Here is a 144,179-nt window from a genome sequence, read left to right as displayed (position 1 = left end):
TTAAATATTAATGACTCTAATCTGTCCTTAAATCGGTTTCCACGGGGAAAATATTCTGCTAAATCACGGGGGAAATATTTGAGACCCCCCCCCTTGCAACTTTGCATATGGGCCCCCATGACCCAATATGTAGAAGAAGGTATTGGATTTATTACTTTTTTTTTAATTTCGACAGATTTACTACGACATTTTAAAATGTACTAAAGCTATTTTGACTATTTTTTGGGAAATGGTCTATCTGTGTGTTTGTGTGCCGATTTTTTATGGCCACGCTAGTTGAAAAAGTACAACATGAAATCAAACGAGATTTGGTGTACTGATGAAATTCCCTTGTGAATTGGTGCTGGTTATTAACAATATATATATATATATATATATATATATATATATATATTGTTTATATATATATATATTGTGTATATATATATATATATATATATATATATATATATATTTGGTGCAATGGGATCATTTCCAAAATTTAAAAAATATTTTTTTCTGAGAGAGCGTGCTTAAAAACATAGGATCTGACCATTTTTTAAATAATTTGTTTAAGTTTAATATTTTAAAAAAATTACTTAAATCGATGCGCTTTCATTGTTTAAGCTTCTGCCGATGATATCACAAATGATGAAATGCCATTCAGTGTTGCCATTCACAGAGCAAAATATTTAATTCGCATCTTTACTCACGTGTATTGGCAACGATATGGTTGATAGCAAGCGTAGAGCGCAGTTTAATTCGGTTCTTGATTATCATAACAAGGAAACGCGGCAGAAAGATGCGCCAAAATGCATCATTTGTGACGTCATCATGACCACGCCTAGTTCGAAAAATCGGACATTTTAAAAAATTAATTAAAAAATAACTGTTGGGAAAATGAATGTAATGTCTGGGTCCATGGTTTTTTTTTTTTTGCTTATTCTATCAATTTCAGTGACTAAAAATAGTACTTTTGACTGAAGGAAACAACCCCATTCCTGCGAACGGATGAAGCAGTCGAACGCTTTCTTCATAGAAGTGACTGCTGTATCTCAAGCGGTTTGGCGGGAAGCTTTTTGCTCACCAAGCAACCACCTCTAGAAAAGCTTCCCGCCAAACAAGATAAACAATTTAAAGGATCTATCCATATTTCTGAGGAGTTGAAGGTGGGAGGAGGATCTAAGGGAAGTAGCTGTGATGGAAAAGGAGAACAGGGAGGATGACAGTTTGGCAGATACTTGGCGGGCAACTAGATATCATGACTTTCTAAGGCTGAGGTTTTTTTGGTTTAAGATGAAGGCTTTCTTTTTTGTGGGGAAGAGTTAAAGGTTTTCTTGGCAGGGAAATTTTTACAATAGGGTTGTTTTTGCTGAGATTGATCTTATGCTAGAAAATTCATGTTGGTATATGGGAAAGTAGGCTGTTTCGTTCTAGACGGGACTTCTATTTGTTTTAAATTGTGCATTGATATCCCCCCCCCCCACTCTCCTTCTCAATGGGTAAAATCATAGTTTTCAAGCAAATAAACTAATATTTAGTCTAATTGATACCAAAGGTCTAACAATTTTGAAATAAATTTCAATTAACTATAAAAAGTTTGAGATACTTTTTGAACCTTTTTACTTTTTAAGAACTAACATTTGTTGCTTAAGTACAAATAAGTTCAACCATCATAATGACAGTAACAACATAATGACTTTAATTGAAATCTAAATGTGTTCCTTAACCAAAATTAAGAAAAAAAAAAATTTAAAGGAATAAAAAACACCAAAATAGTCAGTTCATTTGAAATACACAATTCTTTCTCAGGAAAGCCTTTGCATGCACACATATCTATATAACTTCTCCAAGTTATGATATAGAATTCTTGATTGTATAAGAGCCCATAAATGTAATCCATGTTGTACTACCAATAATGTAATTATAAAAAGAAAAAGCAAAACAAAACATGATAAAATTTTTATTTACAATAAATAAAATATAAGTAAAATGTAATATCTTCAACTACACAGTATCTGATAAAACTTTTGCTCGTCTGGCACATTTTGGACATGGGCCTTCCCATTGAAGATTACAGTCTCTGCAAAAATAAATATCTCAATCAGTATTTAAAAAATATATTTCATACTAAAAACTACACAAGATTGAATAGTTGCTCAAAAAAAAAAAATGAAGAGAAAAAAAAAGATAGCACATAACTAAAACTATACAGTCATTGTTTTTTAAAGAAAAAAATTATATAAAATTTGTGGTACAAACAAATGAGAAATCTTAAAATTAATTTAATTTCAAAATAAGAGATACAAGATGTGATGTATTATTATTGAAATTTTCTCCCACTTATATCATCGCCTCAAAGCAACAGTAACACATCTAATCCCAAGAGTAACTAACTGTTGTTTTGAGGCAAAGATATGTAAACTACTTCTGAAGCACTTTCGTTGTTAAAGCATCTTTTCATTTGATTCCTGTTTGTTTTTTAATTGCTTCAATATTTCTATCTTAATTTTGAATTCATCTGTTTAAATATGTTTATTTATTATTAACGTTTTGACTAGTTACAGAGAGCTTTAATTTTGATTTTTGTATTATTATTTAATTTATCAGTTATATTGGCAAATAAACAAGATTCTCAGCACCTTACAGTACTATTATAATTTCATTCAATCATTTAAATCAATTTACGTTAATCAAAAAAAGTTCAAAACTGTTCTCTCCTGTAGACCTTGGTTTTGAAAAGGGTTTTCACATAAATGGAATTGGCTTAATTTTTTCATGAATCAGCTTTTGTTCCATATTTATAATAAGTTTGGGACATGTTTCTATGATTTGAGAGGATTAATATTTTCTTGGTTGTCTGCTTTTTAACTGCTTGAAATTTTCTACTAATTGATTTTTGCCTCATTAACTAATTTTATTTCATTTGTGCTAATGTTAAAGTCAGTTTAGATTTTATTCTACAGTGACTTAAAATTGAGAGAATTTTTTTTTCATCTGAACGGGCAAAACATTTTTTTCGGAAAAAGGTTTCACCAGTTTTTAAGGCATTTCTGGTTAATTTTGTGAATGCTTTGAATCAGCTTTCTGAATTTCATGATATTCCTCTGCTAACCATTGTAGTTCTTAGGTGTTGTGTGCTTTTTAAAATTGCTTTAGTTGCTACTTGTGCTATAATTGAGATACAATACATGAACTTTAATCTTTTGACCAAGTTAAATTTTTGTTTTTACTCTTCAAATATTTAGAACTGATGTTATTTACAATAAGATATTTTAACACTTTGAGGATTTCTCATGCTTCCGTACAATTTTTTTCCCCTATTTAAAACATTTGTTTGAACATCACAGTTTGGTGGTTCCTGGTAAGTTGAATTAACATTCGCTAAAATTTTTAAGTTTTATGTATTGACATGGCGTACATGGCACCCCACCCCCAGGGGGGCAGGGAGAACAAGAGGTATGAGGGCACATGCTTTGAAAAAAAAACTTTGTTAAAAAATTTAAAAAAATACTTGTGGGGATGCGCACTGAAGTCTGTACGCTACTGTGTGTTGAGTTGTTTTTTCTTGAAATGGTTGCTAAAACATAAAAATATTTTCAACATTTAAAATTTAAGCATAGGTTTTCTCTAATCAATTTTTTAAAAGATTCTTTGATTTCACAGGGATCCCGGCCTATCTTTACCTGAGGAGTATACGATGACGCAACAAATTAGGAGTTTGTTCAGCGGCATAGTATCCATGAATTTGAAGACATTGATCAGAGCATTGAAGACATTCAACAGGACAATGTTGATGAAAAAGTAAGTCACCATACAATGCATTTTTATAGCCCATTTTAAAATCTAAGATGTTCGTTTGCCTACTAACCTCCACATGCATTGTTTAATAACCGATTAGATAACTATAAGGAAATTTTGATAATTAATAACAGCTTACTTTAGAACGGCAAATAATTTCCATTGAATATCCATTTCTAATTAAAATTTTTACTATAGTACAAAAATATGAGGGTGTATCAGCAGCCAATGAAATTAAGCTACTTCATAAATGTCATGGGTTATGTGTCTTTGTTTATCAGAAGTAACTGGAAGTTCAGCAAGCTTTGTAATCTTTTCTACTTGACATTTCTCTCATTTTGTAATATGTTTATGCAAATCAGTAAAGTTCATGTGTTCCAAAAATTTGGACGATATTAATATAGCCTCTTATATTGATATTACGGCCTCTAAATTAATTTAGAACAACACCTCCCGATTTCAATAACTGCGATCCTTAGCAATTTTCCCTATTGTTGCCAAAGTTTTTGACGGCAAATAGTAAGAGCTAATGTATTTTGGCTAAGCTGATATTGACATAATAAAACTATTATTGTCCAAAATTTAGCAGTCTTGCTAAAACTCTCTATTGAAATATTCCCCTACCTGCTTCTTTACTAACTAATATCAGAGTCTGATTACTGAATAGGCCAACCAAGCCATGACCTAGGCTCCCACTTCTTTGGGGACCCGAAAAGGCAAGGATTGTTTTCTCCAATGGCTTCCCTTTTGGACTAACATTATTATTAATCGGGCCCTGACTAATGGCCTTTGCATAATTTCATCTGAAGTTTCATTTGCATGCTCTCCTTATCAGGGAAGGAGATCAGGGATATTTTATATACAAATCTTCATGTATATAAAATAGCAAATTCAATGACTGAGTAACACTTTGATGTCATCAAAAATGAAACTCTCTCCACAGCATGATAATTTGATAATATTTTTTGGTAATGTTTGACATGCAGGGAAAGGCCTAATTTTGACAAGGCTGAACTGGCACAAGTAGCTTAACTGTTTTACTGGTAAAACTCATTTTAGAAGAATGAAGAAACGAAAAAGTGGTCGACAATGAACGCTATCTACTGGAGTTTAGGATTAATCATTTTTAGTTGGGGTTAAAATTTCAACTATCAAAGCAAATGCTTTGTTGAAATGTAGAAGCAATTTTCACCCATCATACCTTGACAGGTGATTTTCTATAACGTAATAAGGAAATAAGTTTTAAAATAGTACAAATGAAGGAGCACATTGAGGCACTTTTTCGACACAAAAACTTTTTGCCCTTGCCATTCTGTTATCGTGATATAAGGTATTAAACTTGGCCGAAGCTTTAAGAAGAGCGCTAAATTTAAAGACTTGGCAAGAGATTAGAGAGATACAGGCTACTTCAAACCATTTATTACCATCTGTCTATGGCAGGACATCTCTGCAGAGCAAAAGATGTCTTCCATTGCTCACCAGAACTCGGTAAGTTAGGCAATTTTCTAAAATTACGTCAGACTTTAAGACCTTTTATTTCGATTAGGATAAACGAGGAAATGATGGCAAAACATTTATGTGTCCAAGAAACATGCTTTACAATGCTCTTTCAATTTCTACTTATTAATTTTTTTTTTTTCATTTCTACACTTTTGTGGGGTTTTGTGGTTAGCATAGCATATTGTGAGAAATATCGTAAATGTTACATCCTAATAAAAATTAATCTTGACATCCAAATCATCTTTTTGCCTTGCAGAAGTTAGCGGTTTGGATTTGAAAACAAACGTTGTGCCATCCCGGCAAAAGAGAAAATAACCTCTTCTGCTTTTTAAAGAGCTTTCAGGTGAGTTTATATGGCTTATATCCATATTTAATTTAATTCAGAGCTGCCATTTAGGTTTTTGAATAATAGTCTGTCAAAGTAGTCTAAATCAGCAACAAGCAAATTGTGTTAATTCACAAACTAAATAATCAGTACTGCATTTGGAATGCAACACAAGTATGCGAATTTTGCCATCTATTCCAAAGCTTGTGTTCTATGTTGATTATTATTTTTGAAAGGGTACAAAATTTTTAAGTGATAATGATAAAGCTAAACTAAAATGTTTTAGTGTCCAAGAAGTGAACTTCTTTTGGGTCAATCCAAATAATTTCATAGGATGTTTATGAAAAGTTCTGCTTGACCATCTGTACTTCTTTTGATACTCATGTTCTTAAAAGCAACATATTAAAGAGGTTTAAATACACTTGCAATTTTTCCCTACTCTTAACCTTTGATTTCATAGAGGTCATCAAAAATTGTTTTTATACTAAAAAATAGGATTTTTAGGCCTTTAAAATTTCAGCCCAAATGTACTTGAATTAATTTATGGCTACTAGTTTTACATTTTTATGTTTAAGTACAAAAGATATTGGATTCACATGGAAAGTTATATAGCTGTAACTTAATAATTAAAATAATGGCAACAGACCAAAGTTAAAGGTCAAATGCAAAAGTTTTGCGAATTTCAATGGTAAATAGTTCTTTGAGGGGACGACAGAAATGAAACGTTGCAAAAACTATTGACTGGGATCACATGAATAAGAAAATCAAACCATAAATGGGTGCTTTTTTTCCCTTTACAGTTGCCCTTTGAAACTAAGAAAAATGATCATTTTAGATTTCTAAACCAAACGAAAGGAGATGAAATTGAAAATAAAATTCCTTCGTCAGTTTGCTATTCCATTCAAGTATTATGGACGCTGTGTGTATTGTTTTATGTTTCACATTTGTGAAAAAAAAAATACAGGTGTTGAAATTGCGCAATTTTGCTAGTTAAGAAACATACAAAAACAAAGAAAAAGTATGAAAATACCATTCCACATTTTTACATTAGGTAAGTTATACGCTACATAATATGTAAAAAGCATATTGTGATATAAAAATTACAGCACCAATTTTATAGTATGAAAATGTTAGGACATAAAATGGGTAGTTTATATGGGTAATCAAGTGTTTCTAAGTTTCAGTTTAACTGTACATTTGATAAAATGAAGTCACCCAGTTGTAATAGACAGCTTTAATGGTTAATACCCAATATGATGTACTGGAATGCTTGAACGAAGCACATCCATTATTTGATAGTTTAAAACTTGACAAGGAACAGATATCTGAAAAATATTTTACAGTCCTAAATCACCAAACTTTTGAGCTATAAACAGAGGCAATGTAACATTTTTTGACAGCAGTAGGCATTTTCGTATTAAGATTTTCTTAATAACACTCAATTCTTCATGCTTACTGCTAGTAGACACTTATGTTATCCTAGAGTAAAATAATTGTCCACTAGCAATAAGCATGAAGCGACCACACTGTCCATTACTGTCAAAAAATGTTACATTGACTCTAAATTTTGGTGATTCAGCATTGTAATATATTTTTCAGCTAGACACAATGATTTCTGTGTACTATTTTTCAGACTTCTGTTCCTAATAAAATTTCAAATTGTAAAATAATGAATGTTCTTGGGTAAAATATTCCACCACACCATGAGTGGTATCACCATTAAAATGCTTATCTATTACATCTGGGTGAGTTCATTTTATTATGTACAGTTTAACAAAAACTTAAAAATGCATTTGACTACCCATATAAAATACTCATTTTATGTCCAATCATTTTTATGCTATGAACTTGAAGTTAAAATTTTTATATGTATGTTATCATACTACCCAACCTTTGAAGAAAAAAAAAACAGGAGGTTCCACTACAGGTATATAGGTGATTAACCAGCGACATATTTCACAACAAAATTATAATTTTAAATAACATGAATACTTAAATTTAAAGAGAACTGAGCAGCAATAAAAAACACTGCAAAGGAAAAACCACGTAACAAGTGAATTCGCTTAAAGTTTTGTACATTCCCCAGTTTCTACCAAAAAAGTCGCTACAAAAATTTAATTACTAAAATCCAAAAAAAAAAAAAACTTTTATGAAAATAAAGTATAAAATAAGTAGGTATAAGATAGCACATGTTAAAATAACTTCAAACTTTGATATTAATTGAAATATTTTTAAGATGGAAAGGGATTGAAATGTGCTGCAATTTTCGGCAAAGCACGTGCTTCGTTGAACATGCAATGTGGAAATCTTTCAATAGTAAATTTTACTAAATGAGTTATCAATTGGAAAAATTCTTTTCCCCGGACATTGGTCGATGACTAGAAAAGAGCGCCATCTACTGAGAAGAAAGTGAAACATTTTCATGATTGAGTGAAAAAACTGTAACAGGAGAAAATGGTAAAAAACGGGTAATCGGGAGACAGAAGCAAAAAAAGTCCCTGCCCCCCCCCCTTTAAAAACAGAGTTAGCAAGTATGTATTATGCTTTTATAATTTATACTAATTGCATATAATACACCTAATGTGAGAAATGTGAAATGATATTTTCATACTTTTAGTTAACTACAGAAATTTTTAGCACCTGTGTTTTTCTAACAAATGCAAAACATAAAACAATACCCACACAATTCATAATACTTGAAATAACCTTTGTCAGTTAGCTATTTCATTTTTAATTTCCTCCCCTTTTAGTTAAGTGTTGTTTTTTTTTTTTTAGTTTCAAACTACAAAAAGAGTAAAAAACCACACTTATGGTTAAATATTCTAAGTATGATCCTAATGATTAGTTTTTGCTGTACTTCATTTCGTGTTTTTATCCCAAGAGAATTATTTACTATTGAAATTAGCAAATATTTTGCATTTGACCTTGAACTTTCAAAAGTTGTCACATTATTTTAATAAGCTACAGCAACATAACTTTGCATGTGAAACAAATACCTTAGGTACTTTGCAGAAAAATTGCAAAATTAACCGCCATAAATGGAATTCAAATAGATTTGGGCCAAAATGTGAAGGTCAAAAAAGTCCATGAAAACGACTTTGATGACCTCTATAAAATTCAACGTTTAGGAGTAGAGGAAAAATATAAGTGGCTTTTATGGATATGAATAAAAAATTATTGAACACTTATCCCATGAATTTGAGTAGGTTAACCCTTTTGTGAAGCGACCTGATGGAAACTATAGAAACAGTTCCAGGTGCAGTAGCATATATAGTTAACATAATATTAAACTTTTTTTCCGTAGAAAGAAGACAGAAATAAAAAAAATCTTCACCTCTATTACCTCACATATTTTTGTATAACTCCTTGTAACTCTAAACACAAGTTTGCAAGGTTTTGCAAATTTATGCTTTTTTTACGTCATGCTAATATTTTACTTTTCAGCAGAAAGGTTTATTAATTTGTTTATTATATACTCGATGAAGTCATTCCATGTCAAGCAACCTAGTGGTACTTGCTCGACTATTTCCGATGTGGATAAAATTTTAGATAGGTGCAGAGATGCCTTTGAAACTAACATATGCAGATCAGCTTTGTGCGACGAATTGCCATGTTTAGGCTGAGGTTGCAGAAAATTTTATCCCACTGGAAGTCGGAAAGTTTGGGAACTTCAAGTATGTTTGGCTGTCGATACATTCTATATTTTTGCGAGTTTGAGTTCGTTTGATTTTGTGTAGTACACATGTCAACTCGTGAAAAAGTGCAGTGGGAAAAGGTTTTCCTCGATTTTAGGTTGTCGTAAATTCTGAACTATTATTAAAGGCTCATACTTTGCAAGTCAAAATACTTGTTTTTAATGGGTTATAGTTGCAGAGCTTAAACATTAATTTTCTAAAAAACATTGTTATCTAATGGGGGCTGCCAAAATCCTTCACATGAAAAATAGACAATTTTTAATGCGCTGTAGCTCAAGTTTGTCGCCTTGCATCTTCTTTTCGTTAGTACCATTAGAAAGAACAGATTTTTTCCTATAAAACTAGGGGCTTTTTCCAATGGTGTTCTTTCAGATAAGGATCAAAAAATGAGCTTGAAATACTGTTTGTCATAACGAATAGCCTTGTTTAAAGTTTAGGTTTCAGAAAAAAATTTATCACACTGGAAGCCTGAAATTTTAGGAGCTTTAAGTACTTTTAGTTGTCAATGCATTACAGTATTTTTTGTGTGTTTGAGTTCATTAGCTTTTGTGTAGCGTGCTTGCAAAGTCTTGACAAAATTCAGTTTTTTACTGGATATTAGAATCATAAATTGTGAACAAAAATAATTCAAAAGCTCGTACTTCTTAATACTATTGTCAAAATACATGTTTTTAATGAGTTACAGCTTCAAAGCGTAAATATGGATTTTCTAAACGATATTGTCACCCTAAGAGGCTATCAAAATTGTTCACATGAAAAATAGCCTATTTTCAATGTGCTGTAGCTCAAGTTTCTCACCTTGCATCTTCTTTTCGTTTGTACCATTAGAAGTAATACATTTTTTCTTACAAAAATAGGAGGGTTTTTTAACGGTGTTCGTTCATATAAGCATGAAGTAAGGAGTTTGAAATACTGTCTGTAATTCACAAGAAAATCTCGTTTTACAATGAATAACCAATAGTGATTGCCATGAAAACCGGTTTATGGTGATTTTGCAAACTATTGTTATTAGTCAGAAATAAATTTTCATTCCTCTTTTAAAAAGTCAGTTAGCAAATTAAGTATGATAGAAGCAGAAGAATATATTGTTCTGGAAATAGACTAATACTACATACAGAACAAGATATTTTTCTGTTTCTCTCATGTTCAGCTTGCAAACTAACTTTTAAAACAAAGAATAAAAATCTATTTCTGACTCATGGTAGCGGTAAAAAAAAAACTACTATAAATCAGTTAGCATGGCAATCACCATCTGTTATACATTGTAAAATGAGCTTTTGTTGTAAACAACAGAAAGCATTTCAAGCTCATTTTTTACCCTTTTCAAAAAGAACACCATGGAAGATAAAAATTTATTTTTATAGAAAAACATCTGTTCTTTTTAATGGTACTAACAAAAAGAAGATTGAAGGTGACTAACGTGAGCTATTATGCATTGAAAACAGGTTATTTTTCATGCAAAGAATTTTGATCAGCATTTGGGATGACATTTTTTTTAAAAAAATCAATATTTACACTCTGTTACTGTAATCCATAAAAAACAAGCATTTTGAAAATAGAATCATGAAGTACGAGCTTTTGAACAATTTCTGTTCAGAAATTATGACATCTCAAAAACCAAGGGAAAATTTCCCCAAAGCGCCTTTTCAGGAATTTATATGCATGCCACACAAAAACTAATGAGCTCAAATTCACAAAAATAATAGAATGTATTAACAACCAAAAAGTACTTAAATTTCCCAAAATTTGGGATTACCAGTGTGATAAATTTTTTTAGCAATCTTACCTAAAACATGGCAATTGGTTTTGACTGACGGTATTTCAAGCTCATTTTTTCATCCTTATTTGAAAGAACACAAAAAAAATGTATTTGGATAGGAAAAAAATATTCTTTCTAATGGTACTAATGAAAAGATGCAAAGCGATAAACTTGAGCTACAGAGCATTCGGAACTCCAGCGCTCGAATACGCTACCTTGCGGTGATTTATAAAACTGCGTCTGCACCTAAAACATTGCCACGTTGCGCATCACGTGTGTCTGTTGACGTAAACGCGGTCAGTTTGTTCTGAGTAACGCATTCAACATGTCTAAGAACGCCTTCAACAACAGAAATTAATTCGTCCCTTAGTAGTATTCTCGAGCTTCTCAAAATAATGTTAGTTTTCCTTATTTCTTTCAAAAAAGTATTAAATGGTGGAAGCATAAAAAAGAAAACTCTGGATTAACAAAATTGGATAACGTTATACCAGGTAAAATTTTTTATTGTTTTGTATGAATTTGTAAGAATATGGGGGGTTTTTTAATCTTAAATTAATTAAACTTACCATATTTTACAGCAGCATTTAGTTGGAATGGACAGTATGCAAAATATTTTCTTGAATATATTATCGTAGAACAAAATGAATAACAGAGAAAGAATTTACTTTATTCCTTTTATTCTCAGCTGAAAGGTTTCGCCAAATTTGTTTAGGGTTATTAATTTTTAGTATTGTGCGAGCAAAGTAGCCTTGGCGAGATTTCGCGTTTTTAGTTAAACCATTTTTAATTTTTATCATGAGTGGAATAAAATCGTAGTAAGATTACAGAATTCGATAAGTGAAAGGAAATAATGGTCAATCAACTGAAAAGAAAATTACCACCATATATCCGTGAGAATTTTGTTGATGATTTGCATAACATGACACAATTAAATCGTAACTCAGAAATTAGAAAAATCGAAACAGAAAATTTTTAAATGAACCGATTCGGGAATTCGAGAGAAATAACTCAACTACAAATGGAAAAAAAAATAAGCGCTAGCCAAGCAAGGCAAAAAAGTATCATCTTCTTTCGATAACAATTTGTAATGTCACATTGAATTTTCTAGCATTAATTGTTATTCTTGTCAGGCCACAATTATTATTTAGTTTTATCAAGAATTGATAAATATCGAATTCAACATCGTGGAAATAGCTGCTTAGAACTACGAACTACGTAGTTTGCATGAATCTTTGACGTTTAGTAATGCTTCTTGAATTCTCATTTCTTTCTACGTGGGCCAGAATATCCACAAGACTTTGAAAATTAATTTAAAAAGAATAAAGCGAAAAAATCATACGTACGAACAAAAATCACAACACTTTTAGCATTTTCTTCGTTACCATGTGCGTTTGTTGTAGTTTTCAATTCCGCCATTAGACAGTGACTTCAGTGCCCCCTATAGTTCGTTGGAGTTGCGAATTGAAAATAGGTTATTTTTCGAGTGAACGATTTTGATAGCCACTTTGGATAACTATCTTTTGGAAAATCAATATTTATGCTCTGCAACTGTAACCCATTAAAAACAAGTATTTTGACAATAAAGTTACCAAGTAAGAACTTTGAATTATTTTCATTCAGAAATTGACAATCTAAAATCCAGGAAAACATTGTTGGCATAAATATTATTTTATTTTTATTCTCGGTCCACAGCCGATAATTTAAAGAAAATAATTTAAAGTTAAGTGTACCTACTTTAAGCCCAGTCTGGTAAAAGTAGAACTTGTCAACTAGTTGGTGCTAACACTTCAATCGACGATTCCCCCACGCCATAATTAATGGCGACTGTTTACTGAAACCATCGAAGATTGCATGTCCCGATGTGTCGATTCAGACAGAGTTGAGTTGTCACCTGATTGATTCGAATTAATTCCACTTGTTAACCGCACGTGCTATGGAGAGGAGTACGAATATTCGCGGCAGTGGAATAAACAAATGAGAGATGGTCGAAGTAGAAGTTAGTGTGGTGACGTCATCGAAGCATGGAATCTCATTGGTTGATAAAACATATATATTGTGGCGAGTGGCAGCACTCGGGGCAGGCAGTCTCTTCTCTCAACGATCCCCAGTTGTTGTTTTGATCGTGAAGCCTAGTCCGGCTCACGTGTGGGGGGGTTTTTTCCCCGCGATGCTTGCGGGGTTTTTTTTGTGGTATGTGATATTAAATCTTCCAAGTCCTGGAATTAGTGAGTCCAGGTGAAGAAACACTTGTGTTGTGTCCGGCCAATTAATAATGCCGGGGAAGTGAGTTCCTACGTATCTACCTGAGATGTTCACCGATCTACGAATTGTCTAATGTTGCCTTTCCATTACGGACATTCCTGAAGTGTGATCCGGGCGACCTTTTGTGAGTCTTCAAGTTGATCCTTCAGACCGGCCAGCGACTACATCGACATTTTGGTGACATTTTTCCTTTATTTACTGGAACCACTTTTGTTATGATATTTTGGGGGTGTTCTTTTATGGGGATGTTATAAAATTCTAGTCATATTTAATAAATGTATTTTTCTGAAACATGTTTTTTTTTGCTTGTCTCCAACTTGACATTACACGGCCAGTTAATGTTGGCTTAGTTTAAATATCTTAACCTTTGGATTTTAAACTTAACTTTAATTATGCCAACAAACATTTCTTCACCATGCTTTTTCACGAGTTTACATTAATGTGCTAGACAAAAACTTATCGAGCTCAAGCTCACAAAAATACAAGAACGTATTGGCAACTAAAAGTACTTTAAGCTCCCAAAATGTCAGGCTTCCAGTGTGATAAGATTTTCTTCAACTATAACCAAAACATGGCAATTCGTATCACAAAACTAATCCGCCATTTTGGAGCACTATTTTTGAGTGATCCCAGATCCTCAGGATTTGGATCTTGGAAGATGAAAATTTTGCATAGGTTAGTTTCAAAGGCCTCTCTACACCTCTAAAATTTCGTCCAATTCAGATATGATCGAGTAGGAACGATGTGAAAAATCGGGTCATTTGACATGAAATGAATGTATAACAAAAAAAAATTAGTACATCAAGAAGGAGTAGTCAGAATGAGAAAGGAAGTTTTACATACATGACAACAACATTGACGTAAGAAAGTGGTTAAAAAATAATAGTTTATTACAGAAAAAAAAACCTCAAATGAATACAGGTTTTAGTACCCATGGGCCACCTCTAGCATGAATGCGCGAGGCAAGGATAGAGGCTTAAAATTGTATAATGGGGACCTACATCATCTCATAATAAATTTATTATGAAGGCACCACTAATTCGATTCAACTCATAGGCTGACCAACTTATCATCAAAAGCTATCCCAGACACTCTGAATCTGTGATAAATCAGGGGATCCAGTAGGCCAGAGAAGGTGATAATGTAGAAGTCCCTAGACACCCTTGCTGTGTGTGACAGAGTATTGTGTAGTAAAATAAATGGCTCCAGGGATCCCCATCATGCGTACCAACACATATTTCTGAAGCATGCCACAAATATACTGTTAGACATCATGATGTTGCTGATCAATGTAAGGGATGACCATGAATTGTATACAGGGTGTTTCGTTTTAGCCTATAAGACCTTTATTTTCGCAACCGTTAGTCCTAGATGTTTACTTCCAATTGCAAAAATGTTTAAAATCAGATGCAGGGGTAAGATAGCGGAAGTTTGAAGTAAAAATACAAATTAGTCTAAAAGTTTAACTTTTTATACCGGCCCCAAGTCCCCCAACTTATATTTAGGGAAAAAATCTCCATTGAAAACTATTACTGACACAAAAAACTTGACATTTGTGCGACCAAAACTCAGGGAGACATTCTATTTCAAAGTTTTAAGGGACCATACAGATGATGAGATTCAAACTTATTGCCCTTTCAGAAGAATGACAGGTTGTCGAAGTAAAAAAACAAAGTATTTATATTTTTCATTGTTGTTCAAAGATAAATGCAAATGTTATGCCATGTTGCGCAAAAACACACTTCAAAGCTGCAATCAATTTGAAAAACCACGCTCTATGCACACATATAATTTTAAAACCTTGTTAACGGCTATATTTTCCCCCAAAAGATGTTACTGACAGTGAGTGAAAAGTGGTGTAAGTCACAAAACGCTGCGTTTCACATCTCGGTGAATATTGGTCATACTAATTTCAAACATTTTGTATTGGAATTACTTTTCAACGGAGATTATTTCCCTAAACATAGTTTAGGGGATCTGGGGTCAATATAAAAAGTTATATTTTGTATTTTTTGACTCATTTTAATTTTTACTTTAAACTTTCACTATCTTAACTGTGCATCTGATTTTGAACATTTTTGCAATTGGAAGTATACATCTAGGACTATCGGTTGCGAAAATAAAGGTCTTGCAGGTTAAAACGGAACACCCTGTATTATAACACCCAATAACATCATCCAGCTGTGAATGCAGTATGCAGCTGAAAAGCAAAGGTACCATTAGGGCATTCGCAACTGGCTATCCACAAGCATAATGATTGCCATCATTGACCAAATTGAATCTGTATGCATCACTAAAGACTCTGAACCTATTAAGTAACAGTCCCATCCTGTTGTACACGACACTACTCCAAAAAAAAAGGAGACAGTATAAAAGTCCTTATCCTGCCCCAGCAGCACATTACAGCTAGGATGATACTATCAAGTGCCATGGCATATGATATATGGTCACCCCTAATATTGATCCACAAGACAATGATAACCTAATGGTATGTTTGTGGCATGCTTCAGGCACATGTGTTGGTACTCATAGCGGAGCTCCCTGGAGTCGCACAAAGCAAGGGTGTCAGAGGATTTCCACATTATCACCTTTTCTGGCCCCCTCGATTCTCTGATTTGACACAGATCAAGCATATCTGGGATAGTTAAGGTTAGTTAAGTTGAACAGGCTATGAGTTTTATTGAATTAACGGCACCTTCGAAGTGGCACCTTCCAGATTATTGATCCTTTAGTCCACCTAGCATAAAAACACCAAATTTATATATTATTTTCAAGTTACCAGAACTAAAAATGCTATTGCATTAATTCAAGACATTTTTCAAAAGTAGATTACATGAAAAAAAAAAACCTACTGATGAAAGACGGATGAGCAGGCTTCACAAGTATCAGTGCGCGGTTCAAAGGGGAAGATGACATCGTCTGATTTGCACAGCTCACAAATGAAGCCTTTTCCACGGCAGCCCTGAAATATAATGATCTGTTTCATGATTCAAACAGTCATACTAAAGCTTGACCATGGGGAAATGGTGGATGACGTTGAAGCGATAACATGATTTGTAACAGGTAGAATCAGCTAGAAAAAGCCGAGTAGTTAGTGGCGCATTCTGGCTGATCCTATCTGTTATAAAGTAGTAACAAACAACCTATTACAAATGATTTTTCCATTTCAAGGCATCCCCCGTCACTCCAAGGTCAAGCTTTACTAATAGTTTGCACATTTCTCTTTTTTCAGATCTGTCCAAACAAAGAAATGGGACTACATGGAGAGCAATTTTAACATTTGTACTGAAGAAAAGGCCAAGAAAAAACATATTCCGTGGATAACTAAGAATTAAAAGAATTGCTCAAAGTAACAATTTGTCTCTTATTCAAGTAATTCTTACAACTTGGATCAAAAGCAGCACGTGACAGCATAAGTAGACAAATAATCAAATCAGGATTCATCAAAAAAACAAAAATTTGTACTTTACTGAAATAATCGCAAATAAGCAGGATTGTAAAAAAATTATATTTGAAATTTAATGAACTTTTATGTTCTATTTAGAGAATTATTTTTTGCAATGAAGAGGTCTTTTACAGTTCCTGCAAAGTTTCTAAGGTTCAAAGTAAGATACCTTAATTTAACAGATTCATCTACATCCAATAAAATGAATTATCTCCATGTTTCGAACAGACATGTTAAGTTTTCATAAGTTTCTAAATGAACTGTAAATGTTCAGTAAGTTACCACCCTACAGCCAGGGCTAAGGCAGAAATACATCGCCAGCTCAGTCATTTCCAGCCGAGGACTGCAGTTTCGTGCTTATTAGCACTCGTCAGCCCGGCAAAGGAGTGACTGAGCTGGAGGTGGAAAAACTCTGAGAAAGCCAAGAGTGCTAAACAAACTGGTAACTAATACAGGATTAGCACAGACCAGACGAATGACCGAAGCAATGGTTCGGTTCAACTCAAACGAGCTTTCAATTCGTCATTAGGTTCAATTTGAGTTGAACCGAACCATTGCTTCGGTCACTCATCTGGTCTGCTAATTCTGTATTAGCTACCAATTTGTTGGGCACTCTTGGCTTCCTTAAGAGGTTTTCCATCTCCAGTTCAGTCACTTCCTATGCTGGGCTGATGAGTGCTAATAAGCATGAAACTGCGGAATTGATTGAGCTGGCGGTGTATTTCATGAACTGTAAATGTCCTATGTAAGTTTTAGTAACATTTTATTTTGAACATAAATAATAAAAAAACAAAGCTTGATTTTTTTTTTTTTTTTTTTTTTTTTTCAAGAATAATTTATACTCTTATATTTTACCTGACATTCCTGTGTTATATGTGAGGCAAATGCACTGTGGACCTTTTCAAGATATGACAGCAAGAAACCAGATGAAACATCTATTAAATCTTGCAGACTATAAATATTTGAATTCTCAACAAAATGCTGCCTATCTTTTAGTTGCAACAGAAGCTTCTGCTCTAATGCTGTGTGGCATGTTAGAAAATATTTTTTCATCAACAAAATATCTTCTCGTAGTTTCTGAAAAAATAGATGAAACAAATAGTATCAATACCCATTCTATAGTTATTGTTTCAGAAAAATACATTTTTACAAATAAAATTTTGTACACATTGATCCCTGAATAAATAGCTTTTGAATATTTTGCAGTTTCAATTTATTTCTTGTGCTGAGATTGCATAGAGTCAAATTTCTTTCATCAAATATGGAAAAAGAAAGCGCAATGGCTTTAAAAGCAATCCTCATAGTACTATATGGGAAGATTTCGATAATTGGGAATCTGGCGATCTTTCTTCATTGGCGTCAATTTTTGGCTCCAACACCTGCACAAGAGGTATTTTTCATTGCAAATCTAAACAAAGAGAAAGGAAACATCTATTCACATAGGGTTACTATAAATCAGCAGGGTTACCAAAGTAAAATTATTTACGCCAAAAAATAAGACTATCGCGCCAGATTCCCAATTATCGAAATATCCCCTACTATATAATAGCCAATTTACTGATCAAGTAATGCTACTGACGTCACTAACAATGAAACTCTTGCCACAGCATGAAAATTTGATAACATTTTTTGGTAATGTTTGAAATGCTTTATTTTGACAAAGCTGAACTGGATTCCGGTAGCTTAACTGTTTTACTGGTAAGACTGTCATTATAGGAGAATGAAGAAACAAAAAAGTAGACAACAATGAACGCTATCTACTGGAGTTGAGGATTAATCTACAGGAGTTTGGGTTTAAATTTCAACTACCGAAATATCACTAAGCACGCAATTACTTCATTCAAATAAAGAAACAATTTTTACCCGTTATATCTTGACGGGCGATTTTACAGCTGCGTAAAATAAGCATTTAATTTTAAAAAATGAAACCAGATAAGCAAGTTTGTACTATAAAGCTAAAATACAATAGATGGCAGAAATGCAAAAAAAAATTTGCAGATACTACTACCACACATTGACTTCCCAGGGCAGTATAAAAACCAGAACCTGGACACCATTATTTTAGGGGCACCAAAAGTGGTTGAATTTCTTTTTTTTTCTTCGCTTTTTTTCGAAACTAGTACTTCGAAAATGTGCACTTATTCTAGTGAGAGGAGTACCAAATTTTACCAGAACTTGTGGACCTGATAGAAACACAATTATGTGGGATTATTTTAGGAGAATACTATTGAAACATAATTTAACTTCTGATAACACTTTCTCAAAATAACTTCCGCCTAATGTTTATTTAAAAAATTCATAATCAAATGTAATGTTAGCAGGGACGGATACAGACTGCCATCTTGGGGGCGGGGGAGTCATGAGGAGGAATGACCCCCTATGAACAAATCTGGGCCATTCCAACGAGACATGCGAAACAGAAAGATACTTAAATTTCATTAACATTTTGCCATAGCTCTTAATATTTTAATTACAAAGGGGTAAACAATTTTTCTTAAATCTTTACATTTGATACAAAGATATTCCTGACACAGTTATATAATTATTAAGCCATTTTGTAATTTAAAGTTCAATTTTTTTGCATGCGTCATGTGAGGGACATTCAAACTCAACCTCTTGTAACTTGATGATGAATTAGTTAATATTTTTGCACTATCAATATAATATTGACAAAATAAATTTTAGATTGTGAAAGCAAAGGTTACAATGTAAAGGAAACATATCTCATTTGTTGAGAAATAGTTTAAAAATTGAAAAAAAAATATGTATTGGGCCATTGCATGAAAAAATAGTCACTTTGTACCACATGTGACAATTCATATATTTCATTAAAAAGTAAATTTTAAAAGGAAATGACAAAATCTCTTGCTTAAGGAATCACACTACGTTTATAATTTGCTAAGCAAAAAAAAAAGTTCATTACCCTTTTAAATTATTATTTTTAATGAAATATATGAGGCGTCACATGCAAGACAAAATTGCTCTTTTTCGTGGAATGGCTCTTTATCAGTAGTTTTTTTTTTTTTTTTTTTTTTTTTTTTTTTTTTTTTAAGCAATTATTTTCTATGTTAACATAAATTTTAAAGAGACAAGGTAACAAATTTGATTTGGATTATCCTGAGATCCAGATTGATGAGGACTGGAGAAATGAGGTGCAACTATAATAACGCAACACAATCAACCAAACCATTGTTCTGTTGACGATGAAATTTTACAACTCACCTGAATTCTTTCCAGTTCTGTCACAAATGCAAACAATGTGGGATTTAAAAATTCTATGTTAAGAATGGGTTTCTTCACCATCAGTCTTAAAAATTGAAGTGAAGCTCGACAAACCTAAAAAAAAGATTTGTTTTGAATGTTTTAACTTACAAATCGAATTTTGATTGCATAAATATCTTGAATGCAGACTAGTATCAAGTAAAGCATGAGGAATATAATAATTTCAAAAACTCATATGAAATAATAAATATTGAAATTATTATCGTTTTTTACCTAAAATAATACATAAGAAAGATAAATTGCATTTAATAGTATAAGAAAATTGAGTTTAATAAGGCATTTTAAAAGAATGTATATTTCACTTGAAAAGCAAATCAACTAAGATGAAATTTCATGTAGCACTAGAGATTCACCAAATATTCGGTTTGGCCGAATGCTTGGAATACTTTAATATTTGGTATCCAAACATTAAACAAATTTCAGTATTCAACAATTGGTAAACGAACGTAAATTCTTTTACTCAATGAATGAAAGTTGTAGTATAGTATCACATTCAAATTAATTTTAATATAAGGGATGTAAAATTTAACACAGATATTTTTGTTGTGTTTCAAATTTTCTCAAATCTTATGACAAATTACATTAACTTGGCTGTTACAAACTCATTTGATTAGGAAACAGAAACCAGGAAAAAAACTATAATATTAAGCGTTCATAAATATTTAAAGTCAGCTAAATGCTAATTCTTTAAAAACTACACAGCTAAAAAAAATATCATTTCAAATTATAACATAGGTGATTAATAAAATACAAAAGAAACCACTTGGATTGGCAATTTCACAGTACAGTAGAAGACCAATATAACGCACACCTCGGGACCAGAGCTTTTGCGTTATACAGGTTTTGGCATTATATAGGTCATTTCACAAATTTTTAAACTAATATTCAAAATATATCTATATATTAGCACTTCAGAATGAGTTTTATCTGTAGTGAGTATTAAAGCACTAATTATACAATGAGTCATTCACAAATAAATATGTTTCTTTATTACAAGAAAGTGAAATATCCTGCACCTCTGCTAGCTTCATGGTTTGCATAACAGCTGCATTTTCAAGAACCATCTGGTATTTTCATTTTACTGTGAATGCTAATTTTCATTTAAAAGCTTTGAATTAAGATAAATAGATGAAAAACTGATTCAAAATTTAATTTTCCTAACAATTTTTATGTTTGCAAGGCAAAACAGAGGGATTTTTTAAACTTCGAAACTTATTGTTTACTTCTGAAAAGTTGTGCAGTTTATAGAGAATTGTGTTATACAGGTCGGCGTTATAAAGGTATTCTACTGTATTTTAATTTTTGAAGTTTTACCCCATATGAAATATTAAACAATGAAATTAAAAAATCATTGCAATCAAAGTATAATAACCATAAATTTTGGTGCAGGAACATTAAGCATCCATAAGATACTTTATTTATAATATGTTAACATGAATATTAGTCGTCAAATCATGTACCAGTATCGGTAAAGAAACTAATTACCAATTTATGCAGAATTTGGAATAAACATAAACCAAATTAGCGGTTTATTATAATTTGGTTTTGCTTTGGAATGATTCATTTTTATTTTTATTTATTTTAAATTAATAATTATACTTTTAATGAAGATAAATTTATGCCATTAAACTGAAGTAGATTTACATTGCACCAAAGACATAAATAGATAAACATTTTCTATTTTAAATTGTAAAAAAAAAAAAACACTTCAAACATTACAGTTAAAATTTTTTAATCAGATATTGGGAATTCAGCAAAATATGGTATTTGGTGCTTCTCTAATAAGAACTAATATTGGAATCTATTGAAAGACATCAAAAAGTGAATTTGGCCATGTGATATGAAATCAAGCTAACATGAATTGATTACAGCAGTGGTTCTCAACTTTTCACTAGTGAGGACCACCTGGTACCCTTCCAAATCATAAGCGGACCATAAACGATAAAAGAAATATTTTCACAACAATTATAATCGGTAGAATGAGATGAATCCAAAAGTTTTCTTCGATAAATTTGATTACAATATAAAAATGAAATTAATTTTCACTGCCTGTTTGCAAACAACATGAAAATTGCTCATGGACCATAAGTGGTCTGCAGTCCAGAGGTTGAGAATCACTGGATTACAGTAACTTTTGCAAATGTGATATAGTATAGAAGATATAATTGTTCTTCTTAAAATACACCGCCAGCTCAATTATTCCATCCGAGGACTGCAGTTTCGTGCTTTTTAGCACTCATCAGTCAATCAGAATCAAATGAGCTAGAGGTGAAAAACCTCTTAAAGGAGCCAAGAGAGCCAAACAAACTGGTAGCTAATGCTACCAGTAGCATTATGGTAGCTTGCATTAGCTACCAGTTTGTTTGGCTCTCTTGGCTTCCTTAAGAGGTTTTTCACCTACAGCTTATTTGATTCCTATTCCAAGCTTATGAGTGCTAAAAAGCACGAAACTGCAGTCCTCGGATGGAATAACTGAGCTGGCGGTGTATTTTAAGTATTTCTGCCTTAGCCCTGGCTTTAGGGCGGTAACTTACTGCAAAATATAATTGTTCTTATCATGATTGTATATTTTGAAATGATTAAAATTGCTTGCTTGGTGTAGTTAAATTACTTACATGTAATATAAAACTTTTTTTTACAGATATGTTAAGAGAGTTATGTTTTACTATCATTTTTTTTTTTTTTTTTTTTTTTTTTTTGCCAATTTTGATCAGTATTTCCTAAAGGAATGAATGGAACTGAAGAAATACAAGTATATTCCAGATCAATGAAAATAGTCTTAAATATCTTTTTTAAATAATTCATGAATGATTAATGCATGAGGGGACAAAAGATAACAAGAGTTCCAAGAGAGTGAATTGAAAAAAAATTGCAAGTTTTTTAACTATAACACTTAAAAAAGCAAAGAGAAGAAAAAATTAGTACACAAGATGTATTTAAATTAGTATGAGCAACATAAAATATAGTAGTTTTGTTTTTCTTTGAAATTCAATCAGTTTAGTTTTCAATGGATGCAATTTTCTTTATAGGTAATTAGCATTGAATAAAAGCAATTCTTTATTTTAGTTAAGGATGAATTAGATTCTTCCCCTATCGTTTTCAAAATACAATTCCATTATTAAAATATATATATATTGGAGAATAAAAACTACCAAAAGTACTTATCCATGTATAATGCCTTTTTTTATTTATTAACTGAATAAATTATAGATCCAGTACTAATGATCAGATCTTGGGCTGCATCAATTTTATTTAACATTAGAAATGAGTTTGCTTCAAATAAATGATAATGCCAAAAATTTGTCAAACAACTACACCAATTAACTACTTAAGATTTTCTTAAACGGAAATTGGAGTGGGAAAAAAAAGTTACCTTTCTTGGGGTAAAATCCCAGTTGTGTATAACTCTAGCTGGTATAATACTAGTACTATTCCAATGACATCGGGAGCAGTAGAACATACCATTGTAGTCACATAACCTTGGAAGGCATAAACTATCTTCTGAAAATATAATATTTATTACAAAACTTCATATAATTGCTAATAAAATATATAATAAATACTGCATCCTAATTTTAAATTTTCCTTAATTTCAATCTAATATTGATTTGTTTTCAAACTTAAGTATGGATTAAAAAAAAAAAGCAATGAAAGATGATGGAGAGAGTAGAAATGTCAGACTAATGTATAGTAAAATCATTGCAAAGAAAAAACAACAGCCAAAAGCATCTTAATTCAATTTTTAAAGTAGGTTTATGGGAAGGGATGATGTCTGTCTGACAGTCCGTTTGGTTTGAATACTAATGAATTGAGGGGAAATGGTTAAGATAACTGAGCTTTTTCAAAGCAAACAAATTGAAAATTTGTTTTAAAATTTACAGTACATAAAGAAAGAAGATTTTATTTTATGATAAAACTTGCAATGAAATATTATTTTTAATTTTTGGCAATAAAATTGTGCCCTCAAAAAAAAGTGGAATTTTTTTTTTCATGGGGAATATTAGAAAGTCCTCATTCACGTTTAAAATGTTAAAAAGAAGAACTTTATCATTTGATAATATTTTTTTAAAAAAAAAAGAACTTATAACAAAATATTACACTTTGAGTATCCATTTTTGAAAATTGCTTGTATTATCATATGCTTTGATTTTCAGAGGTAATATTTTCTTGACTGGAATAATCTATATATGTTACAACATAGTTAAAATATTAGTGGATCAGTAACTCTAAAAGGGGAGTAAATATTTCACTATTCCACTATGCCCCACATTCCCCTACTATTAAAACAACTTTTTTGTTCCACTGATTTTTCAGAGAAAACCTTACCTGTTTAGTGGTTTCTATTAGTGATTTTTTTTATTTATTTACACATTTCTTTACATTTAAACATTTCATTGCAGGAAAAAAAATGGTGCTTCTACAAATGTACAGCAGCTATGATGGCTTTTAATGTACATCCAACAAGAGATATAGAGCTAAATATTCAACCGAAAAAAAACTGAAAAATGCCAATCCTGATGTTATTTTATGTTTCAGATCTAGCTTGCATTCATTATAAAACATACTGCCTTCATATCAATAGTCTCCAGTTGTTAGAAATTTAATTATAAAACAATTAAAAAACTATTCTTACAACCAAATCTCAAATGCCATTCAGAAACGTAAAACAAAAAAATAGAAAATTTTATCACAGCTCTTTTTTTTTTTTTTTCCTTTTTGACATAAACAAAAGAGCACTTTTTGTTAATCTCCACTAAAACAGAATTTCTAGTATGTTCCTGCTTATCAAGTGTTTGTAAACATTAACAATAAATAAAGAACTTTCATATTATTTCCAGAAAATGTATGGATTTAAGAATTCCAAGAATAATAAATAGTTTTAAGAACTATGCACATCACAAGCAACTTTAGGAAATGTAGCAAAAAGTCGCAGAAAACTGTAAAACATTTTTGAGCAACTATCTATAAATTTTATGACTTTCATTAGTATAAAATTATTAAACAATAAGATGAAAATTGCACATAACATTCACTTACTAAATATAAATTTTCTTTTGCACTCCGCACATCTAAACTTCTGATAAGATAAGCCTACTTCTGGACATATGAACAATTCATATGAGCAATGTTCTGCTAACTGAAAATAAAATATAATATTGAACGACTGAAAGAAAGCAATACATAAACAAACAAAAAAAAAAAAGAAAAAAAAACATATGTAAACAAGGTTGAAACTTTTCATATTACAATTTCAAATTCAAATGCTATCTTCAGTTACAAGAAGTTTACTTCCGTCCACAAAAAAAAAAAAAAAAATTTTAATTTCTTATCCCTGCTTATCTAAATCTTTTTAAAACATAGCAAGAAGTGTACATTTCTACTAGATTTCAACTGACAAATACTGTCATTAATTTTTGTTTTTATATAAATTCATATCACTACACAAAATGTTTCATTGAGTAATTCAATTGATAAACTACTTGCATATAAGTTTCTTGCATTATTTTGAAATTTTAAATAAATACTTACTAAGAACAAAGATAAACACTACCACATTGAAAATCACCACCAAGTTAAACATAACGAAATGTTTCAAGCACTTTAACCTTAGATACCTTAATCTAATACCTAACCTTAGATCTTACTAAAGGTTAACTATGACGACAAGGAAAATTATTGCTCTTTTTCAGTTATAACTTATTAGAAATACAGTGTAACTTTGATTAAACGATACCGGATTTAATGATACATTTCTCTGGTCCGGATTTGAATATATATGCTTCTTGTTTTAACAATATCCTTGATCTAATAAGAATATTTCCAGTCCTTTGGCAATCATTAAATCAGGGTTATCCTGTATTATTTTTTTGTGAAATGACAATCAAACTACAAAACAAAAGACACTGAATAATTTTAAAAACTTCAAAATTGTGTATGATTTCTATGCAATCAAACTTTTAAAAACTTATTACAAGCTATGTAAAAAAAAATGCCTACTTTTGTGCTGGCACATATCCTAGTGATGAGATTCAGGCACTTGTTGTGACATTTGAAACCACATTCTAAAAAGTAATTCAATCAAATTAACAAGATGTTACATTAAATCTGGACCAGAATAATAATAACATATATGTTGGCAAAGGTAAAGTGTAAAAACTTGTTTTAAAAGGTTTTTTAGTGGAATACTATGCCTACTTATATGTTTTAATTGTTTTTTTACTTTTGTTTTAATGAGAAACTCAACCAAAATTGAGCCACAGTATGAAATTTTTATTTAATTTTCTTTTGTCTAATTTGATGAAGATCTTAATTAAAACAGGGGGGGGGGTCAGATTTTCCTCTTGTTCCAAAAATTATCCAAATGTATTTCAATACAGAGTGAATTTTGATATTTCAAAGTAATCAAAGGCCTACATTCTACATTTTTAAGGTGTTATCAGACTGTAAGAAGAATGCACATAAATATTTAGAAATTCACACCTAGAAGACTGTTTTATCCCAATGGTAGCAATTTTAAAGCACAGCAAGTTTTTTTATGAGATGTACTGTTCAAGCATTCATACCTTCTTGAACTACAGCATTTTACTTTCTGTGAGAAACTATATTTTTTGATAACCTTATCCCTAAAAATGTATAGTCCCCAAAGGTTGCCACTTAAATGTTTTCTTACACAAATCACAGTTGTGGCAAGCCTTGTGTACCACAAATGCCGAACTAACGAGATATAAAATTGCAATGATGTCATGAACAAGCCAGTTTGATAACAGCATGACACAACCAGGGGCTGCGCTTAAGATTTCGATATGGTAGCCAGTAAATTAGCGAAATTTTAAAAGTATTAGCCAAATTTCAAAAGTTTTAGCCAAAGGCTAACTTTAATTGATTTTAATGTATTTTTTTCAATAGAAATATTTAATCAGAGAACAAAGTATAATTTTATAGAAATTTAAATGCAAGCACATACAAAAAAGTACTTATACTTTAAAGATGCAGCATAAACATAAGTTACGACACTTATCACCGGTATTTCTTTGGTCTTTGGGAATTTTTGACAATCTTTTGAGGATCAGGGAGGTTTTTTTTTTTTTTTTTTTTTTTTTGTGGAAATTTTGAGATTCTGTTCGACAATAAATTGGTCATATTAAAATTTTTGCTGAATTTACGATTTTATCGCATTTTGATGCAGTGGCGAATGCTTCGCATGGTCTCTGCACAACCTAAGTTTAGAATTACATCTTGGTTCTGTTTGTCCGATGATTGAGGGTTTGAAGGTGTCAAGCTTGCCACACCACTCCCCATATTAAAAGGTTTTAATTCAGAAATATTCTTGCTTCTTTTCAATTTGAAAGAACAAATTGTTGTGAGTTAGACAACTATTTTCTAAAAATGGCATTTGCTTTGTTCAAACACCATATGTGTCTGAAACAAAAGACAGCTGACAATTTCTTTGTTGAGAGAAAATATTTTTTATTTTTTATGTCTCATAAAGAATTATGTAAATAAAGCTTTAAATAACGAATTCAAAGCTGAAGTTAAGCCAGGATTGGAAGCAAATACCAAACAACTTAAAATAAGCATTTTGGTAACTGCTAGAAATTCTATGTATTTTTTTCTTTCAAAGCATTATTTTTATCATATAATAAAAGGTAAGTGTGCTTATTTAAGGATTTGTTTTTTTAATTACCCATATATCCTGCATTTTCGACCATCTGGATTGTTTTTGGTTCCAGTTAGTCCGGGTAAACGAGGTTATACAATTCGCACATACATAGATAAATGCTGCACATTTTTAAAAACTTAAAATTTTGAATTTGTATACTTTTTCAGTTGACTTCAAAATCTGAATATTACAATAGTATTTTAACAACAAAAAAGTGCTACAATTTTATTGAATTTGAGAAACAGGAATGCACTAAGAAAATGAACAAATTTTTTTGCAGCTAACTATGCTGCTGTGTTAAGCACAGATGTGGTATCTGCACATTTTATCAAAATTGAGTTCTTGTCACCAGGTGGTCGTTAGTAATTTAATTGATCTAAATCTCAAGTTTTTTGGTGATTTGTGAACGCGAAATACTAAAAAAACTTTAAGAAAAAGTCGTAACTGCATATTTTGTGTAGTTTGCTAAGGCAATTTGAACATAAATGACAAATACTAAGCCTTTAAAAGTGGTAGGTATGCAATTACCACTTTTTTTCTTTGTAATTTGTAGATTGGACTTTTACCCCTTAGTAAAACAGCATATTTAATAATGTAAGCAGTTTATTTTAACAGAATACTAAAATTAGTTTACTGTTGAATAGTTGGTATAGGGCTATAATGAAAACTAATATAACTTTGCATAAATGTTCAAGTAAATATTCAGTTTTTTCTACTTAAATTTTTGTTTAAAATGCAAATCCTTCTTAAATGAAATGTATGTAAAATATTCATATTTAATTCTTTAATGCAAAAAAAAAAAAAAAACGCATTTCATTCTACGGCCAATTACATTTTTATTTAAGTATTGTCTGCTGTCAAAATTATCTTCATGCTGGGTAAAAATGAATCTAAAAAATAAAACATTATAAATGATAGCCTCCACATATTCTTTAAATATTTAGAACAAAAAGTTATTATGGTTTACAGTTTTAAATGTAAGAAATTTTAAAAATGGTATTTTTCAGATGGTAGATTCTGTTAGATTTGTAACAAAATGAAGCGGCAGCTAAGTCCAAATAAAGCAGAGTGTTATTTAATGGTACATTAAGTGCATTTTACTAAACTATTTTTGTCGTATCTGTGCAGATACCCCTAAAAATGCCTAGTAATAGTCACTTAGGGTGAAATTAACCTAGTATATGAAAAGGTTTTGAAGAGAAAATGCATGGTAACTGCATTCATTAATTTTAAATTAAGATTTTTACAACAATACACTCTTATGTAGGTTAGATAAGTTATTTACGAAAACAACTACCATGAGTTGAACATTTAATTAAGTCACAAACCAAAGAAACGATTTGTAAAACTTGAATCATGAATTTCTCATTTTCAGCTCCACTGCAGATACCACTTTTGCACTTAGCACGGCAGTATAGACAAGAATACCTACCAACACAACGATACCAATTATTAAAAACGCCCCAAATGATTCCACAGCATTTTTCACAATACTGCTGCGGCCTTTCTAACCAATGTAACTTGAAACTGTGACCTAACACTATTTTCAAGTCTTGAGGTTCTTGAGGAGCATCCTGGAATAAATGACACAAAGAGTAAGATTTAGAATAGTTTTCATACTGCATAAATTGAAGAAATGAGCATAAATTGAAGAAATGAGCATAAGGTGCCCCACAGTCGGAGCAGGCAGAATTACAAGCAACACGGACAGCCTGGCTACAAAATCCAGAGACTGAAATTTTCCCATTGTTTTGGGGCTCATCAGTTTCGAATATTAATAACCAAGCAGGAGGCAGGTTTCCTCTCACTGAAGCTGAGATTACCTTCACACTAGTAGGTAAAATTAACTTAGTACACTAGCAAGAGTCTATAACACTGGTAAGGATAAGTTGTACTGCAGTCTCTGATGTCATATCAGGATTGTCAGTGTTTGCTCATAAAGAGACATGCTTTTTCGTATTGCTATTAAATTACAAAGATTTATGAAATTTCACAAGCACACTTTGCATAACCAAATTTCACAATTTCTCGAAATAACGTAAAAAATAAGTACATGAAAATGATGCCAACTTGGTGAGATCTCTTCAGTTTCTCTCCACAAATAGATTCTCATGATAAACTGACTAGCAAGTGAAAAACACACAAGCAAAATTTTTTTTTAAAAAAGGGAATTTTTGGATGAAAATTATCGGAATTTAGCAAAGGTTGCAACAAGTTAAGCTCAGGAAAACATGAAAAGAAAAAAATTTTTAAATAAATTTTGTAACAATATCTTCTGCACCTTTGCTCTTACATCCTCACTATATTTACCAAACAACACAATCATTTCTAAAACTTAAGAGAACTTCTATAAAAAGAAATTAACTGGAATAAATTACCTTTATTTCTTCAAGTTTAAGTCGCAATTGGACGAGTTTTGCAACTAGCTGTTTTTTCCGATCAGATCTGTCTTCCGCTTCAGTAATCATTTCTTTACATCTTTTGATGGCCATTTCTAGTTCTTCAGTAGTTGAGAAGCAGAAATAGCCCTACAAAAAAACACACAGTTATTTAATAAATATAATACCCTACAACTCTTTCATTTTTTGAGGAATTTTTTAATTTACTGCATGCCTTCTATATCGTCGCTTCAGAGCAACAGTAAGACATCTTAGTGTTATTTCTGAGATTAGATGTTTTTGTGTTGCTCTGAGGTGATGATATTTTAAAATTACACTAAGTTTTAAAAGCTATCTGACCACCTGCATTTTATTAAAACCAAATAAAATAGCGTGGGTGAGTTTTGTGAGAGAATAAGTAAATAACAAACTAAAGCACTAAGGTGAGAGTTCACCAAAATACAGGGGTTGCTAATAAAATCTTGAGAAAAAGAAAATTTAATTAAAAGAGCTGTTTAACCTTTAAAGGTGCCATTAGTGCTGCCATTTGGCTACATACGCAATTTAGTCATCTGAAATACTATAAGAACAAATTGAAACTCTTTAGTTGCCAATAACCAATAAAATACTCACTAAAGATGCTATGAAATCAACTTTAAATTTCTAAATGGGCTAATTTGATGGAAAACAAAAATAGATTTCTTTTTCCGGAAACCGCAAATGTAGAATTTTTTTTCTTTAGTTCTGTGTACTTGAAAATGCCGACTTTTGAACTTTGCACCCTATACCCATTCAAAAGTGTTAATGGCCAATATAATGCTCCCTTTTCCTCCAAATAAAAAAAATTGCTATGAAACTTGACAAAAACTGAAAAAAATTAGAGGGTACCATTTCCAAAAAGTGAGATGAAATGGAGGAAAATGGTGATCATATTTGGATTCAGGGGGTCATTTTACATAGCAATTAGCAAAAATTATGTAAGAACAGACCTGCCAACCTTATGAAAAGAAAAAAAGGGAGATCCAGTATAAGCTTTAAAGAAAAAAAAGGGAGATTTTAAACGATGCTATAATGAATAAAAAACACATCAAGTATTTCTAGTTTAAAGAAGATTGATGTTACATAATTTAGTACCAGTAGTATTCAGTAAATAAACACTCTGCTCTAGTTACTTCATCCTTGTTGCTGAAAAAACTGTTTATCTCAGAATGCTCTTTGGATGCTTTGGCTCTAGCTTCCACATTGTTTACATGCTTTTTTATTCGAATATGCTGCACGATATCATTTCTTCCTCCATGGATGATACTAATGTCTGTAGCGCACTCTTCACAAAACGAGTAATTCAGACCTTTATTTGATTTGTTCATGAAAGAGAATTCATTCAATCACTCTTATAAGTTTGTGGATATTTCTTCTTTTCAAACATAGCTAAAGATGAATGTTAAACTACAACACACACTGTTGATCAAGGATCAAGATGAAAACACGTGGCGCAGTTAGCATGCATCTGAAAACTGAACGATACCGCGAAAACGGCAACGCGCATGCGTGAGATAGAAGTCAAAGTGAGAACGTCGAGTTAAACCAAAACACCATCTCCGGAAGTGTTTCGGTCTACACTCTGAACGCACCCATCGGATGTTTGCCTCTCACTGAACAGTGCGGGTTTGCTCTGCTAGCCATGCCATCTATTAGGGCTGTGAGTAACTATTTTTAGAAAGAAAATAATGTTTAATTTTAAAAAAAAATCCAAAAAGAATTAAAAAACAGGAGAAATGGATACTCAAACGTACAACCAGGAGAATGGAGTAAAAAACGGGAGTCTCCCGTGAAAAACGGGAGAGTTGGCAGGTCTGTAAGAAGCATTTTGAAGGCATTTTTTTGCCTTGCAGTGTTATTGAGCTGTGGCATACGTCAGAGAGCACATAACCCAACTTTAGCTCCAAGCCTTGAGGTCTTTTTGGCTCAGTGGTTAAAGTATTAGGTTAGCATCACAAAGGTCTAATGGTTCAAACCCCACCACCGACATGTCACTTACTCCATGTTTCATTGGTACACCAAAGAGCATTTTTAAAAAAAATTGCATTGGAACGTGTCAGTACTTATTTCCTTTAGTTTTCAGTAGAGAATAAAATAGGGAAAGTGTCATATTTTAGAGTGTTCTTTTAAAGTTTTGTTCAGGAAAGTATTTCGGAAATTTTGTCCCGCAATGATCCTTCAACATTGAAGTTCGTTTTTGTTCTAAATTTCCTAAAGTAACGATTTCATCAAGAAACTTTCATATTTTTTTATGCATTTAAAAAAAACTCATTTTTTCAAAAATTGCCAAAAATGTGTATTTTTTAAAAAATGGCAGGAAATTTGAACAAAAAATTCCCGGTTTTCTGGAACCTGGAGAAAAGGCTCTGTAATGTATGATGAAAATTGGGAATGTTGACTCATACACTGGATACAAAATTGGATATTCGCTAACCAGGTATGTTAAATAAAATGATGCGTTAAATAAAAGTAATACAGACAACAGATTTTAACTACAAAATATTTTTTGATATGATTTGAATAAATATTCCAAATTATTTTTATTATACTCAACCTTTCAAGAAAGAACATAGTAAAACATTCCTTAATTTAGAAAATTTCATGCACCTCGTTTTTTTCTTTTTTTTTTCATATTTTCAGAAATAATCATATATTTTCGGTATGAGAAAAATATTTTAAGACTTTACCTATACGCAGGGTTGGCAAGTTTCTGCCGAGGTGGTTAAAACCGGTTAAAACCGGCATGGCAAAAACCACTTTCTGCCACATTTGCGGCAGAAACTGACAAAAATTCAATATGACAATTAGCTGTTAACCAAAGCACAATTTAATTACAATATTGTCACAATTCAAAATCAAATATTACATTGTTTTAACCTCGCAGTTGCCCCTTGCAAAAGGTGGCTTCTAAAATTTAAACAGTTTTTCAATTTAATATGTACAAATGAGAAATTTTAGAATATTCTTTTAACAGAAATATTCTTTTAACAGAAGAGATAGCAGGCAATGCATCATGGAACAAGCAATGTTCGTGAAACTTTCCTCTATTGTATATTTTTTAAACTGGACCAACTAATAACTGGGGTAATTGTAAAAATTTCAGGGGAAAAATAAGTTTTTAGAAATGTGGTTAATTTTTTTGCAAAGCTGTGACATTAGGTAGAAAATCTACTTTAATATTGGCAAGTAAAATTCTGGCACCATCTTCTTGAAGCACAAGTTAATTTCAATCATAAGCAGTTTAGATGAAGCATATAAGAGAGCAAATTACAATCAGTAATGCTTGTTTAATTCTGTATGTCACTCATATGATTTTTCGTCCTTTAACACCCATAAATTTTTCGTCCTAAGCACCCATATGATTTTTCGTCCTTTGTTAGATTAATCCAAATATTAAGAGCATCTGCAATTGGAATGTTCCCTTTTCGAACTAAATCCAGCGCACTAGCATAGAATTTTATTTTTTAAAATGATGAAGTGAAGTTTAATTTTTTATTTTACTTAAACGAATATCATTTAGTGATTACTTGAGTATTAGAGACACTTTTAAGTTTTTGGCAATTTCTGCCGGTTTTTACTGATTATAACCAGTTTCTGCCACTGGCATGGCAAAAACTAGTTTCTGCCGGCAGAAAGCCAACCCTGCATATGTCAAAAAATGTAATGTGAAAGTTCAAAGTAAGAGGATCAATGTACACGGGAAAATGCAGAACTATTTTTATTACTTCATGTATTCATACAAAAGGAAAAAAAACAAAAGCATACCTCAGGGCGGGAGAAATAATTTTCAGTTAACCCTAGTTCTGTATCAATTTCCTCCGAAATTTCAATTGGAGTATAAAAAACTGCAAAGAGAAATCAATATATAAGCTATAATATATCAGTTATAACATTAATTTTAATGCCAATGAATGTTGCTAGCACTTTAAAAAAATTTATACAAAAAATGATTACATCATTTTTAAAGGTGATTTACTTACTTGGAAAATTATTTTAATGGGATTTCTTTGGTGGATTATTTTCTATTTTAATGGGACTTTCACTCTTGTTTGCTTGTAGATAAAATAATGTATAGTATTGCCAAAAAGTACCTCTAGACCAAACATAATGACAATAAATCAAATGAATAATCACCAAGATTGAAACTGGGCCAAGTGAAAGGGAAGTATAACAGAGAACTTCCAAAAAATGTTTTTATCAAAAAAGAACAGGACTAGTTACAACAGAGATCTAGTCAAAAGGGAATACACTATACTCATAAAATGGAAATCAAATAGCAAATGCTGAGGAAATTAATGCCACTGCACAAACAATGAAAACTAACTGGCAGTTCATTTCATAGTATTTGAATGTTGCATTTCCGTAATTTGTACAACATTATTCATTACCATTAAGATATTAATTGTTTTTTTTTTTTTTTTGCCAGGGTAGAAGACCTACCAACAATCGAACAGGGTAGGGGAATTAAACTAAATTAAATTGGGTAAGTTACAGTGGCATACATAGCAGCCCTACAACCCCTGCAGCGTGGGAGAGGGGGGGAAGGCACAAAAGGTATGAGGATGCACTCTCAGAAAAAATGACATAACGTTAAAATTTAAGTAAGAAAAAAATATACAGCGGGCGCACGCACGCGCACTTATAAATCTTGCGGGGGGGGGGGGGGGCACCGAAGTTTATGCACACAGCTGGTAAGTTCCAAGCATAACAGAAGGGACATCAGACAGGTCTCTACTGTGAAGGTCTCTACTTGAGCCATCTAGCTGGAGAACACTCTACTACATCTAGAATTGGTATCGCACCATTAGTCCACTTTTTTTTTTGGGTCCCCCCTCGTATGTTGCACCATTATCAGGGCACTTTGGTTTGGGTTACATCATTGAAACTTTGGGGGGGGGGATATTTTTAGAGGGCTTTTGTTCTCATTTTGGGGTATGGGCACTTTGTAGCATTTGAGGAGGTATGCCATCAACCTTGGGGGAAAAGAGGGGGGCAAGAAATTTTTGGCGAAGCTAATGTTCAATTTTGGCATGCTTATAAATCAAGTTTTCCTCATACGAGGTAGAACTAGAGGAAATTCAGGCCAAATATTAGGGATCTTTCAGAAAAAATCATTAAAATAATTTAACTTCAAAATAGATCAAAATCTTGAAAAACGAAAAATATTAGTAAGAAAATAAAATTCTAGAAAAAAAATGCATGTTTAATTCATTCAAAGTTGCTTTACAAAAGAAAAACAGTTCATTTCTGCATTTGGATGATATAAAAAGCAACAGGGAATCAAAAACTAAGCAGTACAGTTTTTTAAGCTACCAAACATGCCGCAGATTTCACGGTTCAAATTGAAGATACATTTAATAAAATAAAAATACAGTAATCAATGCATGGGTAAACGGACTCAAACATCACATACTTGCATAGTAAAATACCAAAGCTCATTATTGTAAAGTGATGAGATTAGTCTCCAAAAAATTTTCTTAAAAATAGATGAAACAGTGGGCTAAATTATTAAAAATCAAGAAGTTAAACTAGTAGTAAAATTTAAGGTATTTTCTTCGATATGATTGGGGCAGACAGGATCCGCCCATGTGGATCCTAAGCGGCATCAAAATTTTGATGGTGAAAAGGGGGTAATAACTGTTCTTGGGATTATCTGAACTTTTAAGGAGAGATAACTTTAAGGTAGAGAAGAAAAACTTTAAGGCCACTTATTTGCAGAGTAAAAAATAAGGAGCTTGTAAGTAGATCGTAGTAAACTTTCAGGAATTTAAGGGCGCTCATTTTCTTTTCTTAAACAAACAGTGAGTTTGTAAAGAGGTTACGAACCTTGATGTGATCAAACACTGAGGAAGGAAACTAGTTTAAACAACATATTATTACCCATTTACAAATTCCAGGAATCCCTTATGAACATTGTCAGCAAGTGAGATTTTATTTAAAAAAATCAAGCTGTAATGTTAAAATGTCATGCTGTAACCAGGGTTCATACTCACTTCGGATAAAAAAAATTCCCTGACTTTTTCATGACTTCATAAAAATTTTCATGACCTTGTTACACAAAGAGAATAGTACTATTTAATGTCAAACTTGCCAATTATTTTTATGTATTGCCCGACTAAAGTCTTTATTTTCTAAAGCCTTCAACAAATTAAAATAAACTCTTATAAATTTAATGCTTTTTTTTTTTTTACGAATGGTTGAAATAAACTCAGATGCAACTGAATTACACTTTTCGAGTGGGTGTAGTAAAATCAAAAACATGCAACTCCACTACTACGCAATATGACAAACAAAAAGTGCTGAAAATAATGATGAATTCAAAATTAGTGATGTCCCAGCACTAAAATCTCATTACAAAAAAAGGTGGGTGGCTGTTACAGAAGTGGATGAAATAGGATTAGTAAACTCAGATTTGTTTTTGAGATTGTTAAATTTTCGAGCATTCATAGCATTTACTAATGTGGCACACACAACGAACTAGCAATACTATTAAATACCTCAAGATTTCTAATCCTTTTTTTAGCTACTGTTATATTATTACTGTCTAAGACATTTTCCCACGACTTTAAATTAATTTCCATGACTTTTGATGAAAATATCAATTTTCCATGACTTTTCCAGGTCTGAAATTTGTTAACCTTTTTTCCATGACTTTCCAGGATTTCCAATACCCGTACGAACCCTGTGTAACAGAGAGGACATTCCGGCTGCATCCCCTCTGTTACACATCCATGCCCCCTCTGTTGCGGCTAAATTTTTTCTAATTAGTAAAAACTTTTCAAAACTATTACAAAATATGATTAAACTATTAAATTTTACCGTATATACCTATTATTTTTAAGTTTGAAACTCTTCAATATTTTGCAGAAATTAAACTTATTTAAAATTTTGTGACAGAGGGAACAAATTAATTTCTGGAAAGCTTTTTAATTGAAAAAAAAAAATAAAAATATTTATTGAATGAAGAAAACCACTGCACACATATACTCAGAAACAATGAAACTTCATGTGTAAAATAAAACTATGAAAAAACACTATATTTTAAACAGTTATTGTTGTTTTAAAAAACAACATTTTTTTAAAGTGAAAAATCAAAATCAGAAATGTCTCTATTAATCTCAAATTTTAAAGATAACAGCCATTCAATCCAGAAACTTCAATAAATTTCCTTCAAAATGATATCAAAACAAGGGTATTGTGTAGTAAGTTACCGCACTAAGCCAGGGCTAAGGCAGAAATACTTAAAATACACCGCCAGCTCAGTTATTCCATCCGAGGACTGCAGTTTCGTGCTTTTTAGCACTCATCAGCCCGGAATAGGAATTACCTGAGCTGGAGGCAAGAAACATCTTAAGGGAGTAAAGAGAGCCAAACAAACTGGTAGCATATGCAAAATTAGCACACCTGTTTTTCGCCTCCAGCTCAGGTAATTCCTATTCCGGGCTGATGACTGCTAAAAAGCACGAAACTGCAGTCCTTGGATGGAATAACTGAGCTGGCGGTGTATTTCAAGGGTATTGCTTTAAGTTCAAAAATCCATGTTGTGGTTTCAGCTCGCGTGGAATGACACTACTGGTAAATATATTGCTCAGCTTAACCTAAGTGCACAACTCATGCAAAAAATAAGAAAAAAAAGAAGTTTGAAGAATCAAAGAAAACACTCAACTATAAAAAATATTCTTAAAAATTTAGCAGCGTAAAATAAAAAGCTTGCAGAAAAAAAAATCAACCTACCTGGTTTATAATATTCATCTTCCTCTTCGAAATTATCAACAGGCAAGCAACAGCTGACTTTTAGGAATGAGTTGGGGTTCTGTTTTGATGATTGGAAATCCAAGCTTGCAACGTCTTTTAATTCAGGGTCATAATTTTCTTTTTGCATACTTCCATCACATATAAATCAGTGAAGAATTTTAAAAACTAGAAAGAACAAATGGGGGGGGGGGAATAAGCAACATAACCAGCAGGTGAAACATTATTTCATAAAAATAAAGTTTTATAATCAATTAACAAAATTTTTGTAAAATTTAAATAAATTTTAAAATTAGAATATTTTTACAAATATTAATATTTGACACTATAGCAGATTTTAGATGACTTGTTAACCTGAGAAGTTTTACAAAAGAAGCTTTTAAAAACCTAAGAAGCCTACACAAAAATGCTTACATAAGTCATATTTGTCCAATCTCTTCCAACAATCAACTTGATAAGTATTACATGTTATGAATAGAGCTAAATTATTTATCAAAAAGTATTTGTAACCTTAATTTGCATTGGTTTGATCTCAATGGTTCTTTTTGCCTTGCAACAAGATCAAGTCAGCAGAATATGCAAATTGCCAGTAGCATTTTAACTACTAGCACTTTGCTTCATTCTCTTGCATTTTAATTTAACTTGGGCTTGGTTGTTTTGGGGCGGCTCAGTTGAGTCTAGTGATGTGGATCGGGTAAATACCCAGCGGGTAGGTAAATATTTTTTGGGTATTTACCCAAGGCCAGGGTAAATACCCAAAAACTGGGTATTTTACAAAAAAAAAATGCAAAAAGTGAATGGGATTTTTTTTTTAAAGCTAAATATGAAATAATTGGTAAAACTGATACATACATACGTATTAGACAGTTTATAATGTTTTTTATAGAAAGACTTGATGAAATTATGAAAGAAACATATCGTGAACCAAAGAATCTCTCTTTTCAATGTCATAATTAGAGAAGTATAAGCAATTCAATGATGAACTTCAGGATTTCAAAATCCAGGGTTCATACTCAATTTTGATAAAAAATTTCCATGACTTTTTCAGGACTTTATAAAATTTTTCATGACCTTGTTACACAAAGAGAATAGTACTACAGTCAACGCTCTATATAACGACCTCCTATTACTGCGACCTTTCCATTATAGCGACCGATGCATGAAGTCTCGTTTCCAATTCCATAGATGCAATGTTATTTCACTGTCCATTAGAGCGTCCGAACTGAACCATTCATTCCAATATAACATCCAAAACTAAGTTTAAATTTTTGTACTTATCTCAGGACTAACTATCCGAAAACTAATATTTTAACACTATGTGTTTCTAAAGGTAAAATATGTTCATTTAAATGAATTATTTTTTAGTATAGAGTAAAAGAAAAAAAGAAAATCGCGCACAAATGATAGTCATCACAAATAGAAAAAGTCTAAAAAAGCGGAAAGTTTCTACTATTGCAGCATAACATTTTAGAAAAGAGAAAGAAACTCGCGCAATTTTTAAAAAAATATTTTGTTAGTTTCTTGATTATCTTCTAAAATGAAGCATAACTATGAGAAATTATTCCTGCATTTTCAAAAATGACTTAACAACTTGCAATACGTTATAACGACCTCTCGTTATAGCGACCAATTTGGTTCGGACGAAAGGGGTCGTTATAACGAACGTCAACTGTATTTAATGTAAAACTTGATAATTTCGGGAAATGGGCATTAGAAAAATTGTTACTTGAGTGCCACTACCTCATTGGAGCACTTACTTGTGACTGAAAAAATATCAGTGCACACTGCAGAAACTAATAAATTATTCTTATTTGTCTTCATCATACAAATTCAAGCAAAATAAAAATATAGTGAATGCAATACACAGATGTTTAAATGTTTAACAAATATTTAATAAATAGGGCCGAATAGTAATGCGTGGGACAAAAATTGAATGAGTCATTATTAAGTTTCCAATGATAAATTTAATTCATAAATACATTGTCCTTTGGTGTTAATAGTGCATCTAATCATCCATGTAACTTGATAGTATATGCGTTCATTAAAATAAAGCCATGTTTTTCAGTAAATTCCTTTTTCTAAACCAGATATTTCAGTTGGCCATAAGGATCAGTTTAGCAAGCTGCATGTAGGGCACTACTGTTTTAGAGTATTAGAATTCCCCTATTTCTATGTTCTATTGACTGACTACAGTCTTCATCATATTAAGATAAACTCTGGTAAATTTAATAATGAATTTTTTACAAGTAGTTGAAATCAACTCGGATGCAAATGAATTACACTTTTTGAGGGGGCGTGGCAAAATCAAGAATGTGAGAGTCCACTACTACAGAATACAAAATATAAGAAGTGCTGAAAATGATGGTGAATTCAAAATAAGTAACGCCCCAGTAGTAAAATCACATTACAAAAAAAGGCGAGCGGCTGTTACAGAAGCAGATGAAATTGGATTCCAAAACTCGGATTTGTTTTTGAGATCGTTCAATTTGTATGCAATATTGCTAAATCACTCAATATTTCTAGCGCTCTTTCAGCTATTGTTACTTTTTTACTGCCCAAGATATTTTTCCATGACTTAAAATAAATTTTCATGACTTATAATGAAAATATTAATTTTCCATGACTTTTCCAGGTCTGAAATTTGTTTACTTTTTTTCCATGACTTTCCAGGATTTTCATGACCCGTACGAACCCTGAAAATCACAAACTAGGTTAGTCATATCAAAAATGAAAAAAAAAGAAAGAAAGCATGAGCGATGTTTGGAAGAACAAACTGAGAAGTTATTAAGACTATGATGTTATTTATTTATTTTATTGTTGTTTAAGTCATAACGTTGCAAATATAGAAAGTTTTCACATTAACATTCTGAAAAAGATATAGGTAAATAAATAGTAATAATAAATTGAGCGACATTATGTTACATTTTGATGTCATGCAGGGAAATATTACTGGGTTATAAAAAAACTAGGACCTTAAAAAATTGATGTTTCCATTTTTGTAACGAGTTAAGCTTTTCACTTTTTGCAGAATGGCTTTTTATATCTAAAATTTAGCTATCAACATTGATTAGGCATATCCAACACATTTAATGTGAATATCATATTAGACTGCTAAGTTGTTTCACACAATAATTCTTTAAATATGTGATCAAAATACAATTTTTGGGCAAAAATTTATTGTTTTGTATATGGTTGATTATATATATATATATACTACATAGTGGAATACATACAGAAAAGTATTTTAGTTGAATATAAATTTTTAAAATAATACCTATTTTGGGTATTTATTTGGGTATATACCCTGGGTATTTACCCCTAAAAATAAATACCCGAGTATTTTACATCACTAGTTAAGTCTGCCTGATTTTGCTCTAAACATGCATTTTTTTAGCTCTGAATGTTTAAATTACTGTTTTAGGCTTTAACTTAGAAGGTTTGCTTCATAAGTAATTTAAAGTGCTGCCTGCAAGAGATGAGCTACTCATTTTGTAAAGAGATTTTTTTTCCACCTTTTGTTATACGGGTCATTGTAAACATTACAGCCATAATAAAAAAGTTATTTTTAATTTTGGCTTTTCCTGATGTTTCATGAGATAAAGACATAGGATGATTTTTTTTTATGCATTATCACACGTCCTGGTTGAGCTTCCACTAAATATTAATAGGCTGTGCACTTATAAGAGCTCATACCTTATTGTTACAGACTATTAGAAATTACATTATTAAGAAAAGGATAGGATGTTTAATCAAAATAGGTCATTTTATGATTGATTAAAATTTGTTTTGAAAAAAAAATGTAGTTTTCTTTTAGTTCTAGGAATTAGTATTTATCATACAATAAAAGATTTAAAGCTCTTTTTTTTTAATTCATTTCTTAATAGTCCTTCAAGTCTGCAAAAGGTAGGAGAAGGGACACCTGTTGGTCCAAGCTTGAAGGGGGCCCGATATTTTTAAAATGTTGAGTGATAGATATGTAGGGACATAGGGATAAACAGTATGAGGAAAACATAATTAAGTCATTTGTACGGGACCCAAAATTTCTGTGCAAGCTCCTGTCTGTAGCAGTAGAAACAGTAACAAAATTTAAATTAAGTAAAAATCTATGATTAAGGTGGCACTGATACAAGAAAACAAGGGGGGTCTTTAGTTAAAAAACCACAGCAATCAATTATACAGGTATTTTAGTTAATGCAAAAACAAATCTGATTTTATGTACAAGCTACAAGTATGTCACACCAGTGTTTAAATAATGAACATTAAGAAATGAAATGTATCAGTCACACATTTCTTAATTTTCTAGTATGGCTTTCTAACCCTTTAAAAAACATTTTAACAAAGAAATTTGGCATTTGGTGCATAAAATTCAATGACATTAACAACTTTTATTAAATGGTAAAAATGAATTGTACACACTCAGTTGAAATACTTTTTTTCTGCAATCAATACTATCAACGAATTTTGTTCAAGGTTTATCGTACTTTTTTGTGGCGCACAATTAAAAACAGTAAATTACAAAGCAAGTTTATAGGTACAACATCTCAATATACGTTTAAAACTACGCATTAGAAAAGCTTAAAGTTAACAAATAATTTTTCGCAAGTTTTCCAGCAGATTCAAAAAATTGTAGCACTCTTAAAACTATCAACGCTGCATCTGGGAATGAATCATCGTCAAATTTGCAATTAGGTGCAAAACACTTATTTTTAATTATTTTCTGACCCCGAAGAAAACAAGGAATAGTTTCATTAATATCATGAAATGAAAAATAAGAACAACATAAATTTAAGCAATGAATGATCGTTTGATAGGTTGTTTAAAATAGCATCTAAATAATCAACAATTAAATATAGTAATTTGATGTAAATGGAAACTAAGTTCAAATTTACTATTTTGCTCACACAATAACATGTATTCATTTCACCAATAACGCACAGAACATACCAACTTCTATGTGTAAAGAACTAGATCATATCGTCCACAATATAAACAAGTATATCTTTCTCCTTCCTCCTTTCATCAACAGACACTAGTCATTCTGATTAAAGTTGCAGTCACGCTGTTATGAAAGTGTTTATCACAGTGGCTATTAAACCGATGTTTCACGGTTTAACAGCCACACAGCTATTGATACGAATTTTTTTTATCTTGTGCTGCCATCTAGTGATAGAACAACAAGTTAACTTCTTTTATTGTAGTTGATTACAAAATTAGCAAAAAAATATTGACTGGAATTTTGCTGAAACTAATTTTCGAGTACGAAAGAACCCGTCATGACAAACTGCTTATGTTTACCTCAAGAGACACAAGTGGAACGCAATGTTTTACCTTTTCTTTAGTTTGTAAATCACCGCAAGGTAGCGTATTCGAACGCTGCTGGAGTTGCAAATGGGAACTGACGAAAACTACGTTTTTCCTGCCAAATTTGGTCTCTATCTGGAAAATATAGAAAAACATTTTTCATTAGGTTATATTTTTCGTGAAAAGCTAGATAACTGCCCGGTATTCAAAGTAAAATCCTAGTGATTGCCCATTTCGAAAAAAGATTCAATAGCCTACCCATTATTCAATCGAAAAAGCTTCATTTTTTTGCCTTAATATAAATCTGCACACTTGCAGGAGAAAAAGCATGGAGAAAAAAAAATGATAGCTTTGCATGAGCATATGTTATCGAACTTCTTTCGTCGGTTCAATAGCACAGGAGGCCATCTATTTTTCAGTAGCAAACCTAGATAGCGCTAGTGACAACCTAAACGTAAGGCTGAATAGCTCCATGGCTATTGAGCTAGTATGTAGGATAAATAGCTACGTACTACTTGCGCTTTTCTACTGTTATTCGGTTCGTAAGAGAAAAAAAGAGCAATTTAAATTAGCCTAATAAATAGTTATTTACAGCTTATATAATTAAAATGACTTATTGGCGTCAAGCAGGAATTACGTATGAATAATTTTATATGTTATTTTCAACTAGTCTTTCATTTACTTTGTCTCATTTGCTGGTTATAATTACTGAAAGGTCACCCCTCTCATATGTAAATATTACTTTAAAATCTCACAAATCAACTATATGGCTGAGAACTTTCGTTGTTTATGAATTTAATTGAACTAGTTTATCTACTTTGATGATAATAAATCGCCTCATTTTTCTTTTGGATAAAAAAGTTATTCAAAAACAGCTGAATGAAAATATACAAATACAAATGTGACGACCAGCAATAGACTCCGGGCCCAGCTAGCTGGTCCTAGTCAGTTTATCAGTCTCCAGTGAAGATCAATGGCCTTCAAAGCTATCTAACTATCCCCGTATACTCATTGCAGCTTTGAGTAAGCTGTTCCAAGTGCCACAACCCTACTAAAGTAATAATTTTTCCTAATTTTCAGGTTAGCCTGAGATTTGAATATAAAACAGCGGCCCGACGTCCGGCATTCCATGCCAAAAGTTTACACATTAACATCTTTCATTTAGATAAATTTAAACAACTGAATGATGTCCCCTTCCGACTCTCCTTTACTCCAAGCTATACATATAGACCATTAGATTTGGTTAAAATTTTTCATATTTTTTCTTTGTTTCAGTTATGTTTGCGTTAAAATTTCTTTTAATAAACTGCTACTTTTTTTTATGTCTACCTAATCTATCTTGTGCTGATGTAGAGTATGCAAACTACACTAATCATAATGTAGTTTTAGTAATTTTTCCACTTCTACAGTGAAATATTTTCTGTAAGCAAATAGTGCAATTTTTGTTTATGAGATGTTAAGTTATTAGCAAGGAATTAAGATAAGTTTTTAAAATGTATTGAGGAGGGAATAAGCTAAATGAATTCTTCTGTGCAATAGTGCACATTTCCATCATTCACATAGTTCGGGAGGGGTGAGGATCCAGTATTGAATTGAGTATCCCCAGTCATTAAAAACAAATAACGTAGGGGAAAGTTTTTTATTTTCTGCAGATTCACTATTTTTTTTAACCCAGGCAGCAAGTTCATTCAGTGTTAAATAAGGCGTAACGCTAAGAGGTGGGGCAATGTGAAAAAAAGTCCAAATATATTTGATCCAAAAGGATATTTATTCATAATTTTTACAACTATATAAAAGCTAGATAGCAAGTAAATATATAAGGCATATCACTTTTTATTCCAGTCTTATTAGTTTTTTTTTAAATAAATTTATTTATTGTTATATTTTATCATATCGCATTTGTTTCAGTTACTTGCGTTTCTCCGAGATTTGCTCCCGTCTCGTCCGAAGTTCTTTGAAGCAAGAATTCAAAACAGAACTTCAGAAAAAAGCTGCTCTTAAACAAACACTTTGGAAAGAAGGAAAGCCTATAAGTAAATATCATTTTCTCATGATGGAAATATGTTTTGCTCTCTTGTAGCATTTGCTCTTTATACAGATAATTTTAATGCACACACATGTATCTTAAATATTTTTTTAATGTTTTAATGTTTACTTTAGCACATTTCAGAATTTTTGCTGCTTGAATTTTTTAAGGGATGTGTCATTCATGAATGAACGGGTCTGAAACACCTACTCATTAAAATAAACTGGAGTATGATCTCCTAAAACAGGAAGGACCGTTCTTTTGAACGGTGAAGAGTTCAGAACATTGCACTGATGCACTTGTGATAAAGTTTCTTTTCTTTTTTTTTTTTTTTTTTGAATTACAACCACCTTATATTTTAACTCTCCATCCCCTAAATTTCCTTTTGCTCAATGCAGTATATAAAGCAAGGAAACTGACACAACTCAAAATTAAGGAAAAATGTAGTAGGTTTTGATTTAAAATATGAATTTGATGTTCTTTCTTGCCCAGGGTTGTTAAGTTTCTGCCATGGTGGTTAAAATCACTGGTAGAAACCGGTTAAAACCACTTTCTGCTACATTTGCGGCAGAAACTGGCAAAAACTCACAAAATAAAAAATATTAAATTATTGACATGCAATAGGAAGTGCACGGAAAAAATAATTATTAATCAAAGCACAATTTAATTACAATATTATCACAATTTAAATCAAACGTTACATTGTTTGGACCCTGCAGTTGCTTCTTAGAAAAGGTGGTTTCTAAAATCTAAACAGTTTCTCAATCTAATATGTACAAATGAGAAACTTTAGAATATTCCTGAAGCAGAAGAGCTAGCAGGGGGGGGGGGGGGGGGGGGGCAATGCATGAAGGAACAAGCAATGTTCGTGAAACTTTCATCTATTGTTTTTTTTTTTTTTTTAACTGGTCTACCATGTAGTAGGGTAGTGGCAGAAATTCAACTGGAAAAATAAGTTTCAAGAAATAGGACCAGTTTGTTTTGCAAAGCTGTGACATTAGGTACAAAATTTAAGTTAATATTGGCAAATAAAATTCTGGCACTTTCTTCTTGAAGCACGTGATAATTTCAATCACAAACAATTTAGATGAAGCATATAAGTGAGCAAATTAAAATCAGAAATGCCTTTTAATTGTGTATGTCACTCCTCTTTCCTGAGTACCTATATGATTTTTTGTCCTTTGTTAGATTAATCCAAACATTACGAGCATCTGCAATTGAAAAGTTCCTTTCTCAATTTAAATCAAGGGCACTAGCATAGGATTTTATTTTTTTAAATGATGAAATGAAGTTTAATTTTTTAGTTTAGTTAAAACGAATATCATTTAGCAATCACTAAAGTAATTAAAGATGCTTTTAAGTTTTTGCCAGTTTCTGCCAGTTTTTACCGGTTATAACCAGTTTCTGCCACTGGCACGGCAAAAACTAGTTTCAGAAAACTAGGCAGAAAGCCAACCCTGTTCTTGCCAGAAATTCACAAATTCAGTTTACATAACCAGTGCAAGGTGGTGTAAATATAACTAATAGTGACACATCATTAAAATTTCATAATTTAGAAATTATATTTTCGAATTATTGATTTAGAAAACAAATATCAACTAGTAAACATCACAATATAATTTTTGGTGCATATTGTAATGTTTGAAACTAAATTGCTTTGAACTACTATTGCATAAAACCTTGATTTTTTCCTTTTTTTGCTGGTGTTCAACATATTAATTTTGAACCATATTTATTCTCTGCTTTACTCAACACAAGGCCTAGATCTATTAATTTTGCCCCAAACAACAAAATCTGTAGGGCCCCTATCCAAAGGCCAGCAGTGTGTATTTGCAACATTAACAAATCTTTGTGCTGGTTTCCCTTTTTTTAATTTCTTGAGCCCTTTACATCCACCTCCCCCTGCTGCGGGGGTCAGTGGGTAGGCAGATCCGGGCCTGATCTTGACTCTTTAACCATTTTCCTTCATATGCATGTTTTCAATATGTCTGTTAGTTAAATTCTGCGTCACTTGTTTGCAGTGGCGTACCAAGACAGATGGGGGCCTGGGGCGCTACTCGAAATGGGGGCCTACCTGGTATTAAAACTGAAGTTTCTCAAACTATGTGTACGTACCATATGTTACAGTAATTATTTTAAGTGGTACATTTTTACATATTTCAGTAGTGTTGGTTTGATTTCGGACACTATTGTAAATACCACAGTAAAACATATGGTTTTAAGTAAAATTTAGTAAATACTATATTTTTAATAAAATTGTGCTTTGTCAGAAAATATTAAAAACAAGAAAAAGTCCTAAAAGTATATTGTATCTTAAAAATTTATTGCATCTGAACATCCAAGTACAGTGAACAGAAACGTTTAGGCACTCCAGATTTAATTAATTTTAGGATAAAAATTGGCTTTTACAGAAAAAAAAACCCCTTTACTATTCCTTTGAGTAAGACACACCAGGGAACTATTTACCTGATAACATCACCTAATTTCAGAGAAAAATATTTTTAAAACATGCTTACCTAAATAAGGATGAAATTCACATGTTCACAGTCTAAATAAAGCTTTTCTGCTAGGTCTCACTCACAAAAAAAAAAAGAAGAAAAACTCTTTATGTTCTTCAGACAAAAAACTCGGGTGTGACCCTATATTTGCCTGGCGCGTTTGATTGAAGTGGAGAAAACGCTCCGCGCGGCTTCGCTGGTAGAATTAAAAATATTTAATGTTTGACAGAAATTAAGACAAAAAAATTCTGCGTATGCGTGGGTTTAACTAATCCGATTTCTAAAGCGAAGAGCGTAATTTCTCCCGATTATCGGACAAAGGGCTAGGAACTATTTATTTTGCTTGGCCGCAGCTCATTTCTCCATAGTCAAGTAAGCTTGCAATCGAGTGTAGAATGGATGGGAGGAGGTATTATGCAGTCAAGGTCAAAAGTCCCGAAGGATTGACCAATTAAACAGTTTTACGCTGTCGAAAGGGGCATAGCAAAAAGGAAGTCCCCTTTGCTTGAGTCAGAAGGGGTCCGATTTGTTCTTAGAAGTTACACACAGCTTCAGGCAGGAGACGAAACTTAAAACCGCAGAAGTGCAGCTGGTAAAAAGAAAAATTTATTTGACTGATTTTTCCAACGTCACAAAGGATAGACAACTTCTCATTTAGGAATGGATTTTCTTGGTTATATGTTTGAATTTGGTTTCAAAAATAGTGTATGAATTAAGACTAGACCATCGTAGTCTTAATACACAAAACAAAACATAAAACAGATATTTTAGCTGTATACTGTAATGATCAAAAAATATAAACGTGCATCTGTTATGCATTAGTTTTTTTTTATAAATTGTTTGAAAAAAAAATGCATAAAACTTTGCTGAAAGCACTTAACAAAATAAAAGCAAATGATTTTTATAGGTTTAGTTAATTTAAAAATTTGGGGCCCCCATTAATTTCGTGGCCCAAGCGCTCATGTGCCTTTGTACACTAGGACGGGTCACTATGAAAAAAAGTCATATTTAACAAAATTTATGATATATACTCGCATATATAGGTAACTGATTAATATTTCTAATCATAATGTATATGACAGATCTACTAGAAAAAATAAGATACAATTTCAGGGCTTATGTCAAAGCGGGGCCTGTGGGACATAATTTGCCCTCTCTTTGTTTAGGCAAGAGTCACTGAGAAAATATTCATTCTACATAAAAAGTCAACTTTTTATTTATCTAAACCATGACATAAGGCACGTCTGGCGAAAAAGAAAACGAATTAAAATTTTGGGGCCTATGTCAAAGCGGGGCCTGGGTATCATAAACCCTCCATTGATCCCGAAGAGGTATTGATTGTATCCCTGAACAATTATTTGGTCTTTAAAAAAATTATGATTTATTAAGCCAACTTGTTTAAGCATTCAAACCAAGATATGCGACAATATTGGTGAAAACCAAAAATTGAAATTTGGGGGCCTGTGTTTCAAGCTTGGCCTGGGGCGGACCGCCCCCTTCGCCCCCCCTTTGGTACGCCACTGCTTGTTTGTGCTACTGACAAATAACTCTACACACTTGTGAAAATTCTTCTCACGCTTTCCTACACCAAAACTATTATTAATTTTGCTTTGTTTTTAACTTGCTTGGCGATTAAGTTGCTAATTTTATATTCAATATCCAGAGAGTTTTTTATAAGAGTTATTAAAATAGCTAAATATATTGCCCTCCCATATTAACTTTTTCCATGGATACCTTGGAATACCTTTGGTATAATGTTTAGACAAGTATTTTTTAAGTAACCGTGGACATAGCTTTTTATCTACAAGCGGAGCCTGAATCTCAAAAAAAGTTTTGCCTCAGGAAGAGTCTCATTGCATGATTTTATGTCTTAGTTTAAATTTGAAAAATGTTTTCAGTCTGTAGTGTTGTAGAAAAGTATGATTTTCTTAAGAAATTACTTTTTTTTCTGAGAATTGGTTAACTTTTTATCGAGCTGGAGTTATATAAATTTTTCATTTATAAATTAATCAATGCTGACTGAGGGTTTCAATTTTTATTAATTGAAATTATGCATTATTTATAACAAAATAAAAAATACTTTTTCTGCAAGCATTTTAAAACAATTTGCCTTTATTTGGAACACTGCACTTAGCTTCATTTGTTATTTAGACTATCTAGTCTATTATCCAAATTTTTAATTTTGGCCACTTCTGACAGTGTTGCTAACAATCTCAGGAAACTTATGAAATTCCTGGTAGTGTTTTATCTTCGTCATTCATATAAAGTGACCAAGACATTTGTGAAGAAATTCTGTAAACCCTACTCTTTATTACTTTTTTTTTTGGTCACTCATTGAACTAAGTCTTTGACCTTATCTGCAAATTACATGTTCCAACAGCTGCAGTAAATTTGCTCTGATGTGCTAAATCCAAAAAAATCTTGGTTCCCTCGATTTTTTTTTTTTTTAATTTAAAAAGCTCAATAGCACCGAAACAATCAATGCTTTTAATAATTAACAAAAAAAAATTTTATGTTTAAAAAAATTGTAATTTGAATTCTGAAATTTTGAATTGAAATTATGTTTTTCGCAATCACGAGTTGTAAAAAGACAAAACTCATAGGACTTATTGTTTCTAGAAACGGCTCCTGTCCCGCCAAGCCTGCCAACCCTCCTGGGCGGTTACGTGTGTACAGTTGTGTGTGTGTAGGTGCGCGTGCATGCATGGCTTGTGTGTGTGCGTAGACCCGTGTGTTTGTACCTAGGCGTGTGTGTATATGTCATAGACTAATAATAAGAGTAAACCGAGCTTTTTCAATCTTGCTGATGAAGAAAATTGGTTCATAGATGTATCACGTGACTAGTGTAAGGGCTTGGCGAAGACTTTGGCAGCATGGTTGCTAGATGGCAGCATTATCTATAGTTTGACACTCGACATGTATTTTAAGACAATGTGTTTTCATTAAAAAAAAATTTCCAAGTGCAGAGATTGAACTGTTTTTTTTAGTTATGCATTATTTTGACATTAGTAATAGTTTTTGGTCACAGTTTTCAGTAACTTTTATTTCATTCGGAACTACTACGTCAGCGTTGGCGTAAACGTAATGGCGTAAACGTTTTGCGTTAACGCAAAAATGTACTAATCGGTATCTTAAATTGAAATTGTAGGTAAAAATCTTATCGTTTGTCGATTCTTTTTGGGCGCTTGCAAATTTAATTGCTTAGAGAGTTATTGAAATTGACTAAAGAAAATGCACAATACTATATAAACGAAAAACTCACTATATTAACAAAATATTTACAACTTAGAATAGCAAATTTACAAATCAGACTCCATAAAAGATCATTCTTCCGTGTTCCATCAATTCTATTTATTTTATTTCTCGCGGACGTGGATCGTCTGCTACGATCAACGCCTGCTGTTGCTAGGATATCCACCAGTCACATGGTTTGGTTTATGAGCAGCAAAAGGGTTGCCATAGCTCGGTCTATTCTTATTATTAGTCTATGGTATATGTATAAAGGTGCGCGTGTGTGTGTCAAACATGGACGCCATCAGAGGCTGCCACCGGTCGACGGTGGTGCTGCAGAGGAAGGCGGGGCAAAAATAAAATCAGCGTAACGCGAAGGAGAGTCAAATGAGAACAGTAAGCAATCGTGATTGCTCAAATAAAAAAATAAAAAAAACGGATTACTTATTTTGTTTTTCAGGGTTCGTACGGGTCATGGAAATCCTGGAAAGTCATGGAAAAAAAAAATTTCAGACCTGGAAAAGTCATGGAAAATTAATATTTTCATTAAAAGTCATGGAAAAATGTTTTGGGTAGTAAGAAAATAACAATAGCTAAAAGTGCGATAGAAATATTGAGTGATTTAGTAATATTGCATGTAAATTGAACGATCTTGAAAACAAATTCCAGTTTTGGAATCCAATTTCATCCGCTTCTGTAACAGCCGCTCGCCTATTTTCATTATGTGATTTTACTACTGAGGCATCACTTATTTTGAATTCACCATCATTTTCAGCACTTCTTATATTTTATATTCTGTAGTAGTAGACATGCACGTTCTTGATTTTGCCACGCGCCCTCAAAAAGTGCAATTAAATTGCATCTAAGTTTGTTTCAACTACTTGTAAAAATTCATTAATAATTTCATCAGAGTTTATTTCAATGTGTTGAAGGCTTTAGAAATTGAAGACTTTAGTCAGGCAATAGAACATGAAAATAGGGGAATTATAATATTCTAAAACAGTGATGCCCAATATACAGCTCGCAAAACTGATTATTGTGGCCAGTTGAAATATCTGGTTTAGAAAAATGAATTTACTGAAAAATGTGGCTTTACTTTAATGAACAAATATACAGTCAAGTTACATGGGTGATTTGTGCACTATTGACACCAAAGGGCAATGTTTTTATGAAGTGAATTTATTGTTGGAAACTTAGTAATAATAACTCATTCAATTTTTGTCCCATTATTACTATTCTGCCTATTTTATTAAATATTTACTAGACATTTAAACATCAGTGTATTACATTTCACTATATTTTTACTTTACTTGGATTTATATGCTAAATACAAACAAGACTAATTTATTAGTTTTTGCAATGTGCACTGATATTTTTTCATTCACAAGTAAGTGCTCCAATGAGGTAGTGGCATTCATGTAAAAGTTTTTCTAAGGCTTATTTCCGAAAATTGGCAAGGTTGACATTAAATGGTACTACTATTCTCTGCGTGTAATAAGGTCATGAAAATTTTTATGAAGTCATGAAAAAGTCTTGGAAAAGTCATGGAATTTTTTTATCCAAATTGAGTATGAACCCAAAAAAAGTTATTTATAAATGTCACTTATTTATTTTTTTCTCCCCAATTTTACAGGAGTTGATGTATAGCTGCCAGCCCTTAATGGAATTAGTCATCGAAAGTTTGGAGAAGTGGATTATCATTTATGATGTTTTTTAAAATGTAATATTTCCAATAAAACTAAATGAATGCTGTTCATTTGTTAATGTTCATGTTAATGTAGGCAATAAATTATTAAAACAGATGTTTTAGACTACTAAATTTTATCTCATCTAGTACTGATAGTTCACAGAATACATTATGTAATAACTTCATGACTTTATAAAAAGAAAAAAAAATCAGACTTATGACTCATATTTTTCAAGTTACAGAATCTATTTGAAGTTGTCTCTATTAGAGCTCCATTTATATATGTTAGATTTAGGGGGAGGGGGGCTTGTTTAACGGATAAGATTTAAAATCCCTATGGCCCTTAACTTTTCAGAAATGTACCTGAAGTTCTTAAAATGCTTTGAATTTTCTTAGAAAGATCAGATTCTATTCCTTCTCTTGAACTGATGAGCTTGGGCCATTGTACCAGTGTCATAGCTGTGAACTCTCCAAATCCATTTGGAGAGACTTCTTGGTGGAATTAAATCCTGATGGAATTGGGAGATATTTCTAATTTGATGAAAATTGGAAATATCTCCCAAATTTTCATCAAAACAATGAAATTCCCCAAAAGGATGTTTCATTTATTAGAATTTCAAGGAAAATCCTTACAATAAAACAATTGCTATCAAAAAGACACCTTTTCAAACACTTGTATGAAAATCGTAAATATTTGATCATTCTTGAAACATATTTCATTTTTCTTCTTTTTAAACCTTTATTTCCAATAAAATGCAGTAAAACATTCTATATTCTTTTCTGAACTTCCAAAATTTTGATTTGCTGCTAAGAATGTTGATAAGAGGGAAGTAATCTATGCTTCTTTCTTAAAACATTTTTTTTTCAAACATAAGAGTTGTAGTTTTTTTTAACTACAAAAAAAGTAAAAATGGTTGATCTCAAATTTTAGGTCCTGTACAGACTCGACTTGTATAGGCTCAATTTGAGAAATCCCGACTTTTTTGAAATCTCTTTTGCATTCCAAATCTCAGTAACTTTTACCTTCCAATGTTGAGTAATTTTCAGCTATGCAATGTCCTGAGATTCACATGTTAACCTCTGTTGATTCCTGGTTCTATGAAATAATTTTTCAATTAGTTTTACCATACAAATTCTGGATAAATCCTTTTAAAAAATGTGCAGTTCTTTGCTTAATATTTCTCTTGCAATTTAAAATTAGCATGTTTGATTCAATGTAATAAAAGTCTTTGATTTTAGTGTAGATACAATATAACTTCGATTTAACGATACCTGATTTTACAATTTCCTCAATTTAATGATGCATTTCACTGGTCTGGATTAAACTGCATTAAATGTATATGTGCTCCTCAATTTAACAATATCCTTGATTTAACGATAACTTTTTCCAGACCCTTGTTAAATCGGGGTTATACTGTAATACACAATGTATTACCACACTCAAGGGTCCCCCATACCTACTAAACTGCCGTAGGCAGGTCTACGGAAGTACTAGCAGAAATGAGTTTTTTGAGATATTTAAAGAAACTAGTTTTGGATTTAATACTATCTATACGGAAACATTGGATCTAGACTTTTTTTCATGCTTTTTTCCCCCCAGGAAATCAAATAAGCAACCCTGCACAATAAAGCTTGCGTACAATAGATGACAAAAACTTAAAATTTTGCAGTTGCTGCCCTTTACTTGTCCATGGCAGTATACATCATACCTGCCAACCTCCAAGGAAAAAAATCCGGAAGATTTTTGATAAACGGTGCAGAAATCGTTGCCCACCATAACGCTCACTTCGATCCCGATGAAATCATACACTGTATCACTAAGTGGCGTCATAATCGTGCCTCGTGTCTTCTTGTGCGATTCTCCTATGGCAACCTCTACTTGGCCTAAAACGTGGTGCTGCGTTCCACAAAAGTATCGTTAGCGCCAAAATTGGCGAAATATGATTTTTTCCTACAAAACATGAAAAATCCGGAAGATTTTGCTCATAACCAGAAAAAGGCATGAAAATTTAAAACTTCCGGGAAATTAGAAAAGGTTGGCAGGTATGGTACACATAATTTAACCAGTTGCACAGTTTCGATTAGTATAAGCTAGGTGGACAAAATTCATTATCAAAACTCTAAACTTTGGTATTGGGATAATGCAAACAATAAACCAAAACTTGATACTAAGTAATTTGTTTATGGCTAACTCCCTTCCGTCATATGAGTAATAGGGTTCAAAGGTACATATTCGTTTGTAATAGAATAAATCAATTGAGTTCCAGACATCATTTCATCACACAAAATTAAAGTGTTCCTAATTTCATATGGTTTTATCGTTCAAGATGGATATATTAATTATACTAGTGTTTTTTTCCCCTAATTTAATTAATCTGTCTGATAGTTAAACAATGTTAAAATATTTTTTTAAAGATGAACAAAGAATTTTATGCCCGTTTCAAAACTTTCAAGTGATGGCAATGACTTGTACCCAGGCTAAATTAGCTGTATATAGTAGCTGCAGCTTTCCCATTATTAATAAGACGTATTATAGTCGGCACACTCGAGTACATTTTTTTCCCCCCAAAACTTTGAGTGCTACAATCTGTCTTCAAAAAAATTCCAACTCGAAAGTACTCTAGAGAAAAAAAAATGTTGTACTTGAGTGTACTGACTATAATACACCTTATTAATAACGGAAAAATTTCAGCTATTATATGCAGAAAATTTAGCCGGGTACAAACGGGTAAAATCATTACCATCACTTAAAAGGTTTTAAAGGCCAAAAACTCCTTCGTTTATCATTAAAAAAAATTTTAATATTGTTTTATCTTCAGATAGAGTAATTAAATTAGAGAAAAAAAGAACTAACTAGTATAAATAATATCCATCTTGAAAATTAAATCATGTGAATTTAGGAACACTTTAATGGTGAATTCTGAGCTTGACTTTTGTCCACCTAGCTTGTATTGATTGAAACACTGAGTTGGTTAGAACCCTAGGGACAGCTGTTTTTTAATCCAGCACTCCCAGAGGTATTGATTTGAATTGGGAAACTTAGAGGATTTTGTGACCTTAAACTTCTTTAACATGTCTCAGTCACCATTAATGAACACTAAAGATCTTCCACTGGCTGGCATCGAACCTGGGACCCCCAGTAACGAGTCCGGTCCCTATTTTCACAAAAACTAGGCCGTCGATAAGAGACTCTCAAATAACACTTCCATTTTCATAAAATAATGTGTAGATTTCTCAATTTTTAGAAAAACCGGGTCCTGAAAAGTTTGGTCAGAAACTTGTATACTCATTTTTTAAAGTTGAAGTAAAACAGGTACTTTTTTGTACATTTGATCTTCTGGATGAAAGTGTCTTTTTAAACTATTCTGAGATGGAGCAGAATAAATTTTAAAATGAATAAATAATCTGAATAAGGTAAAATCTGGAAAAAGTTTAGAAATATCTCTTTTTATTACTTTTGTATTGATCACATTAAAAGATTACTACTACTCATTCATTACCTAACAGTGAAAAATTATTTCTACAGAAAGTGAGATAATTTGTTAATTTTATTTCATAGACAATCATTGTAATTATTTAGTATATTTATTTACATTCTCTATTTCTAAACACTTTTGTAGAAAATATGAGTTTATTTTTAATGTATGAAGTTTCTATTTCAATCCTTATATTCACTTAAAAATGACATTTGGAACACACAAAATTTACATGAAAAACACCGCCAGCTCAGTCATTTCTGCCCCGGCTATTGGGCAGTAATTTACTGAATACACAAAATTTATTTTGAAAATTTTCTGTCTTGAGAATTTTGGCAACCTCTACCAAGAGCCAGTCCTTAGATATAATGGCCTACAAAATGCAAATTTTTCATCATATTTCACCTGCTCATGTTGATTTTTGACAGGTGTGAAAAGAACTAAGTGATAGAAAGCTAGAAATGAGAGATTCTAAATGTTGTGTTGGGCAGCAAGTTATTTACTTTGATTTCATCGTGGAAATACTCGACAGAAATTCAAGCTCTAATTAAATACCTCAAATAAGCAACATTGTCAATAAGAAAAACATTTTTATTAATTCTTCTGCAGAACAGATAACAGAAAAGTAAATGCTTTTAAGCTTTGTACAAAACCAAACAATGTAGAAAATAAAATACAGAAATGCAAACCATATACTCTAAATAAAAGTTAAAATCATTAAACAAATTAAAAATGCACCATTTCATTTGAATCACAATTAAAACTCCACATAAGATGAATGATATGGACGAAAAAAATGATACTTTTTGGTAAATAGGATAAATTTCACTTTGATTGTTTTTAACTGAAAAATGACAATTTGGGCGATAAACATTTGTGCATTTCTTCTGTACTTGTTAAAGATAAGAAAAAAAAAAACTTCTTTTTAAATACATTTCCTTATTCTCAGTCCTAAAAAAGCCTATTTAAAAAATATAATCGCCTAGAAATTTCTAGATGACATAGAAATCTATATTTTAACTTGATTATATAGGCATGAAGAAAAGCTTATGCAGGAAAATTAACACTGATATTCAAAACATCGAATGAAATTTTTATGAAAAATTTACTTATCTAAAATCTATGGATGCAAGGAAATTTTACTATTATGCACTAACTTAGGCAAGCTTGTTATAGCTAGAAAATATTTAAATGCACTTGTATTTCTAAACATTTCATGAGTATTCTTTAAAAAGGCTAAAACCAAGTTAGCACTGCTTATACATATTGGAAAGGCAAATTGTGTCCAAACCCTTTCATAACATACTGCAAAATATATATGATTCAGTTATTATAGTTGGTGCAAACCTAACCTGGTAGCATTCGTAATGGTGTGCTTAGGGTCTGCATAGCCTTCACAATGCTGACAGGTTAGCTTTGCTCCAACTGTAGATGTGACAAAAGCAATACTCGTGCAAAATGCTCACAAATTTACTATCAGTTAGTAGCATGGGTGGTTTTTCTGCCAGCAGAAACTTGTTTTCGCCATGCCAATGTCGGAATTTCATTTAAACTAATTTTAACTGGCATGAATTTAAAAACAGCTTTACTGTTAATTATCAATAAATGCCATTCATTTAAAATAAATTCAAAACATCCCTAAAAGGTTTGTGTCAATTTATTACCCTTAACACAGGGGCACCCCAAACTTAACTTTTTGGGGAAAAGTTTCAATTTGACGAATAAAGCTCCGAGTTCGACAAATGATAAAATATAAGTATGCAACATTGTTTTTTTTAACAGCAATTTGGCAATGCTGTCTCCAAATTTGCCAAATAAGAAAACTTTTGGGAAGTCACAGTGACCTCCCATCAAGGCGCCCCTGCCTTAACATCTTTTAAAACCTAATATTCTAAGCATGTTGCCCTTCAAAAAAATAGTAATATTTACATAGGAATTTTCTTCAGTCATGAATGAGGTAAAATGCTAAATTTTTGAAACGTTTTATGAGAAAATATAGAATTTTAAGTTGAAATACCATAAGCATTCACATATTATGCACATACATAAATCAAAAGGCATAAAGTTTGAAATCAGCAAGCATCTTTCAAACACAAAGGAAATCAACAGGGCAAAGGAAATGACAGGCATTTATTAGTCTTAGGATTGTTTGGAAAGTCTTCATTGCAGCCAACAACATTTACTCAAAGAAATATTTCATAATTTGTAGTTTTTGGGCATTTCCAACAACGTAATTAGTAATCAGTGGAGATTTATTGAAAGTTTGGGCTCAATGGGCCCATATTTTGCTCCGAGACATAGATTAAATTTGAAGAGAACAAACCATAGTCTATTAAAAATAAATAATTGTTTCAATATAAGCAGTAGAACGTCTTTTAACCAAAATCAGTTTAATTGTTTCTTTTTTTTAAATTCCTTTTATTTATTTATTTTTGTTTCTTTTCCAAGTGACAAGTAAATAAAATGATATTTTAATTTCACCACGGACACCAAATAATGATGCAGATACAGAGTTATTCCTACCCAGTCCAGTCATATTTGTTTTGTTTTTCCTTCCCACACCCACCAGTACATTTTTGGAACATTGTAAATTAATAGCTTTTGAAATGTTATTAACAGGGTTCGAAAATATCATGATATTTTTGAAAATATCGAAAATGTCCGATATTTTGATACATATAGGATATTTTGATATATATCCAATATTTTCAATCAGCACAAACTCAAGTCTTCAAAATAGTAAATGCATCCTCAAATTACGCTTCATTTTCTTATATTGTTATTAGGATATGTAGACTTAAAATTAAGGTTTCTTTTGTTATTTATATCTGTAACATTTCATCTCACATTTTAATAAATTTTAATGGAATTAATTTAGCATCAGCTGTTTTGCTCATTTTTCTTCTCTTAACTAGTTTTACACAGTTATATGATACAGAAATAAAAAATATGTGTTAGTTGGTGTAGTCATGAGACATTTTCTTTTTCTGACCAACGTTTAATATTAAATTAGGCACTTTTAATCTGATGACATTGTTACAATACTAATAATTTTATGAATATAAAATAAAAAAGTAATACTATATTACTTTGTTACAATAATGATGTATTAATACATCATAAAAATAAAGTACTAACTTTTTGGTTATTTTCAAAAATAAAGAAACAATTATTACTATGATTAATATAATTTTTATACTGAAAATACCATTGTTTAAAAATAAATATCGAAAATATCAAAATATGATACTTTCAAAATAAATATTGGATAAATATCGTGATATATATCATGATATATATTGACTGATATATATTGGCGAACCCTGGCAATTAAATTCGAAAACCATTGAATGAGGAAGTAAAGTTCTGCTTAATGAAGTTTTTTTTTTTCAACTACATACTAATGTTCAAAATTAACTATCATTACTAATACAATAAAGTTTATTCAATTCATGAAGTACATATAAATATGTCTTATTAAATTTACATTGCATTTTGTGATTGGTGTAACATTTTTTTGAGCATATATATTATTTATAATTAAAGTAATATGTAATTTAAACACCACACTTAGTAATTATTTTGTACGTGTGTGTATGTTAAAATCCACAGTTTAACATACGTTTCTGGGCCCTTCTGATGAGCATTTTTTAAGTCTCTGCTTTTATTCTAAGTTTTCGAATCCCAGAAGCGGGTCTGGTTCCAACCACTTTAAGGTACTACTGCATATGTTGTAACTTGGTACAAAGTGTCTGTATTCCTATCTATAATTAATAGCACATCTCCCAGACCAAAAAAGAAGCACGGTGCTTCCAGATAAAAGGGCACTTTAATGCCATTAAAAGGGCACTTTTTATAAGAAATTTTATTTTAGAAACGGAGCTTTTTTGTATATTATAAGCATGCAAAACTCAAAATGGAAATTATATTTCTTAATAAGTACACCATTCTACTTATTTTTTCAATTTATATTATTAATGTTTAATTTTAAAAGATAAAAATAAAAATTCAAATTTCTATTCAAATCAAATTATTAAGGGAAACATGGGAGTTGCATTTCAATGCCAGGCTTTCATGAAACTTGGGTCTTTCAAAAAAAAAAATTGCTTTTGCCAAGAAGTTAAATAAAACTTCAAAAGTAGACAAGGACAAGTTGAGAAATGCGAAAAAGGGTGGGTTGGGAGAAACGAACATTAACTTAAAAGGGACAGCTTTAAATTAAAGTGCTCTTTTATCTTGAGGCACCTAAATATGTCTGGGGGAAATACTAATTAAAATAAATGCTACTCTACGAGTAATAAATGCTTATCTTTGTGCGAAAACTACATGAGAGAGAATAATGTTATGATGCTGCAATTGGAAAACTATATGTTTCAGAATCACACGGAAGTTTTCAGCGAGAAAAGTTTTGAGCTTCAATCGTATGTAAGCGGCTGTCACAAGAGAGCTTAAGTGAGTTTCGAAGCTCAAAGATTTTCTCACTGAAAAAAGGGTTTTTAATAACCTCAAAACACCTGTATGCAATATATTTTGTAATTTTTTTCAGCCGAAAATTGTTTCCTCTCAAATAGTTGTTTTCTTCTTTGAGAAAACATTGAGAGACTGTTTCTTTTACTGACAAAATATTAGTAAGGAGTGTTTTCATATTTCCATATACTATGATGCCCATGCATAATTGGGTTATTCCTCCGTCGCTGAAAGTTCTTTGTCCAAATATTAGTAATTAGGTAAGAACAATTCGTCCGCAAAGTATTGCCGAAATCCTGTCTGAAATAAAGTTTCTTAGCTTTGACAACAATCAACAAGGCAGTTCAAGAACATTGATAGGGTTTTCCACTATGTGCACTTCTAATTTTTCATCTGAGTTGCTTGCGTTCATGTTTCTTGTTATCGAAATTCTAGAACTTGTCCCTGAACCTAGAAGGGGAAAAATCAACTGTTATGATTTTTTTTTTTTTTTTGTGAAGAAACTTGATATCTAAAGAATTACAATATAACACATTTTAAAATTAGTTCATCAAATTGATAATTCAAACTAAACAAGTTTTTGTTAGTTACAAGTTTTAATTAGCAACTTTTTGTAATTAGTTTATTTCATTTGCAATTAGTTCCATTTTTCCTGATAGCATTTATTTTTAACACAACTTTGATAGTAAAAGATTTTTTTTAACTTTTATGTGTTCCCCCACCTTTTTTTTAGTAAATAAATACTTTTCAGGGGCTAAAATTCAAATTTAGTGGAGTTCTTTCCAAGTTTTTTTTTTTTGTGAAAGAAATTTCACAACACTAGTCAACACCAAAAATGCATCCGGCTCAAAAATAGCTATTTCCGAAGTATTTTGCCTAGCCAAACACAAAAATCACATAAAAAGTTGAGATTAGCTCTAGTTTTCAAGATACAAAGCCAACTAGGATAGTGAATTTTCACTAATGCTCTTTTTTTCTGGCAGATAGAAACACTCCCCATGGGACTGACTGTTTTGTAAACTTCGACCCCTGGTTGGGATAGAAAATCTTACTACATAAAACTGAAATAGACTTTAAGAAATTTAAATTCTGAAAAGAGAACTGCCCAAAATCAGAATCTAGTAGATCCACTTATTTCTGCTTCCACCCATGCTTATTCTACTGGGGATAATGAAGAACTTCATGAAAGCTGTGAACAAAGACTGTTTTCAAATACCTTCGAGGGAAATTTCCAAGATATATTGAAGCTAAGGCTAAGGAGAGAATTTTCAATGGCCCTTCAAATACGAGCAATTCGGAAAATAACTGGTTTTGAAGAAAAATTTGTGAAGGAGGAAAAAAACACCCAGGAAGCCTTTAAGGGTGTATTACTAGTATTTCTAAGCAGCAGAGAAGACGAGAACTAAAAACAGTAGGTCAAACAATCGCTACCTAAGTTCTGTGACCATTGATGAATAATGCGTCTCTGAAACTCTATTTTGTTCACTTCTTTCAAGATATTTTGTTTAAAAACTAAAGCTATGAACAGTGAGCATGAGGAAAGATTTCACCAACATATGTTTACAATAGAATACAGATATCAGAGTCATTGGGCTGAGTTAATGCTCACCAAATGCTGCTTAACTATTATGAGCGATGATTCTTCTTTGACGTACAAAACCAGGGCCGTATACGGGGGGGGGGGGGGGGGGGTCATAGGGTTCAACCCCCCCCCCCACCCCAGAAATTTTGGTTTGGCATTTTAATGTTTATATTTAAAAAATATTTAAAAATATTGTTTCAAAACTCAAATGTTTTTTATCTGCATATTAATGGCATAAAACTCTTTTTATAATAAATAACCCAACGATTTTTACAGTAACACAAATTTCTTTATAGTTCGTACAATTTATTGAAAGTCAGTTCAATATGAAGCCATTCAAAATAAGTTAGCGAAAGGCTAAGTCAGCACCAGGGGCGAATATAGAATATCATTTTAGGGAGGGGGGGTCACATGGAAGAATGTTTACTCCCCCCATGAGTGAACCTGTGGTTTTGGGCACGAAAGTTTCTGAAATTGCTTGGGAGGCAAAAAAAAAGACCAAATCAGTCAATAAAGCAGTTAGTAAAGCATAAAATTACTAATTAATTTAATAAGCAATGAAAGGAATTAATATTTCAAATATTTACTTTTAAAAATACTTAATGAATTGAAAATACTACTGAAATCGTTTGTATTTTATTCATAAACTGTTTGATCACAATGTGGATGGATAATATTAATGATGGTTTGGGAGGGGGGGGGTCATGACCCATATGACCCTCCCCTTGTATCCACCACTGGTCAGCACCGACTGCAAATAACTGTTGTTAATATTACGATGGCGCCATAAATATATAATGATGGATTGTTAGTCAAATATCTGGCATTCTTATTTTTGATACAGACTACCCTCGTATCAGGGTCTCAATGTAGGCAATGGAAAATAATTGAAGCATTTGTGAAGTGTTCTTTTGCCTAAATTGCTTCTGAAGCACTGAAAACAAAAACAAATAAATGTGTTAAAGATTATAAATCTGAAATTAAGTCTTTTGTCGAGGATATCTGAGGCAAAACTTTTCTTTTTCCTAGTAGATGTGTATTTCTTGTTCTCAAGTTTGAGGTGCAAATCAGTCTTAAACAGGGATCAGTCAGTATATTTACAGTACTATATCTCTCTAAAACTTCAGTTAGCTAAATTTAATTTAAATATTCTTGTAGCATGAAATATCAAAATGAAACGGCAACTTTCTATTGGATCCTTTTTTAATAATCTAAGGTAGCCTCAAACTTGATCTATTTATTAACATATAAATTAAAGCAAGCAGAAAAATTCATATGCATTGATATTATTTATATGAAACATGTAATATTTATTTAAATGGTTTTATTTTTAATATTCAGTATGAATATTTTGAGAAGGGAAATGTCATTAAAATGTATGTCATTAAATGTATGCTTATATGTTTCTTATACTCATTTTGCAGTGAAATTTGTGTTACGTAGATGTTGTTCATAATTTTAGTGAGTCAAGGCTGATTTTCAATAATGTACTACCTTCTGCAAAGCTCCGCATGAAAATTTTAAAAGCCTCCCCGAATTTATTTTCTGGTTAGGTCCCTGTACAAAACACAATCAAAAATGAAGTGTTTACAGCAATAAGCCAAAAGCAATCATTGCTTTCCGAAAAAAAAAAGCATTGTTTAATGAAACACAGGACCTATTTAATAACATTCATTACACAAGATTTTTTTTTTCCTTTTTAACATTACCTTTAAACCAATGTGTGGTCGCTGTGTTTCTCCAGTGGGCTTTTATGTATCTTGAAAACAAGAACTAATATAAAAAATCCACTAACATATTCGTTTTTATCGACCCAAAATTAGTAGGAATTGACTATTTAAAACTAGGATGCAGACAAAAAAGTTCGTTTTTGTTGACTAGTGTAATTTTACTGTATGATCTGCTGTGAGCACATTTTACAAATTTTAAAGATAACTATCAGTAGCAAATTTACGTGTGCTGTTAAGAATGAAAATTATCTTTCAACGATTGCCTTAAAAATTTTTAGATCACCCCTCCCTTGTGATTGATATACCATAAAGAAAAATACCATACTGGTATGCACTGTAAACATAATCTTGATCATAAGTGCAAATTGGCCTTAACAACCATATCTATTATTGCATCCAAATCACCATTTCTTTCTTTACGATATGCCTCGTATTAACTAAACTAGAAAATCACCAGTCATAATATGACGGGTGCGGATTTCTTCTTTATTTAAGTCCTATTCCATTTATAGAAACAAGAAACCTAACAAGTAGGGTCTTATCACAATTCATGATTGTGAAAAACATAATTCAAATGCAAGATGTCAAAATTCAAATAACTGCCAGAGGCTGGATGTTTTTCCCCCCTTGTATTTGTCTCAAAGCTGCAATTCAATTTTTCCAACAATATTATTAGTCAACCATTTATTCCTGGCTAACAGCTTAATATGAAGGAATTGGATTGTAAGAAAAGTGAAAATATCTGCTGCTGTTGACTTTTACTTTTGAGGCATTTACTTCAACCTTAATTTTAAAAAAATTATGTTCCAAGACTGAAAAAACATTTCATTCCAACAGCAAATACAAAGCTTAAAAAAAAGTGTTTCACACTAAAAAAAAAAAATAAGCATTTTAAGAACAATGAATACTAATTTGCTACAGTAAACTTAATGCAGCAGTTAAAATTTTCAACATAGAGAAATTTTTGAGATGGACAGATTCGAGAAGAACAGATTGAACAAGAGGTTCCCAACTTTTTTCGATTTGTGGCACCCTTTGAACAATTTAAATTTTCTCACAGCACCCTAGTCGATCTCTTTTATGTACATACAGTCGAACCCCGGTTTAACAAACTTCTATCAAACGAAATTCACGATTTAGCAAACTTTTTTTTTCCCAACTAAAATGAAGGCAAAAACCCCTATTTACTGAATAATAAACCCCGAGTTAACAAATTATTTTAACAGCCAAAAAAAAAATTTTTTTTGTTAATTTGAGTTATGAAATATTGGATTGTTTTCCAAATGATGCATCCATCTTGTCTGAAGCAGAAAAAGACTTTTCTTGGAATCAGCCATTTTTAACGGGCCAGGAGGCAACCAATGAACAACGATTCTGATGAAAAAGGCGATACTGAAACTCCCATTAAAAATTTTCAAATGCTTTACATGGTATGGAAACTAAAAACATATCTCATGCAGCAGGCTGTAAACAACATAGTATTTTCTTCTCTCCATAAAGTCGAAATAGAACTATTTCAAGTCAACAAGTATCAAGTCAAACATCTACAGCTCCGTACTTTAAAATTTCAATAGTGTGTAATAAGTCGCGGAATGCTGAATAAAAAGTGTACTATATCTAATCATGAATATGTTTGCGCAGTTGCTTATTAGGGCTTTTAGATAAGATAAGTGCATTTTTTATCACCCCCATATTACGAACAGCCCCGATTAAGCGTAAAGGTTTCAGTCCCGATGAATTTGTTAAATCGGGGCCCGACTGTACTAGAAAGTTACCTTTCAAGGTGTGACGGGTTAAAATTGCTTCTAAACTTTTACATTTGAACGAAGTTATTGCCTGTTTGGTGATATTTTGATCGTTGAAATTTTAACCCTAACTCCAGTGGATTAACCCTAAACTCCAGCAGGTAGCATTCATTGTTGACAATTTTTTCGGTTCTTCATTCCCCTGAAATGACACAGTCTTACCAGTAAAACAGTTAATTGACCGGATCTAGTTCAGCCTTGTCACGATAAAGCCTTTCCCTGCATGTGAAACATTACCAAAACATATTATCAAATTATCATGCCATGGCACGAGTTTCATTGTTGAAACGTGTGGGTTACTTGATCATCCGCTATTATTTGTATGAGGATATTTATATTGTGGACACTTTACGACACCCCTCTCCTCTCTCAGCAAACTACAGGGTACTGTAGCACCCAGTTTTGGAACACCTGGGTGGAACAGCACTTACTGTTTATCATTGTTTTTTAGCTATCAATTCTAAATGACTTTCCTATACATTATATTCATTTATTAAGTATGAAAATATCAAGGTAAGCCTACCATAACTTTGTTTCTAAAGAACCAATATAGCTAAACAAAAGTATGGGCGTACACTAAATCACCCTTTATTGGCTAATAAACAAATCATGCAAATTGGTTTTGTGAAAAGTTAATATAATGGACAAAAAAAAAGGTACGAACTATTTCTTTTTAAAGTTGGTTAAAAACATACCAGATCAAAATACAACATATAGTACAGGAGTAACATTAGAAAAGGAAAAGTAAATTTGACAGACTTACAAAGAAGCAATTTTTTTCAACAGGCAATTTTTTCAAGGTTCATGATATTACCTTCATAACTGATTGACGAGGCAGCAGAAGATTTACGACGATATCGATTAAGAGCTGAAACAAGATTCATTGTCAATGAACTTTTTTCAAAAATAGAAATAAAATATTTTGATTTTAACACCTTTAACATACCATAATGTGTTTAGTAACAGTATTACACAGAGTTCAATAAAAACACCTTTAAGCCATAAAGGATTCAAGATATTGAGTTAGAAATGTTGAAGAGAATTTTAAAAATATATAATAATACATATAACTTAGAATTAGTTTAATTAAAAATTTTCAATGAATGGGACATTAGGACTTGAGTTTTTATTATTAATAGTAAGTGATTTTCCTTCCAATTTTAACTTTTGTATAGTGTAATTAAGTGTAACAAGTTACAAGCGAACTTAAAAAAGGCCCACTTCAATTTTCTTTCCTTTGAAAAATGAATTTTTACCCAAACAATTTAAACTTGTGCAAGGTTACTACTTTTTGGTAAGAAATTCAACTTGAAATTTACCACATAAGCTTTTCCCACTTCTGAATCAAACAAAAAATAAAATGGCAAAAGAAAAAGACTATGCAAATCAACAGGAATGTGCTGCCTTTATATCAATTTACTCCAGTTTAAAATATTGCCATTAAGTCTGGATTTATAGTTTACAGTAATCTGAATGGAAAATATTTTACCAGCTTGGCAGCATGTTTAAATCTCACGAGATTTTTCTTTCTTTTTTCATTTTAACTTCATTTCAGTTCATGTATAGCAGTGGCATACCTAACATAAATGACACCCAGGGCCGCAATTTATGTGGCACCCTCCTTCTTCCCCCCGCCCCCACACACAACACGCAAAAAAAAAAAATTTTAATATTCTATGTAAGCATAAAATTCATACAATTTTCAGCCTGAGTACTGACAATATGAACCAAATCCTGAGTATAGATTTCCCCCATGATGTGGGGTGGAAGAAAAGGGGTTCCGGGGGGGGGGGGGGGTTCCAAAATTTTCAAACTTGTGGTCTTAAAAATGAATTTTAACTTCATATTTTTCAGAAACTTGCAATGGGTGTCACCCCCCAGACGGGTGACACAAAGGTGCGTGCCCCGAAATTTTGGGGTCCGTTACAAATTACTTTTACGAGACTCCATATAGTTTACCCTTTTGTATCTACATTAGGGTGGTCCTTATTTATACGGGAAATTTTTTTTTCGGAATTCAACAAGTGACGCCCCCTAGTTTTGTGACACTATAATAAAAAGTAATCGGTGCAAAATTTGAACTCGATCAGTCAATAATAACACGTGCCCCTAGGCCGTTGAACTTTAACACTTTTGATAATTTTCCCACAAATCTTCGAGTTTTTACTTCATACCCCGTACATTGTTTCTCCTGTGTTTACAAAATATTTTTACAGCGAGGTAGCACTAAAATTAATCTTTTTAATTACTTCATTTCGTCTAAAGATTTTACATTGAATAAGAATTAAATAGTGCTTTAGAAACTTTATCCTAATTGTACCCTTTTCTCAATGTATCTCAATCGTGTGCATTTTTTTCCCGATAGTCTTGGACTGTCTGTAAAAATACTAAATTGCTTTTGTGACTCATATTTGCTAAATTAATTGTGAAATTCTTCGATTAATTGTGCTCCTCTTTCAGTTGTATCATTCACAACTTTCAGCATTTTAACGATATCTCTTCCCTTTAAATAGCTTCCTTCATTTTGTCATGAATCAGGATCAAATAAGAAAACATCTTTTGGTGTTTGTAACTTATCAAAGTTTTATTGACACGACTAAAAAGAGGAAGATATTTACTAAGAAAGTATTCCAAATCATCTACTGTTATCTGAAATTTTTTATACAGTCATCAGACACATCTTCCAATTCAGCAAGCATTTTTTTTTTTTTTTTGAAGTAGTCCTTTTCCTATCATCAAAATTAATTCCTTCATCTAATACGGACAAAGCTACTAGTTCATCCCCTAAGTACCATATGTGATTTATGAATTTTTCAATCACTGCTTCTGCTGCATGTTTGTCATCATTTTGTACGCTGCAGGTTTTTTAGACGCACACACTTAATATTAATTTAAAAGGCCTAGAATGGGTTGCTGCAAAAAACTATATCTTCATACAACATTTAACTGTAAAACAGCATTTACGGGCATTCTCTTCATGTAAGGTCAATTTAAATTGTTTCCTAAATATATAAGTATTCAAACAATAAATTCCTTTTGCCACCCATCTGGCTCACAAACAAGCTCCAGGTTGCCGAAAACATATCCCTGTAGGAGGGAGGAGTTCACCAAGAAATATTATTACACGTTATGAGAATTCTCTGTTATATTTCTTAATTCCGCTTTCTACGAACAATAATATGTCATCAAATTCTTCTTTTAGAATTTAATTGGTATGTGTACTTTTTGAATTTTGAAGCGCATAAATAATGGAATATCGAGTCTAGAACTAAGAAAGGCAAGAACTTCTTTAAAGACACTCTGCAGTACGATTTCAAGTGCATGATTATAGCAATACAAATGCAAGATATCACCGTTCAGCTTTTGCTCTAAAAAATTACATGCACAACTTATATGGCCAGTATTGTAAGCCGCTGTATAAAACACTACAGCTTGAACAGTTAGCAATAAAGAGCAATCATCTAAGATATCATATACAACTGAAGAAATATCTCAGAAATTCTGAGTAGCTGTTCAACATTGGGACCTGAAGCTATCATGGTAAGCCTATCGGCATTTTTTTCCAGTTACATCTGAATGTAGCTTTGTGTATCCCAGGGAATAACTAAAAAATCTAAATTTAAATTCATGAAATCTGATTTTACCTCTCGAAGATTTTCTCTTGCTCTCTTACGGGATGTACGATTGATCATAAGGTTATTTGGATTTAAATTTACTGCATCTACATAGGCTGTTAATAAATGAGCAGCATCTTTATACCTAATATGGCAGTTGTCTAATATTGATGAAATGCGAGCAGATATCAATACTTGTCAAGCTTTTTTGCGTTGTGGTAAACCAGATATAGAAAAAAGGTTCAACAGGTTAGGATAAATACCCATTTCGGTTTCTAAATCTTGTGAATTGCAAGAGGAATTTGATGATAATAAAGGACTATGTACTGAAATAGAAGACAGTTCAAAGTATAGATTTTTACATTATTCCGATCTGGATTTTTTTTAAATTTATATTTTAGATATGGAAAATAGAGTTTATTTTTATGGTAGGGTAATCGAGGATTTTTCAAAATTTTAATTATAAGAATGCATAAACATTTAAGTATATAACTAAAGAACAGCGAATTAAAATATAATTGTCATTACGTATATTTATAGCATGGAAACCTAGTGACCCTATTTGCCACACCTATTACATACACAGAAAATTTTCTAAATTAACACCCCCAAAACCTGGAGGAGGCAATTTGTTGTTGTCAAAAATCATTCATTAATGGCCTTTAGAATCCCTTGTGCCCATCTTGGTGGAAAGAAATGTTCCCCTGCCGCTTGAAACGCGCACGAATAGTGGTATGCCTGTCTCAAGGCCATTGGTGTACATGTACCCTATGTAATATGTAAAATTTTAGAGAATGAAAGTGAGAGAATGGCTGGTCTGGAAGTAGCAACATCTATTGTGGTTCAAAACTACTTTAAATATGAAACCTAGGAATATCTTTAAATAAAAATGAGAAAATCCGCAATTTTTTCTTCGAAACTCAAAAAAGGGGACCCTAGGGGCATGTGTTAATTATTCATGGATTGACTTAAAATTTTGCATGGATCATTTATTTGTATAATGTAACAAATTGAGGGGGCGTCGTGTAAAATATCTAAAACTTCAAAAATAAGGACCACCCTAATCTACATATATTTCACCAATCTCAGGCCCTCTTGAGGCTTGGGGTTGGGCCAACAGGCGTCTCTCCCCCCCCCCCTGTGCACGCCCCTGGTGACTCCCCCCCCCCTTCATTGTGACTCCATTGTATATAGTCTGAATTTTCAATAAAATGTTTAAAGAAAAAGACATTCTCTATTCATACATAAATTAGTTTGTATTCGGAAATAAATAGCAATAAAATGTGAAACAGTCAAACCTCATTAACGCAAGCTCAATGGCAAGGGCGCCCATATGGGGGGGGGGGGGGCTCAAGCCCCCTTAGAAATAAAAACTTCCATTCTTTTAGTGCTTTTTTCTTTGCAAAAACGCATAAAAATTTCTTTTCCAGCCATTAATGAATAAGTTATTAAAAATGTCATGCTTTATTATCTCTAATCTGTACTGAAATTGGTTTCCATGGGAAAAATATTCTGCTAAACCGTGGGGGAAATTTTGAGCCCCCCTTAAAATTTTGCATATGGGCGCCCTTGCTCAATGGGGACACCTATGTTTTTTGCATTCATCAAATTTTGCATTAACTGATTTCATCGTTTATCAGATTTCGAGTAAACAGACAAAATTTTGTTTCTGTGACAGAAAATATAGGAACCAAAGTACATTCATAAAGGAATGCTCAAACAAGGTTTTATATTTACAGAGAACTCCTGATTATTTGCTGAATCGGAAGGCACGGTAACTGTGGATAAGAGAATTTTGTAGGTACTAAAAACCTTAGAGCAGGAATTAGTAAATGGAGGGAGCAAGTCCAATCATTGGCTTAGCAAAAGCTGAGGCTAAAGACCCCAAGCTACGTGACTCAACAACATCGACTGATTGACACGTTTTGTGTAAAACTAGCGAAAAAACCTGATTTCTTCCAATGCTTTGCATTAAAATCTAACAGGTGACCTCGGGTCATTCCTTCAAAAATGAAAGTTTTCACTCCCTCCATTTTATGTCTTCTCAATGATCAAAACCAATCGCGGATAATAATAGGTAGCAAACGCTACTAATGAATGCAATGCTATAACTTAAAACATTAATAACACTTGCGTGCATTTAAACTGTAGCTAAAAAGGATTTCAGTGTACATAAAAAATATGTAAATGAAAACAAGAATTGTTCATTATTGCAAATGGATTACATGCATATACCAGCATATTGTACAAACAGATTAACTGAACCAGATCAAGCTAGGTTACACAAAAAATGCACAGGGGAAGTTTTTCAAGCAAAACTGGCCTAGTCACTGGTTTACATGCATAAGAAGTATAGATCCAAAAATCAGATTTCAAAAGTAGTGTAGAACTAAGAATCAGGTTTATGTGACCTTGGGAGGGAGGGGGAGAAAGAAATAGGGGAAAATCTAAAAATAGATTTTTCACTGAAGTAAACACAGGTTTTTTTATCTACATTCAGTTAATCCTTTCAGTTTCTTTTTTTTTTTCTTTTCTTTGAGTAAACACGAATTGCTTATTATCCATGATATTGCTTATTGATGTTGCTCTGATTTTTTTAGATTACCTTTATGACAGTTGTTTTTAATATTTATTTAAAGAGAGAAATTTTTAACATCATGGTTCCAAATCTTCTGTGGTTTGATGTTATTGTTTTTTTTCAGGGCTTGTGAGCGCTAAAAACATAATTTGAAAAATTTAATTTTTGTAGGTCTAATAAACTAATTTTAAACAAAATGTATTTGAATGGAAGAATAAAAATTTTTCCTCATGTTTGAGGATGAGCAAATATTTACTGTACATGGCTAGACACTGGTTTGCGTTGAAGTGCAGATCTTTCAACCTTCCAAGTTAGGAAACTTCATGTACAAGGATGTTTTTCGTCCACCTTTTTATTTTTATTTCCTATCTTAAAGATTTATTTTCATATTTTAAGTGGGAGTTCGTCTAAATCATTTTCGTCTTAAACAAAGGAGTCTTAGTCACTAAGTCTTAGCATTAATTGACAGGAAGTGGCATTTATTTTGCGTTCTCAGAGTTTGACAGTATATATTGTAATAATTACGTTTCCGTAACATAGAAAATAAAAACAAATTCTGTACCAGCAAAAGCACAGCAAAAATTAACATTTACAACTGTAGAGGAGGGTCTGAAGGTGTAAAAGAAGTTTTAGTAAGCTACATCAACTTCAGAGATCTTTTTCATATACTTAAAATCAGTGGTTGGAAGTAGCGCGCTACAAGTAGCGACGCTACTGTAGTAGCTACATTTTCTAGTAGTTTATAGTGTAGCGCACTACTTTTCAAAGAAAGTAGAGTAGCGAGTAGCTCGATACAAAAAAAAGTAGTTTGTAGCCTTTTCTAAAAACTACTTTTTAATAAAGTTTCAAAAAAAAAGAATGAGGTTTCAAACGAATTTGAGTGTTACAGTCTTACGCGAGTAAAACAGGGCTCATAGTTCTATATTTCCTATATTTTCACAATTTGTCAGATATTCTCCTATATTTCCTATATTTTCTCACTAACTCCTATATTTTTTTCATCAGATGTTAAATGCTACTCAAAAATGCAAAATTCTTTGATCAATTCTTCTTTCTCCCCTGCACTGTGCACTCTTAGATCTTTAATTTTAGCGTATGTATAAAACTTCTGTTTGATTATTTTTATGAAATATACGAAACATTGATGGTTTTACTTGCAACTTTCAACTAGCTTTCAATTATTTTTTTTATTTTAATGAGTTTACTTTGTAATTTTAATAGTTTAACATGTTAACTTTTTAAGTATACTGCTGTAAAGATTTTGAAAGCTTTTAATTTTCTTACATGTAGTTCAAATGACTGGTTGTAGCTCGAACGATTATTTTTGAAAATGCCTTGTACAGATTTTGGTACCAATTCAACTTTGAGTACTTCAAATGTTTCAAAGCTTGTAGCTCGCTGAAAAATGTAATTATCTCCATGAAAAAAGTGTCATTTTATAGGATTTTTTCTACTTTTTTCAAATATGTACTTATTTTGTGTTTTTTTTATTTGCCTTTTTTTAGTAAAATCAGGTTTTTTTTTCTGTAAATAATGAAACGAAGGGGAGGCAGAGTGTTGCACACTTTTTGTAATAATTTTCTCATGATTCGTCCAACAAAACCAGTGAGACAAGAGAGACATGGAAGTCAACGGGACATTTCATCGTTACTGTTAGCATTGAAGCAATGAAGTACCAATACCAAGGATTATAAGTGATTTATGACATCAAAAAAAGAATGTCCAAATTAATTATTACCTAGTTTTAGCAATCAATAGGAGATGCATTTTTCAAAGCATGTAAGTTAAAATTTGAATTTTGTAATTGCTTGTTCATACTGTTTTGTGATAAAATTCTTTAAATAATCGAAGAATTGATATTTTTAGTATGCGGTATACTTCTAATGATATCTCGTTTGACCAAAAATTTAATAAAGTTCTCTGATATTGTATGTAGAATTCCATGTTTAAAAGAAAAAAAGAAACATTCTTACAGAATTTTTCCTTATTGAATCAAAATTGTCTTAAACAAACATGACTCATATAAGTGACTGGATACAAAAATTCATTTGCTCTCACATCTGGGACTCTTCACATTGCTATGACATCATGCATAAGAGAATTGTATTGATACTGGTTCTCTGATTTGTATTGTACGGTGCTCCAAACATGCTAGATGCCATACTTTTTTGAAATTCCTATATATTTTCTACCAAACTCTTATATATTTTTCCTTTTAAACTGCTATATATTTTGCAATCATACTCCTATATATTTTTCTATCAACCTCCTATATTTTTCCTTTTAAACTCCTATATATTTTTTCCCACTTGCTATGAGCCCTGTAAAACTTGCACGAATCAGATTCGTAAGACTCTGAAAGATACGAATTAACCTCAAACATATTATTTTGACACCATACGTTTTATCTATCCGAGTTCATGTGTGTCAACGATTTTAATAATTAGTGCAATAAATTAATAATGGTTCCTAGGTAACTTTCAATTTAATTCAACGATATTTTCAGGGGAAAAAATGGTTAGCGAAACTCGCATTGCATGGCGACATTGTTCCGGCAGAGATCAAAATTGCAGTGAAATTTCAAATTTCTTCAGCTCAGTTAACACGTTCAAAGATATGTAATTGTTTTCCAAAAAAAAAAAAAAGAAAAAATCTAATTTTTAATAATCAATTAGTACATTTTATTACTTATGATTACTGAACTGAATCAATACTGACTGCAAAGAATAACTCAAACCGTATCGGTCGGAACACATGGTTGAACGAACATATGGAGCTCACAATAATCATTAGGGCAGTTAAATGTCATGTGTATAGCATGTTCGGAGAAGCTATACAGGTCCTGTTCGATTAATCGGACAAGCCAGTAATTAATACCAAAATGACCCCGTCCCAATGTGGTCCTATTAACCGGAAACGACTGTATTGACCATCAAGAAAGGATTAAAAATTTGAAGGTAGCATTCCTTCAACTTTTTAAATCCTTTCGGGCAGCAAATATTCATAAAAATTAAAAAAAAAAAATGTTGGGGATTGACAAATTGGCTCAGTAAAGGAAAGAATAAATAATTCTTAGTAGCATTCCATGTTCAAATGAGCCAATTTATTAATCTAAACCCCTCTTCGATTGTTTCATTCAATCCCCAATCAGTGTGTATGTGTATGCTTTTTATTTATTTATTTTTTTTAAAAGTAGCGAAGTAGTGACTACTTTTCAAAAGTAGTTTGTAGTTGCTACATTTTGAAAAAGTAGTTGTAGTTGTAGTTAACTACATTTGGAATAAAGTAGTTGTAGTTCGCTACAAAAGAAAAGTAGTTCTTCCAACCACTGCTCAAAATCAAATTGTTAATAAATTAAAATCAACAATTGTTAAAACCTTACCATAGCCAAGACCTTGCAAAAAATATTTCAATGCTTCACTAACTTTGCCTGGTTCCTCTTCTAATACCATGCCACATCCAGAGAGCTAAAAATGACAAAACCAACAATAAAAGTTTAAGGCTCTAAAATCAATATTAAAAAGATTTTTTCAATATTGGTACAAAAAAAAAAAAAAAAAAAAAAAAACCCTTCTCATAAACAAAACATGATTAAGAAAAAATATTGGAGTTTTGTTTTTCTTCACAAGATTGAATCACTAAATAGAAAACTGCTAAACTGTGGACAAATAATTGAAAATGTCACGAGGGTCACGACTTATCCTCCCTTCTTTCAACTCCTTAAGTGACAAAGAAACACCTATAGCCATATTTTGAGGACTTATTTTGAAATTTTCGCCCCAGACTTCCTACTTGCACACGGATATCACCCTTACAATCCCCCACCCCCCTCCAAAACCAGAAGTTAGATCCGCCTTTGACTTTTTTTGCTTTGATTGTATTTCTTTTTATTGGTCATTGCATTTGAGCTCCCTTGACTCTCATTAGTTACTGGATATTCTTTTGTCTTTGATATTTATTGTTTTTTCGAGCATTATTTTCGTTTTTGCTGGACATGCATGATTTTATTTATAAGCTTACATTGCCTGAATTGCAAAAAGGCTTCCTGTAACCCTGAAAACATTTGCATGCAATAATTTTCAAATTTGTGTCAAGGTTGTTTTTATTAATTTGTAGACAAAGTGATAACCTTTTTGTGCGGCACTTTTTATTAATTACTATTGTTAAATAATAAATTTTGCAGTTGGCGACATTCAACATTTTCAATTTCTAAATTTTAGGGTTGTCATACGTTTGTAGGTATTACCAACTACTTTAAGCAATTTTTAATTGTCACCAAGGCAGAAAGTAAACAAGACGGCAAACTTTTAACGTCTTATATCATGACTATTGAGAGAACATTAAGACAAATCGTGCAAATACCGCACATAATGAATAGATTAAATAACGCAGATAACAAAGCACTTTTAAGAATGTATTCTTGTGAACAAAATATAGAATCATATTTTTCTTAGTTTGTTTTAATCACAACTCTTTTTAGTTTTATTTCTTTAAAATAAGATGAATTATTAAAATAAGTCCTAAATTCAGTACAGCTGATAAATTACATTAAATAATTAATTTAATTTTTAAAATGTATGTCTTAAATATATTACGTGAAACCTGGACAAAATTATAAACTCAAAGGTAAAAAAGACTGGATCGCAGTTAAAGTTTGATCAAATAAGTTCATTTAAAGCTATAACATGAATCAATGTTGCCACTGGTAATCCTTAGTTGCTTTATTTTTAAATAAATGACAAGCAATAAAAAATTTGAATCAAAGATAAAAAGTATTATGTATGAAACTCTAGGTTCTTCTAAATAAATGCATTTTTGGCTGAGAAAAAAAATCTTGTCATCAGATGTGTTCTTTTCTTAAAAATTATTTGAAATGATAAAATACAACTTAACACAAAAAAGCTACCTAAATGCAAGTTTCTTTACAAACATCCTTTTCCTACCGTTAACTTTTTTTTAAATTATTTTTTTTAAATTAACTGCTCAATGAAACCTTTTTAACCGTCAGATTTGATATTTAGAATTATATAAGGCCCGAAAATGTATGGTTTTTTCTTCTTCTTTTTTTTCTTTAGTCATGAAATGCTGTTCTCCTTACATTGGAATTAAAAGGATTTTGATTTTGGAATGTTACTCATACAGAATAACTAGTGACAATATTAAGTTCTTCAAAGGCATTGAAAACAAAAATGCCAAATTTCTACTTGTTTCCAAAGAACGATAAAAACTGAGTTGAAGGATCTACTAGCAGTGTCAATCACCAGAGCATCTTCTAGCAGAATTTTAAAAGACTTAAAATGAGACTGTGTGTTGTTACAAGAGTTTGACAACCCATCCAATTTTGGGATAAACACTTCTGTTCTTTTATTTTAATACTTGTTAAAATGACATTTATATAGAAATAGCAATTTATTAAATTTTTAGATTAAGTTGTATTTTGTCCTTCGAAATATTTTTTGAAAAACAGAAGCAACAATATGTAAAGACAAGATTTTTTTTTTTCTACCCCCAGAAAAATGCATTTATTCAGGGATCAAAGTGACCAACTGACCAACTATAGGACATTTTTTGAAACAAATATAGGACACATTTTGAAAAAATTATAGGATTTATAGGACACTGAAAAAATATATATATAATGAATAAAGTTTGCACAAACATCAATAAAAAGGTACTTTTTAGTGCCAGTGATGAAAAAATGTACATACATAAAAAAAATTTTATACATGTCTTATTGAAACTTTACTGTCACAATATAAAAATTTAAATTTCTCACACAAATAAAAATTGTGAAGCCTCAATGTCAATCACACATTTGCGTTTGAGGCAATAATTTTAATTTAGTACTCCCCTCATCTATCATTGTCTGAGCTGAATAAATGATTTCCTTAAATCCTTTCAGTTTATTTCAAGAAGATTTTTTTGTTACATCATTCGATTTAGTTTCCACATTTTTCCCCCCTTCTTATTACATCTTTCGAATTTTCTTTTCTTTTTGGGTTTAGTTCTCAAGCACGCTTGGGCTGCGTTAAGAAATAATCCACCGGTTACACCGCGTGGTAAGTCCGATGTGGTTATGAGGTATCTGGAATTTCTCTAGGTAGCCTGGTAGAACAGCTGTGTTTCCGAACACTCGTGGTTACACCGCGGTAGTTCTACTTCAGCAGCAAGCGATGCTCCAATCAAAGCGTAACTTTCGTGATGGGGAAAGTCACGTGCCTTACAATGAAACACGACCGGATTGGCCAACAGACTTTGTGACATTTGTGACCTCTTTAACCGCTTCCAGACAGCGGTGCAACAGGTTGCTACCAAGTTGACCGGCAAAAAACGACTGCAGCGTTTCCGAACGCTTCCGATGGCACTGAGGCAACCGATCCTTGTTTCCAGATGCACCCTTTTATCGACCCACTGAAGGAATGAACAGCTGAGGCGACCATTCTCGACCCGGTAGTAGATCCCGGGCCTGCGGCATGGAAGCATGAAGCACTACCACTGAGCCACTGGGCTTCTTCAATGAATGATGAAAATGAAATTCTTTGGAATTGAGCTCACACCTTTAAATTATGATGAAATTCTAATACTTATCGACAGGGTTTAACTCGAGTAATTTTTCACCTGTTTTCCCTTTAAGAGCTTCTTCTTTGGTGAAGCAGCACATAGCTTTCAATAAAAAAGTCACACAACTTGTTACATGCAAATTGTGTAGAATTCCTCTAGGTACTTAAATAAAAGGAAGCGCTTTCTGCAAACGCAAATCCTGGCTAGAAAATTTTCTGCACATAATTATTTTGCCTAATTCACCCTTGAATAATGAATTAAATTTATTTTAAAATATGAAAGAGACAAAAAAAGTGCTTTAAAATCATTTTTAAAAAATTTTGCAACATGGTTTAAGCTTATTTTTCACCAACTGAAGAAAGTGACCTTAACCATTATTTTTTACCCAATATTGCAGTGGAAAGAGCGGTTCTACACAAGAAAATAGCAAAGAAGACAAGGTAAAAATGGCAGACAGGAAAATATTTGGAAGAAATAGAAATAAAACGCGGGATTTTTTTTCTTTTCCTTCTCTTTTTTAAAAATACATTAGAAGTTAAAAATTTCTGCAGAGTATCATTAATATAGGATTTTTTGGGGAAATATAGGATTTATAGGATATATAGGACGCTTTTGGACCGTTTTTAAAAAATATAGGATTTATAGGAAATGTAGGACGACTTTGATCCCTGATTTATTAGAAGAAATCCTGTAATTCAGAATTTCATGCATAAGACTAATTTTTCTTCATATTTTCATTGTTTGTTATTTACTTTGTAAAATAAAGAAACTAACGGTCACCCCAGCAGAAGAATTTTCTTCAGTAGTCTGTGACACAGATTAAAAATCCGAAAATAGTCCACAGGACACTCTGAAATTAGATAAATTCTAAAATCTAAATTGGCTCTAAAAAATACTTAAAAATAAGAATGTCTTTGAAGCTTCAGATTTTTTTCTTCAAACATTTTAGGTTGTTTTCAGACCTGATAACATCTATTTAATAATATAATCTATAATTTTGTCCAACACTACAATTTCAAATCAAAATTTTGCTGTAAAGCAAAAAGAAAATTTCTTTTTGTGTAAGAAATGTACACCCTAAGCAATGAAGAGCAGAGCTTTTACAGTAGTTTTAGTGCTTAACACATTACAAGATTAATGAAGAAATAAGACGAACACAAACAGAACTAAATATTTTTGACACTATAACATAATGAACTAAAATGTGCAGAAAGAAACCTTCATCCATGTAGAATTTGTAGGATCAAGTCGACTGTTCATTGTTACAGAATCTTCTAAATGTGGCGACATGTCTCCAGCAAGAAGCAAAACATGACATCTAAGCATGAATTAAAAAGAAAAGATAATGACTAAGTTTATTAATAATAACATTTGCACACAAAATATACTTATAATACAATGAGCTTCCTTGCCATCATATGGGGATCAGGGGTACCCATCCTCTTCCAAAAAAATGCGGAAGAAAATTTTCGAAAGAATGAAATCAGGTAAAAAAGCAAATGAACAAACCAATGTATGGATCCTTTAATTGAATTATTAATTAGCCAGTTTAGTTTTGATAATTTACCAATTATCTTGTAAATTAATCATAAGACAAGTGTATTTAAATGTTCATCCATAATATTTTACACCTTGAAAAAAAATGCGAGAGAAGCATTGTGGGGATGCTAAATTAATGTGAGTATTAATGAATATATTTATAATGATTGTACAGTGGTTCCCAACCTTTTTGGGCCCATTGCCCCGTTAGGGATTTATTCGACACCCATTGTCTTTCCCCCACTCCATCTTCCTTGAAGAAACCACAACTAACATTGATATATTTGTAAACTTAAAAAACTAAATTTGAAGTAAAAGGTATATGATATCTATAAAGCACTTTCGTCTAACCACTCTTAAGCCGAAAAAAGAATTAATAACTTAAATGTACCTTTTCAATGTTTTTTTTTTCCTTTTCCAAAACAAACTGATAGGTATTTGAAGGGAAACATTTAAGTTAGGTCATTGACATAAGTTTCAAAAATGGATAATTTTTTTAATGAAATTATTTTCTTTTTTAAATTTGGGGAAATTAAAAACACTGACACTTGAGATTTTTTTAAAAAAATGAACATTCGAAAATTAATAAACTTGGCAATGAATGAGGAAATACTTCCTCAAGGTTCAATCAAATTGCAACAAGGAAGCTCCTGAACTGCTTCATTTTGCTTCATTTTTAACTTGTGATTCCTTTTCTGTATTATTAACAATAGATTTCATATGCGTTTTCAGTTTTAATATTTGCTGGCTTTTTATCATAAATATTTTGTGTTTAAAATGCTCATTGTTCCCTTAAGGAGCCTAATTGCCACTTTAGGGGCGATTGATCCCAAGTTATAAACCAGTGTGGCAGTAGAACGCTGCTCATCAGATGATTCAGAAGTTTAGATCTGACTGTCGGTTACTAGACCCTTGTCTGTTACTGGTGACATTTTTTTTCTTGCTCAATATACCCAAATTAACAAAATGGATTTTCCTACATAAAAATGAAAATTTCTACTTTGAAAATTATTTAAGCAGATCAAGACTAATGCAATTATAATAAATAAAAGTCACTGCACAATTAAGGTAATAGCACTACCGAGAAAAAAGAAGCAACTAGATCTAAAATTTAAAAATCTCTTGACAAGTTCAATTTTATACTATACTACAAAAAGGACACTAATTACAAGCAAAGATATTGCACTAACTTAAAATTTTTTGCCGTTTTCTTTCTGGCTGGATCCATTTCTCTCATGATGCCCAGATCTGTCCGTCTGCAGATTGAAAGTAAAATTCTTGAAATTGTCACAGTCAAAATTATTACTACTAAAAGTAATAGAAGTAATAGAAATATAATGCTATACATTTTCAATTTCTAGATTTTAAACAGATAACAAGGAAAAAATGATAAATCTGGGAGAAATGCACTGCTTTTATACACTGTGAAAAATTTTAACAATGTAACATACACTCATATAACCAAATTAGCCTTAATATCATTGCATGCTATCATGGGTGCCCATATGCAAAATTTTAACAGGGGCTCAGATATTTTCCCCATGGTTTAGCAGGACATTTTCCCCATGGAAACTGATTTCAGTACAAATTAGAGTTACTAAAATTTGACATTTTTAATAACTTTTTATTAATGGCTGGAGAAGAAATGTTTTTTCATTTTTGCAAAGAAAAAGGTACTAAAAGAAAGAAAATTCTAATTTAGAAGAGGGGAGGGGGGGGGCTTGAGCCCTTCTTTTCATATGGGCGCCCAAACATGCTATAGTTTCAAAGTAATCAATGTTCAAATAAAGGACACAACAATCAAAAAATAAACTAAATAAATATTGGAATGTATAATAAGTCGAGAAAAGTAATGAAGAAGATGGAGTTATCCATAGGAGTGAATGGGCTGTCGTGTTACATTTTCTACCATCCCAGGATCAGAAATGTACTGAACCAAAAGTTCAATATAAATTCACATTCTAAGCATCGATTAAGCACTATTAAAGCAGAAATGAGGATTTTTTTAAAAAGTGGAGTTAATAGATTTGGCAACTGAAGCATCCATATAGTGCAATAAGAGTCGGAATTTTTAATAATTTATTTTTTTATTAACAATTTTCCAGTGCTTATTTTGTTTTCATATGCCAAATTTTTTATTGATTCCATGAAACAAAAAAACTGGTGCTAATTGGTTGCAACAGCAAGAAACCTTGTTTTTTTTTAATAATCATTATAAGGTACAACACAGGGATGGAGATTCTATTTTATGATGTCTGGTTGAGGTTTTGAAAAAGAACGCGAGTTTTTGAAGACATTTGAGGAAGTGAAAAGCAAAGGGATGTAAGTAACAAAATTAAAAAATCTAGAGATAACTAATACAATTGATAGGAGAACCTCTCCTCTGCTTTGGTGCAAGAAATAGTGCAACTAGCTGCAGTAGGTGCTGCTGTACAGCATGATTTAGCAAAAATTTTTAATGAAAGCCTACCTCGAATTTAAACTTTAAACGCAATTCACTCAAAACTTTAAATTGTCCACTTACATCCCTTTGCTTCTCACTGCCTCATTTGGTGTAGGATGAAACCGTTGCTACAGCGAACATATGGTTTTGTTTTTTTTCCATTCTCAGGGTCATATTAAGCTCCAAAGGTTGACCTAAAATCGGCCACCCTTTTTACCTTAAAAGTTCCCTTTTTTCCTTAAAAATAATTACAACAACGAAAATACTTACTGAACAAAAGATTCAATGATGAGAGAAAGGTTGTAGGGGTTCACAGTTGTCTGAAAGTATTGCTTGTACACTTGAACTAGATCATGACTTCTTTCTTCATATTGCTTTAAAAAATTTAAAGAGATTAACTCATCAAAATTGTACATACACAGTTCTAATGTCAAAAATGTTTGGGTTGAATCAGCTTTTACATTGTGCAAAAAAAAGGTGTTCAAATACCCATTTTTTAATAAAAGTAAAAATGGAAGAGTTGTTTATTAGCTTCATGGGTGGATTTACAGGTTTGGGAGCTTACCACATGGTAATTTTGGGTGAAGCTTAGTCTATCACTTTTTTAAAAAAGAGGTAGAGAACAGGTATTATGACCAGTGGTGTTCCCATAGGGTATACTCCTTATACGACATATACTCTCAAACATTTTTTAGACATATAGCGTATATCCTCAAGCTTCATAAATTTTCATATTATGACATACTATGTACATGATCACATACACAAATTGTGCATAATGGATTACTGGGAGTATACCCTCAGAAAAATTGATGGGAACATCACTGATTATAACTCCCATTGGAGCCTCTATACAAATATAGAGGGGCAAGGGGCTCGCAACTGCAACATTGTAAATCTGCTACTAATTTAGGTTTGTTTGAATTACTTTTTATAAGGATAAGATTACTAATAGAAAAAAGACCATAAGCATTACCTCAAAAAGAATGATTGCTGGAAATTTGGAGCGAAAGGGTCAGTAATCAGGAAAGGGTCAGTACGGCAGACAGAATTTTTATATTGATAAAATAAGCATATAATAATGATGGCAACAATTCTTGTTTCGTAATTTTCCTTCCTTTTTCGTGTTTTATTTTGTTATGTTCGGGAAAAGAAAAAAATATATACAGTAGAACCTCCCAATAAGGGACATGAAGGGGACCAGAAATTTTGTCCCTTAAATAGAGGTGTCCCTTATTCGGAGGTACAAAAATCAAGATTTCCAAACATTAAATAGAGCATTAACGTTATACAATAATAATTAATAAGAATTCAATAATAATTTTTAAAATGCCCTTTTAATTTTCTAGTACAGGCTAAGTCGTCCAGGTAACGCTAGTATTAAATAAAGTTTGAAAATATTTTGAATTTTAAGTTATTTATTTAGAAAAAATTAATTTTAGCAAAAATTTAGTGATGAAAAGTACTTACAGATATTTATTTAAAGTAATCTGTTACAAGGGTTTGTTTTGCAGCACGTAATTTAGACGCATTTTTCTGTACATGTATACTAAAGTCGCTAATGAGTCCGAGTCCTTCACTGTCACCATTTATCAACATAAACTTTTGCAACTGTGTGATATGTCTTAAAGCATCACTATAATTTTTGATTTTGCAATCTTCTTCTGGCTCTTCTTCTTCCTCACTACTTTCAAGATCCTCTGGAAGACTTCCTCCTGCATCTTCAATTTTCTCAGAGATGAAAGCAGTGATATCCTCATTGGTGTCATCAGTGCATACATTTTCATCTATCGCTATATAATCGTTAATCGGAATATCACAGCCAGTGACTCGAGCAAGTTCGGAGAGTTAATTTTCTTCGTTGTTACTTTCATTGACTATTACACCTTGGATTTTAAAGCCTGCTTCTTTAAAACAGTTCTGAACGCAACTTTTGGATATTGAGGAAACCGCTTTAGTGATCCACTGGATTGCATTCAATACATTCACGGACTTTGCGAGCTGAGCACTGTTTTCACTGGAAGCTTGCGGAATAACATGCCTTAAAAACAATTTCCTATATCCAACTTTAAAGTTTTGAATAATGCCTTGGTCTAAAGGATGCAACACAGATGTAGCATTTGGTGGAAAAAATACCAATTTCACAGCCTTCAATTTTAAATTTTGTGGATGTGCTCTACAATTGTCAAAAAATAACAAAATCTTCCTCTTTGTTTTGCACATTTTGTCATCAAGAGCAGTTAGCCATTCTATCATTATATTTTGAGTCATCCATGCCTTTCTGTTGAAATACCACTGAACTGATAAGGTTTTTGGGTTAATGTTTTTGAAACATCTAGGTTTTTTTGCCTTACCAATTACAAGTGGTACTTCAAATTCTCCTTCCGAGTTACAGCAGAGTAACACATAGTCCAGTCAATAGATACATTTAACCTTGCAAAAAATGGGGTCAAAGATTTTATTTTTTTAATTTGTACATATTGGTGCCGACATGGAAAAACCAAGTTATCCAACACGAAAGACCCCGGGAGAACTTTTGGGGGCCGAAAAACCACAAAAATTTATGACTTTTTTTGTTTTTTCCAAAATATCTCCGAAATGGTTCAACTTAGAAAAAAGTTTTAAATGTAAGGTTTAAAGAACATAAAATTTCCTACAACTTTTGTATGTACAACTTTTTTGTAGCACAAATAACAAGCTTGCTATAGCTCTTTGAAAATAGGCAGTTTTCCTCCACTCCGAAAAAAAAAGCTTTCACACCGAAAGCAAGGCGTCATAATTATTAGAACTTGAATAGAAACTTTAGTTTCAGAGAGTTTATCGACAGTTAGAGTAGTTTGAGTTTCTTGCTCCACCCCCCCCCCCCCCCCCCCCCCCGCTAGACACAGAGTAGCATTTCTGGCAGACAGATCGGTTCCCACTAGACTCCAAAAACAAACGATGTATTATGAAACTGAAATACATATATACACATTCATTTAAAGCACATACGACAATGCAATAATTAAAAAAAAAAACCTTCCCCACTGCTCACGAACTAACTTTTCTGATCTGACAGAGGTAGTCTTCATCAGACTCCAATAATAGATGATAAATTGCTATTTATAACTGGATTACACAATATATACATTCATTTGAGGGATCTAATTCGTACATTCTAGTCTAATTATTGCAAACAAAGATGCGATTTTTAAATATTAATGTGAAGGAAAGAATATTAGGCAGCTAATAAGCAAACAATCAACACAGTCATGTATCCTATGCTCTGATACAATAATAATAATAAACCCTCCCCCAGACTCCAATAACATATGATTCATATTGGAGTTTGTAATTGAATTACATAATCTTCTCATTCATTTAAAGCACATAATTTGTACCATCTATTCTATTACAAGTGAAAATGCAATATTCGAAAATATAAATGTGAATGAATAAATATTAGGGTGATAATAAGCAAACAATAGACATAATAATGCATAAATAGAGGTACAATAGCAATACGTAATGAACACTTTGAAAAAATTCTGCAGAAATCGACTTTTTGAGGCCTGAAAAACTCCAAAGAATTACCTTTCAAAATGAAAATCCAACTGTAGAAGCTTAATACAGATTAATTACAGACAGAATAATACAGATCTAAATTACAGAGAGATTCATTCGACCTTAAAGCAAATAGAGAAAGGACAACAGAATACGCTGTTTATCTTCTTCGAAGCCGTTTTGAAGGTCCAGGTTCTCCCGGTTCAGAATCTGTAGGGGGTAGAAAGAAGCTGTGGTCCTTTAATTATTCATCTCCTTGTTGCGGTAATTCCAAAAGCTCCTGGAACAAATCATCTTCTTCAGGAGTCTCATCCAAAGATGAAATTTCTGCAACATTTTTACAATTTGTGCCACTGCAGTGTTTGCACGTGCTGGAGCATTTTAAACGTGCCTTATGACAAGAACAGGCTCTAGTGTAATTTTTCTTGTAGGTACAAGGTACAATTTTCAAAAGATTCTGAGTAACTGAATCTCTTTTCGTGTCAACATGCATTAGATCTTGCGTTCTGCGTTCCCAACCCCACTTCTCTGGATCAGTTATGTTGCTCAACTAACTTTGAATTTGGTGGTAGAACCGATATGAGTGATAACGTCCCCCCCCCCTCTCCGCACGTTGGAGGTAGCCCTTCAAGATTTATCTTAGCCCTGTACTAGTTTTATAAAAAGATTAAATTGCAAAGTATCCAAAGATAGGTTCAAACACTTTACGTCACCTGTGTATAATATTTGCAAAATGTTTTCTCCGGCTGCAGCTAAGGCATCACGATGACAGATTGGGTCCCTAAATTCTTCAATAGCTTCCTTAATTTCAGGAGTTTTTTTCTTTTTTGACTATTTTGTACAACTTAATTTTGCCTTGGCCAAAGATTGCCGAAGTCGTATCACACCCACTAAACGCATGGATGAAAAGAATATTGCTGGGGTCAAACTTAAAAGATTTAGTGGGGAAAAAAACAAATCACAAGCATTCCCTCTTCCAGGTTTTAAAAGGAACAAGTTGCTGAAAGACTGTCCTAAAGCTGTCTTCAGCACCAACAGATCTATATCCTCTAGCCCACTATAACAAATTTTTCAATTTATTTTGCCTTTGAAAGAGCAGTAAGTAAGTTGGCATCATCTTGAGTCTGCCTGACTTCAATCTCTTCGAAATATGTCTCAAGAAGTTGAATAAGACGATTCTTGTTGTTATAATTTGCCAGAAATCTTTCTTGAGGAATTTAGTTAACATGTTAGGTTCAACCATTACTTCAAGGGAAGAGATTGATTGCTCATTGATATAGCATTTTTGACAGGCAGTGTGAATTGTCACTTCTTTTAAGAACTTCAAAAAAACGCTGATGTTTTTCATTTTGCCGTTTTGCGCTGCATCTTTGAAGATTTTATATTCCCTTTTCCTTCACAATCTTTACTTCGCATTCACGCAAACTGATTTCGCAAATAATAATAATAATAATAATAATAATAAAACACCTTGGTCAGGCGTATTCATTTCTAGGGAAAAAAATTGTAATACAGAACACACAAATCGATAAAACATACTCTGGCTCAAACGCTGAAGTGACCAACATAAGTAGCTATTGAGTCGCTTCATCTCATTTGGAGAAAAAAAGGGGGGATGGAATGGGGGTGTTTTGTTTAAGTTAAAGGGAACGGAGGCATTTACCCTCAGTTGGGAAAGACAAATGATTTCCAAGGTCAGACTGCCGGCGTTTCTCCTTTTTTCCTCTGTTATCCGATGCGCTTTCACGCATTTCGCTGAGGGAGTTCAGAAAAAGTGTGACTTTCAAGAAGCTGTAACTCGCTTGCTTTTCATGCTACAAAAATGTTGTAATGACAAAAGTTGAAGGAAATTTAATCCTCTTTAACACTTGCTCTGGAAGTTTTTTTGTAATTTTAACCATTTTTGAGATATTTTGAAAATATTACAAAAAGTCACAATTTTTGGGGGGTTTTCGGCCCCCAAAACTTTTCCCGAGGTCTTTCGTGTTGGATAACTTGGTTTTTTCATATTGGCATTAGTATACACAAATTTAAAAAATAAAATCTTTGACCGCATTTTTTGTAAGGCAAGCCCGTTTTTTTCTACCTATTGACTGGACTAACAGTTAACCGTTCCTTAGAACTTTTTCCGCCAGAACACTTTTCTCCTTTAAAACATAAGGTTTTATTTGGCAAAACTCTGAAAAACAGTCCAGTTTCATCAGCATTGTATATGTCCTTAGCTTCATAACCTTCACAAATTTCTGTCAATATTTCCAGCCATTCTGTAACACACTGCAAATCTACAGATTTTTCTTCCCCACAAACAGTTTTAAAAGTAACATTATGACGTAGTTTAAACTTCTTCAGCCATCCATTAGAGGCCTTAAAGTTCTGCAATCCTAAACTTTCGGCAACTTCTTTCGCCTTTTCTTGCAACAGTACTCCACTAACTGGAATGTTCTTTCCTCTAATAGCCGAAAACCATTTAAAAACTATTTGATCAATATCTTCTCCTTCAGTTTTCCTAAACTTAACAGTTTTAGAATTTTCATTTGAATTTGTAATCTACAATCTTTTTATTTCTTCTTTTTCCTTTAGCACATTACTTACTTGGTTTTTACTTATTTTAAATTTCTCACCTAAATCCCTTAAGCTTAGTTTTTCATTTTCTGCCACATTTATTACTTCAATCTTTTCTTTCAAAGTTAATCTTTTTCTTTTAGAAGCCATGGCTAGAATTAAAGCTTGAAAACTAAACAAATTCCTCTCAGCAACAGAGCTCTATATGACCTACCTGACTGGTGACAGGACATTAAAAGCAAAAAATCTCCTTTTTCCTACTGAATCTAAATTTAGCCTTTTAGAATAGTGACTGGGCCAATCAGTCAAGATAATCCCTGCCTTCTCCATTCTTGATTGTTAGTAAGCAACATTCTATGCATACAGCCTTTTCCTTCTCATAAGAAACCTTATCAAACTCTTCTGAACAACACCCCTCCCCCCTGACTTGCTAGTGAAATCTGCTTAGAGTTGAATACACCAGTGTACATTCTGAGACACCTGTGGAGCTTTTTCAAAGGCATTCTCAAAACTTGAGATAAGAATTTAAAAGATGAGTATGAGTGAGGGTGAGAACAAAAGCAAAATCAACCAGAAGTAATCCAGATCCACACTTTGTAAGAAACACCTTGCAGATAATTTCACCCCTTGCCCCTTCTAGAGCAATAGTATGCACTTTCCTGTTATGAATAGAAAATGTCAAGGGCAGTGCTCAAGTTGTCAGTGCTGAACCCACATGAATGGGGAAAGCATTTGGGAGTAGTTTTCAGCTAACATTTTAGTGTGATAATAGTACTTTTTCTTTGTTTATGTTTTGAAACCTATACCATTATTCCCCAGTTAGTTTGTTCAGAAAAAGTGGAACTTGAATTCTAGAAAATTCAATATTTTTTATCCATTTATGCATTAATTTTTGTTTTTTCGTTTCTTTGAGTGTCCCTTAAATAGAGTGTCCTTTAATGAGAGGTAAATACATTGGAGTCTCTATTCAAAGGGACTGGGACCAGCAAAAGTGTCCCTTAAATAGAGGTGTCCCTTATTCGGAGGTGTCCCTTACAGGAAGTACTACTGTATTTAATATTTATATGCATTCTGGTTGGCGAGAGTCATCTTATTAGGTGCAGACTTTGGGTAAACAAAGGTTGAGCACCACTGTATGAGAACAAAAATTTTAAATATTTGTATTTTAATTTTAAAAAATTAGAAATTTGACATTTATTTTCAAACTTTGAATCTTATGCGTGATCTATAGACAAAAATATGTAATTTTTCAGGAATAAATCAGATTTTCAGAGTAAACAAAAAAAAAAAAAAATCTGTGAAACTGTGGGAAGACAGGAGCATTTGGCAGCTATGCACATGCATTAGATCAATCTTCACATTTTTATAATGTCTATAAACTTAGCATTAGTAAAAAAAAAATTTAATTCACATCACATAGTATAAGGAAATATAAGCAAAATATCTTAAAGAAAATATAAGTATACCCTTCCAAAATGGTGCCACATCATATAATCTAGAGTGGACGCAGTCATTCCGGATGATTTCAGATGCATAACGTTCAATTTCTGATAACCCCATTCAGTCCAACCTGATACTGTGCAAGTAGGATTTATAAGAAAAAGACCATCAACACAATCCGGATGTTCTAGCTGTAATAAAAAAGGAATAGAATACTTAAAGGAAAATTTCATTAGTTATGTTATAAAAAATAATAACTTGCGAATTTTAAGGTTTGTACATCTTCTCTGAAAACCCACCGGTTGTACATTTAAATAATTAGACGATTGTTCAATACTTCAATCGATGCCCACATAAGGCGGCAAGGGGAGAGCCAGAAAAGATATTCAGATGTTAAAATTATGAAAATGGAAGATGTTGACGACCTCACTTTTTACACCAAAGACAGGATTAGAGTTTTTTTTTCCTAAGTTTTTTAAACCAGATAACACTCTTGAAATTAAGAAAAAAATTACAGTTGAACCTATCTCGAATTTCACGGGAAGGAAAAAAAAATTCGAGACAAAGAGGTTTCGAGATAAGGAGGTTTTGAGAAACTTGCACAATTTCCACATTGGTTAAGGTTCCACATCTGACCAGTCCACATGTGTACGTTTTAAAACGCACTCATCCACATCCAGAAAAGCACATTTTTGAATTTTATATTGCTGTTTCAATTATTGTTGAAAGCGTGCTAGCCTGTACTAAACTTGGGAGCAATTTCATTTTTTTTTCATTAATGGATTGCCGTTCAAAAATTCTAGAATTTTCTTTTTTCATTATTTGAAAGTATCTTTAACTTTATTTTCACCCCTATCATTTCGGTTTTCTAAACAATCACAACTTCAAGCAAGACAGCAACCACAGAACACAACCTAAACCAGAAAACAAAATGAAACTGATTTTAATTTGGTAATGACCATTAACCACTAACTTGAAAAACTCACCCAACATATCAAATCTGTCAAGCTCACCTCTCACCTCATTGACCCATTATCTGCCCTCAGCTCTGCTTTCGAGAAAGCGCTCGAAACGATTGTCCTTTCATTAGTCTTCCTAGAAAACCAACCTATTCTTGGACAGGGTGCATTTCTCCCTTTTTTTCTTCTAGCTTCACTGCCCTTGAGGACAATGCTACTGCTTCTGTGTTCAAGGAATGTTGTTAGTTGTTTTGAAGATTACTGGGCTTAGACTAATCCGAAAATGACAGCATTGCTGGAATTCGAGATACAGAGGTATTCAGGATTTTTTTTTTCCCCCGAGATAAACATGGAAAATACATTGAATTTTGGTTGCAAATGCAGGGAAATTAAAAAAATTCGAGATAGACAGGTTTTTGAGATAGACAGTTTCGACTGTATTTCAATAGAGCTACTAGTTTGTGAAATAGTTTGACCAAAATGGTTGTTATTTGTGATAAGTGAACAATTTCACTCGGCCATCACTGAGGATTAACAAGCAAAAAAAGAACCAGCCTAAGACTCAGAGTCTCTTGCTTTTTCTTTCTTTTTGTATGGGTGTGTGTGTGTGCAAGTAGATTTATATTTGTATATGTTTAAGTCATTGTCATTATAATTTTAATCAAACTGTAATACAAAAAATAAAAAAAATATATGAAACTTTAAAGATTTTATAATGTTTTACTTACAGCAAAACGTGCCAAAATATTTGCACCAGCACCAACTCCAAATCCAATAAAATGCTTTAAGCTAATTTTCAAAAAGTGATATATGGTGAGATTTTAAAATAGAAAATTTAGTAAAAGCAGTTTATAAAAATACACTCATAATATATTAAAATTTGGTTTAGATATTTAACAATTCCATCACAAATACAACTTGTTACTTCACTTTATTTTTCTTGACGAATGAACATTATTAGTAAATATGTAACCATATAATACAATTACTTTACAATTGAAGTGCCATTAAAAAAATGTCATGGTGAATCACATGCTGAATTAACATGTACAACAGGTAAACAATTAAATATTTTGAAATACAAAATGATTTTCTATGCTTGGTAACTTTAAGATCTAAACTATATAAGATTGGTGAAAATTATTTGTAAGTAAAGTTTGAACAGAAAACTTATGTTCAAACTTTCATGCTTTAGAACAATACAGTAGACCCTCATTTTATGCAGGGGTTACGTTCCACTGAAATGCTGCATAAATTGAAACCGCGCAAATTGAGGCCTAATAGTAGTGGAGTCATTCCACGTCAAATCAACACTATTTGGAGAAATTTCAGGACGCACCGTCACAGATCTGGATGAAACTTGGTACATCAAGAGATTTAACCTAGTTATGAATGAAAACGCTAAAAAAAAAATTTCTTTCTCCTCATTTAGCAGTTATTAATTATTGATTATTCAAATTTTTGTTAAAAAATGCTACACTTTGAGACTGTTAATCCTTGTTTTCTCAGAAACTATAAAAGATACAAGACTGATATTGGTCTTGTTTTAAAGCTCTTTTAATCTGCTTCAATTTGATATGCAACTTAATGAAATTCAAAATTTTGTCATTTAAAATGAAATTTAAATAAATTTTAAAATTTAAATTTCTCAAAAACGGACAATTTTAAAATTTTGAAAAAAATCACAAAATTACTTTGTGTTATCCTCTCACATCTCACCAAGTTTCATATTGGGATCTTAATGGGATCAGTTGATACAGGGAGGACAAGTTTCACATATCTGCCAAAATATGGGTTATTGTGCTGAATAGTTATTATTTTATGTGCAAAAAAATAAATAAATAAATAAATAAATACGCTTCATACATGTTCAATTTTTTATGCAGAACTGTCTACTAGAAATGAAGTTTTTCTTAGTACGATTTGTTCCTGAAAAATAACTCATTAATAAAAATATTAATCATCTAAATCTCATTTTATTGAGAAAAATAAATTAAAAAGAAATAAAATTTTAAAAAAAGAAAGGAAGAAAGGGAAAAAAAGAAAATATTTTCTCTGGGGATGTGAACTTAAAATAATCCACTACAAATTCAGATCTGAAACAGTAAGCTACCCTTTTCATCCCCTTTGCTAACAAAATGAAACAGACTGGGGGTGGCTATTGAGAATGAGATCCAATGGTTCGTCCTGCCTCACTGCTTTTTTCTCCACCTGTCACTGGTTTGGGATTGACCAATTTTTCAACATGTTTCATGTTTTTGCTTGTGGAGTTCAGTCAGCAGTACCATAAAATCTCAAAAGCACCCCCCCCCCTAGTTTCAACTTACTAATTCCAAAAAAAAGGGGGGGGGGGAGGTTATAATCAAATTTTGTTTTTGTAAAATTTGCCAAAATAATTGTTTGTAGCAATATTAATTTTAGAGTACACAAAATAAATAAGTAAATAATAGTTACTATTAATATTAAAGAAAAGGGAGAAATGAATTAATAAAAGCCTGTCATAATTTTATGGCATGGGGGCGACAATATTTTTTTGAAAGAGAGGATTTTGCACCTTAAGTTACCAAAACCCCTTCCAAAAATAATCAAAAGCAGTACACTCACATGAACTTCTTTTGTAACACATATGAACTGAACAAAAAGAAAAGTGCCCTTGCATCAAAAGGCGTCTAGACTTTTGGAAGGAATAAAACTGAAACTATTTTTTTTTTTCTTTTTTGCAAGATCCTTTTTTTTTTTTTTTTTTGTTTTGTTTAAGTCATTATGTTTTCTTTTCTTCTTGTTGTCTTTTTTTAGAAAAGAAAACCAGCACATGAAGAGGGAAACTAAACCTCTAGAAATGCTTGCCAAATAGAGCATAAAATGTTCATTTTTATTTATTTATTTGGGGGGGGAAGGGATGAAGATGATCTGAAAATTTTTAGGAGAGGGGAGGGGGAGGGTATATTTGGGATTGCAAAATGATCCTTCCACAAAAAAAGTGTGGGGGGGGGGAATAGAGGGATTCTTTCTGGTGTTTATAATACTTTCTTGTTCTGTAATACACAATTCCTGTTGAAACTATCTTCAGTCAGCATTCAAGCCTTGTCTTCTGCTGTGCAAACTTCATTTCTTTAACTTTCAGTTATTTTATTTCAGTTGGTTTATGTCAGAACTGAAACAGTCTATTTTTAATCTAATTTTGACACTCAGCGTATTTATATTATTTGCTAAGTATTTAATTTTATCATGAATCATTTAAATTGTTGCAATCCGTTCAAAAAGTATTCTCACTCACACATAAGAAAAGGATTGAGATCTGCAATGCCATGGATGTATTCATTTGTACCAGAAATGCCTGAAAAGTCTAAAATATGTGACAGATGCAGAAAGGAGCTTTTGCGGTTGAAGAAAACCGCTGAGTCAACTGTAGATAATTGTGCCTCCACTAGTCATGAATCACCAGGTGAGAACTTAGATAGGGAAAGTGAGAGTGACAATTACTCGGACAGATCATTACTTAAAGACTCATTCAGATCATTAAATGACTCTATTGTTCAGTTAGGTGAATCCCCGGTCAACAAGAAAAAAAGAAGATATAAGAAATATTCTCATATGAAAGCAAAAAAAATTAGCTCTGCAGTGAAAAGAAAACTTCTTCCAAATGCTGATTCCGATAGTGAGAAAGAGAGTCCAAATAAGGAAATGGTTGATCATTTGATACAAGTTTATCAAAATTGTAGCAGTCGAGCAAAAAAGACAATGATATTGACTCTATTGCCAGATAACTGGAGCATTAGAAAAATTTCTGAAAAATTCAAAACATCGAACCACCATGCACGCCAAGCTAAAAAGCTTTTTAAACAAAAAGGGGTTTTGTCCACTTCCAATCAACATCCAGGGAAAAATTTGCCCATAGAAACTGCTGAGATTATAAAACAATTTTATGAAAGTGAAGATATAAGTAGGCCAATGCCAGGAATGAAAGATTGCATTTCAGTGAAGGACAGTGAAGGCAATAAAGTTAAAATATCTAAAAGATTAATGCTTTGTAATCTAAAAGAAGCATACAAACTTTTTCAAGAAATGTATCACGATGTCAAAGTTGGATTCTCCAAATTTGCCGAATTAAGAGCCAAGAATTGTATTTCAGCAGGACAAAGTGGTACACATGCAGTTTGTGTGTGTACCATTCATCAAAATGTTAAATTAAAAATTGAAAATTCCAAAATGAGCTGGATCACAAATGGAAAGATAAAAAAATATACAGATTGTCTTGTAAAAATGGTGTGCAACCCAGCTTCCATTGACTGTTATTTTTCGAATTGTGCATATTGTCCTGGCATTGATGAGATACAGAAAATATTGGAAGATGGTACAGAAGAAAATATGATTGAAACGATAACATTCCGCCAATGGATTTATGTAGTCAGATGCAATCTGGAAACTTTACAAAACCCACCAATGAGTTCATTGAAATTTTTTGTAATGATTTGAAAGTTCTTCTTCGTCACGACTTTATAGCTAAACAGCAGAGTTCTTTTATGACCCATACAAAAGAAAATTTGTCTCAGTTTGAGGTGGCAGTAGTTTGCGACTTTTCCGAAAACTATAGCTTTGTTTTGCAAAATGAAGCACAATCATTTCACTGGAACAGAAATCAAGCTACAATTCACCCTTTTGTTATATACTTCAAAAATGAAAACAAAATTCATCGCCTTAGCTTTATTATAATCTCAGAATGCCTTGAGCACAACACAGTAGCTGTTCACCTATTTCAACAAAAGCTAATAAATTTTTTAAAATCTAAATTGAAGAAAAGGTTAGAGAAAAATTTTTATTTCTCCGATGTGGATCAGCTGCACAATACAAAAATAAAAAGAATTTTTTAAATCTATGCTGCCATGAAAGAGATTTTGGTATTGAGGCTGAGTGGCATTTTTCTGCCACTGCTCACGGTAAAGGCCCATGTAATGGCGTGGATGGTACACTCAAAAGAGAAGCAGCAAGAGCAAGTCTTCAAAGGCCGTATGAAAACCAAATTACACCTATGCAACTGTACCAATGGGCAAAATCTGACCTTTCAAAGACCATGTACTTCAGTTACGCCAGCCAAAATGAATATATTCAAAACGCAGAACAGCTCTCTCATCGTTTCCAGCAAGCAGTGCCAATACCAGGTACCCAAAAGCTGCATGCCTTTATTCCCTCAAGCTGTGGAACAAAGGTGAGCGCCAAGGCATTTCCTTTTTCTCCATCATCCACTGAATATTCTGTCATCTCAACTGGAGAAAGTGTTCCTTTAATGATGAAAGATCTCAATGGATATGTCATTTCCATATATGATAAAAAATGGTGGCTAAGTTATGTTTTGTCCAAAAATGAAGATAATGAAGTGAAAGTCACTTTCCTCCACCCACCAGGACCTTCTCCTTCATTTTCATATCCAACACTGCCAAACATTCTATGGATACCTTGTTCGGACATTATTTGTAAAGTAAATCCCATCACGCCAACAGGGAGGACATATACTCTACCAGCTGAAGAAAAGAACAATATTGTAAATATTTTGCAGCTAGTAGAGAGTAAAAAACTCCGACAAATGTAGGACAATGCTGACGTTCTCTTTTTTTTAAAAAAAAAGAGTTAGTGTGAGTTTTATTTGTTTTTTTCCATTATTATTTTAATTTCATTCAATTTTAAAGTAAGTGTAAGACATTAGAAGGTTTTAGATTACTATTAGCAGTTCATTTATAGTTTCTTGTGCTAATTTAATAACTTAGAATAATATTTGAGTAATCCATCAGAAAGGTATTTTGTCCAAAATGCAGAAACTTTGATATATGTAAAACTTGTCCTCCCTGTATCATCTGATCCCATTAAGATCCCATTATGAAACTTGGTAATATGCTAGAGGATAACACAAAGTAATTTTGTGAATTTTTTCAGAATTTTAAAATTGTCCATTTTTAAGAAATTAAAATTTTAAAATTTAATTTAATTAACTTTTAAAATTATTATTTTTGATTTTATGAAGTTGCACATCAAATTAAAGCACATGAAAAGAGCTTCAAAACAAGACCAATTTCAAGCTTGTATCTGTTATAGTTTCTGAGAAAATGAGATTTAACCGTCTCAAAGTGTAGCATTTTTTGATGAAAATTTGAATAATTAATATTTAATAACTTTTGAATGAGGTGAAAGAAATTTTTTTTTAGCATTTTCATTCATAACTGGGCTAAATCTCTTCATGTACCAAGTTTCATCCAGTTCTGTGACGGTCCGTCCTAAACCGTGTGATGATCTGACACGGAATGACCCAGTGTTAAAATAGGAGTTAGGTTCCATAGATAAAAGAATACTTTACTCTAGTGCTGACTAATTGTATAATAAGTTTAATATGTACTTATATCGATTTCTATGCAGGACATGCATAAAGAAAACAAACTAATTTCGTGTTCTGTTTAAGAGCTGGCTATGATAGTCTTTTGGCGGACATTAAGAATTTTTCTTTGTAATTCCTTGCAGAGCATTAACGCATCCATGATCTCTTGCGTCATTTCCATGATAGAATCTTCCTTCACTAATAAATCAGAAAGATCACTTCTATTGTCTAGGAATGGCTATAAATTTTCAATGTGAACGTTTTGGGATGTGTGTCACCGAAGTAGGTATGCTCGCTGGTTTTGGCCTCCTTTGTCACTCCTAAAAGCTCTTCTTCCTGGGAGTTCTGAACTGTGTGAGTTTAATAACTTTACTGCTGGAAAGAGCTCTAGAACCAATCGCATAAAATGTCTCCAGGGGCCTAAGTTTGGTTATTAGCCTGCCAAAATGCAGTTTATTAAGTGTAATCTGCAATCTTAAGGAGTTTTGATTTAGAAAGAGAGGAAAATGTTATCTGTTTGCATTGCCACATTTGCGTAAAACCGAAACTCATCCGTGTAAAATAAAATAAAGGTGTCAAATCTTAAACTGCGTATAATCAAAACCGCGTAAAATAAACCGGCGTAAAACAAGGGTTTACTGTATTTAAATGTCGCTGCTGTGATGAAATTCACAGTAATTAATGAATAAGAAAAATTTGGATATATAAACCTATTTAGAAAAATAATACATTTGTTCTGACAATAAATGACAAATGTGCTTTAAATAGTCTGTCCCTGAAATCTTGCTTTTGAATAACAGCATTTGAGCAATAAATTTATTTTAAAAATTGTCAAGATTGCATCAAATAAGTATCACGTACAACTGAATTATTTCCAAAATTTTTTACCTATAAAACTTCATGACAGGAACTAGTGTTTCAGCCAACTGATCCATTGTTGGGTAAATGAAACTAAAAAAAAGAAAGTTAAAAAAGTCACATTTCTTAAAACATAGCATATTTATAAAATATTGATTATATGAAATTAAAGAAATAAAAATTTTAAAAGACTACTTCAAAACAGTATTTCTTGAAAAAAAGTTGTTGGGTTTTCCGCATGTGACTGTTTTATCTGGTTTCAATCATGATCTTATTCATCATAGTCAAAAACCTGTACGTCAAAAATGTCTCATAAGCTTGTTAACAGTGTTATCTGCTACTGCAATAATATTAAGTAACAGCAATCCTTTAATTTTTATAGGTTAATTATTGCTAATTACTTAACTACTAGAAAATAGCTCATCATTGTATGACGGGAGCAAAATGCCCCATTTATCAAAGAAATTGGTTGTCAAATTTGACGTGTTGCAAAAAATATCCGTGCCTAACTAACCTGTGCCTATCTAAGCCAAACTAACCTAAGTCACATTTTCACTACTTTTCAGGAGCGCATAAAAAAGTTTGTTTAAGGTATACAAAGTTAGGACTTGTGCTCTTAAAACATTGGCATATAAATATAGAGGGGTTTTGTTTTGCTTCTTTAAAACAGAACTACATAGTTATGGCTTAGTGCGAAATAGGATTCTACGTGCCATGCAGTAATAACCTGAAAACAAAAATTTTTGGACACATTAGTATGACCCTCAAGTTGATATACATAAGAGCGAAATCTTTAAAACTTATACAGAATTCTATACACAAAGTTAAATAACTGTTCTGTTCAGAAAACCATGAAATTAGCAACTCGGGAAAAGTTTTAAATTTTTACGGTTTTCTTTTTCGAAATCATAATCAGTATAAAGCTGTCCTCAGCTCCTCAACATTGCTAGAAAATATTATTAAAGTGTATCATCGCAACAGCAATGAATAAACCTTGCAAGTGATATACAACTGATTTAATTTACTTTCACTTTTAGCTAAAACTAGAAATGAATTTGAAATATATAATATCAGCAAGCATGAAGATACAATTTTAATTCACATCAGCATCATGCGCCATCTTTCCACGTAAACAGCAGCATGTACTAATGAATTAAATTCTGAAAATTTCAGAAAAATATTTTTAAATGTAGACTAAAAGTAATTTTAGAACTAACGTACATCAACAAAACAGAATTTTGCCAAACTATTATGTTCCACAAAGGCTAATAAAACTGTCGAGAAAGTGCAGACAAGATCCAAAAAAGAAAGAAAGAAAACTAAATCCGTAACTTTTTTTGAATACATAAAAAAAATCTTTTATTCATTTTTTATCAATAATTATGGTTACAAAACAGACAATAAATTATTAAGAAAGATAACCTTCACTCTTTTTTTTTTCTTAAAGAATCTAATTTTACAATTTCAAAGCAGATGATAATTTACATTGTTGGTGAGGTCAGAGAGCGTTACTTGATCAGTTTTGGCAATTAGATGTATGAAGGTTCAAACATATTGGAGTTTTTTCCCCTTGGTATAAACAATTTATTTGAATTATTAAATTAGTTTTCTTACTAATTAACAACAATTTATTAACTATTTAACATAGATAGCTATTACTAGACGTTGTTTACCAGGGGTTTGGGTAAAAGATGTAAATATGGTTGCTGAAAAGAAGGGTGTGTTCAATAAAAAGGATATAGTTACTCTCTGAATGGGAACAAATGATGTAGGCCACAGCAATAAGGAGTTTCCGAAAGAATGGAAGGCCCCCGTTGGACAAAGCTACCAGCAATAGCAAGCTGAATTTCATTTAAAAAGCATTTTTTCACAGAAACAAGTGCTTAAATTGGTGAGAATAGATCAACAATGTCCTTGAGATTTTCTTCTTCTCTCTCTCTCTCTTTTTTTAAATAGTAACCCTTTTTTTTTCTTTTAAATCTCCTTGAAAAGTAAACTAATTACTCACTATATATCACGAATATAGATTTTAGCCTTCTTATTTTTGTCACATGTTAAATAAAACAGGAAAAAGTACATTTGGCAGTGTATCACAAACAATGCTTGTGGCTCATTTTTCATAAGTGGCAACTCGAGCAAAAAACTATTCATTAGTTCTCTCAGAAGTGTATCTTGCAGTGATTTCTGAGTTAATCTCTCAAAAAGTTCTTTAAAATAGATCCCATTCTCAAAGTCCCATTCAACAAAAGAAAAAGAGGAAATCCTAATATTTATTCTTGCACAAAAACAATTTTTTAAAAAAGAAAAACCCATTGCAAAGATTTATGAAATTCAGAAATTAATCTTTTTAGGAGTTTAGAAATGTAGTCCAAAATTAGCAAGTCTCCTTAATTTCCCTAAAGTAAGCACGGAAGGAATCATTTGCCAAGCAGGGGCGGCAAATAGGGAGGTCAAGAGGGGGCGGTCGCACCCCCAAATTTTTTGCGCAGAATGATAGAAAATGGGGAATTTAATTTATGTAAGTCGGAAATCAGTGTTCATTAAAAGAAATCTCGCTGGTTCTCAGTAACTATTTGATGAAACTCGACACATTCCCAGACTATAAAAAGTGTTTTTCGTTATTTGGATAATGACTTAGGAATTCTTGAAGTATTTTCCGGCCTTTTCAGAACATAGAAAACTGATAGAAAACCATAGTTAATTTTATTAACTAAAGAAGACATTTTCTCATATAGGCTAAATATTTCATACTTGTGTGCCCAGTGTAACAATGGTATGTCCAATATGAGAGGCTCGTGCAAAGTGGTGTGTCTGTATGGTTTTCACAAGAAAATTTCTTGATATTTTACATTCATTTTACGCTCATTTTTTAATTTATATTTATTTATTGAGTGTCCACCGCTTTCTTCTGCTAGAAACACGTTCCAGCTGCTTAATGAATTATATGGTTTCAAAAAAACTTCTTAAAAATGCATGCGATTATTGAATTAAAAAAAAAAAACATATCAACAATTACCTGTTATGCGTATAATTATTCAAGCTCGGAGTGACACAAAATGGTCTTCAAGAGTTAAAACCATAAAAATATTTCTCTATGACTTCAAAGCAGTGATTTGACGACTGGAAGAATTATTACAAAACGATTCTTTCAATGATGAAAAAGCTCATCCTTTTAGCATGTTTGACTTCGTTTGAATTTTTATTCAATTTTTTTGTACTGAGGAAAGTTTTTGAAAATACTTGACTCTATTAAAACATCTTCAATCCGTTACCCTTAATTTTCGAACTATTCAAGCCACAGTTCAATCTACAACTGATCTGTGCACCACACTACCATAGTTCAATTTACAATTCAAACAGGAAATAGGTTTTACATAGATGTGTGTTTCAATCAAGCGTGAAACTTTAAAAAAAAAAAAAAGACAAAAATCCACATGATGATGTGAAGTCAAATATTGATTTTTTAAATTTTGTATGAAGTAATAGATTTAGTTTCGAATGAAATTAACACAAGATTTAATGATAATTATTTTTCTGTATGGTTGGCTCCATATTATCTGGATTGGATTTTTGAAACGAAAAATAAAATGTTTCAGTTATGAGTAAAATTTTTAGCACGAGGCATGAAAAATTACAAGCAATATAGCGACAGACTGGTTATTACATCCAGAGAATGCAGTTTCGTCCTTGTTATGGACTCATCAGTCTTGAATAGTGAATAACAGAGCTGGAGGCAGATGACATCTCATTGAAGCTGAGAGCGTCGACGAGACTAGATTATTCACTGATGAAAAATGAAGCAACTCACAATTTTTGAAGTTGCCCTAGGTGATTTTGAAAAGCAAGATATAAAAAGTGTTTTCATACATCACTTCAATTTTACTTCAATGTTACTTCAATTATCTCAGCTAGTAGAGAAAGATTTTTTATGTCTCAGGAGGTAAGAGAATTATTTTCGAAGCACAAGGGCAAAATATTCAAACGAAGTCATACATGCTAAAGGGCATGAGCTTTTCTACCATCTTTTATATTTAGCTGTACTGGCAAAACAGCACGACACTGGGCACTGTTAGATTAGTAACACGATTCCCTGCTCTTCCGAATTCCAAAAACCATGCATTAAAACTTTTCCAAAAGGTATAAAAACTTTAGTATCGAGATGTTTTGTATAACTTATTAGAAAGTGAATCTAAATTTTAATTATTTCTAAACACTAATTTTTATTCATATTAAACCGATTTTATGACCACTTCCTGTTAGCTAATGTGTGCTTGGTACCGCACTGTGGTAGTACATATTTAAGAATCTCGACCCCCCAAATGAAATGCTGAAATGCCGCCCCTGCTGCCAAGGGGTTGAAAATGACTGAACTCGGATAGTAAGAGAAGGCCAATAATATATATATATATATATATATTTAAGTAAGAAATGGAGGGAAAGGGTTTGACTGAAATTAGATTTTTCCACCCAACAGTCCTTTTTCTTTTCTTTCGTGAATTTAGAGAGAGAAAATAAAGACAAAAAGTTTTTCAAATAAATAACAACAATAACGTTATTGGGCATAAATCTTACTTTTCAGGTAAGTTTGGAGCCCCCTCAGCTTGTCCAGGAGCATTCACATGATAAACAGCAAAGCTTTCCATTAATATACGAGTGTCAATATAATTGAAGAATGCTTGAAAGTTTGACACATCTAACGGGGGGAAAAAAGTACATATATAAATTTATAAAATAACATTTTTAGCCACACAGATAACAACTCTCAGCAGAAAAAAAAAAAAGATGACAAAAATTAAGTGAACAAATTGAAAAATTTACAATTTCTTATGCAAATTATGCATAGTCATGGGCTAAAATTCAGGGTGGGATAGCCGATTTCTTACCAAATATCTAAAGGTTTCTCCTTAAAGTCCTCTAGACAGGATTCTCTCACCAGTAGAAGCTTTCAAACATTTTCAGGAAAACTGAAACGTTTTTTTAAACTCAAGTACAGTGTTAGTGAAATCAATTTTTAAATGCAACTTCTGTGGAGTATGAGGGGCATTTAGTGCGTGAGTAAGCATACAAGCAATGCTCAGGAACTCTGACTATATGTGGCGCTGCAAGCCAAACTTGAAACAAAAAAGTTTTTTAAAAAAAAGGACAATGATCAAACTTACGATTAAGTCCAATGTCATGGAATGTCAGGATTGGTGGTTTGTTTCTATCACCTTGAACAGAAACTGTAATTGTTCCATATTCAGTATCAATGTAGTCATCCTGAAAAAAAAAATATTTTAATAAATACATACAGAAGAGGACAAAAAAAAAACTGCATCGCTTGCAAAAATTCATATTTTAAACCATTTCTTGGGGAAATAAGAGAACAATGGAGGCAGTGAGAAGCAAAGGGATCTAAGGGCCAAAATTAAAAATTTGGAGATAACCAGTACAAATGAAAGGTGGACCTTTCTTCTGTCTTGGGGCAAGAGATAGAACTGTAGCCCTGGTAGGTGCTGTTATACAGCACAGTTTAGAAAAACTTTTCAATTAAAGCCCACCAAGGATCTGAACTTTATATAGTCCACTTACATTCCTTTGCTTCTCACTACCTCAATTGTAACTTTAACTTTTGTCATATAAAAGGTATGCTTCAGCTGATATGCTTCAATTAAAAATTAAATCACCCATGGATTTAGAGGACCAACAAAAAATTGAGGAAACCCAAAACATTTTTTGAGTATCCTTCATCGTAAATAGCAGAGAATAAGCTAAATTTTAACGACTAGTTTATTTACTATGTGCAATAATTTTATACATTTTCGTGAAAGTATCAGATTGACAAAAATATAAGCATTTCTTTCAAAAATATCAATTTTGTTCATATGTTTTGGCTCATCATAACAGGTTAAGCTTTCTGTCCAGGTTTACGAAATCTTCAGAAAAATTGACAGCTCACAAAAGAATCATATACTAAAGTTTGAAATGAAACTTTTGAAAATTTAATGAAATATGAACATTTAAAGCAATTTTGCACTGTATATGCAAAAGATAGCACACAATTTATAGCTTTTGAAATTTCTTGGGCAATAGATTTTGCAACTTCTTAAAAAGAAGGTCAGTGACCTAATGAGCCGCATTTCAAATATTCTTGGATAAGCAAGACTAATTGTACGAGATCGTTTACAACTAACCGTTTTTCTCTTGATCCAAACTGAAGGATTGCTGGCGAGTGTTGCAAATTTGTGAACGATCCCTTATCTTTTGTCACTTATCCGAGAATAATCGTAATGCCGCTCATTAGGTGGCTGATACCTATTTAAATTTTTATGATATTTAACTGTTTTTTTTTATACGTAGCGAAACCTATTGCCTAAAAACTTTTGCTATTGCTAACCAATTGCTATATTTTGTACAGAAGCAAACAGAAATTAGTGCTTTAAATATTAGTATTTTATCAAATTTTTCAATTTTTATCTCAAATTTTAGTATAATGATTCTCTATATGCTGTCACCTTTTTTAAAGGTTCGTCGAAGTTTGACAAAAAATGCTATGAGCCAAAAACATGCAAACAAAATTGATATTTTTGAAAGAAATGACGATATCTTTGTGATATAAGGGATACTTTTACAAAAATGTATAAAATTCTAGTACACAGTAAGTAAACTAATTGCTAAAATTTACAGCTCCCCAGATAAAGTAGAACCTTGTTTATCTGGATCTTAGGATTATACGTATCAAATTTGTAGATTTTAAAAAATATTATGTACACATAGACTCATTAGAAGAAAAAAATGGGAGAGAAAATCTCCCCCACTGTTAAAAGAGATGTTTAAAAATTGAGAGAAAGGATTTCTTTTTAAATTCTTGATCCCAGTTAAGATTGCAATGTTTTAAAACAAAGTACTCCTACAACCTATTTCTGCATTGATGAAATTTATTACAGGATTCACATTCAAAATATGACATAAAACTATCTGGTTCTTCATGTGACACAAGAGATAAAATTGAAAAGAGTGCTGATGAGAAAAAATAGGAATGGCTTTCAGAACTGATAAACCTGATAGAAGTGGATTTCCAAGACTTTTTGAATGATAATGTTGAAGTTGCAGGGAGTGATCAGTGGGAAGCCATGATTTTCTTTCTCAAGCTATGGTTCCCAAAGTAATTTCTGAAGATGATGAAGAAAAAATCTTTAAACCTCACCAAAAACCAGTGGTCTAAAAAGCCCTATAAGCTGCTAATAAGTTAAGAAGATTAATCGAATCTTATAAAATTATCACAGAACATACTTTTACAGCTCTTTCTCATTTGAACCTAGTTTAATATGAAAAGGGTTCAAATTTAAAACAAACCAGCATTAATTCTTTTTTTAAATGATGAAATGGGTAAGTGAGTGTTTAATTTATCAAAATATACTTCTATTTTCAAAGGAGCATGGACAGAGTTCATACTCATTTTGCTAAGGTAAAAAAATCCTTAAATCTTTCAGGTTTTCTAAGAAGATCAAAGCAAAATCTCAGGTCAATGTTTTAGGTAAAACATGCACAACATGTCATACATTCAGTTGTGCTAATTTCATATTAAAATTACACATAGATATTTATTGAGATACCATCTCCTTCATTGCAGGGACATGTTCAGATTTTTCACACAGGGTCCAGTTATTTGTAAAACTGGAAAAAAACACTACTCATGGTCCCTTGAAAATGAAATTGGCATAACGAAGGCTCTTTTTACTAGGATCTTGTTTTCATGAATCAGTGAGAATACAGTAAAATCCCGTTACAACGAATTTCAAGGGACCACAAATTTTTTTTGCTGTAACAGGAATTTCGTTGTAACGGAATTCAAACAATGTACCTGCAATTACATTGGGACTGAATATGTTTTGCTGAAACAAAAATTTCATTGTATTGGTATTTGTTGTAATGGGATTTCACTGTATATCCTTTCTCTTAGTTGTGAAAATATACAATTTCAAATTTTGTACAGCATTTATTAGATTAAAATTAAAAGAACTCATGATTCAACTCAAACATTATTATGAACTTGAATTTTTTTACTGTTCTCACGGGCGCCTTAATTGGAAATCACAAGAGGTCTCGGTGACCTCCCAAAAAATTCTTTGTCTGGCAAATTTTGTCTGATGATTCGGCAAAATTTTATGTGTGTCCCGAATGTCCTTTTAAGATGTACTTATGTGTCATACACCTATTTTATAATTCGGCAAAATTTGGAATAGGGAAGTTTTCGATTTTTCAATTTTATTTTTATTTGATAGAGTAACATGTATGAACATCATAGGTGAAAAAATTTGGTGTCTACCGATTTTCGCCTACGCTGATAACGAGAGCATTTTTGACGAGTGGATCACGCCCTCCGGAGAGGATTAACGTCAATCACATGGAGGGGACGATTTCCGGTTTTAGAGAAGGGGTTGGGTAGGGATTTCTAATTTTTCCCTACGATCTCCTCTTAAATGTAAAACGTGTTAGCAGCTGAGATTCAGCCATTTTTTTCTTCGGTCTTTTCGTCTAGTAATTATTCATTATTAAAATGAGTCCTAGGAAACTACGTTTTCATATAGGGACTCTACACGAAACAAGTAGTGGAATATTTTTTTAAATAAAAGGGACGTTTCGGGGAAAAAACTTACCAAATTTTAAAGAAAGAAAAAACGGGATGTTTGGGGAAGAAATTGACGAGATTCGGAAAAAAAGGGACTCTTAGGGATGGGAGGGGGGGGGGGACAGCTATGGGAATAATGTACTTTTAGGGACTGGTAACTAAGTTATATGCTGTCAACAATGTTTTTCAATCCATAATTCACGAACAACGAATTCTGTATCATTACAACGCAATATAGGACATGTCAATCAATGAAATTAAATAAAAACGTAGTAATTCTAAAAAATACGTCAGACATGTCCTGCTACCGTTAGAGTACATTTATTGACTTCGGCAAAACGGATAAAAAATGAGCATCATGAACTCGATGGAAAATGTGACTGTCTTCGATGAAGACGAAATTGAAATTCGTGTTTAGTTTGACCAGCAAGCGGTTTTTAGGATTTAAACCATTTTTTTCTTAACAAATCGTGTCTGTCTTTATTACTTTGCAGTGTTTTCAAAAATTGAATTTTAATTTAGCTTTGATTTTTATTACCTTTAAGCTTCATTCCATTCTAACAGCTTACAGTTTATGAAAAAGTACAATCATTATTCTTCACAGTCAAATCTAGGAAATATTCTCACTTTGTTTTATCAAAATATGGATCTTATGAATTTATGATTGTTAAAACTTCAAATGTTCCAAGAGGCTCATTAACATTTGATCCAACACATTTTAAGTTCAAGTACAGAGATATATGAGGTAGTGATGTAGTAGAACTTTGGTGCATTTCTCTCTCATCATTCAGGTTTTCGATCAAAAGGGCAAATCGACTCGTTTTTTAAACAAAACAGCACATATCCAAAATCAAAACAGCCATATCTCTTTCATATTTTACTTTAAAAATTTGTTGCTCTGTTACATAATATGTTATGCCTTTGTCCTTAACAACTATGTACCTATAAAATATGAAAAAAATATTTTGTTGTTAGCTTAGTTAGTTTTATTCACCTCCTAGGCAGATTTGTAATCATTCTCTCCCCCCCCCCCAATCAAAAGATAAAATGCAACTTTTCTTGAATGTCTCGACTGAAACCTTTTTAAATAGTAATTTCAAAATTCACTTTTCAATAATTTCATAGTTAGTATATATTCCTTTTTTTAGGGGATAAGAACATTATATCAATCATTAAATTAACATTCTTCTGACGGGTTTAGAGAGGTAATTTTTTTAAAAATCAAGTTTCTTTGGAGCGAGCTGCAAGACTCATGAGGTAAATTTTTTTTTTTCAAAAATATTTAAAAAATAATCAAAACCAATATTTTTTCCCTAGGGATTTGTTTTACAATTTTTCACTTACTTTTCGGCTTGAAACTAATGTATCGGTCTCACTTCTATGAGCCAAATGTCCGAGAAAAATTTCGCGGTAGGAAAGAAAAAAAAAAACAGGACAAAATCTTGGATTTTTTGCATGCGAATAGCATCGCAGATCTTCAGAAACGAAATTTCCCAAATAATTTTTATTTATTGAAATTACATTCACAGATATAAGTAAAAACAAATGAAATTAAGTATGTCTATAATTAAGCATTAACTAATATTTCTGGGGATGTATAGTCAGTCCCCATTGTTTATCACTTCTTGGAAAAGGTGATAAAATTTAATAATAAGAAAATGACTCAGTATGGAAAATAAAAAACAATGAAATTTTATTTTCAACAATATAGTAAAAAAATGATCGTAGTAAAATTTTGTGTCCCCTAAAAATGTATCAACCTCGTTTGGAAATTCGGCACTGCTTTTTAGAAGTTCTTAGATTCTGCACACACGAACGCGGTAAAGGCATATAAAAATAAATCAAGCCCACAATATATAATTTATGAACGGTATGAACAATCATTTTCTACAATGCCCCCGAATACTTGCAGTTCTTTTCAACACTTGTTAATTCCGATGCAATATTTTGTACTTCAAGCAGTAAAAAGCACAAAATATCAATACATCTAAAAAAAACTAAAAGCACGAAAGCTGTATGGACGCAAGGTAGTTTTTTTTTTAATCAGAATTACTACAAATTTTACTCTCTGTTTTATGTTTATTATTTGTTATTTTTATTAAAGCGCATTCTTATTTATTTCATTAATTGGATAATTACAGCAATTTTCAAATTGAATATCAGGTCTCAAATCTATCAAATGCTTTAGCAGAAATTGAACTATAAGCATTCATGTTTTCAAAATTTTTTTGGTTGATATAAAGGATAAGTTTCCTTTATAAAGTTAAAATTGTACATAAAATAAATTTTGTTTTTAAAATAAATGTTTCAAATTCTCAGGTTTAAAAATTAATTTAAGAAAGAAGGGGGAAAAAAACGATGTAGCACACGAGGCGCTGAAAACAGCTGTGCCAAACGATAACATTCCACTTATTTCGATTCGTCCCAATCTAGTGGAAAGAAAAATCCCCTCCAAATATCCCTATCACAGAAATTACCCCATCCATGCAAAACTTTTTCCCTATGTCCAGAGAGAACCCATCAGTTGTCAACCCTATTTCCCGGTCTCTATTGTTAGCTATTACCCCTCGATCCCCTGCCGTTCACGGTGACAGGTTCTAGATAAGGAGCGTAGGCAAGAATCGGTATGAACCAAAAATTTTTGCGATACGATAAGTAGTTTTTTTTAAATTAATTTTTAAAGTTCAAGCCCTTATGACGTCAAATGGCATAGGAAGTGACGTACGATAGGAGAGAAACGCTAGCGAACCGGTTCCCATGTCATGGAAGAAACCGAAGAACGTGCATTCGACTTCGAAGACGAAACGTAAAAGGCTTATCTCCTCGTATTCAACTCCTCGCGTTTCTGGAACATTAAACCTCTCATCCTCTCGGTAATATTCGAATATCACCATTGATATTATTTGAGGAAGATTCTTTAGATTGTGCTTTAACGAATCCGGCCTCCATAGTGTGTTCAAAAGGATTATTGAATTTCTAAAAAATAAAAATATCAGCGTGCTCAAAATGTCCCTAGCGAAAACGAGGGATCTTCGGCGGAAGGCTGCCCATTCGCGCCCTGTGACGTAGGCTCGTGACGTTTCAGAAGCGCGCACTTTTGCGCGTGGATTTTTAAAAATTCATTAAAAATCAACCACGGTGTTTTAAAATTCGGCGATGGTGAATTTTTTAGTTTTGAGGGTCAATTAACAATATCCAATAGCCAAAATATGAACATTTAATAGGTTGCAACTTCCCTATTCTATTCAGAAAGTTGAGAATCTCCACCTTCCTAAAAATTTCAATTTGGAACACCCTCGACTTTCCTACAAATTCAAGAAATTGAGGTTTGACTGTATAAGAACTTACTTTTGAAAAAAAAAGAAAGAAAATATTATTGAAACTATAGGTTCAAACATGTCTTGTATACCTAAAGCCATTTGTAAAGTTTCTTAAGCAATTCTTATTTGACAGTTTACCTTTTAAAGTATTTACACTAGTTCTAGAAGCAAGTGTTGATACAGTTTCTGATTTGGGAGGGGTTCATAATTGCCATTTTTGGACAACAATACAGGTTTTAGGGCGAGTTCTTTGAAAGAAAATTGCTCCCAACACTTAGCTATAGGCTATCTTTGATCTCTAACAAGGAGTTATGAACTGCCTTCCCATCTGGATCTGTGCCTGCCTAGAGAGAATGTAAAATTTCTAATGCTGCATGCATGTCAAGTTCACTTTTTAACAAGTTAACGGCCTTACTTTGGGAAGAAAAGCAGATACCTCCAATAACATACAAGAAGAGTTTTTTTATTTGCTTTATACTCGAATTAATTATCATCAAAATAACATCCAGAATTTCAGAAACTTTTTTTTCCACATATATAAATTAAGATTATAAGACCTGAAGGTTCAAGGAGTCAGCACGAAACAAGGTCCGAATCAGTGGTTGATCTGGCTCAATGTTCCTCAGTTCAATATCGTCCATGATTACACTGAGGAATCTATAAATGAAAAAATTAATAAATATTAATACATAGCTCACAAATTTATATCTCATTGTCCAAGAAACAAAAAGGTTTTGTAAAACAGTTGATTACTCGTTCATGAGAAAATATCAAACTTTTTTCAAGGAAAAGTGGCAAAGTGGGGGGTGAGGGGACAAATACCAAATTGCTTTTCATTGATTATTTTTAAATTCTTCAATATGCCAAAAAACATTTATGATGTTGCTCAACTCGTGGATTTTTATAGAATAAACATAGTTTACAAAAAAACACATTTTTTTTTCTAAATGATAAAATTTTAATGATATGTCATTTATTATCATTTCATTATGAAAGTGCCCCCCAACCCTCCCCCCAAAGAGCTTTTACTCTTGGGAAGATGAGCACCAGACCCAGATAACATGCATGAAAGCATAAATGCAGTTTGAATTGCAGAAAAGTTTTAAAGTTCCCAGTCATTTTCACTAGGGCCGCAGAGTCGGAGGCCGACTGATTTTAGTGCGAAATAGTCAAAGTTTGGAGTCCGAGTCTGTTTAAAATTACAGGAGTTGAAGTTGGTTATTTTCCCTCAAAGTCAAGGGGGCTTATATGCAAAATTGCAAAGGGGGGGGGGAGGTAGCTCAGATATTTTCCACATGGTTTAACAGGATATTTTCCCCATGGAAACTGAATTTAGTACAGATAAGAGTTATTAAAATTTGATATTTTTATAACTTATTCATTAACGGCCGGAGAAATATTTTCAAGAAAAAAATACTAAAAGCAAGGAAGTTCAAGGGGGGGGGGGGTTGAGCCCCTCCTTAACCACCTATATGAACGAACCTCCTTAACCACCCTTGCTCAAAGTATGCAACTTTGATAGTGCTTGCAGATTCAAAGTTGGAAGCTCTAACATTCCCAAAGTTGGAGTCGGAGTCTCATTTTCAGTTTGATTCTGCAACCCTAGTTTTGGCATTTTCTTTTAAAACTTTGTGATCCAGTTTTCTATCTGCAATATATCCTGACTTATGTTGTGTGGCAGTAGCTTGTTACATATGAAACCAACGCATTCATTAATCATGACCAGGAGTGCCTTTGATGAGAGATCAATGCGACCTTCCAAACCGTTCCTTATTTGGCAAGTTTGATCTGACAATTAGGCAAAATGTTCATCATTTTACAAAATTTGGAGTTCTATTCAGCAAAATTTAGAGCTCCATTCGGCAAAATTATCATTATCAGGCAAAATTTGGAGATCCTTAGGGCAAAATTATCATCATTCGGCAAATTGAGAATTTCTGCCCTCCTGAAAATGCAAATTCAGGGTGTCCCCCTGATCATGGACACATTAACGACCATCTGGTCTAATGGTAGTCGCCCTCCACTTGAATATAACTTCCTATTATTGCTGTTGGCAGCAATATAGTGTTTGGATTGTCCTCGTTTTTTCAAAGAAATATTTTTTTTGAAAAGTGTTACATTTTATCTAGGTCTGATGAGCAACCCCCCAAAAAAATGCCCCTTCACACCAGTGACTGCAAGTTTCAAGGCAAGAAGGAGCATTAATTTCCTATTTTTAACCAATATTTTTTTTTTTTTCAAGTTTTTGAATTCTGCTATTTTTGTTGCCAGAGTGAAATACAGAGAAGCACCGTTTATACGTTTCTGAAGGGACTGTATAAAAAAAGCGTATAAATGAAAAAAATGTATAATAGGTATGCGTTAATATGTATTAAACTCTGTGGGACCATATTAAAAAACGTATAATTGATAAAAACGTATAAAAGAGAAACGTATAAATGGTGCTTCACTATATAGCCTCAAAATCGAAATGCGGTTTATTCTAATTTCTTATCACAGAACTAATTATTAGAATTTTCAACAGAGGCTTTGCAAGAAGTTTCCTACAGCAGGGAAATGGAACAAAAAAAATAGCTTTGAAGTGACTTTTTAAAATAATTTACAAATTAATTAACTACAAAATGAACAACAGGACAGTGAATTCACTATTTATCTACCTAAGCTTTATTTTATTCATTTCCCCTCAGCTCTCATGCCTGCTTTTTATTTCAGAAAAAATGCTGGCGGTAATTTAGAGGGGGAGGCGAAAAAGTGTTTCTCCTAATCAATACATTATCATGTAATTCAATTTCAACATCTCAAAAACAATGTACACCAATAGAAAATTCCAATGCCTTTATAAACAGCAAAAACAAATTAAATCTTGAGAAAAAGTATTTTATCATTAATTAATTTCTTGATAGAAAAGAGAAGTTCAAGGTATGAATTAAAAAACATACTATTAACTTATTTCAAAAGTGTAATTAGTTAGACTAAAGAAAAATAGATTAACACGATTAAGTTATAAGATTTATTCCATAAGCAAGTGAGACTTATTTTGGGTCATTAATCTTTCATAACTTTCGAAAAACAGTTCAGTGCATTGTAAACAAAGATCTTACATTCTTATTATTCTCAATTCAAAACAAATATGGAAACGAAGTGCGTCTTACTTTGAATATTTTCTTAATTCGAATGCATATGTTGAATAGAATAAATATTGGGAGGCCTATGACCTCACACTAGTCAACTATCCGGATCCGGATCTTTCAAGTTGAGTTCGCGCTGATTGGCGAAGCAGTAATTTGACATGAAATGTCATGCATGAATGCATGTTATGTTTCAATAAATGTACACAATGCACGAAATGACACCCAAGTTTTTGGGAAAAACAATTCAGCAACAATAAAAATAGAAAATTCATTGGTTTAGGTTTAAAACAGTTTTCTTCTCACTTTTAATGTAATATTTTATAAATAAACAAAAATATATGAGGGAATACGAGCTATAAATAAAAAACGATTTTATCTGTACCTTTTCAATATCAGACTCTCTTCCCTTTTTGTACTTGTGGAGATAATTATTTGATATAATTATAGGGCAGTAGCAGTCAGCTGCTTTTTGCATAGCAACGGAACCTGGCAACCGTTCCTGGTGGACAAGCAACCTCCAGTTCGCCGTATTAGCTGCATGTTATTGCGAGTGCGATGTTATTCTTTTACGCTTTTTCTTTGCTTAAAATGCATTCTGAATATTGTCAAAGCCATAATAATGAAGAAAAACGATGAAAAACTGAAAAAATCAAGATAATCAACAATAAGGACCAATATTTATTGAGTAAAAATGAGCTTTCAACAAAGCCTTGACGGACTTGACGGACTTGAATCCTGAATTATTCGATTTATGGCTTCAGTGCCAATGCATTAGAAGAATTTAAAGCGTACTGAAGTTTAAAAGCTTATTACCTTTTCTCTTGTGGATGTGTTTCGGATTTTTTATGTGTAAAATTTCGGCGATATATGTGCGGTGACTGAAACGATAAGTAAAAATCATGTTTAGCATACCGGCGTCTGTCCAAATATTTTTGCAATGACCTTGTTTTATGCGCGTTTAATTATATAAAAATAAAATTCGATTCATTTTCTAAAGGATTGATTTTTGTTTCGAATATCATATTTTCTATGAAATTGATCCCAGAATTTATGCTAAACTTGGTCTCCTAAGAAATACAAAATTTTTAGTGCAGTTTTTCAAGAGCAGATTAATTGTTGAATTGTTAGAACTTCATGAGCAAAAAAAGACAGCACACCAGACACAGATTCAGTTTTCACACTTGCTAATAAAACTGAATTATTGGTGAACATTTTAAATAAATGGAAGAATAGAAGAAATTTTTGGCTCTCAAAAACTAAACATGCCTTGACATAAAAGTAGTAGAAAGCATAAATAATAAAATAATTAGTGTTTTTACTGTTTAGAATACATGCTGGATATTGAGTATGTGTATTATCTGCAAAGATAAATGATTTTTCTGACTTTGAAATATTTAGAAAAACTTCCTTTGCCAACTTTTTAATCTTCTGAATATTGATAAAAGTTATCCTTCTCGTACAACTCAGATTTATAACATGAATTGTGGAGTATATCTGCTAATTTGCATAGTAAGTTTTCAGTCATGGAAGTTTTTAGACAGACCTGTCATTTAAGGGTCAACTGCCCCCCTCTCCCTCAGGCTTGTCATTTCGAGTTTTCCAGGGAGGAGCAAGCAATGCAAAACCCTTTTACATGTAAAAACATTAATTTTTCAATGGCCAGCTTTGAAAAATTAATGTTTTTTTCATAAAAGAGTGCAGGTTTTGTTGTTTTCCAATAAAAACTTGCATTAAATATAGCCCTTTGCCCCCTCCCCGAAAAATTCAAAACGACAGACTTGTTTTTTGAATCTTTACAACAGTCCTAAATAAACTGTTATTTATTGTGGTAAATTAATTCCAATTCGTAAAGCAATATGTGATTCCATTTTGAGCAGGATTCTTTTTTGTAGTTATTGTAGAAAATTCGTTTTTGATCTCTTAAATACTTGGTTTTAACAAGGCGGGTAGGTTTGTGCCAAGCCTAATCGGTGCCCTTGTGCAAGTGTTTTTTAGGCACCTTTATGCTATGACGTTCAGGAAAATCTAGTTAACACCTGTAGTGAGGTTTTGTCGACAAATATAGAGAGGAAAAAATACGGTTAAATTTAATTGTATGTTTTGGTTCATAGCTCAAAGTTCTCTCGAGTTCAGTAGCTCACCTGAAATGCTAATGCGTTTCCAGAAAATAAAATACAGTGCACCATTTATACTTATCTTTTTTATATGTTCTTATCAATTATACGTTTTTTAAATTGGTCCCTGCAGAGTCTAATACACATTAACCTATACTTATAATACATATTTTTCATTTGTTTGCTTTTTTCATACAGTCCCTTCAAAAACGTATAAACGTGCTTTACTGTATTCTAATACTGAAGTTAACGCCACTCTAAATTTCTCTCTAATCTTTAACTGATGAATAATTAATCAAATTTTTATGAATATCAAAACATAACAGGGTACTGACTATATTTTAAAATTGAAACATAATAACATAGAGGATATTTCACCTCAAAAACTGAAATTTAATTTTTTTCCTGCAAAATAATTCTTAGGTACGGAATTGTTAAAAAGGCGTTGAATTTAATATCTAAAACAAATGCATTGTGCAAAACTCTATTTTTTTAAATGCGATATCCAAATAGTTGAAGAAAATGGTGGTGGAGAGGGAGAATCGAGGTTTTTAATTTTTGGTCAAGTGGTCACTTAATGGAACTAAAAGGTTAACCAAATTATTGTCTACAGTATTACAATATATAAATATTACACACAAGTAAATAATATGTAATGTGCTTATTTTTATGTATGATAACATGAAGCAGCCAAATTACCACAAATGATAGTTAAAAATCTGAAAAATACATATTGCACAGATTATAATCCAACATATTTACCACAAACAATGGCACAACCAAAGGTAGATCCAGGGAGTTAGAACCCTCTCCGAAATGAAAAAGAAACTTCAAAAATGGAAAAAATCCATTTTTTACACCTAGTTTTCTTACATAGCACACACACAAAAAAAAAACTAATTCAAGTGCGTAGAATTCCATATACAGTGAAATCCCATTACAAAGAACAAAATGTGCGGTCCCATTTTAAAACGTATTAAGATGATGTATAAAACATCTCATTTTAACGAAGACATTTTTTTCAAAAATTTGTTCCACGAAATATTTTTTTCAACGTCAGTTCGAATATTTTGTACTTAATGCTGTTTTCAGAAACTAAAAAACAACTTTCACAAGTCGCTATGTGAAAACTCCATTTGTACTTTCAAAACAGAGCCATTCAAGGTGGAAATGCACTCATACTGAAACATGGGTTTATGTGTGACAACAAAAGCTAGTGTCTATCCAAGCGCTGTCGATTTCTGCACACCAAACACAAGGCACCTTGTGAATTCGGAAAGGGTTCTTGTGGTCAGTATAATAACGATTATCAATTAGAATCTTTTATAATGTCTACTGGGACCAAATGTCTTGCATAAAAGAAAATAGCAACACTTTTTGTGATGAGGACCAGTGAATAAAAGTTCAGTGTTCAATATTTTAATTTTTTTATCAGAATAATTAATGTGTTAATTATATTTTAGATTTTTTGTAACTGTAAAAGTTGCATATTTATGTATATTAGGGTGTAGGTTTGTAAAACTGACACTTTTATAAAAATAAAGTAAGTTTTTAGACGATTCCGTTACAATGAAATATTTTATCAGTCCCTTGGAGTTCGTTGTAATGGGATTTCACTGCATTTCTTTTACTTATGTAATGCAAGGATCGATCGAATTTAAAAACCAACTTTTTCCTCCTTTTTTCATTAAAAAGAAAAAAAACCTAAGGATTTCACAAAACAATGATGTTACAACTAAAGACAATTATTCGATAGCGATTATGGGAGGGAAGGAACTATAGATGTGGGGTAGATTATTGCAGGGCCGTAGCTAGGATTTTATTTCGGGGGGGGGGGGATTTATAGATAAAAATGCAAAGGGCAGAGGCCCGGTAGCAGATGTTAATTTATTCTGTTAAGTCCTCTCTCTCAATTGCCAGACTGTCATCAAACCCGTTAGAGTTAAAGGTAGGGTACTCTGTTCTAAGGAGAAGAGGTGGTTTCTGTGCCAACTCATTCTTTTTACCTACCCCAACAACTGTTTGATAATTTTTAGGATATCATAGCTATGGGCTTAGAACCCATAAAATTCGACATAATCATGAATTTTTCATATGAGGGCTGATTTTCACTTATAACATATACATGTCAGCAGTGCTGCAATTAAGAAAAAATGTTTGAGGGGACGCATTAAAAGAAAAGGTGGTTTCAAACCAATTGACATCACATTTGCATTTATTACAGTAAAAAAAAACAATTTTACTACAACTACAGCATTGTGTGTAAGTATAAATATCTATGTATGTAAAAAGGAGCAATAGAAATTTCATTGGAAATAAAAGTTTTTATTTCAATGTGTTATTTTTGTGCCTTCCATTCAAAATTAAATTGATTTCGATGATTCTTGAATGATAAAGCATCAAAAAGTTTTTCTCCCACAATGGGCAGATGCAGTGGAACTCCATTCTGCTGGTCTGTGAAAAAGACTACTGATACGTTAAAATATTCCGGATTTACTTTACCCTTTTTCAGAAAGTCCACATGATTGTTTTTCTACAAACAGATCAAAATAATTTTCCAGCTACAAGACTCACAGAATTTTTTTTAAAGATAAATGTTTTATAGCTGTTTGAAGCCGCTCTGGCATCCTTTTTGCCCCGTCTAATTTTTCTTTGTCTGACCGTCCAATATTCCTTCATGGCAGTTGAGGACTAGAGCTGCCGGTCCCTTCTTGAAATTATTCCAGCAGTTGGTGACACGTGACGTCTCATTAAATAACGAATTCCTTCAAGATCAGATTAACTGAACGCCTTTGATGATAATAACGAAAACAAAGAAGATATAATCGAGAATGTCCCCACAGATGATTAAGCAATTTTAAGTACAAAAACTCTAAAGCTATTTACATTTGTAAATGCCAACCAAGAAATGAATTTGTAAAAAAATGTTAACGAATCGTGCTATAAATGAAATTGTATCAAAAAACAAGTAAAAAGATTACACATTTCCCCCCCTACTTCATTGGATAAGAGTCGATTTTTAAACAATGTGTTCAGATTTTGAACAAGGCGCTGATTTTAAGTTTTCCACCTTGGAACGTTTTTCATCACTGGTTCTATAGAAAGCGTAAAATCAAGTTTTCACTAAACCATAATTTTCTGTTCATTCTGAAAACTTAATACAGTCATCTCTGACTTATATATCAGCACATGGGATCAAAATAAAAATAAGTGGCACATTCATTAATGGAATTCACATTTTAGATCAAATTAAATTTCAAACCAGTTTAAAAAGTTGACACAGATAAAGCAAAATGAACTTAAAATTTTAACACAAACCATGAACTATTAAGTTTGAATTTATTTCTGTCCACGTGGTAAAAATACATTATGTGGTAATCATATGGTCTAATTTAGTGAGAAACTTTATATTTAGAATATACTACTATGTTACTCCGTCCTTGGTTGCAGAAAAGAGTCCATATTTCTGTTGTCAAATTCAATGCATCCTTATGAAGTGCAAATAGTTCTTCCAAATTTTCATACCAACAAGATCATTCGCAGGGCAGAATTTTAAAGACTAACTCTGTCTCTGAACAAATGATCCAGCTAGTGAAAATTTTCCTTGTGTTTCTGATACAACTTTTTTGGCACTTCTCATCCGTAGAGAATCATAAAAAGCTTATTAAGCTCGTGGTAGTGTTTGCAATCGGGTAGTAAAAAAATTACCATCGTAATGAAAAAATAAAAACGGGGAACACATAAAAAGACTCACATCAATGTAATTAAACAGGAAAGCTGTTCTGATTAACATAATAAAAAACTATTAAATTTATAAATAGATAAAACATTTCAGTTAAGGAATTTTATTCATCTATTTTCAGTACTTATATCTGAGTAACATTAAAATATCAGTAGGGGAGTTACACTGAAAGTATTAAGTGCCTGGACATTAAACAGGACTAAAGCCCCCTATAAACAATCGCTTAAATTTTTATATTAAAAGCCGCATTTTTTAAGCGCTACAGGGGCGAAATGTTTGCGAGACTGTCCCGGGATTACATTCTTTTTCGATAGAACATGTATTAAGCACATATCCTTTGCCTCTTTTGGGAATTGTCATAACTATACAAATGTTCAAGAATAATAAATTTTTAATAAAGAACATTTAAGCATAAATCCAAGGGGAAATTTTTGACAACATGGTCTGTAGAGTTGGAGGGGAAATGAAAGAGTCCGGCAATTTAGAGCCTTCGACTCCGACTCCTTTACCCCAAAATCAGTCCCACTCCGGCTACGTAGTCTGATCAAAATTTATTGCTTAAGAAACACTGAAAAACTTAATAGCAGCAGAAAATAACACCTACACTGCACAGCAAAAGAAATAGTATAGAAGGCAACAAATGTCAAACAAACAATTCCCAAAAACAAAGGGAGGAGGGGGAGAGAGTTCATAAAATTTGTGGCAAACTGTTTATTTTGTGACTTTGACTTATCTAATCTCAATGTGATGAGTTTTACTGAGAGGAAAAAGTGCAACGAAGTTCGTTTAGCATGAAATTGAATAGCAACACAACGCGGAGCAAGTCGGTTCAGTGATTATAAAAAAAATTTTTAGAATCTAAACATTGCGTATTGTGGTTAAACGTAACACGAAATGTAATGACAAAATTTATGACAAGGCAAAAAAGTTATTTGATGAAGGGATGGAAAAAAAAAGCAGAAATAACACCCACACTACAGGCAAACGAAGTTGTGACTTTGACTCGTCGAGAATGCAAATAATTTTTGATGCAACGCAAACGTAATAACAATAATAGCAACATAGCGTAAACATCGTGGATGGGTGAGTGAAGTAAACAAAAATTTAATCTCACTGCAAAAAAGAATCTGTACATAAAATTAACAAAATACTGGTTGTATTAGTCACTTCAACTTATCTAGTATTAAAATAAATGCTCATCAATGCCAAGAAATTAGTTGAACAGTGCCTAATTCAACAAAAGTTAAATCACACGCAGCATTACGATGTAAAAGCATGGAAGCGAACGAGATGCTTTGACAGCCGAGTGAACAGCACGTTTAGTTGTCAGCAGCACTTGGAGTTTGTTTGTCCACCAGGATGACGTCGTCTGCTACTGCCCTATAGACCGTATACAGGGGGACTCCCCCCCGCACCCCGCTCGTTCTGCAGGCTGCAGGTCTTGTTTAAAGCTTTGGATTTTAAACGCTAATATCTGATTCTGGATTCAGAGCAAACTTTTAGTCCATCAAAGTTTCTCTTTTTAATGAATTTTAGCATTAAAAAAAAAACAAGCATGATAAAAGCCGATTACAAATATTTTATTTTAAAACTTTGTTATTTGTCACTGCGCCATGTTTGTACGTCATCTACTTTTACGATACGTACACGGTTCATATTCATGAAATATACATTCTTCAAAAATTTTATTCTCCAAGTTTAGCGGCAGGGTAGAGCAAGCAGGCATGGCATCAGCCAACTACAAAATGTTTCTGTTTGTGTATGCAGAAGTCTTTTGACTGTATTTCCTTTTGAAGTTTCTAAAATTTTAATCGTTCAATAAATATTTGACGAATGGCAGAAAACGGAATCAAGTGCAAACGTTTTGTTTCTGAATCTGAAGTCGAAGCTTTGAAAAAGAAGCGGCAGGAAGAATGGGAAAAAGTGCGTAAGCCAGAGGATCCTGAAGGTGAGTAGGATCGTATAAAATAGCTCATATAAATGCTTTTTTCAGAAACATTTTTTAGAATGGCCGGAAATAATTAGCTATTCACCCAGTTCTAACTAGGGACAGGGTGCTATCAGGTAAAAGGGTACTTCAATTCAATCTTGTCTGCACTGCATCCAGGGATCGATTCTGACTCAAATTGGGCCCTTTTAAAAATTCTATGTCGTGAAAGCGGTCACTTCACACGATTTCATGTCTTGAAAATTTTTCCTTTTACAAAATTTCATTTGTAAAACCAGTTATTTCAGAACTTTTGAGCGCAATGCAAAATGCAATCAATTCGTCTGAAAAATCATTTAAAAAAAAAAAAAAAACTTTCTAGTCATTCCCAATAAAGTTCTTTTGGGCAAAGGGATTTCAAATTAAATTTTTTGTAGCTAAACATGCTCTTTTCAATATGACGGGTTTTTTTCACAATTTTTTTTTTCTCAAAATGGACCTAGAAATAAAAGAATTTTGATCATCCTCTGGTAACAGGCAAAGTGGTTTTGTTTTAGTGGAATATTGCTGACAGAGTTTTTGCATATGTATCAAAAAACTGTAGTCTATATGTAATGAGAATGGATGTGTTAAAGATAAATACCGTATGTACACTTAAGCATAAGACAAGAAATTTAGTAGGTACAAAAAAAGAGGTTAAGAGTTTGGAGTCAACTTATGCTAGGGGCACAATGTCCGGAAATTTTCCCTGAACAATTCTTGGAAAAAGACACATGAAAACATAAACGTGTTCCCGATTTTATTCCAGCCCTTTTAAATATGCTAAAGAAGTAAATATTTTCACATTCTGCTATAGTTTTACATGGTCTAACAGCAAAATAAAGACTAAAGAGTTATGTCTTGCTTGTATTAGCGCCTCATGGATGCAGCTGTGCGATGAGTACGATCTCATTTTCGAGGATCTAGTAGGTAGGGACCTTTTGAATCTGTTGTAAGCTTTCCTACACCAGGGGGATTGGTCACAACAACAAATAATTGCAGGTAGCAAACGACTACACGAAAAGTATATGGGATTTGCCAGATTCGTCGATTTTCCTGATAGTTGCAAAAATGCTCATTTTTAAGACAATGGCTGCAGTGCCATATGTTTATATGTACGTATACTGTGTCATGCTTTTGTGTATATGTATCATGTAGGCTTTGAACAGAGAAGGTTTTTTTTTTTTCCTTTGAAGAGAACTAGTAATCTCTTAGGGGTAGCCAGACTTAGATAAAATAAAAAGCTTTCTGCAAACACATGTGCTAACTGGAAACTTTTCTGCAAATGATCATTTTGCTTAATTCATTCTTGAATTAAAAAATAAATTTATATTCAAACATAAAAAAAGGTAAAAAAAAAGTGCTTTAAAATCATTTATTGTTATTTTTCTTTTCTTTTTTTTTGTAATAACATATAGTTTTTGCTTATTTTTCACCATCTGAAGAAAACTGCCTCAACCATTATTTTTTGCCCAATATCAACCACATGATCATTATTATTATTTTCATTTTATAGTAAAAAAGTTCATGTAGATCTGAAACTATTCAAGTTCCTGACAAAGATAAAACATGAGCTACCTGCTTTTTACTTGAAAATGTTATCAAGATGTTTGATTTTGGAAACAAATGGACAAAAATAACTACTCATTTAAAATTAAGGATTTCTGCAAAAATAAATACTATATTTTCATACGTATTATCTGTTAAAAAAGTAAAATTAATGAGGTGGGTATTATATGCTGCCTCAGATTATCTGTGTTTTTTTTTCTCTTTAAAGTTGTTTGTTTTACATAGCTTAAATTTTCTTCTTACGCAATTGAAGCTGTGTAAAATAAACAACCATAAAGTTATAGTAGAAACAGTCTCCATTTGCAACCGTTTGCTCCTTTGTCTTTAAGTAATTAGGGTACTATAATCACAATTTCAAGAAGTAATCATCATTTTTTTTTTGCACAAGAAAAATTCAAAGAAGACGGGATAAGAATGGCAAACAGAAAAATATTTGGAAGAAACAAAAATAAAGTGTGGGAATTTTTCTTTATCCCCCCCCCCCCTTTTTTTTAATTAACGTTAGTAGTTTAAAAATATTTTCTGCAGAGTCAAAAAATTTCTACGAACGTTGTTCAGGCGTTCGTCAATATTATGCAAGACTGGGGGTAGCCCCCTTTAACTCTGTCCATGCTTTCAAGTAAGGAACAAAAGCAACTACTCTATTCAACCTTGCGTTGTACTACACAAAAATTTACGCCTTATTGCTATTTGTTAGTTTTTTTATTACTTATTTTTATGCTAATGAATTTCTTCACAAATATTATTAAAAATACATAGAAGGTTTTCAGTATGAATTTCTTATTGAAAAATATACTAATCATCATCATTATCAAGAACCAGGTTAAAAGCCTGTTCAAGCTTCTTCGTCCTATTATTGTTTAGGGTTTTATTAATTGTATTATAAATGGTTTATATCGGGGATGGCCAACCCGCAGCCAGCATGCCATAGTGTGGCATTGAGAACTGTTAAGAAAAGAGACACTAACTATAAAAACCCAGCTCATATTTGAAGAAAAGAGTTGAAGTCATACTTGTGATTCATTTATATTTGATTATGAATATAACCATAATAAAGTGCAAAATATGGTCAATAAAATAGCTTTACATAGAAATACGATCATGGGTAGCATAGATAACATGGACAAGATGGTTATCACCCAGAGTCCACAGTATTTTTTACCATAATGATGTAATACAGCCTGAGTAAAAATTTTAAGGTCAGTACATTTTTTTGTGAAAACTAGAAAATAAAACTAAATTGATTTTAATACTATTGTATTATTAATTATTAATGTTCATTTGTAAAAAATAACACAACAGACAGGATTTGTAAAGTATGCAATTACCAGAAAAACAGTTCTATATTCATAGTTAGTATTTTAGCTTGAGTAAAAACTTTAAGGACACTAGTTTTTTTTTTTAAACTATAGGCTTATATACTGGAATAAATATCACTGCAACTAACAAGATTATGGAAACCCTTCAGCTCGTAGTTTTGTCCTTAATTCCTTCAAAGTTTTGGTTTTCTTTGTGAAGATATCGAAAGGTAAGAAGTTAACTATTCATGCAAGGGAGCACATTGAAGTTTTTTCTTTAGCGGGGATGTTTAGGCGTACTATTGCGAAAAAAATTGGAAGATTTAAGATTGAAGTCAAAAACTTTTTTAAATTGAAACACAGTTATGGTAAGAAAAACACCGGGAAAAGACCTAAAGCTTTGTCTTCCCGTGATGGAGGAAGAGTTTGCTAACTTTTCTCATTTGAAAAGTACTCAATCAGGAAACTTATTCAAAAATTATGTTTGAATGTTTGTCAAAAACGATGCGTAACGCAATTAGAAGGTGTGAAGGTTTTATTTATGAAGCAAAATTGCCTAAGCCTCAGTTACTAATCAGACACAACATAGGGCATTTAAACTTGAGTCAGGAAATCAAGACATGGTGTAACCAATGGCTACAAATAATTTTTTTGGCGAAAAGAAGTGGAATTTGGATGGACCAGACGAATGGAAGCACTATTGGCATGATTTACGAAAAGAAAAGGAAATATTCTCCTTGCGCCAATTAGATGGAGGCTCTAACATGACTTGAGATGGCTTTTATTACAATGGTGTGGGCTCAGTTATGTTTGTTTCATGTAAAATAAATTCACATGCATATCAAGATGTCCTCACAAGCCATCTTTTACCAAATGCTGAATTTATTGCTGGAGAAAATTTGAAATATCAGCAAAACAATGCACCCATCCATTAGAGTAACAGTGAAAAAAAAAAAAGGTTCCAAGTCAACAATGTTAAAACTATGAAATGACCAACTAAGTCTCCAGATCTTAGCCCAATAGAGAACTTATGGGGTGACTAGCAAGATCAGTTTATGCAAATGGGAGACATTTTACTTCATCAAACAGAGTTGAAATTTACTATCCGATGATGAATGGCATAAAATAGACCCCGAACGTTATCAAAAATAGTTTTATCCATGAAAACAGAAAGATTTAAAGCAATTTGAAGAAATGCCTTCTAAACAAGCTAAAAAATGTTTTTATTTTTGTCTTCATATGCTTTTCTCTTTGTTGGCCTTAAAGATTTTACTCAGGCTCAAATATTGATCGGTAATATTTTCTAATATAGAAATACTTACAAACGAAATTTTTTGACTTTTTTACTTGTATTTAAGGTTAATAATTGTCACTCAAATGATTTTTTGATTATAAGTTTAAGATGTGTCCAATTTCTTAAAAAAGCTTACTGGCCTTAAAGTTTTTACTCAAACTGTACTTATGATTAGCTTTGAGTGAAAACTGTGGCATTGTATACAATGTACAGTTATGCACATTTGTACATTGCATGAATGATAATTCTGATATTGTTAAGTAGCTTTATTTGCACCAATTTGTTTCAACTAGAAGAGTACTTTTTAAAGAAAATAAAAAGGAATTTTAAAAAAAAGGATGGATAAATTAGATATTGTTTGACAGATAGAGTGCCTTTGCATGGTTGGCAGCAAAATTGGGTTTGTTACTTTGCTTTAAAAATATTTTTGAAGAAAAGTTCCTTAGTAAAACATTGTATTATCCATCAAAAAGCTTTTTCTGCCAAGGACTAAAACTTGTCTTTTGTTGCTGACACTTCGTGATCTGCATTAACAGTTTACCAACTTAAGCTCATATTTCGGTACGATTGTTTAAGTTCTAATTCAATTAGCTTCCTCTGTACCAAGCTTCGTTTACTCAGATTTACGTAGAAAAATGTGGCATTAAAAAAAAAAGAAAAACATAAAATCATTATATAATTAGTTTTTTAATTTTATAAAATTTAAAATAACACACAAAATTTTTTTCTCTAAAAAGCAGGATTGGCAAAAACCCGGGTTTTTTTTTAAAAAAGCCCATGGACCCAGGGTTTTTTTGGGGGGGTTTTAAATAAACACCCCAAAAAAACCAACTATAGCTGGGTTTTTTTTAAAAAAAGAAATGGTTTTTTTTTTGTCTTTTAGGGAAAATGTAGGCTACTTGTAGCGTATTGTAGCATAAGTATATGGACAAAGCGCAAAAATTGTCTTGGGGTAAAAAAGCTGAAAAACTAGTTAAAATTCAGCATTTTCTGAAGAAAAGTATAAAAGCCGACGAAACCCAAGAATGGTGAAGTTTCAGATTTTTTAGTTTCCATGATTACCAACAGTTAAGGCAAAGTTACTTCTCGAGTGATAAAAAATATTGTTCGTTTTTATTACTACATTTTTTTTTCTTTGCATTTTATCTTATTGTATTTCATTTCGTTATGCAAAACTACAGTAGAACCTAAAATAGTTTAAATCGCTTTTTACTGAATTCCAGCTTAATCAAGACATTTCTTTGAATTTTATGTTGCCTGTTTTTCTGTTTCTTTGTACAGGGTAAGAAATATTAAATTTTTTTGTAAGATAATGAAAATACTGTACATCCTATTCTGTTTTCTGGCTGACTGTTTGTAAAACCTGTTAATTTCTAAAAAAATATACCTTGTTTATTCGAGATTTGTGACGTGTTGGTTTGCAGAAAATAATTCACATGAAAGCCTTTTGGCTAGAGTAGTTTCCTCTGTACAATCTACAAATATTGAGGAAATCAGACATGACAGGACTCAGTCAAGATAATTTGAGTTATTTATTGACCAGTTAAAGAAAAAAGTGAAATATATTTATTAAAAATCTTTGAAGTATTTTTCTAATGCCCTTAAAAACAAATAAAAAAGAAATTTAAATTGTGAAAGTATTTAAATTCATTTTTTTGAAAACTTCTCAGAAAACTTTAAAAAACCCGAAAATGGGCTAAATAATAGGATTTTTTTTAATGAGTTTTTTCAAAAAAAAAAAAAAAACCATTGGGTCCAATCCGGCCAACCCTGCTAGAAAGTAGCACTCTTTCCAAAATAGTTGGATTGTTTGTGGTGATCACTTGAATGTTGTTTTATGAAACTTTTTAAATAAGTGAGAACAAATTTTCAGAGGCTCCTGAGGAAGAATATGATCCAAGGTCACTTTATGACAGGCTACAGGAGCAAAAAGATTTGAAACAAGCCGAACTAGAGGAGAGCCGTCGTTTGAAAAATTTAATAAAAGGTCTGGATGATGATGAAGTAGCATTTTTAGAATTGGTAGATCAGACAAAAATTGAAATGGAAACTCGTCTGTGGCAAGAAGAAAAGAAGGAATTGCAAGAGTTTAGGTAATTTTCATGCTCATCACTTTTTAACTGCGTAACCAATTTTGGACAGTGCATGAGTTATTTTAATTTTTAAAATTTTAAATGTTACTGCTACATCTTTGAAAAATGTATTTCGTATTTTGATGATTAATACAAATATAAATGTGATGAGCAGCAACAGGCTCTGAGCCCAGCTAGGCTTGTCCTTGTCAGTTTATTAGTCCCCAATGAAGGTCAATGGATTTCTTAAAGCTATCTACCCTCTCGCTTATTACACCTTTTTCCATTAAGCTGTTTTAAGTGCCCACAACCCTACTGAAGTAGTAATTTTTCGTAACTTCCAGATTAGCCTGAGATTCGTAGCTTAAAACAATGACCCCTTGTCCTGCTTTCGGTACAAAAATAACCAAGTTACATCTTTTATTTTGATAAATTTAAACAACTTTATCAGGTCCTCTCTGACTCCCAGCTATAGATGTTAAACCTTTTAAGTCTGCTATCATAATATGAACCTAGGTCCCTTTCTAGCCTAGTAGCCCTCCTTTGAATCTTTTCCTATAAAGAAATTTCTTGAGATAAGGAGATCAAAACTGAACAGTGTACTCCAAATGAGGTCTTACCAAACTTCTATGTACCTATTAATAAACTCAATAATCTAATAAACCCAAACATTCTATTTGCAATGTTTCTTCCTATGCTGCACTGATGACTAAACTTGAAGTCCTGATTTACCCCAGAGCAGAATACTTATAAATTTGTGACGTATGTTGTAGAACAGATGCCTGAGCTGCTGAACAATTCTGTTAAAATCTGAGAGGAAAACTCAGACAAAGTTTTTGTAGAAATTCTACAGATTTCTGAAATTTCTGCAGAAACTGCTGATTTTCCACAAACATCTTTCAACTCATAGATATTTATGATGATTATAGAATATTGATCATCAGAATGCAAAATTTTATGGAAATGCTGTATTTACAGAATTTTGCAGAAATGCTGCAGATTTCTTTAAATTAAAAGAAAATCTAAAATTCTTGCAAATCACAATATTTTGGGGTAAGCTCACGAAAAATGTTGAATTCAATAAGTCATTTGCAGGAACATTAGATTTACTTTGAAGTTAAAGAAATCTGCAGAATTTGCAAAATTCTATCGTGAGTTGGAAGATATTTGCAGAAAATCTGCAGTTTCGGCTGAAATTTCATTCTAAATTTCATTCTGATTTTTCTAGCGTTTTTGGTTTCCCTTTTACTTAATTTTCCCAATCGATCTTCATCCACTGCAATTTCTACTATAAACATATGTTTTGGAAACATGCCAACATTGAAACACGTCCATCGCCGAAAATTGCGTGTCTTGTTTGAGATTTCAATCCGTTTGCATCCTGAAAATATTTCAATTATTTAAAAAGTTATGAAGTTTTCTATTATATTCTACCCTAACTTGGCTCATTTTATTTAATATTTTTGTAATTTATTAAATTTATTATTACTATTTTAACTGCTCTTTCATGCCATGTAAAATTCACCAAAAAAATGTGGTTAGTCTCCTAGGTTTGGAATTTTATAAAATTTTGTATCTTTGCTCTTTCTAGGCATTTTAGAAAGCATATAAAATATTTTTTCGGAAAATCTCAATCGGTTTAGGTTTTACAGAAATGCATAGCAACAGTGAAATTTTAAAAGCTGAGTAAAAAAAAAAAAAACAATTGTATGAAGCAATATTGATTTAATGCTCCTGATTTGTGGAAAAGGTCACTTTGGTTGCTATTGTATACAATGCTAGAAGTACTTGAAGAACAATTTTGGTCAAGTGATTTTACATTGCAGAACATCGTCAAGTATTATACCTTGGGGCTGATTTATTAAGACATCCAGATCAATAAAATTTTCTGCCTGACTGATAGTGAATTCCGTAAAAGTCCACTTGTAAGCTTATTTTCATGACCTTGGTGTAGCCTTTGTCATTTGTCTACATTAACCGACTCAACCAACTTATCTGCTCACTTTTAGTCATTTTGCAGCTGTTTTACTAGTTCTTCATTTTCTACAATCTCCATAACTTTGGCGTCATCAGCAAAACAATTCATTTGTCCAGAAACATTTTCACGAATATTATTCGTAAAAATTAATAAACAAAAAAGGCCCTAAAACTGATTACTGAGGAACCCCACTCAAAACATCACTCCATTTAAACGGATTTACCCTTACACCTACTCTCTGTTTCCCTCCAGTCAGCCAATTCCTAACCCAAAGAAAAAAAAATTCCCTCCTATACCTATATCAACTAGTTTACTGAGAAGAGCAATGTTTGTCATCTTATCTAAAGCTTTTTGAAAATCAATATAAACACCTACACCTTTTTGTTATCTAAAGCTCTCGTAACCTTGTCATAAAAATGCAATAAATTATTAGCACACAGTTTACCTTCCCTGAAACCATACTGCAAACTAGTCCACGTACTATTACTCTCTAAGAAAATCATTATCTTAAATTTGATCCAAGAGTTTCAAAAATTTTACAAACCATTAATGTTTCCAAATTACGCTTAAGGAGTTTTGGAAAATGCATTATAATTTAATTTTATTTAAAGAGAGATACAATTAAGATGAAATAAATTTACTCTTCTTAACAAACATTTCTGAACTTCTAAACACATGTTATATGTTATATCATAAAAGTGCAAATGCATTTTCATATAGTTTAGAATAGTGTTCACTCTAGAGGAAAAAAGGGCAGGGTGCTGGTCTATGAAAGGGGCAGTTATCATAAAAAAGGGCACTATTCAACATGGTGCACCCCCCCCCCCCACTAAAGAGCAATGATGCACCCACTCAAAAAGTACTTAGTGCCCCCCCCCCAAAAAAAAAAGGAGAAATGACAATTTAAAACACCTTGCAAAAATTCAAACAAAGTAGTCTGCACCATGAGCCCCCCCCCCCCCCCCTTCAATGGTCACCACTGACTTCAGAATTAAATATAGTGATATTATCCAGAGTCACTTGTCTTTAGAAAAGGGTTTGCTTGACTAAGCACATTTTCCCCACTCCCTGAGGAGTATTTAGCTAATGCTGAAATTTGGCTTTTGGGTGTTTTTCAACATTATTCTGGGTTATAAATTTGACTACTTACTTATTCTGTAAGAGTAAAAAACTCTAGGCATTTCAAAATCCTTTGAATTGCAATGTAAGAAGAACAGTATTTAATTACAGATCCCCCCTTCCTAGATTCAAAAAAAAAAAACTTCCTAGTAATCTGCATTATACCGTGAAATATTTTAGTAGACATCAAGATCATGATGAATGTAAATTAAACTTTTTAAAAAATATTGCATTTCAAGCCAAACATTAAATTAAAATACCGTGAGCTCATTTTTTTAAATTTAGTATTTTTTTGCAAAAAATCCGTGATAACCAATGAGCAAATAATGATTAAAATCCTATTTGCAATAATTAATAGACAAGACTAAAAAAAAATTTTAGTATTTAAAATGAAAACCAAAATATACTAATTAAAGTCTCACATGTTGAAATATAAATTCCAATTGTTAAAAAAAACGAAATACTTACAAGATGCAACGGATTGAAATCTCAAACACTGGAAGTAATTTTTCGTGAAATATCTCAAAAATAGTGTTATGATTTATTGAAATAAAACATAAAATAAGCTAATCTTGGGTTGCATATGTGAAAACAACTTCTGATTGTCAAACATATTACAATATTTACAAGATGGAAAAGGATTGAAATCTTAAAGATGAGAAGCGCGTTTCCGCGAAATGCGAGTTCAATGTAGGCATGGTTTCAAAAATAAAGTACTTTTTTTAAATAAAACATAAAATACGCTAATATAAGTCAGCACATGTCAAAATAATTTCCTACTGTTAAGAAAATTGCATTGATGAAATATTAAATATATATATATATGCACAATTCAACGAATGCCTGAGGAATTCAAGCACTAGATAAGCTTTCATAACTTTTTCAATTATAAAAATGAACTTTTTTCCTAAGCCCTTTTCACATTTTATCAAGAGCATACCAGCCCTTCTTCTGTTCTATTTTGCAGAAGAAAAAATGCCTGAAACATCACAAATTTTCATATTTTATCTGTTGGCATCAATATTCTTTTCTTCCAACTCTTTAAATTTCCTTTTAGCAGAAGGCATGTGTCGTTTGTGTTCTCTCACTCAGATTTTTTCCAATTACCTCTTCTACTTTTCTTGGAACAGACATCCCCTGATCCTACAGCAGAAAATACTATGAAATGTTTACTCTCATTGTTAATTCTCAGAAGATCAAAGATGGGGCTTGAATGAAACAATCTTTCTCACCCCCTTCACAGATGACCAGACCCCTTTCCACACCTTTTTAAGCACCCCTGGGAAGAAAGAAGAACTTGCTTTTGTACCCAACTGATAAGCCTGTCTGAATTCTGAGAATCTCATTTACTCTTTTTGCCTGCCTGGGTGTTGGCTTCTCCTTTTATTTATGGGGCTGTTTTCAGGGTGAAATTCCGGGGACCATGACAATACTAGGATGTTTTTGTGACCGGTCGTTGGGCAAATGAAATTGTTAGATATCATATGGGGTCCGATAAGATGCTTGTGATGTCTTTTTAAAAACACAGGGAGCAATTCCTTATTTTTGAAAACGGCGGGGCGCATTTTGCACACTAAATGAAGGGCAGGGCGCATTCTGCCGATATCAAAAAGGGCAGGGCGCTGCGCCCTTCAAAAATGGCCTAGCGGGAACACTAGTTTAGAATCACAGCCAACTAGAATAATTATAAAGAATGTTCTTAAAATATTTTATATTACACCAACAATATTTCGTGTGCCACTTGTTTTCAACCCCCGACCTAACAGGGAAGGGGATTTATTAGTTTGACATGTCTATGTATTTGTGTATGTATGTGGCACCGTAGCTTCTGAATAGATGAACTTATTTCGATAATTATTTTTTAGTTGGAAGGAGGCTTGATTATTGAGAGTGTTCTTAGCTCGATCTCATAGTTGCACAATTTTAACTACCAAAAATATAATTATAAACTGAAGATTAAGTGTTTTTTTTTTTTTTTTTTTTTGCAATTTTGGCTTAAAATATTAGTTGCACAGTCTAAAATATTAGACCTACAAAAAGAAAGAAAATTTCTGCTTCTGATAAATTTTGTTTGGAACTTCCAACTTATGTACAACTTAAATTATAACCTTTTTAGCAGATTTTAAATACATTTCTAAGACTTTATTCACATAATTGGTGATGATTTCATTGTTGGCTCGCAGGAAAAAAGCTCTTTTTTTTTTTTTTGTCTATTGTTTGTTTCTATTTGTTAACTAATAAAATACTTGTAATTTAAGAAAGGCTTTTAAAAGCACTTTGAAACTTCAAGAGTCCAAATTAGGGGGAAAGCGAAAAAAGTTGAAGTTATCAAAAATTCTGCTTTCTCAAAAACAAACGAATAAAATGAAATAAAATACTACAATTGAATCTCAACAAACTTATAAAGTGACCAAAAAAATGTGATAGAATTTTATTTTTAATATAGATTTATACTTGACATAATTCACATTAAATATAATTATATAAATTCAAGAGTTTGTATAGGTGCAAAAAAAATTATGCTGAAATGTAAGTTTTGTTTACCGAATGATGCACCTTTGAGGCACACTAATTTTCTATTCAATTTCCTCCTTCTCTGCTATGCAAGAATTGACTCCTTTAACTAATTCAACTTTTTTGCAAGTTTAAAATTTGAATTTCTCTTAGCATTTTTAAAGTTCAATGCCAAACGTTTAGAAATAAATGAAACAGCACCACAAACACTTTCTCTGTTTAAAAACAAAACAAAAGTCTTAGAAGAACCTTTTTGTTTTAAAATACCAGTAATGATCTTTAAATTTTTGTGATAAATATTCAAATCTTCAAACTAACTTGCATGACAAAACCTTAAAAAGAAAAGAAGTATCTTATAAAGCAGATTTTTCAATTTTTAGTATGACTTATACAGTTTCAAATGTGTATTTTGTTAACGGCACGCATTTCTCGTGAAGTAGAAGTTTATTATTTAGACAAATTTTTACAATTTGAATTTTTATTTCATGAAAGGCGAGCTGTGTCTCATCTAAGTGAAGAAGAACAGGAGGCAAAATTGCAGTATTTGCGTCGTACTTTGAAACTTCCTAATCCTAGCTCTGCAAAGAAATCTCAGCATACTCTCTTGGCTGGGGCCTTAAAACGAAAATCGTAAGTTTTTTGTTTTTGAAATTAATTGCATATGTGCACAAACATTCGACATAAATTCTTCTAAGTCGATGTTTTCAGATAAAATGTTAATCGAATTTTTTTTCTTACTCCCAATGAAGCTGAACTTAGTTGGAAAGTAATTTGTTATTTTTATTAACAGCGTGCATTTAAGTGTTTTTATACTCCTTTTGTGTTTTGTCAGAAACTTTGTCATATTAATAGCCATTCATTAATAAAATAATCCTTTTATAACAAACACAACCATAAATCTATACAACTAGTACAGGAAAACTCATAGCGCTTGATCAGTAAACACATAGCAGAACAGTTCCCGCAGAGTGAGTCAAAGTTGTACTTTACAAATGAAAGTTGTAGTTATTAATGCTGGTGTACACTATTATTCAAACTCCTAGTGCTTCACTTTGGTGCATGTCACAAGACCTTTTTGCCACCAAAAATCCTTAAATTAATAAATTATAATATTTAAAATTACCTAAATTGATACTTTTTAAGGTTACCATGACCAAGTCCATGTCATATGATTTTACAGCATGTAAAAGATCTCTTGAGTATTCGTTTGACTTTGAATACTCTCAGCAAAATGAAATTCCTAGTACAGTTTAGCTTTGAAGTTCAAAGACAGAGAAGGTGCCAGCTCTTGGGGAATGCACTAGATCTGCAAATTTTGAGAAACCTTTGAATTTTCAATCCTCCCTTTATTGCTCTTGTACACTTGCATTAGTTTGTCTAAAAAGTATCCAAACTATTGTTAGGAGAGAATATATCACTTGAACAATGGGAGTAGGACCTTAGCATTTTACTACCACACATTTAGGAGATCCTCCTCTTCCTGCTGATTGTTTGCTGTCGGAATCCCTTCAGAAAATCTTTTTTTTTTTTTTTTTTTTTTTGGAATGGTGTTTATCTTATTCTTCGTTATTTCTTCTGTATGCTTAAAACAGAATCCTTTCATTGTTGTTTTTAACTTCACCACTAACCAGAAATCGTAAGGAACCATCCCTATCTAGATCATAGAGAAGTTGAACAGAATTCCATATTCTCCAGACATGTGTGTGGCTCCTTGTACACACCAAAAATAATTTTCAAAAGAAAAAGTAGACAAAAGATGTGTTCTTGAGTTGAGAACCAGTGGATTAAAAATCTCTTTTTGGATGCTAAAAGGAAAAAAAAATATTTGTACTTGTTTGAAGCGAAATAAAAATCAGTGAAAAATTATTTTGACCATTGTTGCTTTCAGTAAAGATAAAATAGGTACTTAAATTATCTCAAAATGTTTCAAAAGCAAAACAGAATTTGAATCTTGTATGCACAGACTTTATTTTTTACTTTTAAAATTTTTCAAAAAAAAGTGACTTTTTTTAAAAAACTTTTATTAATTATTTGGTAGTTAAGTTAAAAGTTAAAAATAAGCATTGTTTGGATTATACTTGCTTGGTATTTCTGAAGCAGTTGGGGGGAAAGAAGGGATACCTTTGAATTGAGAGTTCTTTTGAACATAGTAAATATTTTATTACTTATCTTTGCAGGGCAAGCCCTTTGAATAGTCCAGAAAAGAAGAAAATGAGCTATTCAGGTAAGATTGCTTTCCTGTTAAGAAATGAACTTCAATTACATGGGCAAAAATTTCATTTACTTCATGTAACAAGTATACTCAAATCTGGTTTTGTGCAGTGGATATTAACCGCATAAAAAAATTGTTCAAAACTTCTCGAGTAGCTGTAAAAATAGTTTTCACTACAAACTTCGCTTTTTCTGCTAAATTGCACAAAAAAAGAATCTCAGAAAACACTGCTCAAAACCAGGTTTGAGTGAATCACAATATTTTGCATATTTTTTATTTAACAACCAACTACAAAAACTTTTATTTATTACACCAAAAAGTTGCTAAGATTTTTTAATTTCTTTTTTTTTATGTAGGAAAAGAAGATAATGATAATTCAAACAAAGAGCCAAGCTTATTGGAGACAGTAGGAAGAAATCCAAATGCGAAAAATACCATAAGTTGCTTGGGTGTTTTACCCGGTCTTGGTGTTTATTCGGACAGTAGTGATTCTGAAAATTCCTCCGACACGGACATGGAAAGAGATGTCGACTTTGACCTTATCGGCAGAAGACATGTTCATGTTGAAAATGCAAATCCACGTTCCTAAAAACATTTTGAGTTTTGTACATATATATACTTCTCGTGATTTTTAATTGATTGTGGAGCATCCTTGTTCACATAAGAAAATGAAAAAGTTTTTCAAAACAATGTATTAGTTTGTAAAAAGGCAAAAATCCACTTTTGCACACAATTGCTCCTTGAACCAGTACTGCTTTATGTCATGCATTAATTTAGGTATTGATTATACAATGTAAGATGAGAAAAAAAGCAGCCCTTGAAAATAAAATCTTCAGTCTTTTATAAAAGTCTATTTTTCTGTAAGGTAAATTGATTTGATACAGGTTGTTCTATTATGTTGAAAGCTTATCTCTCTGGTATTTAAGTTGCTGGAATTTCAGCTGATAGTCTTCATTTTTCACTCCCTCAGAAAGAAAATCAAGTTTTCTATTGATAAATAAATAGCTCTGGTTTTTCCCTTCCTTTAAATTTCTTTATGTTATAGAGACAAAAAAGAATTTTAAAAAATGAAAAGTTAGAAATAAAAAATATTATTTAAAGAGAGCTATTTGTTAAGCTAATTTTTTGAATGCTGTATAAATCCTTGAATTTGATGCAAAGGTGCTTTTTATCCCTTACATTTTTACAACTCCTTCATTTCATTACGTCTTATTTGCAGGAGCTCTCATAGGCCCCCCACCATCCCCCCCCTCAAGTAACATAGCTTACTATTTCCAAAACCATGGTCACTTTTATTGCTTACATTTTCCAAAATATTCTCTGTCACATTTTTTTCTCTGCCAAATTTCTAATCTTTTAGGCAGGCCGTAATTTTTTTCTGATTGACTACCATTGCTTTGAAAACAAGAATGCAAAACCCTCTTTTTTTCTCCCTTGGCATCAAAGATCATTCTTGGCAAAACAAAATGACTTATAGATACTAAAACTGTTGGTTGTTTATCCATTCAGTGTGAGGTAGGTAAGTATGTAAAGATAATTGCAAATTCTCTCTATATGTTTAGTAAGTATTGCACATTTGAGAAGATAAGAAAATTTTTTCTATCTTTAGTTTAGCAGGGGTGACGCTGCTGCACTATGATTGAAGACTTGGTGTGTAAACATGCTAGCAATGAACATGTGCTTCACAGAAAAATGCTTGCTTTGTCTGAGATTTCAGTCCTTGTGCATCTTTCAATTATTTTGAAATATGGAAGTTCTTTTATCATATCCTCGCTTGGAATGGCTTTTTATCTTTTTCAATTTAATTTCTTTTTTTATGTTACTGTTCAAGAAATTATTGGTAGTTATGTGTTTTTTGTTGGAAGTATTGAATTTGAAATGAATAAATGCTTAATTGTTTTATTTTATAATTAAAGAAAAATGCATTGAAAATATTATTTTACCCAAAAATATATGTATCTTTGCATAGTATAAAATGAAGTCTCCAAAGAACGTCTATTTGTGTGACCAGGCAAAACTCAACAACTACCCGACTGATTTTTTTTTCTTTTAGCAATGGAAAGGTTTGAAGACGCAGTGCAAAAAAATTTCGAATAGTTATTTATTTTTTTATTAATTTAGCCCAATTTTCACAAATTCCTAAATACAGGGGTGAAAAATTACACACATTTTAATAATATACATCGTTGGGAAGGGCAGATTTTTCTATTTTCGCTGCAGTTTGTTCCAAATCTCTAACTTATTTATGAAGGGAGTTATTCCCTTTTTTACCTCCAGTTTTTCAAGGCTTTGTTTGATTTTAGGCACTACTTTCTTCATTAAAAACATCAGTAAAAAGTGAATGAATTGTCCTACAGTTTTCTTTTTGTCACCATTGGAAATAGCAGCTTTTTTTTACCTCAGATCTAATCCGACCTAAGGTCGAAGAACCAAACTTCTATCTCAATCGTTTTAATTCAAGTTCGAAAATCTCTTATCATTCAAGTTATTGATGTTTAATTTCATTGCCACAGCAGTAACGGATTTACTGGGGAGCAGTGAGGGCGACTGCGCCCTCCATGACCACCATTTTCTGAAATCAATAATATAGAATTAAAGAAACTACTAGAAATCGCTACTGTTTTAATCAAGTTCTATAAATTTGCTTTATATTAGTTTTAGACAGTATTGTAGTCAAGGATGGACAGCGTTGCCCAATTTTTCAATTTTTAACACAAGCTCGCCCCCATTTTTTAAATTTGAATAATTTTTGTATTTTCTTATGTAAGAAAATACAAATTATGTCCACCTTTTTCTCCCAGGACTATACTGTACTCTGGTATCATAAGACATTGCTACGATTAACCCTTTAAGCGGTCAATTATTTTACCAGAAATGCTTCCAAAAAAGGCATTTTTTTTATTGCACTGTTTAGCATATTTATTTGTCTCTTCCACAATTTTACTCATGAGTGAAAAATCAATAATTGTTTCATAAAATTGTAGAACATCAGAAGTGTCGTCAAATTGTACGTGCACAGAGGGAATACCAGAAAATTTCTATCAAGGATACGGAACAGGTGGATTTTTCACATCAACCTTGGTAAAAATTCTTGCAGAACTCGAATCTTCATCAGAGCTGAGCTCACTGCACGAGTCATCTGAAGAATCCAAATAATTAGAAGAAATATCTGTATCAGAATGTAGTTCATCATCTAACAAGAAAGTATTTTTGTCGTCTATTCCATCCATAATTTCCATAAGATTCACAAGCACGGCATACAGTCGAACAAAAATTTCAAAGATAAGTTCCCGCTTTCCCGTTACATAGAAAAACCCGGATGAAAAGCAATTTATTTACATGGACAAGACACGCCATCTGTTGAAAAATAATAATACTAAATAGTCTTTTTTAATAATGAAAAATACAGTCAAACCAGAAAAGGAAAGAAGAAAATATCGATGCCCGTACGCCGTACAGGCAAACTAGATGAGGCCAATTTCGACTTTTCGGGTAGCACGTACACTGTACGGGCAAACTGCTTAAAGGGTTAAGAATGCAATGTGAGCATTTCGGGTGAAAACTGCTATAGTAGATCCAGAGTTATTTCCAGTTTCCCGATGCCTTAAACTACATCCACATGATATGAAGTTGTTGAGATTGCAACAAGAATAAATTTTGAATAGAAACAACTTCTTTAAAGTACTTGCACAAAACTAGTTTGCAACATGTTTACACTTTTTGTTAGTAAAATATTCTGACCCTGAAAGTAAGAAAATGGTTTCGAATATGAAATCAGCTTCCATTTGGAGGGACGTATTTGTCTCAGGCTCTATTCATTACAGAGATCGTTCAAGTTTAACTACACTTTTTACGGAAAACGCCGTAGTGGGAATACTGTTTGTGCAAATTTTTATCACAGAAAATTAAATTTCCTATAGACAGACAAGCCAACTGTCGACACAATGGCTTATCAGGATAGCAAAGTTTGGGTAGTATAGGGGCATGCTATCATTTTGAATTCTTTTAGTGGAAGCTCATTGAAAATTTTAACAGAAAACTACAAAAACTACGCTCATTTTCATGTAAAAACATTAATTTTTCAAAGCATGGGGGGGAGGTAGGTAATTAAGACCCCACATGATGGGTCTGGGGAATGATGTTTTCAGTTTTCAACTGCCTCCCCCTTGATTAGACTAAATCCACCCCTGTGCCATGGTTACCTCTTTTAGCTTCTTCATTTGTTTCTTCTTTCTTATTTTAATTTCTCAAAATTATTTCATTTTATTGTGATCAACAGACCTTTTATGTTGATGATAAAGAGGAAAATAATGCCTTTTAGTAAAGGGCAATTACATGGGTGACTGAATGACATTTTGACAAAAAGCAAAAGTAAGTGATTTCAAAGAAATTATTTTCTTTAAAACTGCCATTTTTTCTCTGCATTTCGTTGTAAACAATTAAAATACTAAAAAAAAAGTTTTTTTTTTTCTTTTGCAGTTTTCCCAATATTTATGTTATTTTTTTACTTTGACAGAACAACATTTTTTCGGACTTCTTACTACTAAACGAAATTTCTGTGAATAATGTATTAATTCAATCTTTTAACTGATCAATATGTTAAAGATATTGAAGTAATAATAAGGAACTTAATCTGAACAAACTTTCATGCATTGAGTTGATTAATTCAAGTTTATGTGTTGTGAGGGAATGACAGGAATTTTTAAAGTTCATTTATTGCAGTAAAAGTGACCAGGGGTGCCCCCCCTCTAAGGGCAAGGGTGCACCCCCCAAAAAATTGCAAAGACTCCCCCTCCCAAAAAATGAGAAAGATACCCCTCTAACCTCCCCCCCCCCTTAAAAATTTCAATGGCACAGTTTGCTCCATGATCCCCCTTAGATGGGCACCCCTGAAAGTGACCATATTTTAATGAAATAAAAAAAAAATTGTTGCACTCGGCTCATTTAACATTTCATATTTTCACTTTAACCAAATTGGGACTTTTATATTTGCGGTTAACGTTGATTAAGAATGGTTGATGCTGATATGGATTTTAAGGAACTGACGTCATTAATGGAATGGGGAATAAAAAGAGAAATTTTTTGAACGATTGCTCCAATTTTGATGGGGGTTAAAAGAGAGAATGTTAAAGTTATTTTAAATCTTTTTTTTTCATTCTGAAAGGGGTTTTTAGAACTTTTTCTTATCAAGACATTTTTAAAGAGACTGTTGATGTTATTTGGAAACTCATCCTTATTCTAACCCGGATTTTTAAAATTGAGGTCCTTTTCATAATGGGGAATTTTAGCGAGGGGGGAGTGTTTGGGGACTGTTGTCCATACTTTGATGGGGGGTTTTAATGACTTGTCTCATTCTGGGAACTAATGTTGAGATAGTATTGGAGATTTTTGTTGACTGTTGTCCTAATTCTAACAAGGATCTGTAGGATCTATTGATGCTATTTTGGGACTCTTGCCTTTATTCGAATGACCCTTTTAGATATATCTCTCGATTTTCATTAGAATTTTTATGGTATGATGAACTTTGTTTACTACAATTTCTAATTCAAATGGTAATTTTTAGGGACTGATTTTTAATTTTAATAGGGATTTTTAATATCTGTCGTCATTATTCAGAAGCGAAATTTTGCGTAATGTTTTTTGTTTTATTTAAGTCTGAGTGTTGACCAAATGTCACTTGACACTACTTTTATTTTCAAGGTAGACCCTGCAAAGCCAGGGAACGCAGCGAGTACACATCATCGCCTTAGAGCAACACTAAGATATCTAATCCCAAAAATAATACAAAGATATTCCTTGTTGCTCTGAGGTGACTTATATGAAATTGAGAACAATATTCATCCGTGCCAACATTGAAATACATAGAACATCCACATGGAACAATTTTTGCTGTTTTCGAGATTTTAGTCCTTCTGCATCCTGCAATTTTTCAAAATACAAAAATTATTGAATATACCAGCTTAGCTCTGCCTTTAAAATATATAATAACATTTTTTTTGTCTTACTACTTTATAGTTTACTACCAAACAGCACGACCTTGAGGGTCACAGATTTGGACAAAATTTTAGATATAGGTCAATTCCAACTAGATATGAGCCCAGGTATAGCGGTTTGACTGCATAAGCCCTAGATCGGCTGAAATGGGGTCCAAATTTGAGAATTTGGACCCAGAAATGCAATGGAGTTTCCATTAAAATTACCATTTTAATCTCTTTTTCTGCTATTGTACTGCAAAATGAGCCATTTGCATGCTTACCTTTGAATTAATTACGTAGAATACTAATTTTTAATAAGCGGTTCTCAAATTTAAATTGGCTACTACTTTTAATTTCAATAACTTGAATGCCAAAATGACATAGTAACAGGATATTTATCGTTTGCAAATGAAACTAATTATTTTCGTTTTATATTAATCGTTTGTTAGTAAAAAGTATTTACCGCGCGCGTTTGCCAATGAAAACATTTACTTTAACTGGAAATTTATCGTCTGCCATAAAAGATATTCCATGTTGATGAGCAAAAAAAATGGGAGAAGAAAAAGAGCTCGGTGATTTATTGCACATGGCACACAAAAGAAAAAAAATACAAGATCGTTTCGACTTTTCAAATAACTTAAACGATCCCCATAATTAAATACATGTTCTCCGCTTTACCTGCGCTCATATCTAGTGGTAATGGACCCATAGCTAGAATTTTATCCACATTAGTGACCTTCAAGGTCGTGCCGTTTGGTCATTAGCTATAAAAAATTATTGGTAAAACAGCAAATTTGAAGGGAATGAAAAATTGTTTCATTTTTAATTTGTTTTTTTTTCTTTTTCTTTTTTTTTTTTTTTATTAAAATAAGAAATAAATTGAAAAAATTATATTCATTTTCAAGATAGATTATTTTATACCTAGCTTTAAATTGCTGTTTTTTATTTTAAATAACTTTTCTTATTTTACTAAATATATCACTGGTGGTTAAGACCAAATTTAAAGGAAGTTTTTAAGTGCTTATTTTTTCATTTGTTTTTAAATTAAAATTTAGTATATTTATTTAAAACCTCTAAAAATGGAATGTAATAAAAAATAAAATAGACGGCCAGCGTTGAACATTCTTCGCAGAAAAAGGCTTGTCTTTATATTTCAATCCCTCTGCAACCTTGAAAATCCTTGATCGCAAAAAAAAAAAATTAATTTGAATTTTGACATCTTGAATTCAAATTATGTTTTTCGCAATCACAAGTGTGTGTATATGTAGGCGTGTGTGTTTGTGTGTGGGGATATGTGTGTTTGTGTGTAGGGGTATGTGTATGTGTGTGTAGGCATGTGTGTTTGTCTGTGTGCTGGCATAAGTGTGTGGGTAGTTCCCACATAGCATTTTTTGCTTGCAGCAAACTTGCAACAAATTTGCTTTGCAATTCTGCAAACTTGCATCAAATTGGATGCGACAAGTCTGCAAGTCAGATGCAAGCTTATGCAAGCCTTGCTTTCCCCACGAAGTGAACTTGCAGCAAGTTTGTCCTGCAAGTCTTATCAAGTTTGCTGCAAGTTCGTTGCAAACCAGTAGGAGAGTCATTTTTGTGGTATCAAACTTGCTGCAGGTTCAAAGCAACTGAAGCTTTGCTGTGACAAATTTGCTTCAAACTGTATTCAAACTGAGCTTTGTCATATCAATTTTGCTACCAGTTCAAATCAAATTTGCATAGTATTTTTTTGCTTGCAGCAAACTTGCTTTGCAATTCTGCAACCTTACCTCAAAATGGATGCGACAAGTCTGCAAGTCTGATGCAAGCCTTGTAGTCCCCACGAACTGAACTTGCAGCAAGTTTGTCCTGCAAGTCATATCAAACTGTTGCAGGTTCATTGCAAATTTGCTTAGGTGCATCAAATTCTGAAATATTTCTGCAAACTAATAGAAAAGTTTGTTGTACCAAATTTTCAACAAATTAGTGAATAAGTAGCCATTTTTAACAAAAAGTATTGTGAACCCACTGCAAACTAGAACATACTTTTATTGTATTCATTGCAGAAATATTTGAAATCGAACACAAACTTTATTGTATTAAAAATTTGAATTTATAATACTACACTCCTTTGAAAAAAATCAGGTCTCAAAAAATTAGTAGTATTTCTAGCCAACAATTATTTTAGTTTTAGCAATAACTGTAGAAAAAATATTTTACTCCTATAAAGATATAATTAAATTAAACAATGAATATTTATGTTATGCATTCAAGAGAAGTTTGTAATAGTTTGCAATAAGTTAACAGTACCTTTGATCTGATTCACGAAAATTTGATACAACAAAACTTTTATGTTTTCAGAAAATTTGCAGAAATTATAACGCAAAGCTAAACTACTGCTAATTTTATAGAAGTTTTTCTCTAAACAAATTCGAACTTGTTTTTTAATAAAGGATTAAAACCTTTTCAAAATTTTATATCCCAATTTACACTATGTAATACAGTAATACCTGTGAAGTTGACCACCTGCTAAGCTGACCGCTTTTTTCAGGCACGGAATTGGCCCTTATCATATAAATCAACCTTTGTAAAACACCTGTTTAAGTTGACAACTAAAGTAATGCACCACAGGTGGTCAACTTTTACAGGTTTCACTGTACTAGCTTTATTTACCAATTAAAATTTGAATAGGGCATTTCATTTTTCTTTCACAAAAATTCTCATGCATTCATCGAATGCAGTAAATACAATGTTAATTATATACAGGTGAATGTAAATTTAAACCCAATTTGCAAGTAAATTTGAAGACTTTTTTTTAAACTTCATTATTTACTATGTAGGATCTGATTCAGGCGTAAAAAGTTGGCTAATCTGTGATCATACATTCATCTAATTTTATGAAGAACAGTTGATTATCAAGCAGATGAACACAAAACAAATCCCAAATTTAATGTAACATTATATTATTATTAAAAAAATTAATTTGTTTTTGGATATTGAACTGGCATTTAGTTCACAGTCTCATAGCGACCTTCTAACTAATTTGAGCACATGAAGTAAGGTATAGGTCAAATTGTACAAGTTGTACTGAATATGCAGTAGACTTTTCCAGGAATGTTAATTTTTGCTATTATTTTAATAAAATATACT

General features: G+C 32.1%; 3 protein-coding genes across 5 annotated transcripts; 1 reads left to right on the top strand and 2 right to left on the bottom strand.

Moving 5' to 3' along the window:
- Positions 1 to 1,926: 1,926 nt before the first annotated feature.
- On the bottom strand, positions 1,927 to 42,950 carry LOC129223824 (differentially expressed in FDCP 8 homolog). Of its 2 annotated transcripts, none has more exons than XM_054858184.1 (12): positions 42,826 to 42,950; positions 37,860 to 38,045; positions 33,891 to 33,970; positions 30,087 to 30,236; positions 29,141 to 29,282; positions 26,046 to 26,110; positions 25,086 to 25,185; positions 23,422 to 23,549; positions 19,989 to 20,102; positions 17,622 to 17,843; positions 16,174 to 16,283; positions 1,927 to 2,062 (listed from the first exon to the last, which is right to left on the bottom strand). In XM_054858184.1, exons 2-12 carry the CDS (start codon positions 38,005 to 38,007, stop codon positions 1,987 to 1,989), a joined length of 1,335 nt encoding a protein of 444 aa, XP_054714159.1. In that variant the 5' UTR covers positions 38,008 to 38,045; positions 42,826 to 42,950; the 3' UTR covers positions 1,927 to 1,986. The 2 variants fall into 2 exon arrangements, with proteins under 2 accessions (XP_054714159.1, XP_054714158.1); XM_054858183.1 differs by having other exon boundaries at positions 42,822 to 42,930.
- Positions 42,951 to 56,673: 13,723 nt separating this feature from the next.
- On the bottom strand, positions 56,674 to 113,320 carry LOC129224086 (protein NDRG3-like). 2 transcript variants are annotated; one of them, XR_008580676.1, is made up of 14 exons: positions 113,225 to 113,320; positions 110,630 to 110,729; positions 103,301 to 103,400; positions 102,714 to 102,834; positions 98,172 to 98,234; positions 91,648 to 91,708; positions 89,987 to 90,151; positions 82,686 to 82,789; positions 81,163 to 81,228; positions 79,652 to 79,751; positions 75,255 to 75,339; positions 66,444 to 66,548; positions 60,050 to 61,013; positions 56,674 to 59,856 (listed from the first exon to the last, which is right to left on the bottom strand). XR_008580676.1 is itself a non-coding variant. In XM_054858490.1 (13 exons), the coding sequence occupies exons 2-12, from the start codon at positions 110,711 to 110,713 to the stop codon at positions 66,460 to 66,462; spliced, it is 1,038 nt and encodes a 345-aa protein (XP_054714465.1). In that variant the 5' UTR covers positions 110,714 to 110,729; positions 113,225 to 113,320; the 3' UTR covers positions 56,674 to 61,013; positions 66,444 to 66,459. The 2 variants fall into 2 exon arrangements, 1 of the variants encoding a protein (XP_054714465.1); XM_054858490.1 differs by having other exon boundaries at positions 56,674 to 61,013.
- Positions 113,321 to 120,738: 7,418 nt separating this feature from the next.
- On the top strand, positions 120,739 to 136,315 carry LOC129224227 (PSME3-interacting protein-like). The gene is made up of 5 exons (XM_054858648.1): positions 120,739 to 121,007; positions 127,060 to 127,279; positions 133,362 to 133,499; positions 135,047 to 135,093; positions 135,438 to 136,315. Exons 1-5 carry the CDS (start codon positions 120,893 to 120,895, stop codon positions 135,668 to 135,670), a joined length of 753 nt encoding a protein of 250 aa, XP_054714623.1. The 5' UTR covers positions 120,739 to 120,892; the 3' UTR covers positions 135,671 to 136,315.
- The last annotated feature ends 7,864 nt before the right edge of the window (positions 136,316 to 144,179 follow it).

Source organism: Uloborus diversus, chromosome 6 (assembly GCF_026930045.1).
Source record: "Uloborus diversus isolate 005 chromosome 6, Udiv.v.3.1, whole genome shotgun sequence".
Classification (NCBI taxonomy): Eukaryota; Metazoa; Arthropoda; class Arachnida; order Araneae; family Uloboridae; genus Uloborus; species Uloborus diversus.
This window is presented reverse-complemented; position numbering and strand designations above follow the sequence as displayed.

Bases quoted from the DNA above. Each gene is read 5' to 3' on its own strand.
- LOC129223824 (XM_054858184.1), bottom strand. From the start codon at position 38,007: ATGCAAAAAGAAAATTATGACCCTGAATTAAAAGACGTTGCAAGCTTG. The intron at 25,186-26,045 runs GTAGGCATTTTT...TTTTATTTTCAG, and splicing joins GGATATGTGCCAGCACAAAA to TTAGCAGAACATTGCTCATA. The intron at 23,550-25,085 runs GTAAGTGAATGT...TTATATTTTCAG, and splicing joins CAAAAGAAAATTTATATTTA to AAGATAGTTTATGCCTTCCA.
- LOC129224086 (XM_054858490.1), bottom strand. From the start codon at position 110,713: ATGGACGATATTGAACTGAGGAACATTGAGCCAGATCAACCACTGATT. The intron at 81,229-82,685 runs GTAAGTATTTTC...TTCAATCTGCAG, and splicing joins ATCATTGAATCTTTTGTTCA to ACGGACAGATCTGGGCATCA. The intron at 66,549-75,254 runs GTAAGGTTTTAA...ATCTTGTTTCAG, and splicing joins TTTGCAAGGTCTTGGCTATG to CTCTTAATCGATATCGTCGT.
- LOC129224227 (XM_054858648.1), top strand. From the start codon at position 120,893: ATGGCAGAAAACGGAATCAAGTGCAAACGTTTTGTTTCTGAATCTGAA. The intron at 121,008-127,059 runs GTGAGTAGGATC...ACAAATTTTCAG, and splicing joins TAAGCCAGAGGATCCTGAAG to AGGCTCCTGAGGAAGAATAT. The intron at 127,280-133,361 runs GTAATTTTCATG...ATTTCATGAAAG, and splicing joins AAGGAATTGCAAGAGTTTAG to GCGAGCTGTGTCTCATCTAA.